General features: G+C 42.2%; 1 protein-coding gene across 1 annotated transcript; it reads right to left on the minus strand.

The window, feature by feature from the left end:
* Positions 1 to 26,283: 26,283 nt before the first annotated feature.
* On the minus strand, positions 26,284 to 75,473 carry tmtopsa (teleost multiple tissue opsin a). The gene is made up of 4 exons (XM_029726476.1): positions 75,101 to 75,473; positions 65,500 to 65,828; positions 37,402 to 37,635; positions 26,284 to 26,943 (listed from the first exon to the last, which is right to left on the minus strand). Exons 1-4 carry the CDS (start codon positions 75,471 to 75,473, stop codon positions 26,590 to 26,592), a joined length of 1,290 nt encoding a protein of 429 aa, XP_029582336.1. The 3' UTR covers positions 26,284 to 26,589.
* Positions 75,474 to 144,179: the final 68,706 nt, after the last annotated feature.

The raw sequence follows: 144,179 nt of genomic DNA on the forward strand, positions 1-144,179 counted from the left end.
TTAATTTACGGTAAAGAGTCCTTACACATTTATACTGGGAATATTTCAATTTCTCGACTCAGAACTCAAACAATATATATATATTTTTTTTTTAAATAAAAAAACATCCATCTTGCCTTGCCTGCTGTTCTTCTAGCTGTACTTTAGAGAAATACATAAATATACAAATACATCAGTGACTAGTCAGTTTGAGGGAGCAAGCCACCATTAAATACGTCAAGGCTTTGTCAGCCAATGATAGAGGATAATAATTATTCTTTTTTTCAAACCTTAGGTGTGCTGCCCTTCAAGCCAGAATTGCAAAAGTACTGATTAAAAGCAGGTTAGCGTTTTTCGTCAGGAATCCCATTCTGGAGGCAGCTCTGCAGAGTGGTCACTAGCTGGCACAGCCACAGTCATACAATCTGGTTTTAAACCTACCCTTAACGTTTTTTCATTTTTATTTAACTAGGCAAGTCAGTTAAGAACAAATTCTTATTTACAATGACAGCCTACCCCAGCCAAAACCGGCGCCGCCCTATGGGACATCTAGATGTGATACAGCCTCGATTCAAACCAGGGACTGTAATGACACCTCTTGCACTGAGATGCAGTGCCTTAGACAGCTGTGCCACTCGGGAACCTTAACCACACTGCTAATCCTAATGTCTAACCCTAAACCGACATGAATAACAATGTCTGTGACAAATACCATTGTTCCAGTACGACAGATGATGGCTTGGGATTCATGGCATTGACAGGTGTGTCAAGAAGTTCAGGTCGGGGCCTCCCAAGTGTTGCAACGGTCTAAGGCTGTGTAAAATATATTTTGATTTGTTTAACACTTTTTTGGTTACTACATGATTCCGTAGGTGTTATTTCATAGTGTTGATGTCTTCACTTATTCTATAATGTGGAAAATAGTAAAAATAAAGAAAAACCCTTGAATGAGTAGGTGTGTCCAAACTTTTGGCTGGTACTGTAAGTATTCACACTTCCCTGAGTCAATACTTTGTAGAAGTATCTTCGGCAGCATTTACAGCTGTGAATCTTCCTGGGCAAGTCTAAGAGCTTTCCACATTCCTGGATTTTGCAACACTGGCCTCTTATCCTTTTCAACATTTTTCAAGCTCTGTCATACTGGTTCATGATCATTGCTAGACAACTATTTTCAGGTCTTGCCATAGATTTTCAAATAGATTTAAGTGAAAACTAACTCGGCCACTCAAGAACATTCTCTGTGTTCTTGGTAAGAAACTCCAGTGTATATTTGGCCTTGTGTTTCAGGTTATTGTCCTGCTGAAAGGTGAATTAATCTCCCAATGTCTCTTAGAAAGCAGAGTGAACCAGGTTTTCCTCTAGGATTTTGCCTGTGTTTAGCTCCATTGCGTTTCTTTTTTATCCTGAAAAACTCCCCCGTCCTTAACGATTACAAGCATATCCATAACATGATGCAGTCATCAGAATGCTTGAAAATATGGAGAGTGGTACTCAGTAATAGGTAATATTTGTTTTGCCCCAAACATAACGTTTTGTATGCAGGACAAATAGTTAACGGCTTTTCCATATCTTTTGCAGTATTACTTTAGTGCCTTGTTGCAAACAGGATGCATGTATTTAAATATTTGTGGTCTTTACAAACTTCCATCTTTTCACTCTGTCAATTAGGTTAGTATTGTGGAGTAACCACAATGTTGTTGATTCATCCTCAGTTGTCTCCTATAACAGCCATTAAACTCTAACTGTTTTAAAGTCGCAATTGGCCTCATGGTGAAATCCCTGAGCAGTTTCCTTCCTCTGCGGCAACTGAGTTAGGAATGACGCCTGTATCTTTGTAATGACTGGGTGTACTGATACACCATCCAAAGTGTAATTAATAACTTCACCATGCTCAAAGGGATATTCAGTGTCTGCTTTTTACATTTTTAACAATCTACGAATAGGTGCCCTTCTTTGCAAGGTATTGAAAAAACCTCTGGTATTTGTGGTTGAATCTTTGTTTGAAATTGACTGCTCGACTACTACCATACCTGGCACCTACTACCATAACCCTTTCAAAGGCGGTGATGTAAAATATTTAACTAAAAATACTTTAAAGTACTACATAAGTCATTTTTTGGAGTATTTGTACATTGCTTTACTATTTATATTTTTTTACAACTTTTACTTTACTACATTCCTAAAGAAAATAATGTACTTTCTACTCCATACATTTTCCCTGACACCCAAAAGTACTGGTTACATTTAAAATGCTTGACAGGACATTAAAACGGTCCAATTCACACACTTATCAAGAGAACATCCCTGGTCATCCTACTGCCTCCGATCTGGTAGACTCACTAAACACAAATGCTTTGCGTGTAAATTATGTGGAGTGTTTCTCTGGCAATACGTAAATAAAGAAAAAGAAAAAGATAGAAAATGACTCAATTAAAAGTGACTATGAAGATCTCTTTACTTTTATTGAAGTATGACAATTACGTACTTTTTCCAATACTGTTCAAAGGCACTTCAATATTTTATCTTGCCCATTCACCCTCTGAATGGCACACATACACAATCCATGATCTCAATTGTTTTAAGGCTTAAAAATCCTTATTTAATTCACCTGTCTCCTCCCCTTAATCTACACTGATTGAAGTGGATTTAACAAGTGACATCAATAAAAAGGATCATCTCTTTCGCCTGGATTCACCAGGTCAGTCCAGGTCATGGAAAGAGCAGGTGTTCATAATGTTTTGTACACTCAGTGTATAAAAGAAACATGTCCGGATTGATATTGTATGACAATATCTTGTTCCCCATGATAGATGAAACCACATCACTATAGTCCGGACTTGATTCCTGCCCAGGGAATGGATTATTCCACTGATGGATTATTAAGGGGCTTGGGTTCAGGGGGGTCCCCCAAAACTCATGGCAACTCTTACTTAATCCATCACGAGAGGGGTGTAATCACATGTTGATGTGTGTGTCTATACAGGGAGATGGGGGTAGGATGAGACTGATGAAGATCAGGGAGCAGAGGAGTAGGAGGAAGGTAAATCACTGCCTCTGCTTCAACAATTTAGACCAGCCGTCAGCCAGTGAGAGATTAATGGAGAGTGGAACACTATCGGTTTTCCCTGGAAATGTTTTCCTCTGGCCTGAGTGATTCAACTCCTGATATCATCACTCTATCTCCAGTTTTTCCCCTCCGGCCCAACCCACTGGGCACAGACGTTAGTTTAATGTCTCGTTTTGATTTACATTTTGGTTGAGTTTGCAATAACGGGAATTCAACAAAACATTTTACCATATCATTGGATTTAGGTTAAAAGTTGAAATAGGAAATGCCCTTACGTTGCCCATTGGGCACAGACATCAATTAAACGTCTATTCCACGTTTGTTCAATGTAATTTAATTGAAATGACATGGTTACAATGTTTATTCAACCAGTCTGTGTGCAGTGGGTGATGACTTTTTGCAAATCCAAATCAGTTTTCCATGTTGATTCAACATCACATAGATTTGTTCTGTTGAAATGAAACTGTTGTGTATTAAGTATAGTGGTTCAAGGGATACTTCAGGATTTTCAGTTCATGTTCATTGGGTTCGTGATGAAAAAGGATGGCTCCTGGGAGGAGTACGTTGAAGAGCTCTAATGTTATTTAGTTGCTAATGACATTGATAATGCCGAAAAAGAAATGCGCTGTGTGGCTGAGTTTGTGCTCGTCACCGGCCCTGCGTTCTGCAAAGGGTTGATGATGATACAGTGGCATGTGAAGTGGCATTTCAGACCAGCTCCGTCAGACATAGTGCAGAGATTTTATTTGCATAACTGTAAACACAAGGCAAATCAAACTGTCTCCAGTTTCATTGCTGGTCTGCGTAGATTTTCGGTGCACTGGATTTGAGATCAGCAGGAGCCGATGGTGCGTGACAGAATTGTTTGTGGGGTATCAGATGAGTCTCTCCAACGGCACCTATTGGCTAAACCCAATCTGACATTTAGAGTGGCTGAGGGAAAAATCCTTGGTGGCTTAGACTGCTGCAAATAATGCTGACTGCTTTACACTGTGAGACCAGATTCTCCGACTGTCTGACATTCATCTCACTGTACGTAGTCGGCTTGTGCGCGCGGAGGGGGCCTGTTTCAGATGTGGGGGGGGGTGCCCATAATTCCAACAGCTGTAGGTTTAGTGCTGCAACCTGTCACTATCGTAAACTCAGGGGACATATAGCTCGAGTATGTTTGAAAAAGTCCCAGTCTCTGGCAGCTGACCCATGCCCACTAGGGCCACACAGCAGACACATTTGATAAACTGTGAACCAGACCCTGAGGAATATGTTGTCTATAGTACCCACGGAGGGCCACAGCCCGAGAGGAAGAAAGCCTGTATGGCCACAGTGCTACAAAATGGCCAAAAGCATGTCATGGAAATATATACAGTAAATGCCATTTAGCAGACGATTTTATCCAAAGTGACATGCAGTCAATACAATTTCACTTATGGGTGGCCTGGGAACCAAACCCACAACCCTGGCATTGCAAGCACCATGCTCTATCAACTGAGCCATACGGAACCGGAAGTTGACTCTGGCTCTGGATGCTCACTGATTAGCAAGGAAACTTTCCATGTTTTGTGTACACAGAGCTCTTGCAAGGCAATGGTGTTTTAAGGCAATGGTCCCAGGCCCAGTTAGAGTTCCGGGTAAGATGTTGTGGACGTAAGCTATAGATGCAACCACAGCAGGCTAACCCTGATCCTCTTTCAGGCCACTGGAGCCAGATAACTGGGCTACGATTGGTTTGTGCATTTGGCCATCGAGGTCACGGGGGTTTAATCACATTCAAAACTCTCCGGATTGGATTATCAAGCAGCATGAAGAAGCTTTCCAGAGGCTTGGGCTTTGCAGAGGGGCCCCTTTTGTCCATAGCCATCAAGCCTAAGTAGCCCCCTAAGTCCTTAAAGGTCACCCAGTACCCTTCACTCTCCGGCTGAAGGTAGATGAGGCTCTGGATAAACTGCTGACTCAGGGGGTTTTCAAGCCAGTGAAGCACTCTCAGTGGGTTACATCCATTGTGCCTGGGGGGGGCGAGTTTGGGAAACCCTGGCCTACTGGAACAAGAAGCCTATAAAAAGGGCTAAGAGGATGCTGCTAGCAGATGGGCTGCTAGCCCACTATGATGATAGAAAACCCGTTACTGGTCTGGGATGCGTCTCCATATGGTCTCTGTCTTGTTGAGTCATGTGGAATATAATGGTTGGGAGGCACCTCTGTGCTACGCATCTAGGACCCTAACTGCCACTGAAAGGATCTATGAGCAGCTGGATAAAAGAGGCCCTGGTGATAATTTTTTCGGTCAAGAAGTTCCATCAGTATTTGTCAGGTCGCCATTTTGTGGTCTACACCAACCATAAGCCCTTATTGGGCCTGTTCCATCATATGAAGTCAGATAGAGCTTGATACTGGGACCCCATAGTTATGAGCTCTGCTATCATCCAACAAAAGCAGCTGGCTAGTCTACTGCCACTCGCCACACCTATGTCTGAGCCACCACCTCCCTGGGAAGTAATGCTGTTGGAGGGGTGGTGCCTGATGCCCCTCTCCATGCTTCTAGGATAGCCGCACTGACCTTGAAGGATCCTGTATGGATGGGCCTCCGGGAGGTTCCTAGCAGACAGTTTGAGCCATACTGGTCTCGTCGGAAGAACTTTGTGTTGAGGGGCAACCGGGTGGTGGTTCCTTGCGAGAGAGGGGGTCCTTTCCATGCTGCATGATATGCATCCTGGAATAGTGAGAATGAAGGCACTGGCACGGAGGTATGCGTGGTGGTCTGGGATGGACATGGAAGTTGAGGCGGTGGTGCGCAGCTGCGTCATCTGTCAGGAGTCATGCCAAGCTGCCTTCACTTCTGCTGAGTTTAAGGAGCTCACTGGGCGGAACGGAATCAGACTCGTCACCACAGCCCCATAACATCAACCCTCCAATGGCCAAGCTGAACGTATGGTTCAGACAACCAAGGAGGCTCTGTCTAGTATCTCAGTGGGTGACTGGCAGACCCAACTGTCAAGGTTCATGCATGTTACGCCCACGATCTCTACTGAGAAGAGTCCAGCCAAGCTGTTAATGAACAGGCGATTGACAACTGTCAAGACCGGCTGCAGCCAGACTTCACAAGTGACATGAGTCTTAAGCCTGAGGACGATGTATACAACAAGTTTATGCACTTGGAGGAGCTACACTGGAGGCCCTAAGTTATTTATGAAGCCAGTGACTGATGTGGTGTACTCCTCAAAACTCCTTTGGAGGCCTTAAGTGGGTCCCTGCAGTCGAGGAAGAAGCCTCTGGACCTGTCTCTTACAGGACTCCTGATGGTCAGTTACACCTCCACCAAGTGGATCAGCTGCGGGGCTACGAAGCAGCAGCACCCCTTTGCTGCCACCTCCTTCCTCCCTGGCCTGGATACCACACCTTTAGGTGGAAGCGGAGTGCCAACTCCAAAGTTAAACCCTGATACTCAGCACCAACTTGCAGCTGAGCCCTTTCCGGGCGCAATTAGGGTGCCACCTTCACAACGTTATGGGAAACCCACTATGTGACTGGGGAAGGGGGGGGGGGGGGGGAGTGTTTTGGATATAGTGGTAGTGGGCACCCATTGGTGTTAAAGTTCAGTCAACCTGCAGACACGTCATTCATGTTCATTGCCTGCACCATGGAGTAAATAGCCTAAACTTACCGTTGTGCCTCCTCGTTATTGGATTTCTACTTTCACCATGTCACAGACCTAATTGAAATGTTGATTCAACCAGTTTTTGCCCAGTGGAAAGTGATCCAACTTCTAATATCCTCACTCTATCCAACTGCTGATATCTCCACTGTATCCCTCTCCAACTCCTGATATTCTCACTCGTTCCAGTTTTTCCCCACTCCTATGAGGCCCTGGAATGATTTAAGATTGTTCCATCGTTCCATTCCACTTGCTGGGCCTGGGAGCCCGGCAGTGGTGCTTAGTGACAAATGTGGGGGGAAAGAGGAAAGGAAGAGGGGGGGGGGATGACGACCATAGAGGAGAGAGCGAGTCTTAATGAAACCTTAGTGTCAGGGTCAAGGGGCACAAGGGAGAATACGCTGAAATTAGTTATCGTAAATGTCACTGGCAAAATCCAAAGGGACTTTTTGAAGGAGAGATATGTGACTAAAATGAGCAAACTGGGGCAAAAGGGGGTTTCATTTATCTCTGCAATAGGAATCCAATTTCAGTTGGGGAAACCCATGAAGGGTAGTTAGAAAAGATTGTGGTAACAAAATGAACAAGAGACTATTTGAAAAACTCAAAGTATATACTTTTATATTGTTTATGTATTCTTTATTTATCCAGGTTAGTCTTATTGAGATAAAATCTATTTTTCAAGAGAGCCCTGGTCCAACCAAGACAGCGCCAGAGGTGATTTTTTTAATTAATTTTTTTCCCAGGCGTAACAACTTAGACATATTCGCTCCATAAACAAATTATATACGTAGACACATGCGTTAGTTACAGTGCATTTAGAAAGTATTCAGACCCCTTGACTTCCTCCACATTTTTTACATCACAGCCTTATTCTAAAATGGATTTTAAAAAAGTCCTCATCAAATCTACACACAATACCCCATAATGACAAAGCGAAAATGTTTGCAAATGTATTATATTTTAAACAGAAATACCTTATTTGCATAACTATTCAGACCCTTTGCTATGAGACTCGAAATTGAGATAAATTGCATTCTGTTTCCATTGATCATCCTTGAGATGTTTCTACAATTGGATTGGAGTCCACCTGTGGTAAATTCAATTGATTGGACATGATTTGGAAAGGCACACATCTGTCTATATAAGGTCCCACAGTTGACAGTGCATGTCAGAGCAAAAACTAAGCCATGAGGTTGAAGCAATTGTCCGTAGAGCTGTGAGACAGGTCTGAGTCGAGAGACAGATCTGTAGAAGGGTACTAAAACATTTCTGCAGCATTGAAGTTTCCCAAGAACACAGTGGCCTCCATTCTTAAATGAAAGAAGTTTGTAACCACCAAAACTCTTCCTAGAGCTGACCACCTGGCCAACCTGAGCGAACAGGGGGGAGAAGGGCCTTGGTCAGGGAGGTGAAAAAGAACCCGATGGTCACTGACAGAGATCCAGAGTTCCTCTGTGGAGATGGGAGAACCTTCCAGAAGGACAACCATCCCTGCAGCACTCCACCAATCAGGCCTTTATGGTAGAGTGGCCAGACGGAAGCCACTTCTCAGTAAAAGGCACAAGACAGCCTGCTTGGAATTTGCCAAAAGGCACCTAAAGACTCTCACCATGAGAAACAAGATTATCTGGTCTGATGAAACCAAGATTGAACTCTTTGACCTGAATGCCAAGTGTCACATCTGGAGGAAACATGGCACCATCCCTAAGGGGAAGCATGGTGGGGGCAGCATCATGCTGTAGGGATGTTTTTCAGTGGCAAGGACTGGGAGACTAGTCAGGATCGAGGCAAAGATGAACGGAGCAAATTACAGAGAGATCCTTGATGAAAACCTGCTCCAGAGCGCTCAGGACCTCAGACTGGGGTAAAGGTTCACCTTCCAACAGGACAACAACCCTAAGCACACATCCAAGACAATGCAGAAGTGGCCTCGGGACAAGTCTCTGAATGTCCTTGAGTGGCCCAGACAGATTCTGACTTGAACCAGATCGAACATCTCTGGAAAGACCTGAAAATAGCTGTGCAGCAATGCTCCCCATCCAACCTGACAGAGCTTGAGAGGATCTGCAGAGAAGAATGAGAGCAACAACCCAAATACAGGTGTGCCAAGCTTGTAGTGTCACACCAAAGAAGACTCGAAGCTGTAATCGCAGCCCAAAGTTTCTTCAACAAAGTACTGAATAAAGGGTCTGAATACTTATGTAAATGTGATATCAGTTTTTAATTTGTAATACATTTGCAAACATTTATAAAAAACATTTTCTTCTTTGTCATTATGGGGTATTGTGTAAAGATTGAACTATTTAATACATTTTAGAATAAGGCTGTAACGTAACAAAATGTGGAAAAAGTCCAGGGGTCTGAATACATTGTACAGAAACATACAAACAACGTAGATAAAATTAATCATTTGGATAATTTTCCATCATTTTGGTTGGTATGAGGAGACATTTTTTTGTTGTTGCTTTTATATAACTTTTGTTTAAAATAATTGATGGAGCCCTTATAACACTTGAGTGGAAAAGCTGACACAAATTGCACTGTTAATTTTAGACAAAGGAGACAATAATTGAGCAATTGTGCCAAGGAGTTGTGGAGTGTAGAGCCCAAGAAGATTATCCTACTGTACTGATTGACAATATGGTCAGTTGCTATTACATTTACATTTTAGTCATTTAGCAGACGCTCTTATCCAGAGCGACTTACAGTAGTGAATGCATACATTTCCTAAAAAAAAATAAAAATAAAAAAAAAAATTCTCCATACTGGTCCCCCATGGAAATCGAACCCACAACCCTGGCGTTGCAAACACCATGCTCTACCAACTGAGCCACACGGGACCACATTACAGAAGAAAAGGGGAAATGGAATAAACAAGGATTTTGGAAAGCATGTCCATGTTGGCAGGCTAAACAATGAAAATCAAGTGAGCGATTAAAGACCTCTTTGTTGACCTTTTGACCTAAACGATACTTTCTGTGGGCGGCTAAAAAGTGCCGGTATTTCACTAGGATAATTTTACTATTGACATGGATAAAACAGGTTCACCCCGGAAGTTTTGTAGTCCCAGCCCTTGGAGAGCTGCAGTGTCTGCAGGCATTTGTCCCGTCCAGACAGCGAAGCCTGAATGAGCAGCAGAGCTCCTAACCTCCTCCGTGAATGGGATAGAAACTAAATTGGCTCGATGAAGACAATCATCAGTTAAATGTGATATGTGCTGCCTCCCAAATAGTGCAGTGGTCTAAAGCTGTGCCACTAGAGATTCTTGGTCCAGGCTCTGTTGCAGCTAGCCGTGACAGGGAGACCCATGCACAATTGGCCCAGCGCACGCTGACACGGTCACCTGAAACAGGTGTACGATGTTTCCTCCAACACATTGATGCGGCTGGCTTCCGGGTTAAGTGGGCATTGTGTCAAGAAGCAGTTGGTTGGGTTGTGTTTCGGAGGATGCACGGCTCTCGACCTTTTCCTCTCCCGAGTGGAAGAGAAAGGTAGAGTGTGTTTGTAATGACGTTAGGTTCAATCACAGAAATGAAATAAATGAGCAGAGTTAGGACAGAGGTAGATAATGTTGAAGCATGTTGCGCTTAAAACCTAATTACAGAACTACATCTGCCTTGGTTTACCGACCCTTTAACATTTCAGCATTCTTTATGTGGTACTTTTTGTGGTAGCAAAACGTAAAGCCAGTTCTTTCACACTGGCATTGAACTGTGAAGAGGTGTTTTGAGTTATGAAAGAGGAAATATCCACATTGTCCCCACGTTGTTTCTTAACACCATTGCATCCAGGCTGTATCACATCCGGCCTCGTTTGGGAGTCCCGTAGGGCGGCGCACAATTGGCCCAGCGTCGTCGGGGTTTGGCCGGGGTAGGCCGTCATTGTAAATAAGAATTTGTCATTAACTGACTTGCCTAGTTAAATAAAGGTTAAATAAAATTAAAAATTGAAAAAAATACTTACAAAACATACATTACTTTGCTGAACTCCCATCAACTTAAATTGAATTTCATGATGCATTAAATTGTTTCGTTTCTAATTGTTTGCTTTTGTGAAGATTCACAATGTTGTGTAAAGTGAATATAATAGTATGACAACTGGAATGATTTGAGTCGAGGTTCCTGTCTATGAGGTGAATAGGGAAGTGCATTTAATAAACCTATGCAATGCCAACCTGTTGAGGATCTTATCCCGATCTTATCCCGGTATTGGGATTCATTGTCATGTGACCATGGCGGGGAATTCAAAACTGCAAGAGTAATCATTTCAAAAAATCAAATAATCAACTATTTTCCTCCATTTGAAAGATATATCTCCTAAATCTAACCACGCTGTCCGATTTTCAGAGGCATTATGGAGAATGCATAAAGTTAGGTTATGTGAGGAGAGTACATTGACAATAGCTGCGTGTAATGTTTAGCCAATTCAAAGAAGGGCATCAACAGACAGAAAACTAGCTAGAATTATGCACTTACCTTTGACAATCTGCATCAGATGACACTCATAGGACATTATGTTATACAATACATGCATTTTTAGTTCCATCAAGTTCATATTTATATCCAAAAACAGCATTTACAGTCGCGGTGAAATTCAGAATTTTTTTCGGCTGGAATGCACCCAGTGAATCCAGCATTACAAATCACGGAATTACTATTCGAAAACATTGGTAAATTATAATATTGTCATTCAAAGAATAATATATTATCATCTCGTAATTGCTACCGAAGGGCCAGATCTCAAAATAACTTTACTGGGAAATCACATTTTGTATAAACTGGGTACTATGCTAACAACAATAAGCTATATGCTAAGCTAAGCTAAGCTATACCGTTAGCATTAGCATCATCTAATATCGATAATAACATTCTAAATATCCCCTTACCTTTGATTATCTCCATCAGAAGGCGCTGCCAGAGATCCCAGGTCCAGAACAAATGTGGTTTCTTTTGACAAAGTTCATAATTTATGTCCAAATAGTTAGCGTTCAGTAGGCTCCCACAAAATGAGGTGGGCAGTGTAAAGTCACGTCGAAAAACTAAAGAAAACCTAGTAAATAATCTATTTACGTTTGTTTAAACATGTCAAACGTTGTTTAGCACTAATCTTTTGTTCCATTTTTAACGTGAAACATCAGTAAACATCAGTAATATTTTCACACAACCTATCAAGTGTCTAGAATAAACGATAATGACAAAGGCACTCTTCTCAGATTCATGCGCAGGCGCAAAAAATGAAGTGATGACGTGTCAACTTGTAAGCTTTCTAATTCGGTGTGTATTTATCACAGATGCTTCAAACAACTTTCTAAAGATCGTTGACATCTAGTGGAAGCAGTAGGAGTTGCGAACTGAATCCTTTCTCACTGTGGTATCTTTAAAACAATGACACTAAATAGTACAGTCACAAAATTCTCTTTTTTTTAAATCTATTTTTCACAGGTTTTTGCCTGCAATATGAGTTTTGTTATACTTACAGACACCATTCAAACTGTTTTAGAAAATTCAGAGTGTTTTCTATCCGAATGTGTTAATAATATGCATATCCTAGCTTCTGAGTTGGTGTAGGAGGCAGTTAAAAATGGGCACATATTTCTTTCAAAATTCTCAATACTGCCCCCGTGGCCCGTAGAGGTTAAAAGTGGTGCATTGTCAATATCCAACCAGTGATAGTTCGAGCAAAGTACACTTATGAATAATTAGAATTAAAATGATGTATCTTGAACATTGAGAGAATAGATGTTTAAAACCAAATGCTGCTAAAATCCTCAATGCGCTCCCTTGTTTCAGCTAAAGTGGTTTTGCAATGCAGATGTCCATATACCATCTACCTGCCTGTGCTTTTACAAGTCAAATTAGTGAGGATTGTTGTGATCAAGAAGCGAATGTCAGCACGCTTACTAATGGCCTACTAGAACTTAGATTATGTAACCATTTCTAACCTTCAAAAACAACTTGCTCTCACAACCAATCAATCACACTCATTTTCTGAAATTCAGCAGCCTTAGAAATGCTCATATCTAACGTTTACATGCATCTAAGACAAATGTACATAGAATTTACATACATATAAAACTCATTCTAAAAATAACTTTTTAATATTTTCAAATAGCCATAATAAATCCAACGGTAAAGATTGACATGTTTGGGGCATGACCTCTTCAGGCAAAGCCTAACCCTGTTTGCTAGCTCTTGGTTCAACCAAGGTGCATGACATGAGTAACAACCTGAATCTACAGAGGGTGGTTAGCCACTCTAATGAAATTGGAAGTTTAATAAAATATATAGTTTTAAATAATACAAAATATACCTTTTATTGAACTTACCTTCAAGTGTTGCCAAATATCTTCTGTAACGTCCCACCTTTCTAACCTCTGTCCACCCTCTAGTGCAAGTCTCCTCCTACTCTGATTCTCTTGACCGAGACACTCAGCTCATTTCACCACCAGACAGACTCCAACCCAAAGAAGTTTAAAAACAGAGCTATTTCATCCCTCTCTTCCCTCTGTATCAATCATTACCTGAAAGTGTGATACCACTGAAAAGCTCATTGCTATCTGAAAAAGCTCTCATGCTACAACAATAAACAATATATATATATATATGATTCTCTGACAAACACTTTAGAATTACAGTTTTAATTTGTCCCTCCATCAGATTTAGAGTTTAATGCAGGCCTGGGAAACTCCTTGGGGGCCTGATTGGTGTCACACTTTTGCCCCAGCCCCAGATAACACACCTGACTCCAATAATCACCTAATCATGATCTTCAGTGTAGAATGCAATTAGTTTAAATCAGGTGTGTTTGCTAGGGATGGGGGGGGAAAGTGTAATACCAATCCGAGGACTGGAAAATGCCCAGGCCTGGTTTAGAGAGAGGGTCTCATAATATTAGATGTGGCAATTAACATGTCCGTGCATAATCATCTCCCTTTTCTGTCTATTATTCAGCTAATTCCCATCAACCACTGTCTATGTAATTCAATTCTATAATCAACCCACTCTGCACTGTGGAACATTACAGAGACAAAGTGTGACCTTAATATAAATCACTCTGTCACAATGACGGGCCGCATTGTATGATTTTACGAGCTTTTGTGTCACCATGGCTTCCGTCTTCCAACCGTGACCTAGTGTGCGTCCTTTATAATGCACTACTTTTGACCAGAAGATAATAGAGTGCCATTTGCGACACAGACTTTTGTCTTCTGTGGTGATAAGGCATACCCACAGTGTGTAGAAATGTTAAAGTATAGGAATAGGCTATGTGATCATGTCAGTCATGTGTTGTTGAATTGGATGACGCTTTCCTTAATGGATCATTATTAGCTAATAAGTTCTTTAGTGTCCACTATTTTGAGATCTTTGAGAAACGTGTCACTTTTTTTCAAACTTTTTCACAGATTACTCTACATACTGTACACTCACTCCCCTCTTAGATTTGAGTATAGAATGTCACCTTACATTTTTTTGTGTATTTTCATACATATCATTACTGTTTCGAAATAAAAGCACTTTAGGCATCTAGTCCCCTCATTTGAAGAAGTCATAAGTAGTCAAGACATTTTCACTAGGTTTACTTTAGTATATTAAAGTAGTCAAAAGTTTTATAATTGGTCCGATATTCCTTGCAAGCAATGACTACATACAGTTTGTGACTCTACAAACGTGTTAGATGCATTTGCGGTTTGTTTTGACTGTGTTTTGGATTATGTTTAGTCTGTTTTCACAAAGCGTCTCAGAGGAGGAGTGCTGATCTAGGATCAGGTCTCCCCGTGTCCATATAATCATATTTACTATGATCTAAAAGGCCAAACTGATCCTAGATCAACACTTCAGAGTTAATTCACCTGGAATTCTAATCCTGACCATGTTTGTCACTCCCCTTGTAGAGCTTTCTAGTCATGGATTTCACAGCCTGTTACTCCAGTTTTATGCTTGTTATGATAACCGACTGATGCCAGAACGGGTCTTGGAACTGCAATGGCGTTTCTAAAGTAAATCATCCGTTTGTCATTATTATGACGTCGTCAGGTTTACTTTAGATGGCTATGTTACCATTATCTATCACCTATCGCCATCAAAAGCCTAAACTCTGCTAAACTCTGGTACTCTTCATGCAATCTGAGGTAGCTAGCTAACGCTATGCTAAAGAAAGATGGAAAACATTCAACTGCCAATACAAAATTGGAGGTATGGCTGTAGTCTGCAGTGTTGTCAACACAACAACAGTAGTTATATGAGTGGGTCAAACAAGATCCCAAGTGTTTGAGTCCCTCTCGACAACAACTAGGCCGTCATTGTAAATGAGAATTTGTTCTTAATTAACTGACTTGCCTAGTTAAATATTAAATAAAGATTTTTAAAAAATCATGGACTGATAACAAAACTAGAATAAATAGTTTGTCTGTCTGTTTGTATAGGATACTTCCCAGTGCATTTGGGGAAAAAAAGAAGATATATATAAAAACCAGCCAAAATAAATTGATTGAAAGCAAGGATATTGGGCAACTAGGCTTATCTATTTTTAAATTTCTCATTATCATCCTCAGTGGGGAGCCCTCATCTCCAGTACCAATTTAGGAAGTCGTGAAAGGGGGAGAGGAAGCTTACATCTGTTCCAGACTCCAGTGGTAATTGGCTCCAGGGTTCTGGAAGGTTTTCTAGCAGGGCTGTTTATACATTTTGTTCTGATCCCAAGTTTGCAATGTTGCTTAACAAAAAGGCTGTATAGCCTACTGGGGGCTATATTCTATCAGATCTACTGGGGGCTAGATTATATTAGATCTACTGGGGGCTAGATTATATTAGATCTACTGGGGGCTAGATTATATTATATCTACTGGGGGCTATATTCTATCAGATCTACTGGGGGCTAGATTATATTAGATCTACAGGGGGCTAGATTCTATTAGATCTAATGGGGGTTCAATTCTGTCAGATCTACTGGGGGCTAGATTCTATTAGATCTACTGGGGGCTAGATTCTATCAGATCTACTGGGGGCTAGATTCTATCAGATCTACTGGGGGCTAGATTCTATTAGATCTACAGTGGGCTAAATTCTATCAGATCTACTGGGGGCTAGATTATATTAGATCTACAGGGGGCTAGATTCTATTAGATCTACTGGGGGCTAGATTATATTAGATCTACTGGGGGCTAGGTTCTATCAGATCTACTGGGGGCTAGATTATATTAGATCTACAGGGGGCTAGATTCTATCAGATCTACTGGGGGCTAAATTATATTAGATCTACTGGGGGCTAGATTCTATCAGATCTACTGGGGGCTAGATTCTATCAGATCTACTGGGGGCTAGATTCTATTAGATCTACAGGGGGCTAGATTCTATCAGATCTACTGGGGGCTAGATTCTATTAGATCTACTGGGGGCTAGATTCTATTAGATCTACAGGGGGCTAGATTCTATTAGATCTACTGGGGGTTCAATTCTATCAGATCTACTAGCCGACACTCACATAGCGGTTGTTTTGGCAGTGTTGGAGCCGGAACTGTGTTAGAGCTGTCAGATCCACCAGTGGCTCTCAGCACTGTACATTTACATTTTAGTCATTTAGCAAACGCTCTTAAGAGGACATTGCTAAGCGGACATAGCCATTGGCTGCATGGAGTCGCATTAGTAGGAATCCCATGCAGCCTTGTTAACAAGTTCGAACACTGGAATGTGAGATTATCAACACCTCGATTAGGCTGATAGAAATACTAATTATTTTGTTGAATGATTTTCCATTTGGGTGTCATTATTTCTATATAGCCTTCACTTTCTTGTTCTGAAGTTTTAATGCGAGTGGGACGGGTGGGGCTTTGTGGCAATGACCACACGAGCTGTCGCTCACCAATTTGACAGCTTTAACGCAGTTACATCTCCGACACTGCCAAAAAAACAGGTCTGCGGGTGTTGGCTATCACGTGTTAAAGCTTGAATTTATTGAATTTAGGCCCGGGATAGTGTGTGGGGTTTCAAAATGGATGGACTGGGACCAGAAATCAGCCCTGGAAACACATCGGGCCATTTTGCTGTGACATTTAGCTTCCATTTCTTGCTGCTCACTACACACTCTTTATTATAAACATAATACAATTTCACAAATAAAATAGTTTTTTTGTACTCAATTTGTCAATAAATAATCACATATATTTCTTGTAATATGTCACACCCTGTGTTACGTTCCCCAGTTTCTGTGTTGTGGTTTGTGTATTTTCATGTGTGTATTTCAGGAAATGGCTTCCTGAAATTCCCTAAGCAGCTGATTGGTCGGCCCCATTGCTGATTGGAGAGCTGACCCCGCCCCCTCGTCAGGATGCAGCTGTCTCCCATTAACAACTCCTTCTGAAGCTTTATAAGACAGTGTTCTGTTCCTCAGAAGAGAGATATATTTGCTGAGAGAGGAGGCTGAGGGTTATAGCATGTTGGTTGTTGCTAAGAGCTGATTGTAATGTTCTGTGTTTGTTGCTCAGAGCTTTAATGTCCTGTTTTTTTTTTCTTCTCAATTTTGTTGTGTAATTGTTTGTTACTCTGTTTCCTTTGTTCCCAGGGGGAAGGCACCTAGGGAGTGCTTAGGCAAGAGGCCCGCGGGCATACATTACCCGTAGTAGTTTGTCTATGCACACTAGGAAAGACCTGGGCGGACCATCCCCTGTATTTTGGTTAGTGCACCAGATGGTGCTAGTTAGGTAAGTAGAGGGTAGGTAGGTAAGGTAGGAGGGGGCTTTGATATTTACTTTCTTTGCTTTGGTTCCGTCCAGCCCCTTTTCCCCCAAATTACTGTGCGATGGAATAAATTCCCTGTAAATGGTCAATCTCTGCCTCTTGTCATCCTTACTCACACCTACAGTCCATACCTCTTTCACACCACGGAGAGTTTAGTTGTAGCAGGGTGTTGCGTTCCCTCTTACTAGAGGCGTGCGTAACACCCTGATCTGTTTCACCTGTTCCTGTGATTTGCTACACCCCCTCCAGGTGTCACTTATTTTCCCAGTGTATTTATCCCTGTGTTTCCTGTCTCTCTGTGCCAGTTCGTCTTGTATGTTTAGTCAAGTCAACCAGAGTGATTTCCTGTACTCCTTTTGGTAGTCTTAACCCCTGCCTGACTCTGGACTACTTTCCTGTCTGGCTGATCATCCTGCCCTGGCCTTGATTTTGCCTGTCCTTCAGTACCAGTTTGGACTCTGAACTGGTTTTGACCCTTTTGCCTGTCCACGACATTCTCTTGCCTAACCCTTTCGATTAATAGATATTGTAAGACTCCAACCATCTGCATCCTGGTCTCGCCTTGTGTCATGATATAATACACAATTGTATTTTTACAATGCCCAAACAATGAGCTTATTAATTAAATGACCACAACAATGATGCCAATAACCATGGCTATTTGCTTGTGTTCAGACTACCCCTTAGAGGTGACATTGGATTTGTGCACCCATCATGTCGTCATATGTATTCTGTATCACTACAGAACCGATAAAGAGAAAGGTCAAGTAAGCAGTATGTGCATTTAACCCGTTTGATAAACCCTTACCCATGTCATTTCTGCAGTGTAATAATGATTGCCACGTTGGTGGACTCCTTTGAGTTGCCAACAAAAGGCGTTCTGGAACTGATTTCAAGAGTAATCTAAGGGGGGGACATGAGAGCTGCTGCAATATCCTGAGTGGTCAGATGGAATAATAGTCTTTTAAAATCCAAACGAAGCAACTTCTTGTAGTAGTACATACAATGAATCAATTAGCTATTGAACTTCCTGCCCCATCTCTCTGTATTTACTCAGTGGTTCATCATTTTGCTGCTGGCCATCCACTGATAGCTGGGCACACAGCCAATCGCCATGGCAGTGAGTGTTATTTGGCATGAGCAGAAGACAAATTCCACCTGTTGGGGGTGCTTCAATACAAGACAGATTTGGAGCACTACTGGTGTCAGACCCTATTCATTTACAGGAGCAGAATACAGAAAACATCAACAGCCTCCTAGCCATGGCTGTGATTTAAATGCAATTTCAAATCTCACAGAATATTTATCAGTGGTCTAACCTGTTTTTAAGGATAAGAACATGCATTTTGGACATAATTGCCCCAAAATGAAAAACAAAAACAATTATGAATAATTAGAAAAATCAGTTAATTACTTTTACTAACACTAGAGTAATCTAAAAGTTATTGATTTAAAGCAATAATTATTCGTAGTGGCACCTTGTGTGAACTGTGAAATAAAAATGAACGGCAACATGATGGTATGGAGGCGAGTAAATCGTGGGGGAGGGGGAAATAACTAAGTGGAAAACCGTCCTTGTTACTCAAAAGAAGTCAACTTTCTGTCAGGTCAAAGTTCAAGAGCAGCTTTTAATTTCCTCCTCCTGTATTTGTTTTCCTCTTCTTTAACCACATCGAGGAGTCCTTGATGTTCTACAACTGCGGGAAGGTAAAGATATGACACAGGACCTGTGTCATTAGAGCAGTTATTTATCAAAACAACTGAATGCATAATTTTCTTTGCCCATTCAGGATGTGAGGACACCATCAGGCTGCCCACAAGGTTAATAAGCAAGTATCTGCAGCCTTCTGGGGGAAATCACAAGACCTAAGACAATGCGGGCCAGCCATGTGGATTATTAAAGTGGCTCTTATCTCTACTCCGCTAAGGCCTCTCTGAACACTAGTGTCCAAATTATAGCCCCACACCGCAAACTCCAAATGTCTACTTCACTCCAGGCTGATAGCATCAGTTTGGGTCCTGATTCCATCAACCCCAAGGTATATTACAAGGAGTACAATCTACAGAGGCCCTGGCCACAGTGCCCCAAGGAGGATAAATCCCTCTTCTCGAGAGTCTGGCTGGTATACTCTTTTGCCTCCCTTTGTTAATGTGCCATTTTTTTAATACATTTTTATTTAACATTTATTTTATCAGGGAGTCATGCTAGATTGTATCAGATCTACTGGGGGCTAGATTCTATCCAATTTACAGGGGGATAGATTCTATTAGATCTACTGGGGGCTAGATTCTATCAGATCTACTGGGGGCTAGATTCTATCAGATCTACTGGGGTTTAGATTCTATTAGATCTACTGGGGGTTCAAATCTCTCAGATCTACTGGGGCTAGATTATATCAGATCTAATGGGGGCTAGATTCTATTAGATCTACTGGGGGTTCAAATCTATCAGATCTACTGGGGGCTAGATATCAGATCTACTGGGGGCTAGATTCTATTAGATCTACTGGGGGTTCAATTCTATCAGATCTACTGGGGGCTAGATTCTATCAGACCTACTGGGGACTAGATTCTATCAGATCTACTGGGGGCTAGATTATATTACATCTACTGGGGGCTAGATTATATTAGATCTACTGGGGGGCTAGATTCTATCAGACCTACTGGGGACTAGATTCTATCAGATCTACTGGGGGCTAGATTATATTAGATCTACTGGAGGCTAGATTATATTAGATCTACTGGGGAATATATTATATTAGATCTACTGGGAGCTAGATTATATTAGATCTACTGGGGGCTAGACTATATAATTTTTTTATTCATTTTTTTTTTGTAGGGTGTCATGCTGAGACCAAAGTCTCTTTTACAGATGGTACCTGAATTACAGAAATTACAGAAATACACACAGAACAAAACAAATAGAAAATGCAAGCCGACAGAAAACACAAACATACCAGTAAATACACAGCCATTCTGAGTGATTGTCTTCAACCTATGGAGAATAATTTCTATCCTGTTGGGAGTGGTCTCTTCCAGGATGACAATGCCCCCATCCACAGGGTATAAGTGGTCAATGAACGGTTTGATGAGCATGAAAACGATATAAACCATATGCCATCTCAGTCATCATATCTTAACCCAATTGAACACATTCTGGAGCAACACCAATTCACCATCAACAAAACACCAAGAATGGTGTTGCAGCCCTCCAATAAAGTTCCAGACAGTTGTAGAATCTATGCCAGGGTGCATTGAAGCTGTTCTGGTGGCTGGTGGCCCAACGCCCTATTAAGACACTTTATGTTGGTGTTTCCTTTATTTTGGCAGTTACCTGTATGTTGATAGCTTGAGGGTTACATCAATATGTAACATTTTGCCAGAAAAGCTTGTGGTTAAGCTTGTGGTTTAAACTTGTGGTTTGAGCTTGTGATTTGAGCTTGTGATTTAAACTTGTGGTTAAGCTTGTGGTTTAAGCTTGTGGTTTAAGCTTGTGGTTTAAGCGTGTGGTTTAAGCGTGTGGTTTAAACTTGTGGTTGCAGCGTGTGGTTGAAGTGTGTGGTTAAGCTCGTGGTTTAAACTCGTGGTTTAAACTCGTGGTTTAAGCATGTTGTTTAAGCTCGTGGTTAAGCGTATGGTTTAAGAGTGTGGTTTAAGAGTGTGGTTTAAGCATGTGGTTTAAGCTCGTGGTTAAGCCCATGTTTAAGCGTGTGGTTTAAGCATGTGGTTTAAGCATGTGGTTTAAGCTCATGGTTAAGCTCGTGTTTAAGCATGTGGTTTAAGCTCGTGTTTAAGCGTGTGGTTTAAGCTCGTGTTTAAGCGTGTGGTTTAAGCTCGTGGTTTAAGCTCGTGGTTTAAGCTCGTGGTTTAAGCTCGTGGTTTAAGCGTGTGGTTTAAGCTCGTGGTTTAAGCTCGTGGTTTAAGCGTGTGGTTTAAGCGTGTGGTTTAAGCTTGTGGTTTAAGCACGTGGTTTAAGCTCGTGGTTTAAGCTTTGAAGGCCATATACAGTATAGGGTACATTATATTGCCTGTTTACGGATTCCCTACTGTTATCAGCACCACACAACCCTGAGCTTTCGATCCACTCCCCAGCCCCCACAACCGGAACTTGAGAGTCTAGGGGGAACCATAAACCTGCCTCTCAAACTCTCTCTGACCTGCGTGACCTGTGCCCTGATAGGTTGCTAGGGTTACTAGGGGGCCGGACATCTGCCCTTACTCTTGACTCCACAGCTCAGGGTTGTGAGGTGTTGATGTCTCCCTCAAGCAGTTGCAGAGAGCAACATCTCTATCTCTGCCCATCAACAACGAAACTAACTTACATTAAGTGGACAAAATATTAAGGACACTTGCTCTTTCCATGATATAGAAATACCAGGTGAATCCAGGTGAAAGCGATGATCCCTTATTGATGTCACTTGTTAAATACACTTCAATCAGTGTAGGTGAAGGACAGGAGACAGGTTAAAGAAGGATTTTTAAGCCTTGAGACAATTGAGACATGGATTGTGAATGTGTGCCATTCAGAGGGTGAATGGGCAAGACAAAAGATTGAAGTGCCTTTGAACACAGTAGATGCCAGGTGCACCGGTTTGAATGTGTTATGAACTGCAATGCTGCTGTTTTTTTCCCACACTCGACAGTTTCCCATGTGTATCAAGAATGGTCCGTCACCCAAAGGACATCCAGCCAACTTGACACAACTGTGGCAAGCATAGGAGTCCACATGGACTAGCATCCCTGTGGAAGGCTTTCGACACCTTGTGGAGTTCATGCCCCGATGAATTCAGGCTGTTCTGAGGGCGAAAGAGGGTGCAACTCAATATCAGGAAGGTGTAAATCTCTGGACTGGCGGGATGGTGTGCGTGCCCAAAGGGAGTTGTGTGACATTAGTATATTGTTCTTCGTAGTTAGTTACTACTGTTGTCCCTCTGAGTTTACTGTGGGATGTAATACGCTGCAGGTGACATATGCAATCTATACATTCCCCAGCCATTTATTCTGTAAGATTCTGTATCTGTGCATTTGTGCCCGGGTGTATTCATTGGGTATGTGTTTATTCATTACTTCTGTTACAATACCACTACCATTCCCACTTTTCATCCCTATGTTCGTCTTCCTCAGTGTGTTTAAACAAAGTTTACTGTGTGTGTTAACTCTTGAGCTGCCTTAGCCCCCTCTAACCGGGGGCGGTGTCAGTGGGCCCAAGGTCAGCAACTACGTAGAGCCGGGCGGTGTCAGTGGGCCCAAGGTCAGCAACTACGTAGAGCCGGGCGGTGTCAGTGGGCCCAAGGTCAGCAACTACGTAGAGCCGGGCGGTGTCAGTGGGCCCAAGGTCAGCAACTACGAAGAGCCGGGCGGTGTCAGTGGGTCCAAGGTCACCAACTACGTAGAGCCGGGCGGTGTCAGTGGGCCCAAGGTCAGCAACTACGTAGAGCCGGGCGGTGTCAGTGGGCCCAAGGTCAGCAACTACGTAGAGCCGGGCGGTGTCAGTGGGCCCAAGGTCAGCAACTACGAAGAGCCGGGCGGTGTCAGTGGGCCCAAGGTCAGCAACTACGTAGAGCCGGGCTGTTCATTGCCTGTAACCTAGCCCTTACCTAAAGCTATTCATATGGCCTTCTTGACCAGGTGGTCATACGTGGAAGGGAGGATAAGTGAAAAAAGGTGTCTGAATTTCATATCTATCCTCTACTACCGTAACAGTGTAATTAAAATGTAAGTTGGCACTACTCAGCGACCTTGTGGTTAGAGTGTCTGCCCTGAGATTGGAAGGTTTGGGGTTTGATCCCTGGTCAAGTCATTCCGAAGACTCTAAAGGACCTGATGCCTCTCTACTTGGCACTAAGGAGATAGATTGTGGGGGGTCAGGCCTTGTGATAGACTAGATCTGTCCAGGGGGGTGTCACTTTTCATCAAGATACCTCACACTACAGAGATAAGCTTCTGCCCTATGGGTTGTTCCAGCTCAGATAAGGCTACCTTATTATCATTAGTCTGCATATTGTTCAACACCTCTATATCACTTTATTTTACAGTTACCAGATACTTGTTTGTACTTTCAAAGGGCCCAGTGTGTACAGCAGCTCTCTACAGAATACATCAATAACAGAAGACATTGTTTAAAAAAAAAAGTCTTTATTAAACCACAACCGTCAAAACAGTATGAAATTCCTCTCGCTTTGGTGTAACATTATTTACGTACCGTAATTTCCGGACTATTAAGCGCACCTGAATATAAGCCGCACCCACTGAATGTAAAAAAAAATATTATTTTGAACATAAATAAGCCGCACATGTCTATAAGCCGCAGGTGCCTACCGGTACATTGAAACAAATGAACTTTACACAGGCTTTAACGAAACACGGCTTGTAACAAAAATAAATAGGCTTTAACGAAACACGGCTTGTAACAAAAATAAATAGGCTTTAACGAAACACAGCTTGTAACAAAAAATAAAAAATTAGCAGTAAGCTTTAGTTGTCTTTTTGGACTGAGTCAATTCCTCACGCTGCTGTTTCCAACGTCTTATCATCGACTCATTAAGACCAAGCTCCCGTGCAGCAGCTCTATTTCCTTTTCCAACAGCCAGATCAATCGCCTTCAACTTGAAAGCTGCATCATATGCATTTCTCCGTGTCTTTGCCATGATGAGGGTGACAAAATGACTACCGTAATCAGAATGATGGGAAGTTTGAGAGCGCTCGATTTAATCTAAACAGTAAACAAAAAAGTTGTTTGACCTTAACCTGTTCCGCAATTTCATTGGTCTAATGAAAGCTTCATGCCGCCAAAAAACTGAGCACGTTTTTTTGGGGAAAAAAAATTGAAAGCGGGAAAAATCCATATATTAGCCGCGTCATTGTTTAAACCGCGAGGTTCAAAGCGTGGGAAAAAAGTTGCGGCTTATAGTCCGGAATTTACGGTACTGTAACTGGTCTGTCCATAGTTAACAGTCTCTGTGGTCAGTTAGTTAAAGACACATATATATATATACAGTGTTGAATGTATTTTTTTCCCAGTGAGATAACATTCCACTACAAATGGTTACACATATTCACCGTGGTCAATTCAAGCATTTAATAACTCCTACAACCATTCTATTGTTAATAAAAAATCATGTAACATCAACTTCTCTGATTTTAATATTAACCTCAACACAAAGCAAACAAACATATTTCAAACAATATGCAAATGTATGACTCCTGTCAGCTCATTGTAAATAACAATTTGTTCTTAACTGACTTGCCTAGTTAAATAAAGATTCAATTGAAAAAAAATATATATATATATGTTTACCGGGTGGTTTTTCAGATTTGAACAAGAATGTGCTCCAGTTAAAATGAAAATAATTCAGAAAGTGTGCTTTGTTCATACAGCACTCACTATACATGAAGTGGGCCATTGGGCTTCCTTACTGCTGCACCAATCCACATTTTAATTTCCACCAGAAGCACTGGGTATAACCTCAAAGGTTGGGGTCCAACACCTACAGTAAATGATGTAAGACTCAAGGCTAGTAATACAAACTCATATGATCACATGCACTTACGACTCCTCTACTTTCTCTTTGTACCATCATGTCATAACAAGATATGCACTTTGACATTCTTCAGACCCAATTGGGTATGATGTAAACGTGATTATTTTCATAGTTTGATGTGCCAAAGAACTTAACTGATATTCAAATTAGACCAATTAGTCAAAGTAAACAAACTCGCTAGCAGTAGAAGTAGCTAGCAGTAATTCATAGATTCTAACTGTATAATTTCCAGGTAATTACTCTCAGACCTTTTTATTGATAACTTCAAAGTCCTTTTTAAATAGAGGAGGCCTGCGCTGTTTGAAGCATTATACAATGTGACAGAAGTGTACTACAATCATTTCACGTCATTGCAGGCTTAACTGGGAAGTCCCTTGTTTTGACCAAATGTGGGTAACACAAACTGGCACAAAATTTTTTTACCAGGGATGCAGTGGTAGTGATAAAAAGGGTAATTTCTGATCACCAATCAAGATGATGGGTGGCGAATAACACCCATGTTAACGTTAGCAATTCTAATTTAGTGGGTTGATATCTAACCATGTCTACAGTAAGACACATTCTGTCTCGACACCTAGCTAATCGTAGGCCTAAATCATAAAAGCTGCAATCATATTTCACATGAAAAGCAACAAACTATTGTATCATAACGCTGTAAAGATGTTTAAAGGCCCAGTGCAATCGAAAACGTGATTTTTCCCACTATGAGGTTGGAATAATACTGTGAAATTGATGATAATGCCAAGTTTGGTGTAAGAGCTGTTTGAAAAGACAGCCTGAAATTTCAGACAGAGGGTTCTACATGGAAATCAAAAGGGTTCTACCTGGAACCAAAAAGGGTTCTGCTATGGGGACAACCAAAGAACCTTTTTGGAACCCTTTTTTCTAAGAGTACCCTGGACCTCCAGTCTCCACATTTTATCACCTGGTGATACGTTTTAAGTCGTTTTTTTGTACTTTTTTGCATATTTACATAAAATGAAGAAATATACATGCCAGACATGCTACCTATGTTTATGACAAACGATATACAACAAGTAACGTGTGACTAGCTACACTTGAATACGTTTTAAGTGTCGAGTGATGAAACCAATTAAAAATATTTAATAGAAAATGGAATTCAGCAATAGATCAATGCTCAAAATTCATTAACAGTTCAATTTCCTCGTTACCTTTTTTTCTGAGCGCTTTGTCATCTTCACACCTTTGAAATGTGTCTCCTGAAAATACTTGAAATACAATACTTGAGTTCCCTCAATCTGTGACTCCAATCTCCGCTCAATACAAAAATACACTCTTCATCTTTCTCTGTTTTTTGCACTATAAAGGTACTCTGACAGAGGGTGAAATCACATCGACATGTCATGGAACTAATATATTTTACAAAACATTAGAAATTTGCACAAAATAAATAGGGGTTCTTCGCACCATTCTCTCCCCACTCTCGGTCCATAGGCGTATTTGAGCTCGTCAACGGCGACAGAATGTATAAGCTTGTGCAGACCCAGACAGATTGATGTCCTTCCTCAAGATGCACTAGCAGCTCCTGCGGCTCCACTTCCAACGAGTCCGGAGGCATTCAGATTTTATAGCCTGCTGTCCATCATACTGGCAGCACTAAATCCACTTTGACGGCCCCTCTGGATCCTCCTCCCCTCCCTGTAATTGGTTCCTAGGGGTTGTAACCCCTGACGGCCCCAGGCCGCCGTTGTAGTGGGCCACTAGCGACACAATGGTGGGCCTGAACATGTCAGAGTAAGCAGGGGCGGCTGAGTCCAGGGTTTCATTCCCCAGCTGGGGGACGACGCTGGTGGGCTGCCCAAGGGAGGCAACCATGAAAGTTAAGTTGTGGTGGTTGGTTTTGCGGGCACTGCCTCGGACGGCTTTGGGCGGTGCCTTAGAGGAGTTCCTGAGGCTGGAACCCCTCTGAGGCTCTTGGCACCTCAGCAGCGCTCGGAAGCACCTGTGGAACTGGCATACCAGTGTACACACACACACACATGCCCACGTTCAAACACACACCCAACATGCAGACGGACAAACAGAAGGAAAGATGCAGAGACAGTAGATCATCTGTTGGCTGTATATTATCAGATTGATCCACTAAGGAATGGTCAGGCTAGAAAACACATCCAGTCATGGCCTTTCTTAAAATGGGGAAAACAAATTATGTGAGTATGTACCGTCGTTAGTCTTTATTCGTTGCAAACAGCAGTGTTAAGGTTTAAGGACCATTTACTAATGTACCTACTTCAAGTTGTTACCTAGCCCAACTCCACAAAGACTACTTAGAGATACTTGTGTACCTGCTTGAGGTTAATATATGCCATTTAGCATACAGTCATGCGTGCATACATTTTACGTATGGGTGGTCCCGGCAATCGAACCCACTACCCTGTGGTTACAAGCGCCAAGCCCAACAAACTGAGCAACAAAATCCCATCTCCGCAGGCACAATCACATAAACTCTCCAACTTCCTACTGACAAACAAGGGGTCCATACAAGTTGAGCCTTTCTCACCAGGGAAATTAATTCGCTCCATGACACATGACTCCCGCTCTCTTTCTCTTGAGAAGTGCAATGGTCGATAATTACGAGCAATTCGGAGCCGTCTGATTGGAGACCTCCTTTTCCTTTTCATGTGGAACAAAGCTGAGAGACTAATTATATGTGCATTTCCCAAATGGAATTAAATGCTGAATTAATTACATTCTCAATCAAGAATGGAACAATTTCAGCTTTTTCAATTGGATAAGTGTTTTCTAATGTGAGGTACTGGTAACCTTAAATGGAAAAAGCCTGCTGAGGTAAGAGGACAACAGAGACTTATTTTCTCAACCGTACCCTAACCACTACATCATAGTCCCGTCCCAGAGAGATGAGCAATGATTACAATAAGGGACTAGATGGAGTCAGGTCTATAATTATTGGCACCCTTGGTAAAGATTAGAAAAAAATATTGTATACAATAAATAATACAAATAATACAAATACAAATATTGTATTCTCAAAAAAATTGGAAATTTTGCTCAGAGAAAGAGATTTTGTTTAACAAGTAATCATTTTTTTTATTTTATTTTTTAAATAAGGGTAAAAATGATTGGCACCCCTGTTTGCAGCAGCCTCCCCTTGTGAGGGTAACAACACTTATGACATTGGAAAACATGTTGGGAGGGATCTTAGACCATTCCTCCATACAGAATCTATGTAGAATCTTTCCAGATCTTTGATATCCTTTGTCTGTTCTTATGAACTGCCCTCTTTAATTCAAACCACAGGTTTTCAATAGGGTTCAAGTCCGGAGACTGAGATGGCCATTGCAAAATGTTGATTTTGTAGTCAATTAACCATATCTTTGTGGATTTGAATGTGTGCTTGGGGTTATTGTCTTGCTGGAAAATCCACCTCCGGCCAAGTTTCAGCCTCCTGACAAAGACAACCAAGTTTTTGGGCAAAAATGTCCTGGTACTGGGTAAAGTTCATGCTGTTTTTTATTTATTTATTTTACCGTTATTTTACCAGGTAAGTTGACTGAGAACACATTCTCATTTACAGCAACGACCTGTTGACCTTAATAAGAGCCCCTGGACCAGTGGAAGCAATATAGACCCATAACATCAAAGATCTACCACCATGTTCTACCGTAGGTATAAGGTACTTTTCTGCATATGCTTCTGCCTATCAACAGAAATAGATTGGATTCTGCATGAACACGCCATCTATATTTAAAACCCACAAAGTGATCAGGAAACTACAGATGATCTATCTCACGTTTTACTCCAAAGTCAAAAACTCAAAGCTCAGATATTTAATTTATTGAAAGCAGACAGACTGAATTATTAAAAAAAACTCCAGATCCCGTTTTAAAAGCATAACAATTAGGCCATTGGTTTGTTTTTATTCCAGGCATGCACACATACAGATGGAGACAGAGACCCTTAGTAGAAAAAGCCTATGGCCCAGGTTGAACTTTCACAAACCTCCCGTCCTGTACCGCCATCTTAAGGGCACTGACGTCACCTCCCTTGAGAAAACGTAGTGTACTTAGTATACTCAGCATATTTCATGTATACTTATAGTCTACTACATTTCCTCAAAAGAAGTCAAAAAGTAGAGAGCCCTACGGCACTGTTGCCTCTTCAGACGGAATACACTAAAACAGAGACACACACACACACACACACACACACACACACACACACACACACACACACACACACACACACACACACACACACACACAGAAAATATAATCCAGACAAAACCAAGATACAGTAACACAGATCCACAGTATGTTGGCAAAAGTAGACAATCCCCATCTCATGATGTCATATTGGAGAGGCTAGAGACTGGCATGAGGTGGATAGAACCTCCATGATCTTGTTGTTGAGCATCCCCTGGTTTTTGTCAGCTGTCAAAACACAAACCCTACTGGGGAGAGGATAGGATAGATGAGTGAGAGGTGGAAAGCAGAGCAAGAGACAGCAAAAAGCCATATACTGTATGGGTGATATAGGAGGGAAACATCAAATAGCGGGTCTAAGACCAGGATGGAAAGAACTGAGATATGTAGGTGGAATGAGAGAAGTTGTGAGACAGTTTGTAATGAACTTTGTTCTGGTCTGGTTCAGTGCATTGAAGCTATAGATCTAGATGTCTCATTGGCACTGGATGAAAAACACCTGAGGGGTATGTAAGGAATAGGGGTGGAGGAGTTGGTTAGCTCCAAGGCTAGCTCCGCAAACACAGCAGTGTATATAAGGCCGGGAGTCAATCCGAACCTTCTAGTTGACAACGGAGATTCAAGGTAAATTGAAGGTAAACGCTGCAGATGTCGGCTCAATTGAAAACTACCTTTTAAAGCGGCAATCAGTAATTGAAACAATAACAAAGCGTACTCCCACTTTTTAATTTAACCAGGCAAGTCAGTTAAGAACAAATTCTTATTTTACAATGACAGACTACTGGGGAACAGTGGGTTAACTGCCTTGTTCAGGGGCAGAACGACATATTCAGCTCAGGGATTCGATCCAGCAACCTTTCAGTTACAGGCCCAACCCTTTAACCACTACCTACTGCCCCAAAATGACTGACCATCCATGATGTCAAAGTTATATTTGTAATGTTTTGAGGCTATACAGTGTTTCTTTATACTTACATTGTTTACAAACATTGGAGTAAAACAGCTTATATTATGGGTTTTGATGGCATACGACAGTTGAACTAAGCTCATGAGCCATTTATAAGTTACATCAATGGGTACATATACAGTACCAGTCAGAATTGTGGCCACACCTACTCATTCTTCATTATTACTATTTTCTACATTGTAGAATAATAGTGAAGACATCAAAACTATGAAATAATACAAATGGAATCATATAGTAACCAAAAAAAGTGTTAAACAAATCCAAATCTATATTTATATTTGATATTCTTCAAAGTAGTCACACTTTGCCTTGATGACAGCTTTGCACACTAATTTTAAAGGAAATACACGAAGTATACAAAACATTAAGAACACCTGCTCTTTCCATGACATAGACTGACCAGGTGAATCCAGGTGAAAGCTATGATCCCTTATTGATGTCACTTGCTAAACCCACTTCAATCAGTGTAGATTAAGGGGAGGAAACAGGTTAAAGAAGGATTTTTAAGCCTTGAGACAATTGAGACATGGATTGTGTATGTGTGCCATTCAGAGGGTGAATGGGCAAGACAAAATATTTAAGTGCCTTTGAACGGGGTATGGTAGTAAGTGCCAGGCACACCGGTTTGTATCAAGAACTGCAACGCTGCTGGGTTTTTCACACTCAACAGTTTCCCATGTGTATCAAGAATGGTCCACCACCCAAAGGACATGTAGAGTCCATGCCCAGACAAATTTGAGGCTGTTCTTATAGCAAAACGGTGATCCTAATGTTTGGTATAGCCAGTGTATATAGATGATTTTATTCACAATAACTGGTGTGAAACAACTGTTGAAAGGACTTGAGGAAGAAAGGGAATGGAAAAGGGAGTGGGGATACTACTCAGTTGTACAACTGAATGCCTTCAACTGAAATGTGTCTTCCGCATTTAACCTAAACCCCTCAAGAGTTGTAATGTGAATCTGGCTGACATGAACTGATCATAAAGCAGGGAGACGTAACCTATACAGCTGGACAACAGTTGTTCTCCTTCATTACTACTGATATGTGATTGAGGTAGAAATGTTACATGTTTGATTTGCCAGTAGAAATGTCAGATGTATAAACTTTAAAACGCTTCATTCTTTTACCCGCAGATTATTTTCACTTTGTTTGGCAGCACCTTTACTGGGCCTTTACAAACAAAATGCTCTAGTTCTGCAAAATAATTTGGATATTTGTTTCCTTACCTCATAAGCAACAGGAAATGTGAATTATTGTTTGGATTATAATTAATGGGTATTTTTGTAGGGTTGATAATTGTTTAGTCAGGACAATTGAAGTCTGACATTTTAAAGTGGAAATTACAAACTTTAGAAACCTCAAATATACTACAGTTTGCATTATCTGCTGTGCAGGACATTTCCTGCAAAAACAGGGTGATCAAATGAAGATCCTCCATCTATATGCTCGTTTTTATAGCAATTTTAACAATCCCCCATCTGCAACATCCATGGCCACCTTCACTGTAATAAGAGGGAGAGAAGTAGCTAATTGTACTCACCATATGCACAGTGCCATACTGTTGTCTTCGACGGTCTTCAGTGAGACAAACACATACCGCTACTTGTATCTGTACAGCATTTTTAGTCTTCAACTCGCCTCAACTCACAGTTTCCATTGTTACGGGCTGGGAGGAATTGAAGACTGAAAATGACATACAGGACATTCCGGTCTCCGATGGCTCAAAACTTCCTGTAAGGTCAGCCATTGGTGGGATGTATGATTTGAAAGAGGCACGATGAGGCATTGGAACATTCATACTGTCATTACATAGCATTATATCATTAATAGCGAGCTTGTGAGCAATAAACCTACATTTAAGACATAGAGGGCTTTCAACTCTGAACACCAGTGTTTTACTGTTGAGTAAAAGTTGCACTTGATACACACAACGCTGGACTCATAGGAAAAAGTTCATGGAGCTGTATGTACATAACTACTTCAATTACCTCATACCCCGGCACATCGACTCGGTACTGGTACTCCCTGTATTTACAGTAGCCATGTTATTACCTGGTACTCCCTGTATATAGCCATGTTATTACCTGGTACTCCCTGTATTTACAGTAGCCATGTTATTACCTGGTACTCCCTGTATATAGCCATGTTATTACCTGGTACTCCCTGTATTTACAGTAGCCATGTTATTACCTGGTACTCCCTGTATATAGCCATGTTATTACCTGGTACTCCCTGTATTTACAGTAGCCATGTTATTACCTGGTACTCCCTGTATATAGCCATGTTATTACCTGGTACTCCCTGTATTTACAGTAGCCATGTTATTACCTGGTACTCCCTGTATTTAAAGTAGCCATTTTCCTCGTATTCCTCAAAAATAAAACCTCCTAACAGAATAACTCAAGAAAAATACACTCTGCTTTATTTGTCCGTGAGTGGAATACATTTGATAACAAAACGGGGGGGGGGGGGGGGGGGTAGATACAGTATATCAGAATTTGTACTGATCAATTATTTGGGTGTTTGTGGATATTTTATTAATCACCTTTTTGATAGGTATGCAACAATGGGATCTCCCCTCGAGGAGTTTAACTATACTATACTATACTATACTATACAACAACTCCAGGAGTTTAGCTATACTATACTATACTATACTATACTATACTATACAACAACTCCAGAAGTTTAGCTATACTATACTATACTATACTATACTATACTATACTATACTATACAACAACTCCAGGAGTTTAGCTATACTATACTATACTATACTATACTATACTATACAACAACTCCAGAAGTTTAACTATACTATACTATACTATACTATACTATACTATACAACAACTCCGGGAGTTTAGCTATACTGAAACAACTCTCTGTATGACAGTTCACTTCCTTGCCCTGACCACTGTTCAAACCCCCTTTATTTGACTCACTGGTCCAAAGAGCATAATAACAAAAATAACACACACAATACAAGGGTTGGAACCGGTTCAGGGAACAGAACCAAAAACCAGAGAATAACCACATTTTCCATGGAACAGAACTATAACTGAGAACGATAGTGATCTACACTGTTTCCGGGAAGCATTCCTTTAAAAGCACGGGAATCAGTTAATGACGGTCTTTTATGTTCTGGGATTTTATTTCTTCAGTTCCACAAAAAAAAAAACCATAACAAAGCCTCTACACAAATCCCTGTGTCACTCATAAATGTATTCCAGTGTCTGCCTGCCTTTTCCAGTGTGTTAGCTAGCCAGCTTGTTAGCTAGCTCTGGTCGAGCTCTTGAAAACTCAAAGCGGCACTATGTGTAAAATAAAGTTATTTTATATTTATTTCACCTTTATTTAACCAGGTAGGCCAGTTGAGAACAGGTTCTCATTTACAACTGCGACCTGGCCAAGATAAAGCAAAGCAGTGTGACACAAACAACAACACAGAGTTACACATGGAATATACAAACGTACAGTCAATAACACAATAGAAAAAGTCTATATACAGTGTGTGCAAATGGCGTAAGGAGGTAAGGCAATAAATATGCCATAGTAGCAAAGTAATTACAATTTAGCAAATTAACACTGGAGTGATAGATGTGCAGATGATGATGTGCAAGTAGAAATACTGGAAATACAGGTGTGCAAAAGAGCAGAAAAAGTAAATAAAACAATATGGGGATGAGGTAGGTAGTTGGATGGGCTATTTACAGATGGGCTGTGTAATGTAATGGAACTGAGAGTCATGATCAGGGGCTAGCTCTGGTCCAACGATAGGTAGCTCTGGTCCAACGCTAGTTAAATCAAATCAAATCAAATTTATTTATATAGCCCTTCGTATATCAGCTGAAATCTCAAAGTGCTGTACAGAAACCCAGCCTAAAACCCCAAACAGCAAGCAATGCATGTGAAAGAAGCACGGTGGCTAAGCCAACTCTCTGAAGTTCAAAGACATTCAAAGTTCCTTCATAGAAGCCGCTCCTCCGTAGGTATAATTCTGTGGGCCTAATTCAGATAATGCACGTCTTAACAAAAAGATGCCCAGCGCTTCAAGCCCAGCGCTCTCCTTACCAGCAAAATGTCAGTCCTACGCCTCACCCTACACTACACTTGTCTGTCTAATGCATGTACATAGCTTGCACGCTCTATAGCAAGCTGCTCAATCCATTGGTGAAGTCATTTAATGTCAATCTAAATGTTTAAAAATATATATATTTGATTTCAGAGGTTTAAAAAGGAACAGAAAGGAACGATATGATTTGATATGAACTGTAACTTTTTGTTGGGGGTTCAAACCGGTTTAGGACTTTATTTTGCTGGTCGGAACAGTGGAATGGAACAAAACAAATAACGGTTCTGTTCACAACCATATGATTGGAAAATAATTTGGGTTCCAACCCTTTGCAATGTGGCAGTACTTTCGATTGAGTTACAGACATTTCCCGCCTCTTAGTTGGCACGGCCTTGATGTTTCTGGGAATAAATTAAATGTCCCTAACAACAACTGCATACAGAGCAATAGTCATCCACTCTGCCCACATGACAAGGGAACAACACTCGGATAACATCAGTCCGTTTAACTGATTGATAAGGGAACAACACTCGGATAATCCTGTCTCAATGGCAAAACAACAACTGATTACCTTTAATTATGTTAATTGTCTCCGATTGATTGTTGTTTTGCTTATGAGGAAATACAGAAACTGACTGTTACGCTCTGATGAAGGGTTGAACATCGTAGACAAAATGCATCCGCAGGGAATATACAATGAGGTCCAAAATTATTGACACCCTTGATAAATTAAATTTAAATACTGCGCTATATTTTATATAAAAAAAAGGAAGTTATATTATTTTATACTATTACAAATACTTAGAGAGATTTTGTTTAATGTAGTTTTCTCAAAAAGGTAAGGGTAACAATTATTGACACCCGTTTTCAATAGAAGCACTAGAGCAAAGCATTATATTATACAGCAGATGCTGCAGATCGAGCGAAATCCTTTGTCCGGGCGTGCGCACACACACACACACACACACACACACACACAGCTGCCTTTTTAAACCTGTCTGAAAAAAACTCTACTATATCTTTGTCTGTAAGAAATTATCTGAGCTGCATGCGATTGAACAAGTCACAGGAAGCATGCGCTCCTTTCGTTGCCTTCATTTGGACACCAAACCCACCACTAGTGTGGGTGGCCAAAGAAATGTAAACACAGAGTTTGCTAAACGGCATTGGCACTTGGATTGGAACTGGTGCTTTGGTCAGATGACATGAAAATATTGGTATGTTTTTGGGCACGCACACCAGTGGTGGGTTTGGCATCGAACTGAGAATGCATCAGCAGAAAAGAGTACCTACTGTAAAATATGGTGGTGGATCTTTCATATTACGGGGCTGTTCTGCGACCATGTCTCACAGCTGTTTACTGGTGAAGGTGTACTGAGGTGTACTAAAGGAATACTGAAGGTGTACTGAAGGTCTACTGAAGGTGTACTGAAGGTGTAATGACGGTCGACTGAAGGTGTACTGAAGGTGTACTGAAGGTCTACTGAAGGTGTACTGAAGGTGTACTGAAGGTGTACTGAAGGTGTACTGAAGGTCTACTGAAGGTGTACTGAAAGTCTACTGAAGGTCTACTGAAGGTCTACTGAAGATGTACTGAAGCTGTACTGAAAGTGTACTGAAGGTCTACTGAAGGTGTACTGAAGGTGTACTGAAGGTGTACTAATAACCCTATTTCTTTCACTTTGTATTCATGTGGATGATTACGAGCGTCTCAACTAGTTATGAAGATGATATAATGTTATGTTATGAAGATGTAGGTGACCCCATGGTGTAATGTTATGAAGATGTAGGTGACCCCATGGTGTTATGTTATGAAGATGTAGGTGACCCCATGGTGTATTGTTATGAAGATGTAGGTGACCCCATGGTTTAATGTTATGTTATGAAGATGTAGGTGACCCCATGGTGTAATGTTATGAAGATGTAGGTGACCCCATGGTGTTGTGTTATGTTATGAAGATGTATTTGACCCCATGGTGTAATGTTATGTTATTAAGATGTAGGTGACCCCATGGTGTTGTGTTATGTTATGAAGATGTATTTGACCCCATGGTGTAATGTTATGTTATGAAGATGTAGGTGGCCCCATGGTGTAATGTTATGTTATGAAGATGTAGGTGACCCCATGGTTTAATGTTATGTTATGAAGATGTAGGTGACCCCATGGTGTAATGTTATGTTATGAAGATGTAGGTGACCTCATGGTGTAATGTTATGAAGATGTAGGTGACCCCATGGTGTAATATTATGAAGATGTAGGTGGCCCCATGGTGTTATGTTATGAAGATGTAGGTGGCCCCATGGTGTAATGTTATGTTATGAAGATGTAGGTGACCCCATGGTGTAATGTTATGAAGATGTAGGTGGCTCCATGGTATAATGTTATGTTATGAAGATGTAGGTGACCCCATGGTGTAATGTTATGTTATGAAGATGTAGGTGACCCCATGGTGTAATGTTATGTTATGAAGATGTAGGTGACCCCATGGTGTAATGTTATGAAGATGTAGGTGACCCCATGGTATAATGTTATGAAGATGTAGGTGACCCCATGATATAATGTTATGTTATGAAGATGTAGGTGACCCCATGATATAATGTTATGTTATGAAGATGTAGGTGACCCCATGGTGTAATGTTATGAAGATGTAGGTGACCCCATGGTGTAATGTTATGAAGATGTAGGTGACCCCATGGTGTAATGTTATGAAGATGTAGGTGACCCCATGGTGTTATGTTATGAAGATGTAGGTGACCCCGTGGTGTAATGTTATGAAGATGTAGGTGACCCCATGGTGTTATGTTATGAAGATGTAGGTGACCCCATGGTGTAATGTTATGAAGATGTAGGTGACCCCATGGTATAATGTTATGAAGATGTAGGTGACCCCATGGTATAATGTTATGTTATGAAGATGTAGGTGACCCCATGGTGTAATGTTATGAAGATGTAGGTGACCCCATGGTGTAATGTTATGTTATGACAGTCATGTAGGTGAACCCATGGTGTTGTGTTACAATTATGTCAGGATGTAAACCACAGTATTGCTAGAGGTTGCAAAAGGATGTAACCTTTCCCCTAATTCGCAGGTTTTCCAAAAATTCCCAGAATCCTCCAACCTTGATTTCTGGAAAACCTGAGAATTTTGCAAGTATGACCATTCCGTTCTAACAGTGATGAGCATGATTATCTATCTCACCTGCTTGTTCATGAAGATATAGATAACAGGGTTGAAGACCGTGCTGATCTTGGCCATGATCGCGGGGACGATGCTGGCCTCGGGGGTGACCAGGCCCGGGCGTCCAAAGGTGGCCAGCAAGGCCATGACCCCATACGGCAACCAGCACATCAGATACACCATCACCATGACGACCACCATGACGAGAACACGCTGCTCCCTCTTCCTGCTCATAGCTGTGTTGATGGCGGTAACCTGCCGAGGCAATAAGCAGGGAAGGAGAGACGACGTGTGCAGTCGATGAAAGAGAAAGATACCAGAGGAAAACGAGATAACAGAGGGAGGGCATAGAAAGACAGGAAGCGAGAGAGAACAACCTTAAGAATGTCATTCTTGCTCCTCAGACACGGGGAACACACTGGCATTAGAGTGGAATCAGAGAAAGACAATGAAGGGAATGAGATGGAGTGGCTTTTCCCAGACTTTTCCCAGACAGGCATGTTCTGACAAACACACAGAAAGTGCTTAGCCACTGTTTAGGAGTCCTCATTTTATAGATTTTTCCCCAATTGTAAACAGTTGGTCGGCACCAGAGGAGGATGGTGGGAGGAGCTATAGGAGGACGTGCTCATTATAATGGCTTGAATGTAATATATATATATATATATATATATATATATATATTTACCTTTATTTAACTAGGCAAATCAGTTAAGAACAAATTCTTATTTACAATGACGCCCTACCCCGGCCAAACCCGGACGACGTTGGGCCAATTGTGCGCCGCCCTATGGGACTCCCAATCACGGCCGGCTGTGATACAGCCTGGAAATGAACCAGGGTCTGTAGTGACGCCTCTACCACTGAGATGCAGTGCCTTAGACCACTGCACCACTCAGGAGCCCCGTTCCATCAAAGACATCATATATGGAAACCCTGGAAACCACGTTTGACTCCTTCCATTATGAATTCCATTTCAGACATTACAATGAGCTGTACTCCTATAGCTCCTGCCACCAGCCTCCTCTGTTAGGCACAATGCGACATCATGTAACATGTCCTGACATGGCTGGATTCTAAGGAACACACTCATGCATTGACAGACACACACACACACACACACACACACACACACTATAGAAACACAACACACACTATATAAACACACACACACTATATAAACACACACACACCATAGAAACACACACACTATAGAAACACACACACACTATAGAAACACACACACACACACACTATAGAAACACAAACACCATAGAAACACACACACACACACACACACACACACACACACACAGTACCCGCTGGGCTTCTTGCTCTGCACAAACATGAGCTGTTTTTATTTCACTGTCTGTGTTGTTTCCCAATGGCCACCCGTCATATCAAATCAAATGTTATTTGTCACATGCTTCGTAAACAGGTGTAGACTAACAGTGAAATGCATACTTACGGCCCTTCCCAACAATTCAGTAGAAAAAAAGGAAATAATAGTAAAATCTATATTTTTTTAAAGAATAACACGTGGACCAAACAAACAAGTTTCCACTTCGACAGAAACACGGGTTCAAGAGGCCTCAGTGCTGACATGATTTAGGGGATCGGAGTGTTTTCAGCCACTCTGTCACGGATCCCTCCGGAACATTCATTACGCACACCTGTCCCCTATTCCCACTGATTAGTACTTGTATAAGTGTGCCCTTTGGTTTCCATTGGGCTGTCCATTATTGTTACAATGTCCATTGGTGCATGTGAGTACCTGTGCTGTGTGTTTTGGCTTTCGTGCCATTGTGGATTGCCAGATGATTACGGGGTCTCGTCCCATGTGTTAATCATCGTGCGCGTGTGTTATTTATTCAAGGTACTCCTCGCTCTTTTGTTTGGGTTTCTACCCTGTGTTTTGTTATGTGTTTGTTTGGTCTTCGTCCCCGTGACTTTACACGGCACGCCGTAATTTGGGCTTAATAAAAAAAAACTATTACGCATTCCTGCGCCTGTCTCCCGAATCATTTATGACAGCGTGACGCACGCAAACAACATCAGAAAAAAAACATTACTGAAGCCTAAAACAACTTCCAGGTTTCAGCCATCAATCACTAATCTCATGGCAGCTAATCATGACAGCAAGATTCACTCAATCCATCTCTGCCTTTGTCTCTCCAAAGACAACCCTGTAATGATTTGATAAATGTTGGAGGTCTCTTCCCACTCCCCTATGTATTGTGGGTTAGGGTTAACTAGGCACTAGCGAACAAGGGAGTATTATCACATTTCAAAGTATATTGATATAAATTATTCCCAAATATTACCCTAATTATTATGTTTACAGTGGGAATTACCAGCAAATTGGTTAAAGTTTGGACTGCTTGGGACTCTGTATTCATGTTGCTGTTGAGGTCTCTGCGTCATAAGCAACTTTTTTCAGTTTGGCCTAGAGGCAGAGACCAATTTAACCAAAAGCATTTTAAGCAGGAAAAGGTCAGAATTGGAGAGGAAATGTCAAATCTTCAATGGATGTAAGGCTTTTCATCCACTCTCCATTTTGGCTCTAAACAATGCTTTGGTACATAAAATAACTGTTCATCTGGGGAAAGGGCACTAAATGGGTTCAAAGAGCTTTAGATTGAATCCATTAAGCGTCCTTTGATTTCCCCCAAAACATTCGACTAAAAGACTGATTGGGGTAAATCATGACTCTGCTCAGTGACTTTAAAAGCCTTGGAAAGAGTAGATACAAACACAGAAAACAAAATGTCCTTCGAGGAGCATTGTGTTGTAGCCAAGAAGAGGACAACATTATTGATGATCCCTAAAGGTTCTTAGAAATAAAGTAATGTAACGTCTTGTATTTGGTCCCATATTCACACCACACAATGACTACGTCAAGCTGGTGACTCTACAAACTTGCTGGATGCATTTGCAGTTAGTTTTGGTTGTGTTTCAGATTATTTTGTGCCCAAGAGAAATTAATGGTAAATAATGCATGAGTGAGAAAGTTACAGAGGGTCAAAGATCATAATCCCAAGACATGCTATAACCTCTCACCATTACCAATAACAGGGGACCCCCCCCCCCCCCCCCCCCCACACCACCACCACCACCACCTCACTAGCTCTGACTTTGCTGATAGTTACTTTATTTGGAGATATTGTACTTACTATGACTGTAATATGTGGATGACCCACCTATCTATCTTAAGATTAATGCACTAACTGTAAGTCGATCTGGATAAGAGTGTCAGGGGTTCCCAGTTTTTTCCCACAGGCCCCTCTTCCAGCATTGGGGAACATCACCCCCCCGCACCCCGCCATGTCTATTTCTATGGGCAAAAGCACAAACTGTTTACTGTTTACGCCCCGCTTATTTGTGGAGAAAACAGGTTTTAAAGCTTATTTCTTGCAATTCTATCCACTTTGCCATGTCTAATGTGTATTCATATAATATTTGAGTGACTCATTCATTACAACAAAATCTATGGACTAAAAAAACCTAACTAAAAAAACAGCTGACATGTTGATCTGGACATTTTTGACAAATTATAAATAGCTCTCTCAGGTATGCAATGACTGGTATGACAACAGGAACTGATGATGCATAACCCAATTTAGAAAATGCACCTTGTGCAAAGTTGAAAGCCGGACTGAGTTTATTTGCCGACCCCTCGCCCAACTATTTGGGAACCACTGTGCTAAATGACTCAAAAGTAAAAAAAATAATAATAATAATTGACTGAACCTCTTTTCCTCTAGGATTTTGCCTGTGCTTACACAGTGCCTTCAAAAGGTATTCACACCCCTTGACCTTTTCCACATTTTGTGTTACAGACAACATTTTAAATAGATTAATTTGGCCTACACACAATACCCTATAATGTCAAAGTATAATGATGTTTTTCAAATTTTGTACTAATGAATAAAAAATGAAAAGCTGAAATGTCTTGAGTCATTAAGTATTCAACCCCTTTGTTATGGCAAGCCTAAATAAATTCAGGAGTAAAAATGTGCTTAATAAGTCACATAATAAGTTGCATGGACTCACTCCGTGTTCAATAATAGTGTTTAACATGATTTTTGAATGACTACTTCATCTCTGTACCCCACACATATTTCCATTATCTGTAAGATCCCTAAGTGGAGCAGTGAATTTCAAACACAGATTCAACCACAAATACCAGGGAGATTTTCCAATGCCTCGCAAGGGCACCTATTGATAGAAGGGCAAAAAAAGCAGACATTGAATATCCCTTTGAGCATGGTAAAGTTATTAATTACACTTTGGATGGTGTATCAATACACCCAGTCACTACAAAGATACAGGCGTCCTTCCTAACTCAGTTACCGGAGAGGAAGGTAACCACTCAGGGATTTCACCATGAGTCCAATGGTGACTTTAAAACAGTTACAGAGTTTAATGACTGTGATAGGAGAAAACTGAGGATGGATCAACAACATTGTAGATATTTCCCAATACTAACCTAATTGACAGAGAGAAATTTAGGAAGCCTGTACAGAATAAAAATATTCCAAAACATGCATCCTGTTTACAACAAGGCGCTAAAGTAACACTGCAAAAAATGTGTCAAAGCAATTCACTTTTTTTACCATGAATACAAAGGATTATGTTTGTGGCAAATCCAATACAACACATTACTGACTGCCACTCTCCATATTTTCAAGCATAGTGGTGGCTGCATCATGTTGAGAGTATGCTTGTAATTGTTAAGGACTGGGGAGTTTTTCAGGATAAAAAAGAAACAGAATGGAGCTAAACACAGGCAAAATCCTAGAGGAAAACCTGGTTCACTCTGCTTTTCACCAGACACTGGGAGATGAATACCTTTTAGCAGGACAATAACCTAAAACACAAGGCCAAATCTACACTAGAATTTCTTACCAATAATACAGTGAATGTTCCTGAGTGGCGAAGTTACAATTTTGACTTAAATCTACTTAAAAATGTATGGAAAGACCTGAAAACAGGTGTCTAGCAATGATCAACAACCAATTTGGCAGAATTTGAAGAATTTTGCTAAATAAAAATGGGCAAATGTTGCACAATCCAGGTGTGGAAAGCTCTTAGAGACTTACTCAGAAAGACTCACAGCTGTAATCACTGCCAAATGAGCTTCTCCAAGTATTGACTCGGGTGTGTGAATACTTATGTAAATTAAATGTTCAATAAGTTGCTAACATTTCTATGAACATGTTTTCACTTTGTCATTATGGGGTATTTTGTGTAGCTATTGTGTGTAGCTCCATTCAGTTTTTTGTTTTTCCTGAAAAATTCTCCAGTCCTTAACGATTATAAGCATACCCACAACATGATCACAGCCATTACACTCTTTAACTGTTTTAAAGTCAACATTGACCTCATGTTGAAATCCCTGAGCAGTTTCCTTCCTCTCCGACAACTGAGTTAGGAGCAGCAGCAGTAGTAGTAGCAGCAGTAGTAGTAGTAGTAGTAGCAGTAGTAGTAGCAGTAGTAGCAGCAGCAGCAGTAGTAGTAGTACTAGTAGCAGCAGCAGCAGTAGTAGTAGTAGTAGTAGTTGTTGTAGCAGCAGTAGTAGTAGTAGTAGTAGCAGCAGCAGCAGTAGTAGTAGTAGTAGTAGTAGTAGTAGTAGTAGTAGCAGCAGCAGCAGTAGTAGTAGCAGTAGTAGTAGCAGCAGTAGTAGTAGTAGTAGTAGCAGTAGTAGCAGTAGTAGTAGCAGCAATAGCAGTAGTAGTAGCAGCAGTAGTAGCAGTAGTAGCAGTAGTAGCAGTAGTAATAGTAGTAGTAGTAGTAGTAGTAGTAGCAGCTGTAGCAGCAGCAGCAGTAACAGTAGCAACAGTAGTAGTAGTAGTTGTAGTAGTAGCAGTAGTAGTAGTAGCAGCAGTAGCAGTAGTAGTAGTAGTAGTAGTAGTAGTAGTAGTAGCAGTAGCAGCAGTAGTAGTAGTATCAGTAGTAGCAGTAGTTGTAGTAGTAGCAGTAGTAGTAGTAGCAGTAGTTGTAGTAGCAGCAGCAGTAGTAGTAGTAGTAGTAGCAGCAGTATTAGTAGTAGTAGTAGCAGTAGTAGTAGTTGTTGTTGTAGTAGCAGCAGTAGCAGCAGTTGTAGTAGGAGCAGTAGTATCATTAGCAGTAGTAGTAGTAGCAGCAGTAGTAGTAGTAGTAGCAGTAGTAATAGCAGTAGTAGCAGTAGCAGCAGTAGTAGTAGTAGTAGTAGTAGTAGTAGCAGTAGTAGCAGCAGTAGCAGCAGTAGTAGTAGCAGTAGTATCATTAGCAGCAGTAATAGCAGCAGTAGCGGTAACAGCAGTAGCAGTAGTAATAGCAGCAGTAGCAGCAGTAGCAGCAGCAGTAGTAGTAACAGTAGTAGTAGTAATAGTAGCAGTAGAAGCAGTAGCAGTAGCAGCAGTAGTAGCAGCAGCAGCAGTCGTAGTAGTAGTAGTAGTAGCATCTCCTGTTTCTGTAGCTGAGACAGCTTGATGTACAAGTACCACAAGACCACTGAGTTGGTAACTTCACAGCATAACCTTCAATGAGTATTCTACCTCTCTGTAGTGTGAACAAAGAACCCATTGTCTTTTGAATTTCCTCGGCAGCTACTGCAGTCCATTTATTTTATGCAGTCGCAAATTTTTTTTCTCCCGATTTTCGATTTAGAAAAATAGTTTTGTGGTATTAAATATAATCAAGGTGCTGTGTCAGTGTGTGCCAGTTTTACTCTGGCTGACACTGTAATGGCAATAAACTAGAATAATTAGCATGTGTCAAATGAGTGTCCCTCCCTTGGGGACAAAACAGTCTGAAATCTGGTCACATTGGAAGTTTCATTTTAATAACAGCATGGCCCGTGTTAAGACTATGACAGACCCTCAGAAGGTCTGAATGTGATTGCCTTTTACCTCCGTTGCCCTCACAAGCTACACACAAAACAAAAAAAAAACTATGTTTATGAGGACTTGTGGTATAAACATAGGCGAGGGGAAACACTGGTGGACACCACCTCACAAATGCACTTCTATATGTGCTTAATTGTATGTTAAATCAACTTAAACTGTGGCCTGCATAAATGTATTAAGAGCCACGGGTCATTCCAGAGCCCTGTCTCCGTAGTCTAACTGACCAGCTACACTACATATAGCGCTGTGAACAGAACATGGCAGGTTGTTCCGGGTGTTAAAGTGGAATTACATGCGCTGTCAAACAATGTAATGTCAGTGAAAGGCAGGGGAGAATACCATATGGTCAACTTTTTTATGGCCTGAAATGTATTTGAACATTAGCAATGTTTACAGTACATCTATGCGACATCCTTACAACTCCTGCCAGCAATCAATCTGGAAGTCTATACTGCCCCACACCAGTGTCTCCTTAAAGCAAGCCAACAACTGCGAGAAGACACTTTCTTTGCAGACACAGCGCCGGCACCAGCCCACAAATTAGAGTGCCTTAATGGGCTTAATTAATCCACATAATCAGTCAATTTAAAGCAGTAGACAACCTAAATGGATTAAACGTGTGCAACCGACTTTGCACCGGTCGGTGAAAATCCCCTAATGCTGGAGTGAGTCGATACCTCGCGTCCCCCGTGCTGTCTGCTTCCTTCAGCGCCAGGGACAACATGGACCTGCAGGTAATTATACTGGATTAGTGGAAGGTTGCCTGAATGTCCTTGTGGAAGTTGAAAACTGGGGCCTCTGATTTGAGTGTAATGCTCAGGTTACTGTAATGAATTACCCTTAAGGTGCGGGAAGTGCTGGGAGAGCAAGAAACCTGTGGCCTCTCATGCCCATGTAATGTCCAATCTATTTCCAGCGTGTGTCGTATCACCGAGGAGTTTGGTGATAAATGACATGTTCATATGTCCCCCTCCCCACCTTCTCTATATTTTAGATGGAGGTGATTAGCATCGGTGTCACGCCAGCCTTGGAATAAGTGAGCCTCTATGTCGACTGGGCAGTGAAGCGGAAGCAAAATGACCATGTACTGTTAGCTGAGGAAAGACAAACAGGCCTCTTTCCCCTTTAGTGCTGCATGCCTCACTCACCAACCCCAGAAAGACGAACAGGCCTCTTTCACCTTTAGGGCTGCATGCCTCAAGCAACAACCCACAAACCTGCCACCCGCACCACCGCATGGCTTCCCTCGGAAGACTCTTATAAAACAGAGGGCAGATCAATGTGGGTTAGCATCTGCCAAACAAAAGAGGTCTGCCATTATGTATCGTCTACACCTCACAATATAGGGAGAGATGAGCAGGAACGGAATGGTTAACAAAATATTAAAAACTTTCTGAGTGAAGACTGGATTTCATAATCCTGTGACCAGAACTACACCAGTTCCTCTCAGGGGCTTTTAAAACCAAGGCAAGGCCTGAAACCCAGGCAAGGCCTGAAACCAAGGCAAGGCCTGAAACCAAGGCAAGGCCTGAAACCAAGGCAAGGCCTGAAACCAAGGCAAGGCCGCAATCAAGCGTTATAGCGATGCTTTTTCTGACCTCTGGATAGGTTTCCTTTCCTAAAATTCTGTATAATGAGGAAGAATATGTGGATGGGAATCAATCAGGCCATCTTGAAGTTCTAATGATTGACACACAACATTATCTGTTCATTCATTATAGTCCTTTAAAAACCTGCTGCATGTAAAATATTGTGTGCTATTGGAAAATAAAAATGTTTGACTTTGGATGACCAAGTAATGATGTTTGTTTACAACTTTAGGTCGGTTTTCCTAAGAAGTTAAATCCGCTTTGTGTTTCCTTCTTCACACCTGAAAATATATTTATCTAAGGGTCTTTCTATGTTGTCCAGTATTAGAGGGGGTGAAGGGTCATACACCTCCCAACAAAACAAATAAAGACACACAGGCACATTCATTGGTATTTCAAATCAGACTCAAACAGCCACACAATGACATGTTCCCAAACACACATCAGACACACACCAACCCCAGAAAGACACACACCAACCCCAGAAAGACACACACAAACCCCAGAAAGACACACACCAACCCCAGAAAGACACACACGCAGCAATTTTGACTGTCTGTTTCGCTTCAGGATTCCAATTCCTGAGTCCACATGGAGTCCCTGCCAGTCCTGCTGTAGCCTGTTAAATGTGATAGATCGTACACTTCGGGTCTCCCACATTAGTCTACACGAGGCTATAGTGGCCTGCTGAGACTCCCTTGTAAAGTGCTCTCTCAGTAAGAAGACTAAACACTCAACTGCGCTCAGCAACAAACGCTCACAATCATTTGACATTTTAGGTGACACTCTTATCCAGAGGGACGTACAGTAGTGATGCCATACATTTTCATATCCCCCCACCCCCGTAATGGTTCCCCCGTGATGAATCTAACCCAAAACCCTGTCATTGCAAGCGCCATGCTCTACCAACAGAGCCGCACGGGACCCCACCAAACCCTCCTTCCCTTTGTGTCACACCATCAAGGTGTTTCCCTTCTGTGCGAGAGGTCAGACACAGGAAATGATTATTCCTTTAACTGAAGGAAAAATAAAAAACTGTGTTATTAAAGCATTACATTGAGGCAAAGCACCGCCAGGTGTTATTAAAGCATTATGTTGAGGCAAAGCACCGCCAGAGGTTATTAAAGCATTATGTTGAGGCAAAGCAACATCAGGTGTTATTAAAGCATTATGTTGAGGCAAAGCAACGTCAGGTGTTATTAAAACATTATGTTGAGGCAAAGCAACATCAGGTGTTATTAAAGCATTATGTTAAGGCAAAGCAACGTCAGGTGTTATTAAAGCATTATGTTGAGGCAAAGCACCGCCAGGTGTTATTAATATCACACCTGCTCCCGCTCTTCCCCCCTGGCGGTCGAGGGTGCCAGGCTGCCCTGCATTACGCACTCCTGCCTTCCCTCGTCACACGCTTCAGCGATTTTGGACTCACCTGGACTCAATCACCTGTTTATTACCTCCCCTATATTTGTCAGTTCCCCAGCTCTGTTCCCCACTGCTGCATTGTTTGTCATCTGTTTTTGTGTTTCACAGTTCTGACGCTGTTCCTGTCCTGTTGCCTGTCCATTCCTAATTAAATGTCAACTCCCTGTACCTGCTTCTATTCTCCAGCGTCATTCCTTACAGAATTCAGCAGCCATCACACGAAGCATCAGGGAGTACTGGCATTCCAGTTGGTGGTGACGTCGGTCCTGGGTCGCCACCGATGGAATCGGGGGTGCCTAAGCCAGCTTGTCGGGCTTCCACGTCCTAGCTCGCTCGAGAGGTTTCCTTGCCTCGGTTGGCTCAGCAGGTTCCCATCCCACGTCATGCTCCGCCGGATCATCGGGCTTCCACGCCGCAGCGGGATCGACAGGCGTTCATACCTCAGCCGGATTGTCAGGCTCCTATGCCTCAGCCGGTGTGCCAGGCTCCCACGCCCCTGTCGGTTCGTGGGGAGTTTACCCCCAGCCGGCTTGCCCACCACCCATGTCTCGGCCGGCGTGCCAGGCTCCCACGCCCCTGTCGGTTCGTGGGGAGTTTACCCCCAGCCGGCTTGCCCACCACCCATGTCTCGGCCGGCGTGCCAGGCTCCCACGCCCCTGTCGGTTCGTGGGGAGTTGACCCCCAGCCGGCTTGCCCACCACCCATGTCTCGGCCGGCGTGCCAGGCTCCCACGCCCCTGTCGGTTCGTGGGGAGTTTACCCCCAGCCGGCTTGCCCACCACCCATGTCTCGGCCGGCGTGCCAGGCTCCCACGCCCCTGTCGGTTCATGGGGAGTTTACCCCCAGCCGGCTTGCCCACCACCCATGTCTCGGCCGGCGTGCCAGGCTCCCACGCCCCTGTCGGTTCGTGGGGAGTTTACCCCCAGCCGGCTTGCCCACCACCCATGTCTCGGCCGGCGTGCCAGGCTCCCACGCCCCTGTCGGTTCGTGGGGAGTTTACCCCCAGCCAGCTTGCCCACCACCCATGTCTCGGCCGGCTCGCCCAGGTGGGTTCGCCGGGTGGCGCCCCTAGAGGTGGGGAGGTTCTGTCACGCCTGCTTCTGCTCTTCCCCCCTGGCGCTCGAGGGCGCCAGGCTGCCCTGCATTACCTGGGATAGGATATAGTAATCCTTCTAAACCCCCCCCCCGCCCCCCCCCCCCAAAAAAAAAGATATAGATGTACTATTGTAAAGTGGTTGTTCCACTGGATATCTTAAGGTGAATGCACCAATTTGTAAGTCGCTCTGGATAAGAGCGTCTGCTAAATGACGTAAATGTAAATGTAATTACGCACTCCTGCCACCATCATTTACGCACACCTGCCTTCCCTTGTCACGCACTTCAGCGATATTGGACTCACCTGGACTCAATCACCTGTTTATTACCTCCCCTATATTTGTCAGTTCCCCAGCTCTGTTCCCCGCTGCTGCATTGTTTGTCATCTGTTTTTGTGTTTCACAGTTCTGACGCTGTTCCTGTCCTGTTGCTTGTCCGTTCCTAATTAAACTATTAAAGCATTATGTTGAGGCAAAGCAACGTCAGGTGTTATTAAAGCATTATGTTGAGGCAAAGCAACGCCAGGTGTTATTAAAGCAGGTTGAGGTTAGAAGTTTAGAGTCAATTGGAGGTGAAGTTCAGGAGGGTGCAGTGATTTTAAATCAGAAGGCAACGGTTAGTTTCACCTTTCAGAATCTCAAAGAGGCTCTATGCTGAGGCAAACAGGTCAAATGTGAGATGGTTTTATCACTTGATGATGGATTTTGAAGTCTCTGTAGAACTGGATGATATCCTGCTCCGGCTTGGAGGAGTGCTGAGATATATTCCGGCTTGGAGGAGTGCTGAGATATATTCCGGCTTGGAGGAGTGCTGAGATATATTCCGGCTTGGAGGTGTGCTTAGATACATTCCGGCACCATGAGCGCCAGCTCTATGCAAATAAAAATATAGACAATGAAAAAGCAGAAGTGACATATTGGAGCTCCCGAGTGGCACAGTAGTCTAAGGCACTGCATCTCAGTGCTTGAGGCGTCACTACAGACCCTGGTTTGATTCCAGACTGTATCACAACCAGCCGTGATTGGGAGTCCCATATGGCGGCGCACAATTGGCCCAGCATCGTCTGGGTTTGGGGAGGGTTTGACCAGGGTAGGCCGTCATTGTAAATACGGATTTCTTCTTAACTGACTTACCTAGTTAAATAAATAAAATATTGGACACATGGAGCATCTGAGATCGCTCCAGCAAACACCCGTGGAAAAACAAAAAAGGAAAGGAAAATCTTTAGATTCCACCAACTCTTTCATGAACTGCCTTGAAATCTTAAAGGGTCTTGTTTAACTATACGTGAGTGTTGTCCTGGTTGATGAGTTCATATTGAATCAGCTACACTGCTGCCACCAAACCCAACCGTCTGGAGAGCTTCCAGAGAGCCAAAGTGTCTGCCTGTCTGCATGCCTTCATTCCAACCAGGAACAGAGTAATATGTTTGAAGAACAAGAACTCGTGGTCAAAGGCCAATTAGGTACTACTTGTGTTGTTAAGGAGATGAGCTATTTAGATAAATGTACTGAGATAATGCACGAGTACAATGGTCCTGAGGAGCATCAGAGTCTACAGGCTTCAGCTGTTGTACTCAAGGACAAAAAGCCTGTCACACCCCTTAGTATTCAATTAACCAATATTACTCATGTGGTTGTTTTGAGCTGCAGTGAACACGAGCGTGACAAAAGCCAAGGCTTTCTGGTCTTTCTTAACCCTTTAAACCTATTCTCAACTGGCTGGTAGAGCATGTTCTGACAATGGATTTAGAAGTGGATATGAAAAAAATCTTCACTAGATCTAGATTGGTCAACTATATAATATAATATGTAATATAATATGTAATATAATATAATATGTAATATGTAATATAATATATAGTATAATATGTAATATAATATAATATGTAATATGTAATCTAATATATAGTATAATATGTACTATTATATGTAATATATAATACATAATATAATATATCATATATCATATAATATATCATATAATATATAGTATAATATATCATATATCATATAATATATATTATATAGTATAATATATCATATAATATATAGTATAATATAATAATTTTACTCTTGACAAACATGGTGTAAAAACTAAATATAGGCAGGTTTAGCAAACACCAGGACACCCATTACCAGACAGAGATTAATTTACACATGCACACACACGCACACACACACACACACACACACACACACACACACACACACACACACACACAGCTCCCAACCTCAGAACAGAGAGAATCTCCTCCCTTGGGCTTTAAACCCATTCAGTATGCCATCATTCTTATTCATTGTCCCAGTATGGCTCCAGTTTTAATGCATTGTAGGGATGCTACATTCTAAAAGCAAATTAATTGTATTCATGAATATTTTATTTCAAATAACACAGAGAGCAAACCATTAGAGGTGTGTTTTTTTTAGAACAAAATAACAGATTGGCGATGTCAGTTGTTTTTGGAAGTATTTATCATAGACATTGGATTGCTGCAGAACACAAAATATCTGTAGCTAAATATCTCAGGTTGTTATTAAGGCTTTCACACTTTGCAGCTACAGTATATTTAAATATTGAACAATTACCACATTATGTGTACTGCTTTATCATGTGCCTTTTAAATGTCATTCACGCATCCCACAGAGTTTACCACAGTGTTTACCATGAAAGCGATCTTTGCAAACATTGTGGAAATTGCCTTTAATAAAAGGCGCTTTGTTGGTAGTTGTCACGACTCCTACCGTAGGTAGCTCCCCCTCCTGTTCGGGTGGCGCTCGGCGGTCGTCGTCGCCGGCCTACTAGCTGCCACTGATTCACTTTTCCCCCTTTTCATTTATTGTGTGCACCTGTTTTTGGTTTGGGCTGATTAGCTGGGCTATTTTACCCAGGAGGCCCGCCTGCTCTGTGTGTGGGATTATTTGTTTGCTGTATTGCTTGTGTGTGCACGCTCATTTGTATTTTGAGGTGCGAGTGCGTATGTTTCGCCGACCTGTTTTGTCCCATGTGTTTGGGCACTTTGTTTTTTTTGTGTGCGCTCTCGTTCGCTGTTGCGGCGGCTTGTGTTTTGCCGTTGTGTGTTGAATAAATAACACTACCCTGCATTCTCTGCCTCCTGCTCCTGACTCTGCATCCACTACGCCCTAGCGTTACAGTAGTGCAGTACGAATGAATCCCGTCCAAAGAGCCAGTGAGTGTACTAAACCACGTTCGAGTTGCGCATCGTTTCCATATTGGTGGATATATCCTGATGTCAATGGGAGATATGCACATCTTTAGGATTGTGTCCATAGAAATGTTTATTTAGTTTTCATGGAATGTTTCATGCTATCGTTTATTTTTATTAATGACTATTTATTCACTGTGGACTCAGGACAGGGAAGACTGTAAAATAATACAATCTCCCGGGGGCTAAAGCCATCCTAAAATCTGTAAAGTTATTTCCTTCTAGAATCTTCTTCTTTGATTTAGGAAAGACCCTCCGTTTTCCAAACCAGAAACAAGCAAGTGACATGGCTTCACTGTTAAACGGAACATTTTAAGGGGCAATCTGAAATTGCTACATCTGCTTTTTTGTACTTTTAATTCATGATATATACCCATTGATTCATGAGGAATACAACTTATACACTGAGTATACAACACAGTAAGAACACCTGCTCTTTCCCTGACATAGGCTGACCAGGTGAATCCAGGTGAAAGCTATGATCCCTTATTGATGTCACTTGTTAAATCCACTTCCATCAGTGCAGTTGAAGGGGACGAGACAGGTTAAATAAAGAAGGAACATGGATTGTGTATATGTGCCATTCAGAGGGTGAATGGGCAACTCTGCTGGGTGTATCAAGAATGGTTCACAACCCAAAGGACATCTAGCCAACTTGACACAACTGTGAGAAGCATCTAAGTCAACAAGGGCCAGCATCCCTGTGAAACCCCTTGTTTTCTCCTTTGTTTGTAAACAAAGTAATTGTAAACAAACGCTGCATAGCCTCAAAACATGGTTAAAACTCAATTAGTGTACAGATGGAAATAGGTTGGCAAGAAAAATCTGATAATCAGCCAGACCAGTGCTTCAATTCCGATGTAGAATTCTCTGGGGAATAAAGATGTCTACTCTCACAAGACAGACGTGGAGACAGGAGTAAGATTCGCAGTGGCTTTCCTGAATATGCCAAAGTATGACAGTGATATTTACGAGGGGGGCAAACCGTTCATCACTCGCAATAGTTGAACGAATGTCAGGGCCTCAACACTCGATGAGCTGCTACACTTTGTATGGACAGATGGTGAAGGAGCTTCGGTGTGAGGCACCAAATTTGATATTTTTGTAGCTAAAGACAGAAAGTAAAATGAGTTTGTTTTGGCAATGCTCAATCTTGTTGTCATTGAGTCAGAGGCTGTAGCCGCTGCACTAAGAAATGAAGTGAACTAACATGAATCAACTCGCCCATTCTAGGAACTGTTTATTGCAGAGGATGATCTGATGCGTAGATTAATATAAACATTTAAAATAACACCTACCCCCACTGAATGTGCTGTAAGTGGAAACCCTCTCAGATGGACGGTGACAGCTTGTATGAAGTGGAGGGAGATATTAGCAACAAAGCTAACATTCCTCAACGCTGTGTTGTACACTCTCAAAGAGTTTATTTGACTTTTGCCACCAAAGGTGTGTGAAATGGTGAAGAGCTAATTTGGCAGACCATAAATGTTTGCAAAATGATGAAGAGCTTCTTTTTAGCTTCTTTGAACTTCCTCTTTTTCCTCTTTTTGTTTGGACCTGATGCTAAACTATTGTCCCTCTCCGGCGCTCGAGAACATCAGGCTGCTCATTATTACGCACACCTGTCACCATCGTTACATGCATTGCAGCATCATCAGACTCACCTGGACTCAATCACCTGCCTGATTACCTTCCCTATATCTGTCACTCCCTTTGGTTCCTTCCCTAAGCGTTATTGTTTCTGTTCTGTTGTTTCATGTCTGTACACTACCCGTGTTTCTTGTTTTGTTCCTTGTGTTATTTATTATTAAAAGTCACTCCCTGAACTTGCTTCCCGACTCCCAACTATGAAGAGCTAACTTAGCTCTCTGTCGATTTCTATAGTGACGGGTAGGTAGCTAATTGAGATGTTTCAATGTGGTCCTATTGAGCCTGTTAAATGTTCTTTAGAACCGTGTGGAGCTTTTTCTGTGCTTTAAAAAAATCCTTTGAATTTGGGGAGAATTCGTTTTGATGTTGCACTGATGAGCACACCCACAAAATCTACAGCAATACTTTACGTTCTGTAGCTTTTTCTCCATTACATTATATTAACCCATGATGCAGTGAATGGTCCTGTGTTGCAACCTTTTTCAAACAGGAAGAAAATAAAAATAAAACATAATTTGTTTTGGGAGGGGGACTTCTGTTACTGAGCATGAAAGCAAAAACACTTTGGTAACTAAGCAACAGGTGGCAATAAGTGTGAAGTATTCCCTACGGGTCGGCCAGATGTGGCAGACCTCGCTATGCAAAATCACAGATGTGGCAGACCTCGCTATGCAAAATCACCGATGTGGCGGACCTCGCTAAGTGAAAATCACAGATGTGGCAGACCTCGCTAAGTGAAAATCACAGATGTGGCAGACCTCGCTAAGTGAAAATCACAGATGTGGCAGACCTCGCTAAGTGAAAATCACAGATGTGGCAGACCTCGCTAAGTGAAAATCACAGATTTGGCAGACCTCGCTAAGTGAAAATGACAGATGTGGCAGACCTCGCTAAGTGAAAATCACAGATGTGGCAGACCTCGCTAAGTGAAAATGACAGATGTGGCAGACCTCGCTAAGTGAAAATGACAGATGTGGCAGACCTCGCTAAGTGAAAATCACAGATGTGGCAGACCTCGCTAAGTGAAAATCACAGATGTGGCAGACCTCGCTAAGTGAAAATAACAGATGTGGCAGACCTCGCTAAGTGAAAATCACAGATGTGGCAGACCTCGCTAAGTGAAAATCACAGATGTGGTAGACCTCGCTAAGTGAAAATCACAGATGTGGCAGACCTCGCTAAGTGAAAATCACAGATGTGGCAGACCTCGCTAAGTGAAAATCACAGATGTGGCAGACCTCGCTAAGTGAAAATCACAGATGTGGCAGACCTCGCTAAGTGAAAATCACAGATGTGGCAGACCTCGCTAAGTGAAAATAACAGATGTGGCAGACCTCGCTAAGTGAAAATCACAGATGTGGCAGACCTCGCTAAGTGAAAATAACAGATGTGGCAGACCTCGCTAAGTGAAAATCACAGATGTGGCAGACCTCGCTAAGTGAAAATCCCAGATGTGGCAGACCTCGCTAAGTGAAAATAACAGATGTGGCAGACCTCGCTAAGTGAAAATCACAGATGTGGCAGACCTCGCTAAGTGAAAATCACAGATGCGTCAAAGCAGAGATGATAATCACCTCAAGCTGAGGGATTGAGGAAAAATGACTAAATCTGAACGGATATTCACTGTTAAGGGATAAATGTCTGTCACTCTATTCCTAAATCGGTGCTCTTACCCATTTTACAGCTAATTGTATTATTAAAAAAGCTTTTACCATGACCAAATGTAGTAGCCTGGGCACCAGTCTCCTTACCTAACATTCCACTCCTTACCACACCTGTAATTTTCCAAAGTCTTTGACAAATGACAGTACACAGTGGACATGTAACAAACAAACAGACACTCAAACTGACATACACAAAATACACAGACAGCACATTGACACCTTAAGAGTATAATTAAGAGGAGTCATTGTAATAAAGACTTCTAAGCACTTTCATGACAAAGCCATGCCCGGTAAATAGCAATTTTTGTCTGAACTAATGAAAGACTACAGTCTGGTGTCCATGCCAAATGTTCCTCTATTTTAATGGAATAGGTGTGTGGTATCATCTTGACAGCTGTGAATCCCTCTCACACCTTCCTATCGACAGAAAATGGTTGCCCGAATCATAAAAAATTGGACCGGAGAAGAGACATGGTGGAATGGCAATTACAGAGAGGAGAAAAGCTTTCATTGGGAATGAAGGATATTGAAAGAGTCAGACAGAGAATTAAACAGACAGAGAAAGAATCAGACAAAGGTTCGGACAGAGAAAGTCAGACAGTGAAAGACTCAGACAGAGAAAGAGTCAGACAGAGAAAGAGTCAGACAGAGAAAGAATCAGACAGAGAGGGTCAGACAGAGAGGGTCAGACAGAGAGGGTCAGACAGAAAGAGTCAGACAGAGAAAGAGTCAGACAGAGAAAGAGTCAGACAGAGAAAGAGTCAGACAGAGAAAGAGTCAGACAGAGGGTCAGACCGTGAAAGAGTCAGACAGAGAAAGAGTCAGACAGAGAGTCAGACAGTGAAAGAGTCAGACATTGAAAGAGTCAGACAGAGAAAGAGTCAGACAGAGGGTCAGACAGTGAAAGAGTCAGACATTGAAAGAGTCAGACAGAGAAAGAGTCAGACAGAGAGTCAGACAGAGGGTCAGACAGTGAAAGAGTCAGACAGAGAAAGAGTCAGAGAGTCAGACAGTGAAAGAGTCAGACTGAGAAAGAGTCAGACAGAGGGTCAGACAGTGAATGAGTCAGACAGAGAAAGAGTCAGACAGAGAAGAGTCAGACAGAGAGTCAGACAGAGAAAGAGTCAGACAGAGAGTCAGACAGTGAAAGAGTCAGACAGAGAAAGAGTCTGACAGAGAGTCAGACAGAGAAAGAGTCAGACAGAGGGTCAGACAGTGAATGAGTCAGACAGAGAAAGAGTCAGACAGAGAAGAGTCAGACAGAGAAAGAGTCAGACAGAGAAAGTCAGACAGTGAAAGAGTCAGACAGTGAAAGAGTCAGAAAGAGAAAGAGTCAGACAGAGAAAGAGTCAGACAGAGAAAGAGTCAGACAGAGAAAGAGTCAGACAGAGAAAGAGTCAGACAGAGAGTCAGACAGAGAGTGATGACCAAACATAGAAGAGAAAAATAGCAAAAGGGAATTGCAGAGAAAGAATCTACGAGTCAGGAATATGGGCTCTGTTCTAACGCTCACACTAACAGTGAGAATGAGTAGATGTATTGAGCATGCTTTCTAACTGTTTGAACCTAGCCATGGACTGTCTGATAATCAAATTGTTCCTGGTTCTTTACCTGCAGTTTCATGTCGATCATTTCACCTACTAAAGGTTTCTCCAAGGTAGATCATTAGCACATTCCCTAAATCTAATTGGCCCCTGAAGTTTCTCCCAATCTATTAGGTCAGCTTCAAATAAATCAAATTTCATAAACTAACAGGACATTGCAAATATCAATCCAAATATGTGGACTATTCATTGAATCCGAGCTTATTTGTTGTCAAACTTGTGGCACTATAAGCTTTAGAGTAGTTCTGACTTTATTCTAGTGGAAGTCACAGAGATAGAACGTTCCATTGATCAAAACACAAATGGATTATATATTAAATGATTATAAGGGAAATGGAATGTTTCATGGTGACCATGAAAGTACCTCCAGACAAATACATCACCTAATGAAATCATTAATTATAACACAGAATTACACATACAGTATAAGGTTTCAGATGATACAACCTCAACTCTCTTTTTATGTCCTCACAAAAATAATCAGATACCTCCGACAAAATGACTGAACTGATGGCCTCTGTCAATTTTAATTCTAGCAATTTCGTCAGAGCAAATATAGAGCCAAGATAAAAGATAATTCAAGTTGCGGGGGCAGCCAAATTGAAATGTAAGATGTCAGGTCGGCGATGCACACAATTAAATATTATGTGGTTCCACACTCAGGAACATTATTAAAGACATCCCTAATAGCTGAGTGATTCATCTTCAGTGGTTGATGTCAGTCATAAGTGGCCACGGCTGAATGGAAAGGAATGACATCCATGATTATGGCCTGGCACCATGGAAAAGTAGTCATTTGTTTTTATGAGTACTGTGTGTGTGTGTGTGTGTGTGTGTGTGTGTGTGTGTGTGTGTGTGTGTGTGTGTGTCATTTCACATCAGTAATAAATTACATTCACTAGGACAGTTCTTCTCATAGCTTGCAAATGGCATCAGGCATCAAGAATCTCTTCACTACTAATGCCTCATCTAATACAAAATAGTCCAAAAGTAGGTTTGATTTTCCAATAAGACACACACAGCTCTCCAAAGGGTTCACCTCGCCCAATCCCCCAAAGCAGGTACAATTTCATACACTTGCACACCTTCAAAACAGACACACTCTTTGCTTCACTGCTTTTCGTTTAGTCTCCTGAGACACACACACACACACACACACACACACACGTGTCCTGGGACCCGTTCTGGTTATAACAGCCATATTATCAAGCAACTGGAAGCTCTGCACCCAATAGGGAGGAGGAAGTAGAGGAGGAAGTGGAGGAGGGGGTCGAACCCTTCAGCAACGTATCACAAAGTGAGTGGGGGACCAATTACAGCATTTCAGACAATCAAAGTGAGTGTGATGCTGTCAAAAAAAATATGGAGGGTGGAAAGGGGCCCAATTGCAGGGGGCCACTGGGAACGTCATTCCATGTCACTGTTACGAAACAGCAGAGTACTTTAATAACAGCTGTAAATGTAAATCACATTAAATCTAATAAAATCAAAAAAGCTTGCAGCCTTTTATGTCACTCCCTTTCTCAAACCACACAACTGCGATATAAACCAATTACAAAGAACAAAAAAAAAACAAGACAGCCACAATCTTCCTGATAATTTCCCTGTTTTTTTTTTCTCTAGCAGCCTTTGTGGAGAGCTTGGTTGGTGCTCTCTAGCAGCCTTTGTAGAGAGCTTGGTTGGTTCTCTCTAGCAGCCTTTGTGGAGAGCTTGGTTGGTTCTCTCTAGCAGCATTTGTGGAGAGCTTGGTTGGTTCTCTCTAGCAGCCTTTGTGGAGAGCTTGGTTGGTGCTCTCTAGCAGCCTTTGTGGAGAGCTTGGTTGGTGCTCTCTAGCAGCCTTTGTGGAGAGCTTGGTTGGTGCTCTCTAGCTGCCTTTGTGGAGAGCTTGGTTGGTGCTCTCTAGCAGTCTTTGTGGAGAGCTTGGTTGGTGCTCTCTAGTAGCCTTTGTGGAGAGCTAGGTTGGTGCTCTCTAGCTGCCTTTGTGGAGAGCTTGGTTGGTGCTCTCTAGCAGCCTTTGTGGAGAGCTTGGTTGGTGCTCTCTAGCTGCCTTTGTGGAGAGCTTGGTTGGTGCTCTCTAGCAGTCTTTGTGGAGAGCTTGGTTGGTGCTCTCTAGCAGCCTTTGTGGAGAGCTTGGTTGGTGCACTCTAGCAGCCTTTGTGGAGAGCTTGGTTGGTGCTCTCTAGCAGTCTTTGTGGAGAGCTTGGTTGGTGCTCTCTAGCTGCCTTTGTGGAGAGCTTGGTTGGTGCTCTCTAGCTGCCTTTGTGGAGAGCTTGGTTGGTGCTCTCTAGCAGTCTTTGTGGAGAGCTTGGTTGGTGCTCTCTAGCTGCCTTTGTGGAGAGCTAGGTTGGTGCTCTCTAGCAGTCTTTGTGGAGAGCTTGGTTGGTGTTCTCTAGCAGCCTTTGTAGAGAGCTTGGTTGGTTCTGGTGTAGCACTGATAACGGCTGTGCATGTCGGTCGTCGTGTGCACCTGTCAGAGACAAAACTGGCACATGTGGCATTTCTGGTCTACCTCTGTCTGACCATTGGTCACATTTGGCCATCGACGTCAGTCTGCACAACTGGCTGTCACAAAGCTTCTGATTTGAATTGTATTATAGGACAGATACATAGGGCAGTATCTCAACGTCCTCTATTGGCTATGTAGTACTAAATTGGTTTCATCATGACAACAAATTTAAATCAACTTGTTTATGTCAGTAACAGTTTGTATAGATATAAAAAGGTCTGGATGGGACATTTGGACCCAGCCTAATAATTGCTCATACCTTTCAGATCTACAAGAAGTGTCCGGTGGTAGGTGCAAAGGATAGATTTGAAATTGAACACATGACTCACCCTCTAAAGCAAATGGAGACTTCTCATCACCTCTTTGAGCGTCTTCAATCAGGCTTTAGGGTCACAATCACAGCACGGAAACTCTGGTCAAAGTGGCCAACAATCTATTACTAGCGACTGAATCTGGCAATCTTAGCTTTCTCATCATACTGGACTTATAAGCTTCCTTTGACACTGTTTACCATTCTATCCTCCTTTGAATAATGGAAAAGACTCTGGAAATCACCAGAACAGCCCTGGTTCATGTACTACCTGTCAGACCGGCAGCAGTTTGTGACCCTGGGGCATTTCAAATCCACCCATGCTCATGTCTGCTCCTGTCCCCTCGAGGCTCAGTCCTAGGACCTTTCCTTTTCATTATCTACATCCTGCCCCTCGGCCAAATCATCTGCCAACACGGTCACCAATTGCACTGTTACGCTGATGACACAGAAATCTACTACATCACTCATCAACCTCCTAAAATAAATAAAATCATGGATGAGCTCAAACCTAAGTTCAACGGCAATAAGACAGAGGCCATGTTGTTGGCACCCAGATCTCTCCTGAAGAAGGAGAGGAGTTGAGGAGTTTGACCTCAACATCGACTGCTGCCCTGCCTCTCAGGTGAAGGATCTTTCCTTTTATGCCCACACTAAAAGCATCACTAAATCTGCCTTCTTTCTCAAGAACATCGCCAGACTCCACCCCTCCCTTACAGACTCAGCTGCTGAAACCCTTATACATGCCTTCATTACCTCATGCATGGACTATTGCTGAAATATATCAAGAACTCAGCTGCGAGACTCCTCGCCCGCCCTAAATCCTGAGAGCACATTACACCCACACTCCTCCACCACTGGCTTCCAATCAAAATTCAGATCAACTTTAAAATCCTTCTACTCAAACAACAAATCCCTGCATGACTTGGCTCCCTTCTATCTCTCTCACATGCTACACAGCTGCAACAAAACATCTCTAAAACACCACAATTCAAGTATTCAAATCCATTAAATAGACATCATTACAAAGATCATTTATTATTAATTTGTTACATGCATGTCTTAAGAAACATTGCTGTGCTTTGAGTGTTGTGAACTTATGTAATCGCAGTAATTATATTTTGAAATAGAGCTCAAGGGGTCATTTGTAAGAGGTGTTTGGCAAGGTGATTTGAATATTGCAGAATATGCTCTTTCTGATACTATAAAAATGTATATTTCTTTTCCCTGCGTCAATTCCAAGCTCTTCTGTTCATCAGAGTCTTCATATACGATTTAACAATTGATAATATTCTCACCCATCACTCTATGGTCAATTTAATCTTGTCTTTAGGCTAAACTCTATTATTATATGTGTGAAAATGTTTTTTCGATATAGTTTAGTTGTAGTTTCGATGGACCATCATTAGCTGTGCAGGCTAATTGCCAGTGAATGATATGGCAGTGAATGACGGGCAGGGCGAAAAAATAACATGTCCTCTTAAAACTACTTACAAAACAAATTCTGTTTGTGATATTAAGGTTCTAACAACGACAGTGTATTATATAGGTTCATTTCGGATAAGTCCGGCTGTCCCTGTGGGAAAACCCTTTGAGCAGGGGTTGGAACCGATTCAAGGAACAGAACCAAAAACCGAGTAACAACATTTTTCAAGGAACAGAAACGGAACCTGGAATGAAAGTTTTCCATCCAGTTCTGGAACAGAACCGTTATTTTAAAAGCATGGGAACCGGTTGATAATGTTATTTTACATTCCAGGCATTTTTTTCAGGTCTCACAACAAAACGTTTAGGCTACCTGCCGCTCCGCCCTCCAAAGCATAGGCTACGGTACTGACGTTAAAAGCTTGATTAAGAAGATAGGGAGAGAGATTTTTTATTAGCTAATAAAATAATTTTGGTTCCAACTAGGGCTGTTGCGGTGACTGTATTACCACACCAGTGGTCACAAGTCATGAAGGCAGTCAAATTACACGTGACCGTTTAGTCACGGTAATTAGGCTTCTCCAAGCTCTGATGCTGCTGATGGTCATTAGCAGCCTATCAAACTTGCTAACAGCCTGGTATTCAGCACTCTATTGTCCCTCTAATCACTCTGACATTAATGCAAATGTAATCAAAAATCTAATTAAACACTTCATGAAAGCCCATGAGCTCATGTTGTGCAACACTTCTATAGGCAACATTTCTATAGGCTATGCAATTGCGTGAGTGATGGCCTCTATTAAAAAGAGGAGGCTCCCATCAGCTACTATATATATTTCTCAACTTTCCTAATATTAAGCACATTGCTTATATTTACAACAGGAGTATAGCCTACCTGGCTGGCATGAAAATGAATCATGGGAAAAGCGTCCTCCATTCACTATTTAAGTGCATAGATGACATGTACATTTCACACATATATTATTTAGTATATGTAAAGACAATATTAAATCAAGAATAGTCTGATGGGTGACAATATTAGCCTATCACTTATAAATGATATATTATCACTTGTGAACGATGCCCAGCATAAGGCAGGAAACAATGGCATTTTTTGTTGTTGTTGACTTTTTCTAATCATAGTCGCACACCTCATGTAGCCTTGCCCATAGGCCTATATGTTTGATAAGGTTTGTACTAAAGCGGCCAAATAACTTCTTAAAATTAAGCACATTAATCCGCTTTACAATGGGTTTGAGCCTTACTAGTATACATAAGCAGCGCGTGAATATCATTTTCATCATAAAAATGCACCTTTATAATAAAAGCATTACATGCATAATCACATTGCGGTCACTTTTGATAATGGTGTTTTCCCGCTAATGGAACATTCATGCTGATAGCCTACTGGCATGTGCGCACTGCTCCACTTAAAATGTAAAGAAAAAGCCTAATAGTTTATCAACATTTAAAGCTAAACGTTCAGATCGTCAGCCACATTGCGTGAAACATTTTTTTTGATGCTAGTGGTTGTATTAATTTGGGATCTATCGCATCCCAGAACTGTCCCAGACTATGTTTGAAATATTTATATTAATATTCTCGCACAGAATAGAATAGGTCAACTTTTGTACTATGGGGGATAGTACATTGACATATGTTAGTGATTTTGCTGTTGTTAGACCTACTCATCTTGTTGGCTGACGAAAAGTAAATGTGGACAGTTCTTCCAATATCTTCAAAATGCACCTCAGAATTGGATGAGGAAACTCGCAGTTTCGTCCTCAATGTGTCTGTCTTCACTTGTAGCCTGTGAGAAAGACCAGATCACGTGATGGAGAGCCATGTGAGTGAGAGATACTTCGGAGTGCTCAGCACTCACGGAGAATGGAACAACAGCACTCCATGCCAAAAGCGCCTTTCGGCCACACAAAGGGGATGCCGCCATGAAATTCGAGACATTATCAAATGCTTGTCAAATTGGGAATGAGAGACTGATGAAGTGTGTACAGTCTGCGCAAAAAAACAAAGCAGAGCTCATGCCTTTCAAGCGACTTATTTCAAATTATCATTAGAGTCTCATCATGCAGTCTTACAATGTATTAAACATCAAAACATATAGCCCAACGTTTGTAGAACAACTAAAGTTACATTCATTACTCTAAACTCTAAATTAAATATATAGGAAATCCTATTTCTTTGTTAATCACTCAACACAGAATAGCCGCACGTCCACACTCCCTCAAATCGTTTGGAGAAAATATCCTTTCTATTTTATTCAGCTTTGTTCAATTGTATTCTTCATACTATAAAAAAATATAAAATAATGCCACAAAATTCTAAACAAATCTTGCCTGCTAAATGAACTAGTGTGGCCCACATCCATCAGGACCTAAAATAAGTGCAACTCAGAGTATGCTATTGTCATGTCCTGACCAGTAAAGGGGTTATTTGTTCTTATAGTTTGGTCAGGACGTGGCAGGGGGTATTTGTTTTATGTGGTTCAGGGTGTGTTTGTGTATGTGTTCATGAAGAGGGGGTATTTGGTTTATATGGTTCGGGGTGGTTGTGTATGTAGAGGGGTATTTGATTTATTAGTGCCGGGTTTTGGTTATTGTTCTATGTTAGTTTATTTCTATGTTCAGTCTAGTCGTTTGTATTTCTATGTTTAGTTAATTGGTGTTGGGGCCTTCAGTTGGAGGCAGCTGTCTATCGTTGCCTCTGATTGAAGGTCCTATAAATAGGAATGTGTTTGCCATGGGATTTTGTGGGAGATTGTTTCTTGTTTAGCTGTGTGCTTGACGAGACTGTCCAGTTCGTTTGTTTTTGTATACGTTGTTTGTGTTTTTCCTTCTTCACTAAATAAAAAGAAGATGAGCATACATTTTCCCGCTGCGTTTTGGTCTACACCCTACGACACCCGTGGCAGCTATTCTGTTCTTCTGAACAACATTTTCTTCATATTATGCTTCTTTAGACCTGTCTAAAATAAATAATGGATTTACTAGACTTTTTAAAATATAGATGTTCCAAAGGTCTGCATCAATGGCTTGTAGGAAATGTGTGGAAGCCAGGAGATGCTAAATGTGTTTAAGTTAATTAACAGTCAATTACTGTGAGACCGACAGTTAATTGCTTGACAATCACCCTGACTAAATTTTGTGACCGCCACAGCCCTAGTTCCAACCCCTGCCTTTGGAGAAACCTTTGGGTTCCATGTCGAGCCCTTTCCACAGAGGGTTCTACATGGAACCCAAAATAGTTCTACCTGGAACCAAAAAGGGTTCTTCAAGGTGTTCTCCCACGGAACAGCTGAAGAACCCTTTTGGAACTCGTTTTTCGGAAAGTGTTGTGTTTTAACAGATTATTGTCAAGGTATGCTCTCCATTCGAAGTGTTAGCTACATGAGTATCTACAGACAAGCCTGTCTTTGGAAAAGGAAAAGCAAGGGTACTACTGGATATTACATGGTATCCATAGGCATTGATCAATCAAATACCACATTCTCTCTGCATTGTTGGGAAGGGCCCGTAAGCATTTCACTGTAAGGTCTACACCTGTTGAATTCGGCGCATGTGACAAATACAATTTGATTAGATTTGATTTGAATAACATTTGATTTGATTTAAATCGATGATACGGAGTGACTTGGTGTAGGTTTCAGGGTACTACACTCTTAGAAAAAAAGGGTTCCAAAAGGATTCTTCGGCTGTCCCCATAGGAGAATCTTTTTTGGTTCAAGTAGAACCCTTTTTGGTTCCAGGTAGAACTATTTTGGGTTCTATGTAGAACCCTCTGTGGAAAGGGCTTCCATGTACAATGAAAAAAATACAATAACACCGACAATGGGTAAGCTGCATCATTCCAAATGTCCCTCCCTCACCTCCCCTACGGTGAGTGGCTATTTATCATTGATAAGGTAGAGATGGTGGAGCCTGTCACAGCTTAAAATAGATAAATCGATTTCGCTATCCTCGTGTGGCTCGGACCAAAGTCAAGCATTTTATTAGATTGGGGAATTCAACGCTGTCAGATACTCTGCTTTATTGGTCAAGTACCTGCCTGACAGGGAATACTTTGAGAAGAAATAACATTTAAAAAAGAAAGGAGGGAGGGAGGGATCTTATTAAAATAATGGAACGTGGTTATTATTCATGGCTGCATGTCACTCCTCATGGTTGTTGAAGAGCCGCTGAGTGTTTATCATTTTAAGACATGATGCACTGACAGTTGAGCAAGCTGTACTCCTGGGAAGAAATCAGAGCGGGGCGAGATACACTGAGCGAGAGAGACCTCCCGGGAGCGACAACGCTGCCTTTACAGCTTGTCTGCTCATATTTCCCCGGTCAGAGATGAGTGTGGAAGTGAAAACAGGACTTGCTGTAGTTCATCATGATTTAGCGTGTTGGAAGTATCGTAACATGCGTAATGGTTGCAGGCTAGACACTGGTTGAATTTTTTTTTAAGGCATTTTAAGACAGATGGTAAAGTTCCTGCAACAATAAAGTCACTGCAAAAATACCCCACAGTGTGTATTGTTCTAAGTAAGGAGGGGGAGGTCTAGAAAGGGCCACAATGGTGATAACATACTGTATGTCTCTGTATCTGCAACTCAGCACTGCTGAGAAATAGTCCATGCATTTAATAGTGTGCACTGTAACACAGTTATGTGTGCAATAGCCACTGTTTTATGAGTTAATTCATGAATTTAAGAAAACAAGTGTTGTTGTCCTACTCACCTGTTTGATTGCATGCATCAGTTTAGCATAGCAGTAGACTATGACCAGGAAGGGGACGATGAGGCAGAAAACAAAGAGCGAGATGATGTACGAGACATTGTTGGCGCTCTTGGCCATCCAGTCCACGGAACAGGTGGTGCCGGGCCCCTCGGGGCCGTAGCGGCTCCAGCCGAAGAGCGGCGGCAGGGTCCACATCAGTGAGTAGACCCAGGAGAAAGCGATGCCCAAGGCTACCTTCCGGTAGTTGGTGGAGTCGGCCTCGGTTGGACCCATCATGGTAGTGTAACGCTCGTAGGAGAGCACGGCAAGGGAGATGAGGGACACGATTCCTTGGAACCAAAACACAGACACGCGCTCAGAATATGTTGAACAGGGCCAATACAGGAGTTCATACAGGGGGGTCAAGACAACATCACAGACAACACTCCTGACTTCAAACATATGTTTACCTTTGGGGTGTTTGAACAAAAGGCAGACTAAACAGTGGGAGTACTTATACAGTTAAGTATTAAAGCAGAAGGTGGTGTGGTATATCTTATTTATTTAACTTGGCAAGTCAGTTAAGAACAAATTCTTACTTACAATGACAGCCTAGGAACAGTGGGTTAACTGCCTTGTTCAGGGGCAGAACGACAGATTTTTACCTTGTCAGCTCAGGGATTTGATCCAGCAACCTTTTGGTTACAGGCCCAACGCTCAAAACACTAGGATACCTGCCACCCCACAGCTAAGGCCTGTTCTTATCTCACCACAAACCCCCAAGGTAAATTATTGATATTATAAACTGGTTACCAATGTAATTAGAGCAGTAAAAAGTACATGTTTTGTACAGACCGTGGAATACGGTCTGTCAGCCAATCAGCATTCAGGGTTCGAACCACCTACTGTATTTTGTAATAGACAATATAACGATTGAGTGTATGCTGGCTTCCAACTGTAATGCATTCATTTAGGTTGCTATTACTTTGCAAAGAGAGATTTCAATGTACTATAGAAAATGTATGGTGGATCACTCTACATACAGTAGCAAAGGGGCAGAATTCAGCTTTTAGACATTATGCAGGAGGGCCCATTATACCAGTGATGATTTATATTTTATTTTATTTAACTAGGCAAGTCAATTAAGAACAAATTCTTATTTACAATGACGGCCTACCGGGGAACAGTGGGTTAACTGCCTTGTTCAGGGGCAGAACGACAGATTTTTACCTTGCCAACTCGGGGATTCAATCCAGCAACTTTTCAGTTATTGGTCCAACGCTCCAACCACTAGGCTACCAGCCACCAAATTGATGACACAAAACCTGTCAATGCACATACTTCCTGCAACTGCACCCCGAAACCTGACCCCCGTCATCTTCTTTATCTTGTTTGTCATTTACTTTGAAGTGAAAATGATCCATGAGGATGTCCTTCACGGAAATTGATTTCCAATAGCAGTGAAGCAGACACAACCAGTCCTCTAATTAAAAAATATGGACTAGACCTTTTTTGCTGTATAGTTCTCCTCAGCTTATAAAGGCAATGGGGGATAATGTACTTGGGCTGTGGCAGCGCAGGTTGTTAACGCTGGTTCACAGTATTAATAAATTACATTCATGCCTGAGTACATGTGTAGTATACAGCTGTTGACTATCTGAGTCGCAGGCAAAGCTCTGAGATTTTAGTCACATGTTTACCTCATACTGTACGATCACGGCTGCTACATTGTGGGTTTGCTTGCTACATTGTGGCTTTTCTTGCTACATTGTGGGTTTGCTTGCTACATTGTGGGTTTGCTTGCTACATTGTGGGTTTTCTTGCTACATTGTGGGTTTTCTTGCTACATTGTGGGTTTGCTTGCTACATTGTGGGTTTGCTTGCTACATTGTGGGTTTTCTTGCTACATTGTGGGTTTGCTTGCTACATTGTGGGTTTTCTTGCTACATTGTGGGTTTGCTTGCTACATTGTGGGTTTTCTTGCTACATTTGTGGATTGATGAGTTCTGAAATTGCAATATATATATATATATATATATATGAAACCAATTTATACTTACAGTATCTCATGGTTTCTATACATAGACTCCGTTAAAAATAAAGTGCCTAGTATCTTCTCCGTGCAGTGACCCCAGGACCCCAGTGATATCTAACATCTAATCAAACAACAAACCTTCTAATCAAACAACAAACCATATAATCAAACGACAAACCATCTAATCAAACAACAAACCTTCTAATCAAACAACAAACCATCTAATCAAACAACAAACCATCTAATCAAACAACAACCATCTAATCAAACAACAAACCATCTAATCAAACAACAAACCATCTAATCAAACAACAAACCTTCTAATAAAACAACAAACCATCTAATAAAACAACAAACCATCTAATCAAACTACAAACCATCTAATCAAACAACAAACCATCTAATCAAGCTGATGCTCTGCTGATGGAGAGCTGTATACAGCCAATCAAATTACTCAAATCAAATAGAATTACTCTAAAATAATTTGTGTTTTATCCATGACTCACACAGAGTGAATAGCGAATATTAAATCTAATATTCCCGTCATTATGTGGAGGAACCAACCCGGCGTCTGTCCTTGGCCCTCAGGGCATAACGCAAATCCTATTTAAGGTTAATTTGGACTTTTTGTAAATAGGTTATGTTGGTTGGCAAGGCAGATGCCTCTGCCCAAGATTGAGCCAGCTCGCTAGCATGTAATTGACATGGGACTGATTATTCAAAATAGGGCCTTATGGAGTGGGACACCAACTCGTAGGACTTCACATCTTTTCTTCTTAAACTAGGACCCCGGTGTAATCAGAGAGGCCAGCTTAATCTAATAAACTCAAAATAAATGTGATCTGAAATGTTTTTAAATGAACTTAATAAGATTAAATTCATTTGAGCAGTTCCCCCGTCTTGGGGTAATTCCTCATGCATTGTGTTTGTTTTTCACAAAAAAAAAATGGAATAAAGTAAATGTTCTGGTATTATACAATTTGTCCCACACAAGATGGAATGATACCTACATTTGTCAAATATTTGACTGACGTCATTTCTGATATCCATTTTGGCCAATAACTAAACATCTGGAGATCTTTAATCAGTGCAATGTTTTCAGACAAGTTTCCCTATCAAATAGATACTTGAGAGCTCACCACATTTCACCTGTTCAACTGTTTTGCAAAAGGTTTTCATGCATACAAATCTGTAGTTTAACCCAAGTCTGTATGGGTTCATATTTGAAGATTAAGGCTGTACAAAATACATAACCTAGTGTCAGAATCTTTTGTACAATAAGGAAAATATAATCAGCAAGAAAATGAATAGAGAGGCCCATTGTTAAAGTTTTGGACATAAAGTATTCACACCCCTTGACTTTTGCCAAATTTTGTGTTTCAACTGATTTAATTGTCATTTTTTGGTAACAATCTACACAAAGTACTCTGTAATGTCAAAGTGGAAGAAAAACTCTAACATTTGTAAACAATTTATGAAAAATTGAACACTAATATATCTTGATTCAATAAGTATTCAACACGCTGAGTCAATAGCTCAGTTGGTAGAGCATGGTGTTTACAACACCAGGGTTGTGGGTTCGATTCCCACGGGGGGCCAGCACAGAAAAAAAAAGTATGATATGTATGAAATTGTATGAAATGTATGCATTCACTACTGTAAGTCGCTCTGGATAAGAGTGTCTGCTAAATGACTAAAATGTAAATGTAAATACATGTTTTTTAGATGTTCCTACCTTCAGCAATGCTTCGTGATCATGCAAACGTGATATCCGATGAAGGTAAGAACGTTTAAAAAGAGGAAGAAAGGCCAGCCTGCTAACTAAGCAAGAGGAGAAGAGTTGGACTGGCTAAATGGGAGGCCGGGCTGCTAACTAAGGAGGGGGAGAAGAGTTGGACGGGCTAAATGGGAGGCCGGGCTGCTAACTAAGGAGGGGGAGAAGAGTTGGACGGGCTAAATGGGAGGCCGGGCTGCTAACTAAGGAGGGGGAGAAGAGTTGGACGGGCTAAATGGGAGGCCGGCCTGCTAACTAAGGAGGGGGAGAAGAGTTGGACGGGCTAAATGGGAGGCCTGCCTGCTAACTAAGGAGGGGGAGAAGAGTTGGACGGGCTAAATGGGAGGCCGGGCTGCTAACTAAGGAGGGGGAGAAGAGTTGGACGGGCTAAATGGGAGGCCGGGCTGCTAACTAAGGAGGGGGAGAAGAGTTGGACGGGCTAAATGGGAGGCCGGGCTGCTAACTAAGCAAGAGGAGAAGAGTTGGACGGGCTAAATGGGAGGCCAGCCTGCTAACTAAGGAGGGGGAGAAGAGTTGGACTGGCTAAATGGGAGTTCGTGGCTGCTAACTAAGCAAGTCACAGGAAAGATGTGACTATAATAATGTTTTCCAGTCTTTAACCTGCTGTGGTCTCAGGCCATTAAGTCAAGGCAGCAGGTTCTAAAGTCATTACGTCGAGGCAGCAGATTCTAAAGTCATTACAGACGTCACTTATCTAGAATAATGGCAGCTTAGGTCCAGGGGCAAGACTGATGTATGCAACATTCAACTGTTTAACAGATTCTAAAAATATTTTTAATAATCTTACTATGGCTAGCAGGGTTGGTCAATTCCATTTCAATTTCAACTAATTCAGAAAGTAAACCAAATTCAACATTTTCCTAATTGAAAAGGATTAAAGAGAATTGGAATTGAAATTTCAGTGTACTTCCTGAATTGTCTGGAAATGAAATGGAATTGACCCCAACCCTTAAAGCTGGGCAACTCACAACATCAACTAAAGGACGGTATTCAGACTTGAGATCTGCACGCTTAAAGCTAGAGTCTCTACTTGAAACTATAATAAAGCCGTCACCCCGCCTATGTTTTTGTCACACCCTGATCTGTTTCACCTGTCTTGTGCTGGTCTCCACCCTCCACCAGGTGTCACCTATTTTCCCCATTATCCCCTGTGTATTTAAACCTGCTTTTTCTGTTTGTCTGTTGCCAGTTCGACTTGTTTTGTCAGGTCTTACCAGCGTGTTTCCCATTTCTCAAGTTCTTGTTTTCTAGTCTTCCCGGTTCCGACCCTTCTGCCTGTCCTGACCTTGAGCCTGGCTGACGTTCTGTCCCTTATTGACTCTGCCTTGGATTACGAACCTCTCCCTGCGCTCAACCTGACTGCCCCTTTATTATAATACATATTCTGAGAACCGCACTATCCGTCTCCAGAGCGACTTACAGTAGTGAATGCATACATTTCATAAAAAAAATAAAAATCCGTACTGGTCCCCCGTGGGACCGATCTATAACTCACATGTCTCTGTGAATTTGGTCGGGTCGCCCAAAAAAGTGACATATTGCAGCTTTAACCATCTTTTGGTGCTACTATGGTGTTTGTTTACGTTTACATTGTTTACAAACATTGGAGTTAAACAAGCTTATATTTTAGGTTTTGATGGGGTGTGACAGTTGATGCTCATGAGGCATTTAGAAGTTATATTTTTGAAGAATCAATGGGTATATTATAATTCATTTATAAGTCCAAAAATTGATGTAGCAACTAAGGATTCTAGCCTCAAAACACATTTCTGCGGAAGTCTCCCATTGACATGAATGAATGATTTATGCAACATTCTGAGTGTTGCACGCTTACCTCAACTCTGAATTGGCTCTGATGTGAGAGTTATCCCTGGTCAGTATTTGCTGTCACACAGCTAACAGTGTGGGTGCTGACGAGTGCAGACTTTTGCTTCACACTCTATCGCGCATATCAAGATATTTATCTCTGATACCTAACATATAAAAAAATGTTGTACATTATGTGTATACTTTCTGTTTTGGTCCCCAAAAGTGATTATCTCTTATCAGCCAATGTATGACACATAGTGATGATGTAGGACACATAATGATGATGTATGACACATACTGATGATGTATGACACATACTGATGATGTAGGACTCATATTGATGATGTATGACACATACTGGTGATGTATGACACATATTGATGATGTATGACACATATTGATGATGTATGACACATACTGATGATGTATGTCACATATTGATGATGTATGACACATATTGATGATGTATGACACATACTGATGATGTATGACACACACTGATAATGTATGACACATTGTTCCTCCTCTGAGTATTTTCCTGACAAGCCTGCATAAGACCAGTCTGAGTCCATAACACTGAAACAGAGAAATAATCCCTTCAGCAGTGACTCTGTGACTTGTACAGTAATTCCTTAGCCACAGCTAATGGAATAAGGAGCCTTGTTGATGTCTGGTAGCAACAGTGCTTAGCAGCCACACTCCGTGCCTCAGATTCTGTCACAAGTTTTGTTAAGGACAGACCAAGGCGCAGCGAGTATTGTGCCTATCTTCTTTTTTATTACGAGTGAACACTTAAACAAAATAAACCAGCACCAAACAACAGTTCTGTAAGGTCACAAGGACTATACGAAAAACAACTAGAACACAAAACCCAAAGGAAAACAGGCTTCCAGTATGACTTCCAATCAGAGACAACGAAAGACACCTGCCTCTGATTGGAAACCACACTCGGCCAAACCTGGAAAACGGAACATAGAAAATGAAAACTAGAACCAAAATCCCCTAGACCAAAAACCCCAAAACACACAAAACAAACACCCCCTGCCACGCCCTGACCATACTACAATGACAAAAGACCCCTTTACTGGTCAGGACGTGACAGATTCAGATGCCAAATACTTGTCAAAGAGTTTTAGTAAATTGGCTCCTTGCGGATCGCACTGTGGCTGTATTTATATTTGTTTCACTAATTGGTATTTTTTAACTGGAACAATCAGATCTGAAAAATATCTTATGTGAAAAGATCGGATCTGATTGGTCAAAAACTAAATTTGTAGAAAATATATCCGAATTGGGCTGCCTGTGTAAATGCTGCCTGAGATACCATTTCAGAGGCTAATTTAAGTGATGCGAAACCACGAATATCTCTGAGATATAGTTGATAACCTAGAAGGCAATAAAGCGAGACTAAGAGACGTGCTTCAGTGTGTCTGAAATGATCACAATGAAATACCAAATCCCATCCAAAATTACTAATGCATCTCTGAGGAGCTGGTATGATGATGTGTGAGCTTCCTTTCAATTTGGAGGCATAAAACTCTTTGAGAAGAGAAAAAGTCAAGATTGTTCTGCGAGTATAAAACGTTTTAACAATGTCACAAAGAAACCACCAATGTAGCCTGAAGGGATGTACTAACAATGTTCCTATATCAAAGAAAGTTATAAATGTGTTCTGATACTGCCCACAACGCCACAGAAAAGCACTTTTTTTCGAGTTTCAGAAGAAAGCTGTTGAAGACAGGAGAACATCATTTTTCAAACTATATCAACTTTCTTTCTCATTTCCCAATAACAAATGAATTAATGCCTGCTGGAGTATCACTCAAAATCATTTTCATGAAAAACACATCTGTATATTCAACAGGCCAATAGTGATGGTTGTATTCTGTTGTTCACCGTGGCTCACTGCCACTACCTGGGAAGCATTTCTAGGCAAACCAGTGTGGGAAGACTTTTTAATGGAACATTTCATCTAAATTGGATGGCAAAAACTGGATTCATGATACAAAGTTGAATGTGCAATTTTGAGACTTTGAGCATTTGCCCCCCTGAATGTCTCTGCCTGCCCTGCATCGCTTCATCACAAGGGACAGATGGAAAACCAACACGTGTATCTCTTTGTGACAGCATGTCGGGCTGACAGTACAGCCTTTATCGTTGGTCATCACGAAAGGGACTGGTATTGGCTGTGATTTGGGGCAGCTAAAAACTGGTTTAGATGTGCCATACTGGATTGAAACATGACATGTATTTTCAAAATGGTGCCAATTGGTATGAATGCAGGTCTGGACAAATGAAAACTTGTATGCTAGTGGGTTTTTTAACGGAGACTATTAACGAGAGCTATAACTGCTCAATACTGTTGTATTAAGATAACAGAGAACCTGAGATGTTATTAAAAGAGAAGGTGAACAGGCTCTGATCTAGAACAACCTGAGTAGCCCCAAATACGGCAAGTTGAATTAAACTTGTGTTTATATCGGCAAACAGATTGCAGGAATAAAGATGATTCTTCCTGTACAGCATATTGAGGCATGGTTGGATGGACTAATGCACTTTGGACAGTTTAATGTGCAAGGCAGCAAGAGAGTTGGGCTTTGGGGAGAGTTATGAGGATGCTCAACTCCAAAAACAACTTTAAAAACCAACAACACAAAGAGGTCGACTGATATCTCTGAATAAGCCAGAATGGAGTATTTACATCAGCAGACAATTTATCTCATGAGACTAAGCCAGCATGGCACAGATCTAAATCAAATAATCAAGGGAAACTCCAGACATTTGTGAGGGAGTGAAACAGCATCACAGAACTGATAACATTGCACAATTCAGCTTGCTTGAAATCACATGACATTAAGTCAAGGGTATCCTGAATATCTGGTAGACAGCGAACCTATTACACAGCATGGTTTATCAGTAATTATAAACTGGCTGGTTGGAGCCCTGAATGCTGATTTGGCTGACAGATGTGGTATATCAGACCGTATACTGTACCACAGGTATGACAAAACATGTATTTTTAATGCTCTAATTACATTGGTAACCAGTTTATAATAGCAATAAGGCACCTCGGGGGTTTGTGTGGCTGTGTCCAGGCACTTGCATTGGCCATATCCCACACACCCTCTGGTCGTATTGCTTACAGCTGATTGTGACTGAAGCTTTAAGTATCTTCTGAGCATTATAACGTTATATATGATTCTTGGCGAGGAGGCCTATGGTGAGTGAGTCTATTGTCGACTTTACAATATGTCTTGCACAGTCACCCAACAAAAATACAAGGTCGGTGAGAGTACATGACAGCAACCTGCCGGTGCCCTCAAATGCCTTTTCGTTATCCTTTGAAGTCAACATATTTCATGGCAACTTTGATAGTAGCCTTCCTGACAGTCCCTGAAAACTACTAGAACAGACTATACGACTATAACATACAGTATAGGACTCACGATACGTTTAAACAGTTATAATGACTAAACAAAATGTCTAAACGCGTTTTGCAAATATGACGAGTACTTTAAATGTATATGGACGCCAGTGGACGGAAGAGCCATTTTCATGTACTGTAGCCTATACTTACAATGATGAACAACATAATGCAGATTGATCGACCAGAGATATTTTTTTACTAGCCTGTTTTAAAAATGTGTATGACAAGTTATGATATTTCATTTATTTTGAATATTTTAGCTATCACAAATAAATGAGTGACAGACTTCAGAAGGGATATTGCGACAAGATTGCTGACCCATCATTAATTAACCTCGACCTGCAAACCACAGTAAGAAGCCTATCGACGTGCAATTGTAATATTCAAATGAAATTATTAAATAATACTACTAAGCATAGGCTATCTATCCCCTCTTTACGCATTGTGCTGGCCAGATTCCAAAAGTGCAAACCACATCTAGGGTAGACTAGCTCTTTTAAAACCACATTTTTAAACATGACCAAACATTAATGAAGCAAGGTTACAGTACACTTACCTAATAATGAATTGGCAAAGCCGTACCATACACACCCACTTTCTCCTATGAGCCATCTTCCCTGTGTACTTGCGGCGAAACTGAACGGAGTTCCCACCACACACACCAGCAGATCGCTGAATGAAATGTTAATCAGTAGCAAGTTGATAGGCGAGCGGAGCACCTTGTAACGGCAGAAGAGGACGAGAACCAGGAGGTTGTTGAGGAATCCGAAGGTACCAATAAAGCCCAAACATACAGAGACTATCAGGTTCCCGGTCGGGCTGAGAGTGGTGCGGGATAAATTGTGTTCCAGGTGCCTGTCTGCAGCACCCGTACAAAGCGCGCTATTGGCCCTCGTGCAGCCGCTGAAGCTCACGTTGGACACGATCATCGCAATCCGTTTTCGCTACACAAGTGCGCGCAGTGGATTGAACAAGAGCTAATTTGTGCTTGGCATTTTTAGGAAAGTTGAAAAATGTGGGGGTCTGAGTTGGCAAACAATATATTAAAGTTGATGGCAGAGTCACTTGTTTCTTTGAGGAATTTGTTTTCCAAAAGTGGATCAAAATAGGCTACGCGCTCGTTGGGAATATATAACTTTGTTTTCCAGTTCAGGGTTTAAACCAGCACAGAGTTTGACGGAGCTGTGCTCCACCGTGTGGTAGTCTATTTAAAATCCACACACACGGCTGGACTAGACTCCCTCAGTCAGTGTTTATATTGCTGTACCACTTTCACAGCTGACGTCTGCGCCAGTGAACATCACGTTCTCACAGGGTCTGTGCTATGCTATCCGGGATCCTTGGGACATTACAGGACAAGTAGGCTACAGTAGGCTACACCTTCCATATGTTGCCGACTCTCAATTTCTTTTGACTAAAATCTAACAGCATTTAGGCTAAGTGCAGTGATAGGCTCATGTTATTCTGTGCGGTAGTAAGCGACACACGTTCCTGTTGGATGCGGGCGCTGTCCATGGTCCTGCAGCCTGTGTGTCCTGAAGTCACTGCCAATTTGACATCAAAGTTCATGAAATCGCCAACAATCAACAACAGTGCGGACAATTACAGAATCCCCTGAGAGAAGAGTCTTCTGTATCAGGCCAAGACTGTTCCTATTGTTTTACTTGCCTTTTCAGTGGTAGCACTTAATCACTTCTTAAAAGGTTAAATCAAATGTAAATCAGTTATAGGCTACGTACAGCCTGTGCCTGTTTTGTGCTTACTATTCAGTCTGTATTTGTTGTTACGGGCCATTAATAATTTATCAGTAAAACAAAGTTAAAGTTGCAGATCCACTATAGTCGGTTCATTATCAGTAAGGTGTGTTTTATTGTCATAGTAGGTGATGGAGAATCTCAGACTGAGAAGATAGGACATTTCATACCATTTTTTGTTAGGATTAGAGCTCCTGTTCAGAGCTCTGATCTTAACAGAGCCGGTGTGGTTTAGGATATAGATGGGTGAAAATAATACATTGCCACAAACACTAGCACATACTTTTTGAGACTATTTCAATCGTTCCATTGTATACTGGAAAAGCTCCAAACTAACCTCTAAGTATTTGCAAGTATTTTACATACAGTGCATTTGGAAAGTATTCAGACCACTTGACTTTTTCCACATTTTGTTACGTTACAGCCTTATTCTAAAATTGATTAAATAGTTTTTTCCTCATCAATCTACACGCAATAGCCCATAATGACAAAGCAAAAACAGGTTTTTAGAATTTTGGTAAGAAGAATGCCCCTCTCCCCACAGGTGTGATTACTACCTCTGAGGATTTAGAGCTTGAGATGGTCACCTCATACAAGTACTTGGGAGTATGGCTAGACGGTGCGCTGTCTTTCTCTCAGCACATATCATAGCTGCAGGCTAAAGTTAAATCTAGACTTGGTTTCCTCTATTGTAATCGCTCCTCTTTCACCCCAGCTGCCAAACTAACCCTGATTCAGATGACCATTCTACCCATGCTAGATTACGGAGACGTAATTTATAGATCGGCAGGTAAGGGTGCTCTCGAGTGACTAGATGTTCTTTACCATTCGGCCATCAGATTTGCCACCAATGCTCCTTATAGGCCACATCCCTGCACTCTATACTCTTCTGAAAACTGGTAATCTCTGTAGACCAGTCGCAAGACTCCTAGGCCTCACTCCCCCCTATCTGAGATATCTACTGCAGGCCTCATCCTCCACATACAACACCCGTCCTGCCAGTCGCATTCTGTTAAAGGTTCCCAAAGCACACACATCCCTGGGTCGCTCGTCTTTTCAGTTCGCTGCAGCTAGCGACTGGAGCGAACTGCAACAAACACTCAAACTGGACAGTTTTATCTCAATCTCTTCATTCAAAGACTCAATCATGGACACTCTTACTGACAGTTGTGGCTGCTTTGTGTGATATACTGCTGTCTCTACCTTCTTGCCCTTTATGCTGTTGTCTGTTCCCAATAATGTTTGTACCATGTTTTGTGCTGCTACGATGTTGTGTTGTCATGTGTTGCTGCCATGCTATGTTGTTGTCTTAGGTCTCTCTTTATGCAGTGTTGTGTTCTCCCTTTTCGTGACGTGTGTTTTGTCCTAAATTTTTATAGAATTTATTTTTATTTTTAGCTCAACCCCCGTCCACGCAGGAGGCCTTTTGGTAGGCCGTCATTGTAAATAAGAATTTGTTCTTAACTGACTTGCCTAGTTAAATAAAGGTTAAATAACCTGGATTTAATACACCTGTATTTGAGGAGTTTCTCCCATTCTTCTCTGCAGATCCTCTCAAGCTCTGTTAGGTTGGATGGGGAGTGTTGCTGCACAGCTATTTTCAGGTCTCTCCAGAGACGTTCGATCGGGTTCAAGTCCGGGCTCTGGCTGGGCCACTCATGGACATTCAGAGACTTGTCCAGAAGCTACTCCTGCATTGTCTTGGCTTTGTGCTTAGGGTCATTGTCCTGTTGGAAGGTGAACCTTCGCCCCAGTCTGAGGTCCTGAGGGCTCAGGAGCAGGTTTTCATCAAGGATCTCTCTGTACTTTGCTCCGTTAATCTTTCCCTCGATCCTCACTAATCTCCCAGTCCCTGCCACTGAAAAACATCCCCACAGCATGATTCTGCCACCACCATGCTTCATCGTAGGGATGGTATTGGCCAGGTGATGAGTGGTGCCTGGTTTCCTCCAGACGTGACACTTGGCATTCAGGCCAAAGAGTTCAATCTTGGTTTCATCAGACCAGAAAATCTTGTTTCTCATGGTCTGAGAGTCCTTTAGGTGCCTTTTGACAAACTCCAAGTGCGCTGTCATGTGCCTTTTACTGAGGAGTGGATTCCATCTGGCCACTCTACCATAAAGGCCTGCTGCAGTGCTGCAGTGCTGCAGAGATGGTTGTCCTTCTGGAAGGTTCTCCCATCTCCACAGATGAACTCTGGAGCTCTGTCAGAGTGACCATCGTCTTCTTGGTCCCCTCCCTGACCAAGGCCCTTCTCCCCCGATTGCTCAGTTTGGCCGGGCGTCCAGCTCTAGGAAGATTCTTGGTGGTTCGGAGCTGTCTCGGAGCTCTACGGACAATTCCTTCGACCTCATGGCTTGGTTTTTGCTCTGACATGCACTGTCAACTGTGGGACCTTATATAGACAGGTGTGTGCCTTTCCAAATAATGTCCAATCAATTGAATTTACCACAGGTGGACTCCAATCAAGTTGTAGAAACAACTCAAGGATGATCAGTGGAAACAGGATGAACCTGAGCTCAATTTCAAGTTTCCATAGCAAAGGGTCTGAATACTTATGTAAATTAGGTATTTCTGTTTTTTATTTGTAATAAATTTGCAAAACATTAAAAAAAAATGTTTTCGCTTTGTCATTATGGGGTATTGTATGTAGATTGAGGAGGGAAAAATGTATTAATACATTTTAGAACAAGACTGTAATGTAACAAAATGTTGACAAAGTCAAGGGGTCTGAATACTTTCCGAATGCACAGGTCTGGCAACCAGGTCTTAATTAACAACGTACTGTTTTTCCAGCTCATGGACACACAGTGGTGCACAATTACATTATTTGTGAACTTTTTGTTTTCCCTTTTGAGCTGTATTTTTCCACAGTCGCATCCCATTGTTTCTGTGTACATTCTCACTTGACATACAAGTAGAGTTCTAAGGATGCTATTGAGATATACTGTAGTACAGTGGCAGAGCACACTTGGTGGTTCAGGCTTGATTTAAACAGTTCCTTTGGATTCCTTGTTGTTTCCCTCAAAGCCACTGATGCTATAATGGGCATAATGTCACGTCCTGACCAGTAAAGGGCTTATTTGTTATTGTAGTTTGGTCAGGGCGTGGCAGGGGGTATTTGTTTAGAGTGTACCAGGGTTTTAGGTTTAGGTTCTAGGTTAGTGTATTCTATGTTAGTTCTAGGTTGTTTACGTCTATGTTCAGTTTATTGATTTGACCTTCAATTGGAGGCAGCTGTTTCTCATTGCCTCTGATTGAAGGTCCTATGTATAGGGATTGTTTTGTATGGGGTATTGTGGGTAGTTGTAGTTGCAGAGCATTGTGTTTAGCCTGCATCCTGTTCGCTCGTATGTTTTCTTGTTTTCTTGTTCAATAAAAGTAAATATGAGCACTCAACCCGCTGCGCCTTGGTCCAATACCTACGAAAGTCGTGACACATAATGCATTTCTGAATGGAATTGCATGTGTCACGCCCTGGCCATAGAGAGGTTTTTATTCTCTGTTTTGGTTAGGCCAGGGTGTGTCTAGGGTGGGCATTCTATGTCCTTTTTTCTATGTTTTGTATTTCTTTGTTTTGGCTGGGTATGGTTTTCAATCAGGGACAGCTGTATATCGTTGTCTCTGATTGGGAGCCATACTTAGGCAGCCTGTTTTCCTTTGGGTTTTGTGGGTGTTTAATTTCTGTTTAGTGTTGCTAACCTGACAGAACTGTTTGGCTGTCGGGTTTTGTTTCTTTGTTTATTGTGTTCTCAGTAAAATAAATACATGATCAGAACTCAACACGCTGTGCCTTGGTCTACTCCCTTCGACGGCCGTTACAGCATGACTCCCTGGCTGACTTGTGAAATGTAAAAACAAACGGCCTCTCTTGAAAGATTACCCGCTAGCCTGCATGGAGCACGAAGCACGACTCTCATGTCGTGGACAGTTATAATTGACCTGTTCTGATAGAACTGTGAATTCCTTGCAACTTTATTTGCATTTGTTTGAACTATCTCTGTCAGTATATACATTTGAAAAGCATGTTGCCTATTGTCTGTCTAAATCCTATTTTGTATTGATATGTTTAATAATGTAGCGACCCCTCACAGTGTGTTATGTGTTAGGCTATTAGTTGGTTGTGTTGTATTTACCAGTACCCAGTGTTCGTGGGGTCCGCCATGCCAATCAACCTGTTATCTGCCAATCATTGGAATGCCTGGAATGTTCTGATGCCGGGCATCCTGGTGGTTGGTGGAGTGGTGTGTTGGGGGTCTGGCAGGGGAATGGAGCATTGGAAGTTAAGACCAGATTTAGCCATTGTTCTCGATCTTACGTCTGTTCTACACAAGAGAAGGTCACGGTTGTTTTATACGGGGTATCCTTCATTTATTTGGCGTGGGCTACGGCCAAACAGTAGCCTGTGTGAAGTTGGGTTAATAAACCGTCAATTCATAAACTCAATCCTCTGTCTGGACAATTGTTCCTCTATGATCTAGTCAGGTCATTACAATAATAATAAAAAATATCACACACACAAAAATAGCCTTAGGGCTCTATTCAGTCTGTAAAGCAGAAGCGGATTCCGCGATAGAAATGTAAGGTAATTTCCGATTGAGCCGACATATGCAGCGTTTACTGTGAATGCAGTCTCCACTAAATCCCTTACCATTCAATCATGCTGTAAAACTGACCTTCCGCGATGCGGATTAAATATAGCCTCTAGTAGCCTATTGATTTGATGACATAATGAAAAACTGCCGAAATGACAACTTGATGACTAATGTATGATTTTCATAATTTACAACTCACTCATAAAAAAAACTATATTCTACAATATATAAAGAATATGCATGTGATGGTGTGTTAATTAAGCAACACTTAGCATCAAGGGGCCTATGATGGAACGCTTAGAACACAGCATTTAGAAATGCAACATTTAGAATGGCACCTAAAGCACTCTCTAATATGCAGAACACATATAATTAGAATGTATCACTATATTTATATAATAGAACTGTGAGTCGTGCCATTTCTACTTGCCAACATTCTGACATTTCCGTGACCCTTTGCATAAACTCAAAGGAACCTATTATATTCCTTGATAAACTTGGAAACTGCTGATGGTGACATAAGTACTCCCGAATCACATGGCATGGCCGTTTTCCAGATGTCGCCAGCATAAGACAAATTCATTGCGGGCAGACCTCTCCTCCTTCGTGCATGTATGTACATAATGTATTTCAGTAGATTTCGTGCATTGGTGTTGCACATGTAGTGGTTTGGGAGTGGTTTGTGAGTTATGTAATGTAATACTATTCTATCGTCACATGCATGGTCATATTCTTTCCTATTCTTACCCCTGGCACTAAGGAAAGTGCTTTCCCTTGGATCCACACTTCCGTTGTATTTAAAAAATATATAAAAAAAAAAGCTTAATTACCCTTGAAAATAGCATGGCGACATTTAATATGACAAATATGCAGCCCTAATTGGGTTGGATTAAGACATTATAGGTCCTCTGCTGAATATCATTTCCATTGAATAATCTCAGTGGGCCTTCCGTGGTATTTCAACAAGGTTTTCAGGTCAATAGTGTAGATAGAATTTAGAGAGCTATCATTGTACAAGAAGGCCTTACTAAAGTCACAAGGTTATTGGGCTTAACCTTTAACCTTTATCCAGGACATTCTCAACTGGATGTTGGATGGCTCCATTAATCAGTGTCATGTCTGTGAGTCCAATGAGAACCCAAATAACAAAACCTTAGGCTATTATTAGTCTAATCAGTGTGACCATTGTCAGTATGTTCATGTACACTCACTGCAGACCAGTAAACCAACTACTACGTTTTTCCCATATGTTCCTTATTGAAAATAATTAATCACACAAAAAAAACTACAATAGTCCAACTATTCAAATTGGTCAGATTACATTCTTGTGGCTAGAAATAGTATTGTATGCCTCTTATATCATTACCTATATGAAGTTGTGAGATCTTTAAAGGCCCCAATGTAGCCATTTTTATCTCAGTATCAAATCATTTCTGGGTAACAATTAAGTACCTTTCTGTAATAGTTTCCCATTAAAATGGTAACATAAAATATATAAAAAAATAATACATTTTGCTTTTTAGACAAAAAAAATATTCCTCAAGACAGAATTTTCCGAGGGCTGCCTGGGAATGGTCCGAGTGGGGAGGGGAAGGACACCAAAGTGGTGGCGAGGCCAAATGGGGGGATATGTCATCTGAAAACCAGCAGTTATTATAGAAGAAACACTTGAGTCCCCAATCTTCAGTTTTTTGATTACGTGGCAATTTCCTGGAATCTTGGAACATGGTCTCATAATTGTAAATGTTTATTCAAGAACATTTCTCTGAGCCTAGTTGTGTGGGTCGCATAAAAAAACACGAGGCTGTCTTTACTCTGCTTGATGATATCTTTTCTCTCCTATGTTCTGTGCCTGTCTAGTGAAAGGATGAAAGCCGTCTATCCAGAAAAGCTGTGTTGAAGGTTATGAGAAATGGAAAGTACACTGTATCCACATGTAGAAACGGACCATAAAGAACATGTATAGTCCCATGATGTAAGTTGTTGAATACTGTTATGTCTCATTGAGTTCATAACCTCGTCTTTCAAACAATTCAATAACGATGAGACCGGAAACAGGAATCCGCTCCACCATTTATATAGAACGTGCTCAGTCTTAGTACATAGAACCCTCATGATCCTCTGCGGCACAACTCCAATACATCACATCTCCTCCCCCTACTTAAAAAACCTCTTAAGGATCCGCCCCTTTTTTTCAATTTTCGAGTAAAATGACACACCCAAATCTAACTGCCTGTAGCTCAGGACCTGAAGCAAGGATATGCATATTCTTAGTACCATTTGAAAGGAAACACTTTGAAGGTTGTGGAAATGTGAATGGAATGTAGGAGAATATAACACATTCGTTCTGGTAAAAGATAATACAAAGACAAAACCAATCGTTCTTTTGTATTTTTTTGTACCATCATCTTTGAAATGCAAGAAAAAGGCCATAATGTATTATTCCAGCCCAGGTGCAATTTAGATTTTGGCCACTAGATAGCAGCAGTTTATGTGCAAAATTTTAGGCTGATCCAATGAACCATTGCACATCTGTAAAAAAAATTGTATCAAGACTGCCCCAGACTGTTTATTAATAACTTTTCATGTTCAGAATTGTGCACTCGACTCAAACAATGACATGGTATTCTTTCACTGTAATAGCTACTGTAAATTGGACAGTGCAGTTAGATTACCAAGAATTTAAGCTTTCTGACAATATCAGATATGTCTATGTACTGGGAAATTTTCTTGTTACTTACAACCTCATGGAAATCGCATTAGCCTACGTTACCTCAACCGTTGCGTGGATGAGACACTGCTCCCGAAGAAGTTAAATTGTCCCCATTATGAACCACAGTCCTGAGACGGTGACGGTGAGGCCCTAGGTGTCGACTGCTGGGTCAGGGTGTCACCCAGGAAAAGTTCTGGACCACTCACGACTGGTGGGTCTGTCGGTTTGGCTATTTTCAACAGTAACTGATTTGTGTACCTTGTGTCCTCTGCAGTCTGGACAGTGTAGGATACAGGACCAGTCTGATCAATGACTGTAGCAAGAACATACTTTGGTCCTTTGAGGTGTAGTTCCTAGCTAAGACAGTTTGTCAAGGATTGAGAGCTCTGTCTTTTGCTTTTCAGTTCGCAACGTTTGACTTGACTCTGTTGACGTCGCACTGTCTCCTTTGCGGTCGGAGGTTTGAGTAGGTCAAAGCTTGTGCGTAGCTCTCTCTTCCTGAATAGCGATACAGGTGAAGGCTTGGTGGTTGTGTAAGGCGTGTTGCTGTAGGATAGCAGGAAGCTGTTCAAGCCTTGTTGCAGTGACCCTTGACCCTGAGACACTTTTAAGGCATGTTTCATGGTCTGTACAAAGTCTGGCCACTTGCTATGAGCTCGAGAAACATTCTGTCTTTAAATGGGCCTGTGAAGTCGATGTGTATGCCTTGACATGCCTCTTCAGGCCAATCGAACGGATGAAGAGGTGCAAGTTGAGGTACGTTGCAAACCTTCTGACATGAGGAACATGTTTTCGCTTTCTCCTCAATGCTTCCATCCAATCCAGGCCACCAGAAATAGCTTCATGCGATTTCCGTTATGCAAACCATTCCACAATGACCTGAGTGTAGCTGTTGCAACACTGGTTTCCTCAGCGAAGGCAGAATGATAACTCTCCTCGCCCACAGCAGACAAATGTACTGACAGCTTAGTTCTCCTGGAAAGGTAAGGTTTCAGTTCCGGAGCATCTCCTTCGACTTTACCTTTAATGATAATGTCCATCACTTCAGATAACAACCAGGTTGTTTCTGGTGTTTCTCTGAACTTGGGTTGAAGTGACTGATGGGTTTTCCACTTGTGTGAAGTAGAAGATGTCAACTTGACGTGACTCTGGCTTGACGACAGTACCTGAAGAGAATCGTGTGTGTCACGACAAAGATCAGCAGCTCCTTTGACTTTTCATCCACGTGCATCTGCAAGTAGGCCAATTTTGCTGAACGTTTGACCTCCAGCTAAGCCTGCAAAAAGGTTGTTGATGCGTGGTTGCGGATGCTGCTCAGCGGACAACACAAATCAAATCAAATGTATTTATATAGCCCTTCTTACATCAGCTGATATCTCAAAGTGCTGTACAGAAACCCAGCCTAAAACCCCAAACAGCAAGCAATGCAGGTGTAGAAGCACGGTGGCTAGGAAAAACTCCCTAGAAAGGCGAAAACCTAGGAAGAAACCTAGAGAGGAACCAGGCTATGAGGGGTGGCCAGTCCTCTTCTGGCTGTGCCGGGTGGAGATTATAACAGCACATGGCCTAGATGTTCAAATGTTCATAAATGACCAGCATTGTCAAATAATAATAATCATAGTAGTTGTCGAGGGTGCAACAAGTCAGTAACACAAGAGTAAGTGTCAGTTGGCTTTTTCATAGCCGATCTTTGAGAGTATCTCTACCGCTCCTGCTGTCTCTAGAGAGTTGAAAACAGCAGGTCTGGGACAGGTAGCACGTCCGGTGAATAGGTCAGGGTTCCAGCAGGTCTGGGACAACAGGTCTGGGACAGGTAGCACGTCCGGTGAACAGGTCAGGGTTCCATAGCTGCAGGCAGAACAGTTGGAACTGGAGCAGCAGCACGGCCAGGTGAACTGGGGACAGCAAGGAGTCATCAAGCCAGGTAGTCCTGAGGCATGGTCCTAGGGCTCAGGTCCTCCGAGAGAGAGAAAGAAAGAAAGAGAAAGAGAGAATTAGAGAGAGCATATTTCAATTCACACAGGACACCGGAAAAGACAAGAGAAATGTTCCAGATGTGACAGACTGACCCTAGCCCCCCGACACATAAACTACTGCAACATAAATACTGGAGGCTGAGACAGGAGGGGTCAGGAGACACTGTGGCCCCATCCGATGAAACCCCAGGACAGGGCCAAACAGGTAGGATATAACCCCACCCACTTTGCCAAAGCACAGCCTCCACACCACTGGAGGGATATCTCCAGCCACCAACATACCATCCCGGGACAAGGCCGAGTATAGCCCACAAAGATCTCCGCCACGGCACAGCCCAAAGGGGGCACCAAACCAGACAGGGTCCACATATCCTGATTCCACCATCCTTCGTAAGGACTGGTATGTTGGGTGTTTTCCCTTCACTCACACTGACCGGCTCTGGTACTTTGTTCTTGAGTAAAGCGTACAAGTCATTCTCAACTTTCATTCTGATAGCATAAGGTACTGGTTGTGCTTTTCAAAAATGTTGGTTTGCTGATAGGCTTTTTTATTGTACCTTTATTTAACTAGGCAAGTCAGTTAAGAACACATTCTTATTTTCAATGACAGCCTAGGAACAGTGGGTTAACTGTCTTGTTCAGGGGCAGAACAACAGATTTTTACCTTGTCAGCTCAGGGATTCAATCTTGCAACTTTTCAGTTACTAGTCCAACACTCTAACCACTAGGCTACCTGCCGCCCCTCAGGTTGGTTTAATGCTAAGCTTCACTGTAATGTATTTCATGATACCCTGCTCTTCATGAAAGACTCCATGTTTCTTTAAGATGGAGGTTAGACCTGTGTCTCCATGTATCATTGTACGCACCGATGGCCAGTCCAGAGGTGACTTTCTCCAACCCAGTAGTGATGGATAGTCTTCTTTCACAATGTAAAGTGGCAGCTTTTCAATTTGTTTCCGTTGAACTGAACTCTGATCTCAGTGATGCCTCTCACGGCAACAGATTCACCTGTGTAAGTCTTTAACATGATGTGTGCTGGCTGAAGTGGAAGGTGTTTCAGTGTCTTTTTGTAGACTGTGTCTGACACAAGAGGTACAGCTGTCCCTGTGTCAATCTCCATAGGTACCGGCTGCCCCTCTAGTAAAGGAGAGACATAGTCGCCGTGTGGCCTCCCAGCAGCAGTCAGTATATTCAGTGTGACTTCCTCATCTGATGAGCCACTCACCTCTGTTCTCCTGATCAACAACGTGAACATGTCTCTTTTTCTTTCATTGGAATGACTCTTTTCTTGTTTTCAGTCTTTACGTTTTCTCAAAAAATTTGTATCATCTGCAGGCTCGTTCGATGTGGCCCTTTTTATCACAGGCTAGGCCATCCATGTCCTTTATCACAGGCTGGGCCATCCATGTCCTTTACCACAGGCTGGGCCATCCATGTCCTTTATCACAGGCTGGGCCATCCATGTCCTTTATCACAGGCTGGGCCATCCATGTCCTTAACCTCAGGCTGGGCCATCCATGTCCTTTATCACAGGCTGGGCCATCCATGTCCTTTACCACAGGCTGGGCCATCCATGTCCTTTATCACAGGCTGGGCCATCCATGTCCTTTACCACAGGCTGGGCCATCCATGTCCTTTACCACTGGCTGGGCCATCCATGTCCTTTATCACAGGCTGGGCCATCCATGTCCTTTACCACAGGCTGGGCCATCCATGTCCTTTATCACAGGCTGGGCCATCCATGTCCTTTATCACAGGCTGGGCCATCCATGTCCTTTATCACAGGCTGGGCCATCCATGTCCTTTATCACAGGCTGGGCCATCCATGTCCTTTATCACAGGCTGGGCCATCCATGTCCTTTATCACAGGCTGGGCCATCCATGTCCTTTATCACAGGCTGGGCCATCCATGTCCTTTACCACAGGCTGGGCCATCCATGTCCTTTACCACAGGCTGGGCCATCCATGTCCTTTATCACAGGCTGGGCCATCCATGTCCTTTACCACAGGCTGGGCCATCCATGTCCTTTATCACAGGCTGGGCCATCCATGTCCTTTACCACAGGCTGGGCCATCCATGTCCTTTACCACAGGCTGGGCCATCCATGTCCTTAACCTCAGGCTGGGCCATCCATGTCCTTTATCACAGGCTGGGCCATCCATGTCCTTAACCTCAGGCTGGGCCATCCATGTCCTTTATCACAGGCTGGGCCATCCATGTCCTTTATCACAGGCTGGACCATCCATGTCCTTTATCACAGGCTGGACCATCCATGTCCTTTATCACAGGCTGGACCATCCATGTCCTTTACCACTGGCTGGGCCATCCATGTCCTTTATCACAGGCTGGGCCATCCATGTCCTTTACCACAGGCTGGGCCATCCATGTCCTTTACCACTGGCTGGGCCATCCATGTCCTTACACCAGAATGTAGATACCTGATGTCCCACTTTGCCACAGTGGAAGCTTGTGCCTTGATTTGCCTGTCTCTGATTTTCAGTTGCAACACTTTTCCTGATGAACTCAACTGCTGAGCCTCTTTAGCAGCTCGTTCCGTGGACACACTGACTTCAATGGCCTTTCGCCAAAGTCATATTACTTTCAGTCAATAGTCTCTTGTAGCTTCACTCCGTAGCCCACGTAATAGTCTGTATCAAAATTTGTGTAATTTAGAACATCATTAAACTCACAGTACTCTGATAGCTTGTTGAACGCAGCAGCAAACATTGTCACTGATTCTATTGTCCTCAACCACGGCAATATTTTCCTCAGTCACGTGATCTTCATTCACTTCAGTCACTGGTGTTTCATCCTTAAGTTCGCTCATTTAGAAGTTTTAAATTCCAAAGTTCAAAGTTGAATAATTGTCCTTTCCTTTCTAATCACGTTGTTTTCCCGCTCCAACGTCCTTCTCAAATCCTTTTCTGCCGTCCATGACGATGCTAACTCTTTCTCTCTTAGCTAGCAATACACTGTACTAACATTAGCCTAGACTGTAGCATGGAAAATAACAGTTTTAAACTTGTAAAAATAGTTCCTGTAGGTGCAGACTTACTGATCGCCAATCTTTTGTTATGTCTCGTGGGTTTCATAACCACGTCTTTATATCAATTCAATAATGATAACACATGAGACAGGAATCAGATAGGAATCAGCTCAACCATTTATGCTCAGTCTTAACACATAGAACCCCTATGATGCTTTGCGGCACAACCCCAATACACCACAAAATACACTGTTAGGCTATATTTAGGTGCCATGATACCGTAATAAGTGATTGATATGATTCCTCTTACAATCATTCAGGGCAGCTTATGTTGTTTGAAGAAAAAATATATATTTCTGGTTTACTTACCTTACTTTAGCATTTATTTATAAGCCTTCACTGTAGCTCAGTTGGTAGAGCATGGTGTTTGCAACACCAGGGTTGTGGGTTCGATTCCCACGGGGGGGCCAGCACAGGAAAAAAAAAAAATGTATGAAAAAATGTATGAAATTGTATGAAATGTAAGTCGCTCTGGATAAGAGCGTCTGCTAAATGACGTAAATTTACTTAACTATAATGAAAATTCTTTTTTAGCCATGACTGGAAAATATTGTGGCAGCCGTTGCATGTTTATACTTGCATTGTGAAGTAGAGGCTTTTAAGACTCAAGGTAAAGTGTCACCCGTTGATGTTGCACTTCATTTAAATTACTCTCATGTAGAATCTCTGGATCTCTGTATGCATGTGGGCATTCCGTTGCCATATTGTCAGAGACAAAAACATGTCACAACAGAGGCAAGGAGAGAGGGTCAGCGGAAACAAATAGCAGGAGAGAAGAGAGAGAACACGTAAAGAGTACAACAGGCAGAGAGATATTGAGTCTGTGAGTGACAGAGAGGGGTACACATAGAGGTTAGTCATTAACAACACAGCAACCAGGCCTTCACATGGCTCTGTGTGTATCAACTCGGGGAGAATGATGGAATGTTGTATAATCAAATGAAATCAAATCAAACATTATTTGCAACATGCGCCGAATACAAGTGTAGACCTTACCGTGAAATGCTTACTTTTACAAGCCCTTAACCAACAGTGCAGTTCAAGAAGAGTTAAGAAAATATTTACCAAATAAACAAAAGTAAAAAAATAAATAAAAAGTAACACAATAAAATAACAAGGCTATACACACAGGGTACCGGTACCGCGTCAGTGTGCGGGGGTACAGGTTAGAGGTCATTTGTACATGTAGGTGGGGGTGAAGTGACTATGCATAGATAACAGACAGTGAATAGCAGCAGTGTAGGATTAACTCAGTGATAATGGTAGGATAGGATGAACTTTAATGCCCCAAGGAGAGAATTGTCTTAGACACACAGTACTGCTGTATATAAAATAGACACATTACATTATACACTCAACGCAATACATACATTACACATTACCCAATATGAGCAAGTATATGCAGATAATTGTGCGTTATCAATTACCACTCCTACAGCATGGACGAACAGAAGAATGTGTGTATGGTAGCCTAGTATGGTAGCCTAGGGGTTCAGAGCGTTGGGCAAGTAACTGAAAGGTTTGAATCCCTGAGCCTGTCACTGTGCCTTTGCGCAAGGCACTTAACCCTAATTGCTGCTGTGGGTTTCTCTGGATAAGAGCGTCTGCTAAATGACTAACATGTATAAGAGAGCGTATCCTGTGTATGAACATTACATGGGGAGATAGACCGATAGACAAGAGAGTCCATTTCCAATAAGTTTGCCTGACCTCCTCACCTCTTTCCCTCTGTTTAAAAATCATCACCGCTCAAGCGAGTAGCTGCAACTTTGCCTCAGGGGCTAGGGGTCAGGGGCCAGAACGCAAAAATAAAGTGCCACAGAGCATATAGATTTAACGTCAACACCCCTAATAAATGGGATCAACACGGCACCCAGTTTATCTGGACACTCATGTTTTCCTGAGCTCATGTATTAAAGGCTTGGTGTGCAGTTTGTCAAGTAACACTTGAGAGGACTACACATCAGCTGATTGCTGGGATATAAAGTAACAAAGGGAAACACATAGAGTATTAGAAGTATTTTCGCTGGAAGCAATCATGTGTAAGACAGTTGAAATGAAATGTTTAAAAAGTGCTAGTGGCTTCATGTCTGTTCTTGTGGATGTCTAGAAGTGTAGAAGCTGTCTGACAATATTACAACTTTGATAGAGTTGATGATTGATAACCCAACAGATGATTGAATGTCATTTTGGGAAAGGAACATGGATCGATCCCTATTTCTTATCTACAGTGCCTTCAGAAAGTATTCATACCCCTTGACTTATTCCACATTTTGTTGTGTTATAGCCTGAATTTAAAATGGATTTCATTTATTATTTTTTTACATTTACATTTAAGTCATTTAGCAGACGCTCTTATCCAGAGCGACTTACAAATTGGTGCATTCACCTATAATATCCAGTAGAACAAACACTTTACAATAGTGCATCTAAATCCTTTAAAGGGGGGGGGGGTTAGAAGGATTACTTTATCCTATCCCAGGTATTCCTTAAAGAGGTGGGGTTTCAGGTGTCTCCGGAAGGTGGTGATTGACTCCGCTGTCCTGGCATCGTGAGGGAGATTGTTCCACCATTGGGGTGCCAGAGCGGCGAACAGTTTTGACTGGGCTGAGCGGGAACTGTGCTTCCTCAGAGGTAGGGAGGTGAGCAGGCCAGAGGTGGATGAACGCAGTGCCCTTGTTTGGGTGTAGGGCCTGATCAGAGCCTGAAGGTACGGAGGTGCCGTTCCCCTCACAGCTCCGTAGGCAAGCACCATGGTCTTGTAGTGGATGCGAGCTTCAACTGGAAGCCAGTGGAGAGAGCGGAGGAGCGGGGTGACGTGAGAGAACATGGGAAGGTTGAACACCAGACGGGCTGCGGCGTTCTGGATGAGTTGTAGGGGTTTGATGGCACAGGCAGGGAGCCCAGCCAACAGCGAGTTGCAGTAATCCAGACGGGAGATGACAAGTGCCTGGATTAGGACCTGCGCCGCTTCCTGTGTGAGGCAGGGTCGTACTCTGCGAATGTTGTAGAGCATGAACCTACAGGATCGGGTCACCGCCTTGATGTTAGTGGAGAACGACAGGGTGTTGTCCAGGATCACGCCAAGGTTCTTAGCACTCTGGGAGGAGGACACAAGGGAGTTGTCAACCGTGATGGCGAGATCATTTTTCTCATCCATCTACACACAATACCTCATAATGACAAAGTGAAAACATGTTTTTAGAAATGTTTGCAAATGTATTGCAAATTAAATACAAAAAATATCTAATTTACATAAGTATTCACACCCCTAAGTCAATACTTTGTAGACGGACCTTTGGCAGCCATTACAGCTGTGTCTTTCTGGGTAAGTCTCTAAGAGCTTTCCCCATCTTGATTGTTCAATATTTACCAATTTATTTATTTTTTTAATTCTTCAAGCTCTGTCAAATTGGTTGTTGATCATTGCTAGACAACCATTCTCAGGTTTTGCCATAGATTTTCAAGTTGATTTAAGTAAAAACTGTAACTTGGGAACTCATGAACATTCACTGTCTTCTTGGTAAGCAACTCCATTGTAGATTTGGCCTTCTGTTTTAGGTTATTGTCCTGCTGAAAGGTGAATTAATCTCCCAGTGTCTGGTGGAAAGCAAATTTTCATCTAGGATTTTGCCAGTGCATAGCTCCATCCCATTTCTTTTCATCCTGAAAAACTCCCCAGTCTTTGCCGATGTCAAGCATACTCATACCATGATGCAGCCACTACCATGATTGAAAATAAGGAGGCAGTTAGTTACTCAGTGATGTGTTGTGTTTGGTTTGCACCAAACGTAAGGCTTTGCATTTAGGCAAAAACAGTGTATTCCTTTGCTGTGTTTTTTTTGGCTGTTTTTTTGCAGTATTACTTTAGTGCCTTGTTGCATACAAGTTGCATGTTTTGGAATATTCTGTATATTTTAATTCCTCTGTCATTGAGGTAATTATTGTGGAGTCATTGCAGTATTGTTGATCCATCCTCAGTTTTCTCCTATCACAGCCATTGAACTCTAACTGTTTTAAAGTCAGCAATGGCCTCATGGTGACATCACTAAGCAGTTTCCTTCCTGTCCTACAGCTCAGTTCAGAAGGACGACTGTATCTTTGATGTGTCTTGGTAGTTTAATACATCATCCACAGCATAATTATTATTAACTTGACCATGCTTAAAGATATATTCCATGTATAATTTGTTATTGTTACCCATCTACCAATCACTGCCCGACTTTATGAGGTTTTGAAAAAGCTGTGTTTGAAATTCAACACTTGACTGAGGTACCTTACAGATGTTGTATGCATGGGGGACAGAGGAATGTTTAGTCATTCAAAAACATGCCAACCCCTATTATTTCACATAGACTTAGTCCATAGAACTTATGTTATTTGTTAAGCCACATTTTACTTCTGAAATAATTTAGGCTTGCCTAAACAAAGGGGGTGAATACTTCTGCAACAACTATATTTTTGTTGTTTAATTTCTATTCATTGGTAAAAAAAATATATTTATATTTTCACTTTGACATTATGGATTTTTTGGTGTAGATCAATGACAAAAATTACAATTAAATCTGTTTCAATCCAACTTTGTAACAAAGTTCAAGGGGCTGTAGACTTTCTGTAGACCCTGTACCTGGCATAGTCATACAGTACCTGGGACAAATAGCCCCTTAGGCATAGCTCAGAGGCAGACATTTTCACAACAAAAACAAGTGTCATTGCTATCAAAATAGTATATATATATATATGACTTGTCATTATCTAAACATCTGTCTCACCAGTCATTTAGAAAGCCATTTTGAGTCCGCAGGGTGAAGGCAGAAATAAAGTGGGTTCGGAAGGTACCACATTTTGAAACTCTACACCTGGCTCAACATAGTCTCAAGTCTGTGATTGAACCTGTGATGTTCCAACATTTCGACAAATGTGAGATAGATCGCTTCCGATGATTGTTTTTAAATAAAATGTAATAGAAAATGTAATAGAAAATGTAATCTAAATGTAATAGAAAATGTAATCTACGTAATTACCAAAAGTAATTATTTATCATCAGAGGGGCCATAAACAATAACTAATAATGCTGCATACTCCAAGAAAGGTTAAAATCTCACCTTTATGGTAAAAATAGTTATAAATTGCTGAGGTGTAGTCACTTTTGAGGACACAAGCTCAAATACACAGTACGAATATGATAAAAAATATTCAATATTCAATATTTTATGATGTATTTCCTATTCAATAAAACTGTATGAATAAGGCTTAAAATAAGAAATTAGACTTCCTTATAACTGCAAAATACATATTTGTGTGTTTAGTGTTAGAGAACATTTGCATATTTTCTAACGGTCTCTCGATCAAATCGTCTGACTCCATCGCTGTGAACGTCTCACAGAGCTCTAGCTTGGCTTCCTGAACTTGTTAGGAGCTCGCCTTTAATCTCATATTAATCTTGTACATCTATGATAAACAAATGTGTTTATAATCTATTCATTATTTTAGATAAATGGCTATAAATTGATCTGAATGTGCTACAGTGATGAAACCGCTCTCTCCTGCTGCACTACGATAAGAGACTCCTGTGTCTGTGAGAATCAGGGCTACCGCTCAATGCAAGCCTTTATAATCCATAATGTCCACAGATGAATTTATAAGCGCAAAATGTCAGTCGGAACCGGTACAAGAACCATGCAGGTCCCTAAAACAGAGGACTTTACATCTAAGAGGTGATGACAGTGTGTCTTCTCTGTGTTGACAAAAATGGGCCCAAATCCTGACTTCAAATACATGTGTGTAATTCATGGGTGTCAATTCATGATTGACAGAACAATTTGTGTCCCTGCACATGAATCTCAAGTCAGAATTCAGCCCAGGAACACAAGCCTGTCTGTTACAACAAGGTCACTGCATTGACAGCCATTTTATGTCCCAAAGGATACTTCTGTTATGGAAGTAAACTACTAAATCCATCACTCATCACCAGTGAAACTGAAGTTAAGGTTATTGGAATCAATGTGCAATCAAGGCTCAATACCCACAGTCATTGCTTCTCTTGTCAAAGCTGAGCAAGCAGAAATATATATTGGGTAGCACTGCAAAGAATCACTTTGCCAGGGTTTTCAACAAGGTCACTATCGCTTATCACACTAATAATCAAATTATGATGGAATATTACTGTAAACCCATGTACAGCATTGTCTCAAGACCTGATACATTTATTCTGTTGATGGTGTAATCTCATCAAAGCTTCCAACAAAAACAGATTTATTATCATTGGTTGTATTACTGTGTGTGTGTGTGTGTGTGTGTGTGTGTGTGTGTGTGTGTGTGTGTGTGTGTGTGTGTGTGTGTGTGTGTGTGTGTGTGTGTGTGTGTGTGTGTGTGTGTGTGTGTGTGCCTTTGCTGTACCAGCAGTTATGAGGTAAAAACAAGAATTGCACAATACAGAGTTTACGATCAAGTCTGTCCTGTGTGTAACAGCCCATTAGAGTCACCTATGGACATAGAATTATTTATTTGGTCATTTCACCTGAAATGTGTCATATGATATGAGCTCATGAAATGAGCGGTGAGTGGCGAGCATCATCCTCCCAACGGTTAGTCATTACTCTTCGTCAAGGAAACGGAAAATGAGGAGTTGGAAACAACGCAGCATTAAAGCCACAACGGAGCAGGCAAAACAATATGTAGCAATTAACGGAACAGCTCTGAGTTTACCCTCAGGGAGCCAATGCCATTTCAGGGCCGGCCCTAGCCTTTTGGGGGCCCTATGATACATTTTCTTGCCCCCCCCCCCCCCATATGGCAATTTTATAACTGATTTCATGCTATTCTACTAATTTTACCATGACTCATGACTTAATATAATATCTGAGTGAGAGTGACTAACAAAATGAATGGGGCCCCCCTGGAAGTCAGGGCCCCTGAGCACATGCCCTGCATGCCCAATCGATAATTCAACCATGATTACTATGAGTTTAGATAGCTGGCTAGACTAATTTACATTGTTTTTCCCCAGCTGGCATGGCTAAATCAGTGACTGTCAGTAACTGACATAATAAAAACTGCTGATGCACAACCACATTTCGAAAATTGTACTGTTTTTATTTCATTTTATTTCACCTTTATTTTACCAGGTAGGCCAGTTGAGAACAAGTTCTCATTTACAACTGCGACCTGGCCAAGATAAAGCAAAGCAGTGCAACAAAAACAACAACACAGAGTTACACATAAACAAACGTACAGTCAGTAACACAATAGAAAAATCTATGTACAGTGTGTGCAAATGTAGAAGAGTAGGGAGGTAAGGCAATAAATAGGCCATAGAGGCGAAATAATTACAATTTAGCATTAACACTGGAGTGATAGATGTGCAGATGATAATGTGCAAGTAGAGATACTGGGGTGCAAAAGAGCAAGAGGATAAGTAACAATATGGGGATGAGGTAGTTGGGTGGGCTATTTACAGATTGGCTGTGTACAGGTACAGTGATTGGTAAACTGCTCTGACAGCTGATGCTTAAAGTTAGAGAGGGAGATAAGACTCCAGCTTCAGTGATTTTTGCAATTTGTTCCAGTCATTGGCAGCAGAGAACCGGAAGGAAAGGCGGCCAAAGTAAGTGTTGGATTTGGGGATGACCAGTGAAATATACCTGCTGGAGCGCGTGCTACGGGTGGGTATTGCTATGGTGACCAGTGAGCTAAGATAAGGCGGGGCTTTACCTAGCATAGACTTATAGATGACCTGGAGCCAGTGGGCTTGGCGACGATTATGTAGTGAGGGCCAGCCAACAAGAGCATACAGGTTGTAGTGGTGGGTAGTATATGGGGCTTTGGTGACAAAACGGCTGGCACTGTGATAGACTACATCCAGTTTGCTGAGTAGAGTGTTGGAGGCTATTTTGTAAATGACATCGCAGAAGTCAAGGATCGGTAGGATAGTCAGTTTTACGAGGGTATGTTTGGCAACAAGAGTAAAGGAGGCTTTGTTGTGAAATAGGAAGCCCATTCAAGATGTCATTTTGGATTGGAGATGCTTAATTGAATCTGGAAGGAGAGTTTACAGTCTAACCAGACACCTAGGTATTTGTAGTTGTCCACATATTCTAAGTCAGAACCGTCCAGAGTAGTGATGCTAGTCGGGCTGGTGCGGGCAGCAATCAGTTGAAGAGTATGCACTTAGTTTTACTAGCATTTAAAAGCAGTTGGAGGCCACGGAAGTGTTGTATGGCATTGAAGCTCATTTGGAGGTTTTTTAGCACAGTGTCCAAAGTAGGGCCAGATGTATACAGAATGGTGTCGTCTGCGTAGAGGTGGATCAGAGAAGCACCAGCAGCAAGAGCGACATCATTGATATATACAGAGAAAAGATTTGGCCTGAGAATTGAACCCTGTGGCACCCCCATAGACTGCCAGAGGTACGGACAACAGGCCCTCCAATTTGGCACACTGAACTCTATCTGAGAAGTAGTTGGTGAACCAGGTGAGGCAGTCATTTGAGAAGCCAAGGCTATTGAGTCTGCCGATAAGAATGCGGTGATTGACAGAGTCGAAAGCCTTGGCCAGGTCGATGAAGACGGCTGCACAGTACTGTCTTTTATCGATGGCAGTTATGATATCGTTTAGGACCTTGAGCGTGGCTGCGGTGCACCCATGACCAGCTCGGAAACCAGATTGCAAAGTGGAGAAGGTACGGTGGGATTCGAAATGGTCTTTGATCTGTTTGTTAACTTGGCTTTCGAAGATTTTTGAAAGGCAGGGCAGGATAGATATAGGTCTATAACAGTTTGGGTCTAGAGTGTCTCCCCCTTTAAACCACGGCAGCTTTCCAATCTTTGGGGATCGCAGACGATACACAAGAGAGGTTGAACAGACTAGTAATAGGGGATGCAACAATTTCGGCGGATAATTTTAGAAAGAGAGGGTCCACATTGTCTAGCCCAGCTGATTTGTAGAGAATCCAGATTTTCCCACTCTTTCAGAACATCAGTTGTCTAGATTTGGGTGAAGGAGAAGCGGGGGGGTTTGGGCCAGTTGCTGAGGGGGGTGCAGAGTTGTTGGTCGGGGTAGGGGTAGCCAGGTGGAAAGCACGGCCAGCCTTAGAAAAATGCTTATTGATATTATCAATTATCGTAGATTTATCGGTGGTGACAGTGTTTTCTATCCTCAGTGCAGTGGGCAGCTGGGATGAGGTGCTCTTATTCTCCATGGACTTTACAGTGTCCCAAAACTTTTTGGAGTTAGTGCTACAGGATGCAAAATTCTGTTTGAAAAAGCTAGCCTTAGCTTTCCTAACTGACTGAGTATATTGGTTCTTGACTTCCCTGAAAAGTTGCATATCGCGGGGGCTATTTGATGCAGAACGCCACAGGATGTTTTTGTGCTGGTCAAGGGCAGTCAAGTCTGGGGTGAACCAAGGGCTATATCTGTTATTAGTTCTACATTTTTTGAATGGGGCATGCTTTTTTTAAGATGGTGAGCAAAGCACTTTTAAAGAGCAACCAGGCATCCTCTACTGACGGGATGAGGTCAATATCCTTCCAGGATATCCGGGCCAGGTCGATTAGAAAGGCCTGCTCACTGAAGTGTTTTAGGGAGCGTTTGACTGCAGACCCATTACGCACACAGGCAATGAGGCAGTGATCACTGACATCCTGGTTGAAGACAGCAGAGGTGTATTTATTTATTTATTTTATTTCACCTTTATTTAACCAGGTAGGCAAGTTGAGAACAAGTTCTCATTTACAATTGCGACCTGGCCAAGATAAAGCAAAGCAGTTCGACAACATACAAAAACACAGAGTTACACATGGAGTAAAACAACATACAATCAATGATGCAGTAGAAAAAAATAAGACTATATACAATGTGAGCAAATGATGTGAGATAATGGAGGTAAAGGCAAAAAAATGCCATGGTGGCAAAGTAAATAAAGTATGGCAAGAAAAACACTGGAATGGTAGATTTGTAGTTTGAAGAAAGTTAAAAGTTAAAATATAAATAATATGGTGCAAAGGAGCAAAATAAATAAAATAAATAAATACAGTAGGGGAAAAGGTAGTAGTTTGGGCTCAATTAAAGATGGGCTATGTACAGGTGCAGAGATCTGTGAGCTGCTCTGACAGCTGGTGCTTAAAGCTAGTGAGGGAGATAAGTGTTTCCAGTTTTAGAGATTTTTGTAGTTCGTTCCAGTCATTGGCAGCTGAGAACTGGAAGGAGAGACGACCAAAGGAGGAGTTGGCCAGAGAGATATACCTGCTGGAGCGCGTGCTACAGGTGGGTGCTGCTATGGTGACCATTGAGCGGAGATAAGGGGGGACTTTACCTAGCAGGGTCTTGTAGATGACCTGGAGCCAATGTGTTTGGCGACGTTTATGAAGTGAAGGCCAGCCAACGAGAGCATACAGGTCGCAGTGGTGGGTTGTATATGGGGCTTTGGTGACAAAACGGATGGCACTGTGATAGACTGCATCCAGCTTGTTGAGTAGGGTATTGGAGGCTATTTTGTAAATGACATCGCCGAAGTCGAGGATTGGTAGGATGGTCAGTTTTACGAGGGTATGTTTGGCAGCATGAGTGAAGGATGCTTTGTTGCGAAATAGGAAGCCAATTCTAGATTTCACTTTGGATTGGAGATGATTGATGTGAGTCTGGAAGGAGAGTTTACAGTCTAACCAGACACCTAGGTATTTGTAGTTGTCCACAAATTCTAAGTTAGAACCGTCCAGAGAAGTTATGCTGGATGGGCGGGCAGGTGCAGGCAGCGATCGGTTGAAGAGCATGCATTTAGTTTTACTTGTGTTTAGGAGCAGTTGGAGACCACGGAAGGAGAGTTGAATGGCATTGAAGCTCGTCTGGAGGGTTGTTAACACAGTGTCCAAAGAAGGGCCAGAAGTATACAGAATGGTGTCGTCTGCGTAGAGGTGGATCAGAGATTCACCAGCAGCAAGAGCGACATCATTTATGTATACAGAGAAAAGAGTTGGCCCAAGAATTGAACCCTGTGGTACCCCCATAGAGACTGCCAGAGGTCCAGACAGTAGGCCCTCCGATTTGACACACTGAACTCTGTCAGAGAAGTAGTTGGTGAACCAGGCGACGCAATCGTTTGAGAAACCAAGGCTACTAAGTCTGCCGATGAGGATGTGGTGATTAACAGAGTCAAAAGCTTTGGCCAGGTCAATGAATACGGCAGCACAGTAATGTTTCTTATCGATGGCGGTTACGATGTCGTTTAGGACCTTGAGCGTGGCTGAGGTGCACCCATGACCAGCTCTGAAACCAGATTGCATAGCGGAGAGGGTGCGGTGGGATTCAAAATAGTCGGTAATCTGTTTGTTGACTTGGCTTTCGAAGACCTTAGAAAGGCAGGGTAGGATGGATATAGGTCTGTAGCAATTTGGGTCAAGAGTGTCACCTCCTTTGAAGAGGGGGATGACAGCAGCTGCTTTCCAATCTATGGGAATCTCAGACGACACGAAAGAGAGGTTGAACAGGCTAGTAATAGGGGTTGCAATAATTTCGGCTGATAATTTTAGAAAGAAAGGGTCCAGATTGTCAAGCCCAGCTGATTTGTAGGGGTCCAGATTTTGCAGCTCTTTCAGAACATCAGCTGAATGGATTTGGGAGAAGGAGAAATGGGGGAGGCTTGGGCGAGTAGCTGTGGGGGGTGCAGTGCTGTTGAATGCAGTAGGGGTAGTTAGGTGGAAAGCATGGCCAGCCGTAGAAAAATGCTTATTGAAATTCTCAATTATAGTGGGCTTATCGGTGGTGACAGAGTTTCCTATCCTCAGTGCAGTGGGCAGTTGGGAGGAGGTGTTCTTATTCTCCATGGACTTTACAATGTCCCAGAACTTTTTAGAGTTGGAGTTGCACGAAGCAAATTTCTGTTTGAAAAAGCTAGCCTTGGCGTTTCTAACTGCCTGTGTGTATTGGTTTCTAACTTCCCTAAAAAGTTGCATATCGCGGGGGCAGTTCGATGCTAATGCAGAACGCCACAGGATATTTTTGTGTTGGTTAAGGGCAGTCAGGTCTGGGGAGAACCAAGGGCTATATCTGTTCCTGGTTCTAAATTTCTTGAAAGGGGCATGCTTATTTAAGATGGAGAGGAAGGCATTTAAAAAAAATAACCAGGCATCCTCTACTGACGGGATGAGGTCAATATCCTTCCAGGATACCAGGGCCAGGTCGATTAGAAAGGCTTGCACGTTGAAATGTTTCAGGGAGCGTTTGACAGTGATGAGTGGAGGTCGTTTGACCGCTGACCCATTACGGGTGCAGGCAATGAGGCAGTGATCGCTGAGATCTTGGTTGAAAACAGCAGAGGTGTAATTAGAGGGCACATTGGTTAGGATGATATCTATGAGGGTGCCAGTGTTTGCGGCTTTGGGGTTGTACCTGGTGGGTTCATTAATAATTTGTGTGAGATTGAGGGCATCAAGCTTGGATTGTAGAATGGCTGGGGTGTTAAGCATGTCCCAGTTTAGGTCGCCTAGTAGCACGAGCTCTGAAGATAGATGGGGGGCAATCAGTTCACATATGGTGTCCAGAGCACAGCTAGGGGCCGAGGGGGGTCTATAGCAGGCGGCAACGGTGAGAGACTTGTTTTTGGAGAGGTGGATTTTTAAAAGTAGAAGTTCAAATTGTTTGGGTACAGACCTGGATAGCAGGACAGAACTCTGCAAGCTATCTCTGCAGTAGATTGCAACACCGCCCCCTTTGGTCGTTCTATCTTGTCTGAAAACGTTGTAGTTAGGGATGAAGATTTCACAGTTTTTGGTGGACTTCCTAAGCCAAGATTCAGACACAGCTAGGACATCCGGGTTGGCAGAGTGTGCTAAAGCAGTGAATAAAACAAACTTAGGGAGGAGGCTTCTAATGTTAACATGCATGAAACCAAGGCTATTACGGTTACAGAAGTCATCAAAAGAGAGCGCCTGGGGAGTAGGTGTGGAGCCAGGCACTGCAGGGCCTGGATTCACCTCTACATCCCCAGCGGAGCAGAGAAGAATAAGTATGAGGGTACGGCTAAAAGCTATAAAAATTGGTCGTCTGTGACGTCCAGAATAGAGAGAAAAAGGAGCAGGTATCTGGGGGCGATAAAATAGCTTCAAGGTATAATGTACAGACAAAGGTATGGTGGGATGTGAGTACAGAGGAGGTAAACCTAGGCATTTAGTGATTATGAGAGAGATATTGTCTCTAGAAACATCATTGAAACCAGAAGATGTCATAGCATGTGTGGGTGGAGGAACTGAGAGGTTGGATAAGGTATAATGAGCAGGGCTAGAGGCTCTACAGTGAAATAAGCCAATAAACACTAACCAGAACAGCAATGGACAAGGCATATTGACATTAAGGAGAGGCATGCTTAGCCGAGTGATCAGAGGGTCCAGTGAGATTCAGACAGCTAGCCGGGCCATAGGTAGCAAGCTGGTGGAAGATGGGAGGGAGGTCTGTTTTTAGCCGCCTCGTGCGTTTCCGTCTGTGGGTTAGTGGGGTTCCGTGTGGAAGGGGGGACCTGTCCAAGTTGGCAAAATAGTTAGTTATAGTGGCCCAAGAAAAGTGTCCGACAGACCTATTCAGATCGCAGCCGAAAAGACAGCTAACGATTAGCTGGCCGCAGATGGGCGATCAGGTTACGTCGCGACGGAGGGGCCAGTTGGACAACTCCCTCGGGCAGATAACGTCGGTGATCCAGTCGTGAAGACCCAATGGGGCTCCGCATCGGCAGTAAAACGGGTCAGGATAGGTGAATTGTAGCCCAGGAGACACTTCAGCTGGCTAGCTCAGGAATAGCCCACGAGTGGCTGACGGAACTCTTCAGCTGGCTAGCTAGCTAGCTCCGTAATAGTGTGTGTTAATTCTGAGACCGACGTTGCCAATAGTCACTCAGGTAGCAGCTAGTTAGCTGCAAGATCCAGGTGTAAATGTCCAGAGCCTGCGGTAGAAATCGAGGAAAGGAGAGAGAATAGGTCCGATATGCTCTGGTCTGAGTCGCGCTGTACAAAAACTGGCGATAGCTTTTCGAGCTAATGGATAGCTGAGGACAGCTAACCGTAGCTAGCTGAACTTCAACGTTAGCCAGTGAAAATGGCTAACCTCTGGCTAGCTTCTGTCGTGGAATTCAGATGAGGTAAATAATACTTTCTTTTTTTTTTTAAATTGATGAGGCGGGTTGCAGGAGAGTGCTTTGAGGTTGAGTATTTAGAATAAAAAAAAATGTAAAAAGATAAGTGAAGAATTTTTTTTACATTTTAGTCATTTAGCAGACGCTCTTATCCAGAGCAACTTACAGTAGTGAATACAAACATTTCATACATTTCAATTCATGCATTTTTTTTTTGGACTGGCCCCCTGTGGGAATTGAACCCACAACCCTAGCATTACAAACACCATGCTCTACCAACTGAGCCACAGGGAAGACCAGTTTAGAGGACAAGTTGGTCAGGATGATATCTAGGAGGGTACCCATGGTTATGGATTTAGGGTTGTACCTGGTCGGTCAGGTCACTGTATTCTACTTGTTTTGGTTGCTTATGGCTAGGGCCGGCCCTGAGAAGAAGTCTTTGGAAGAGGACTTTTGTTTTGTGTTGGGTGGCAGTCTGGTCTGGTGTTGTCACGTCCTGACCAGTAAAGGGGTCTATTTGTTATTGTAGTTTGGTCAGGACGTGGCAGAGGGTATTTGTTTTCATGGTTTGGTGTATGTGTTTAGATAGAGGGATATTTTGTGTAGAGTGTTTCTGGGGTTTATTGGTGTAAGTGTCGATGTAGAGGGGGTAGTTGATTTAGGTGGTTCGGGGTGTGTGTGTATTGTAGAGGGGTATTTGATTTATGTGTTCCGGGGTGTTGGGTATGTTCTTGTGTTTGTATTTCTAAGGGGCTGTTCTAGTTTTGTATTTCTGTGTTAGCCTGGTATGACTCTCAATCAGGAACAGCTGTACATCATTGTTGCTGATTGAGAGTCATACTTAGGGAGCCTGTTTTCACCTGTCACTTTGTGGGAGGTTATTTCCGTGTTTAGCTTTATGCCTTACAGGACTGTTTATTGTCGTTGTGTTTTTTGTATACGTGTTTTGTTTTGGTTTCCCTTCTTTGTCCTAATAAAAGATGAGTGTACATATACCCGCTGCGTTTTGGTCTCAACCCTACGACACCCGTGACAGGTGTGATTTATTACATTTTACATTTTAGTCACTTAGCCTGCGCTCTTATCCAGAGTGACTTACAGTTAGTGCATTCATCTTAAGATAGCTAGGTGGTACAAACGCATATCAAAGTCATAGTAAGTACATTTTTCCTCAATAAAGTAGCAAAGCCAGAGCTAGTAAATCATGTTTAAGTAAAGTGTGTTAGTTCAAGGTAGTTCTGGACACAAATAAACACAAGCATCAAAACACCCTGATTATTAAAGGCCCAATGCAGCCATTTTTATATCAATATCAAATCATTTCTGGGTAACAATTAAGTACCTTACTGTAATAGATTTCATTAAAATTGGCAAAACAATATTTTTAGCAAAACATTTCTCAAGCAAGAATTTTGATAGGACTGTCTGGGAGTGGTCTGAGTCGGGAGGGGAAAACTGAAAACCAGCTGTTATTGGCAGGGAGGTTTGGAAGTCTCTTTGATATTGATTGGTTTCTAAATCAATCCATGATTGTGCACCCCAATTCATATGTACCCAGTAGGTCCCTCAGGTCCTCTGTCCCTGGCCTTTTAACTATCCCAAAGCCTAGGACCAAAAGGCATGGAGAAGCAGCCTTTAGTTACTATGCCCCCAGCCTCTGGAATAGCCTGCCAGAGAACCTGAGGGGCGCCGAAACTGTGGACATATTTAAAATACATCTTAAAACACACCTCTTTAGTTTTGCTTTTCCTTCGGGTACTTTTTAGTTGTTTAGTCTGTATCATTATTGAGTTTTTTATCTAATGTTTGTTGTGTAGTAAATATTTCAGCTTTTACTTTTCATTGATTTGAGTTAGAGTTTTCCTGTAAAGCACATTGCGTTGCATTCCATGTCTGAAATGTGCAGAAGAAATAAAGCTTGATTTGATGATTTGATTTATTATTGGTCTATTACCTAATTTATCGCATGGTGATGTCACCATGGAGGGCCAAAACTACAGCGCACCAAAACCGGCTGGAATTCCAGGCTATCTTTTCCAACAGCTTTTACACTAAAATGGAATTATCATAATTTTCACAATTTCACAGTATTATTCCAACCTCATAGTGTCAAAATATATATATAACACAGGAACATATTTTTTGGATCTACACTGGGCTTTTTAAAGGCCAACAAACTTCAAAGTGTTTCCTTTCAAATGGTATCAAGAATATGCATATCCTTGCTTCAGGTCCTGAGCTTCAGGCAGTTAGATTTGGGTTTGTCATTTTAGGCGAAAATTGAAAAAAAGGGGCGGATCCTTAAGAGTTTTTAAAGGCCAGAGTAAAAGCCAAGAAATCTTTCCCAAGTAGGTATTTTCCCCTTAAATCTGTGCCAAATGTGCATGCTTTGTTGCTGCACTATACGGCCTATACTGAATGAGTGACGTTATGCTTATTACAATGTACTTAAAGCTGATCATTTCCCATGAGCGCTTTAGACACCCCCAATATCTTGCTTGTGATATAGTAACAACATTAACGCAGGGATTCATTCCTTAGGGATGTTCTCGTATTCTCAGTCGAAAATCACATTGAAGGATGAATGCTGCAGTTGTCGGCTCAATTAAAATTACCTTTAACTGTCTATATACGCTATAACACAGTTTGGATTGAATCCCGGCCTTAGTCTTTACAGTTTCTTGGGCGTTTGGTGATAAGAGCAACATTTAAATCGGTCTTAATAAACAGGCCCAATTTATATGCTTCACAACTTCCCTTATGGCGCGACGTACTACAGCACTCACAGACATGTACTCAAAGACCTCACGGAATTCAAATGTAGAAACACTGTTAAAAGGATTTCCTTGGAGGGGGACATGGTGGAGAGATGGAACGGAGAAATGTTAAGCATTTAGTGCAGTTCTATATTTTGAGTTCTTTAAATTAGCATCCGTCCTCCACCTCCACCCCATTCTGAACAGTAATTTAGCCGGCGATGAGCCAGAGAAACTGTCCACCATCGACACACCATGCAGTGACATGGGTGATTTCCCACCTGGGACCACTGACACTTTTAATCACGTCCTCAGGGACAGAGGGAGGGAATGAGGGAGACGAAAAGAAAGGGAATAACAGACAGATAGTGAAACAGAGAGAGGGAAACACCCTATTAGGTCAACAGTCAGTGACAAACCTAAACAGCAATAGAACATTCCGGTTAATTAATTTTGTTAGCTAGGGTAACAGGGCGTAATTTTGTTAGCTAGGGTAACAGGATGTCATTTTGTTAGCTAGGGTAACAGGACGTAATTTTGTTAGCTAGGGTAACAGGATATCATTTTGTTAGCTAGGGTAAGAGGACGTCATTTTGTTAGCTAGGGTAACAGGATGTCATTTTGTTAGTTAGGGTAACAGGACGTAATTTTGTTAGCTAGGGTAACAGGATATCATTTTGTTAGCTAGGGTAAGAGGACGTCATTTTGCTAGCTAGGGTAACAGGATGTAATTTTGTTAGCTAGGGTAAGAGGACGTGATTTTGTTAGCTAGGGTAACAGGACGTAATTTTGTTAGCTAGGGTAACAGGACGTAATTTTGTTAGCTAGGGTAACAGGACGTACTGTATGCATCACAGCTTTTGTAAACCTTTAGAATGTGATTTGCACAAGCTGGAGTGTTTGATTGGTTCTAAGGGTTTTTGATTGTCACCTAACTTTGGACAATATACAGTATGGTAGCAGCATCCCGTTTTACACTCAACAAAGTCAATCAAAAGCACTTGGAGGCCAAATTCTGACTTGAAAAATAAGCACCTTACATACATTTTTGTGAAAGTCTTCTATTGTCAGTAATAGCCCAACCCAAGAAAGGATTCAACCACATTCCCCTACTTGCATTCTGCACTCAACCATGAATACGCTTTCACTGAAAAACTAGGAATTTGCTCATGGGATGCCACTGCACAAGCCCGGTCTGTCTATAAAGGACCTCCGAGTCATTCTTGAATTGTGGTGGTAAATGCTGTCCCTTGACTTTGGCACCATGTAAAATCAATTTAAAATGACAAAAACATGACAAGTAAAACTTGTTCTGTTTTTATTAGCTGTTATTTATTACCTTACCCTATTTAGCTGTCTATGAATTACCTCCGCAACAAATGCATGATTCACACTAATGTTTGAGTTAGGTCAAAGCATATACCCTGAAGTTCAAGACAGATTTTGGCTCTAAAGCAACAAGATAATGACCCAGCTTGTTGCTATCAAAGGGTCTACTATCCTACACAGTGTAGAAGCTACACAACCTTTGTCAGTTACGGGGCATGACGTTGTCTTTTTCGCCATGATCAATGAAGGAAAGACACAAATAAACTCGCCCTATCAGCTGCGTGATGGCAGAGTGGTGTGGAGAGGGGAGGGGGGGGCAATGTGAATAGTCTGGGTAGCCATTTGACTAGATGTTCAAGAGTCTTATGGCTTGGGGGTAGAAGCTGTTTAGAAGCCTCTTGGACCTAGACTTGGCTCTCCAGTACCGCTTGCCGTGTGGTAGCAGAGAGAACAGTCTATGACTAGGGTGGCTAGAGTCTTTGACAATTTTTAGGGCCTTCCTCTGACACCGCCTGGTATAGAGGTCCTGGATGGCAGGAAGCTTGGCCCCAGTGGTGTACTGGGCCGTTCGCACTACCCTCCCAGGTAAAAAAAACTACCTCAACTAACCGGTGCCCCCGCACATTGACTCTGTACCGGCACCCTCCTGCATATATTGTTATTTTTTACTGCTCCTCTTTAATTACTTGTTACTTTTATCTCTTATTCTTATCCATATTTTTTGAAACGGCACTGTCGGTTAGGGGCTCGTAAGTAAGCATTTCACTGTAAGGTCTACACCTGTTGTATTCGGCGCATGTGACAAATAAAGTTTGATTTGATTTGAGGAGTCCGGAAGGTGCGTTGGAGGCTTGTGATTGGGTGCGACCTCTTCTGTCGACCTCGTTTACATCTACATTACGCCTCCGCGTGTTCTCCTAAGGAAAGGAATGGAAAAGAGTAAGACCTGGTGCGTTCATTATGCTTCCTACTTTGAGCGTGAGCTGAATTCTCTGATGGCAGACAGCAGACGTTAACGCAACAGCTCGTCTACTCATCATGGTCTGATACATAAGGGTATATAACATTTACATTTACGTCATTTAGCAGACGCTCTTATCCAGAGCGACTTACAAATTGGATATAACAGCCAATAAGAAGTGAAAAGGTCTAGTTAAGCAAAGTTTGTGAAGAAACTTGAATAACTTTAATAGGAGCCCATGAATAGGTGAAATTTGACTATTCATCAGAATGGTACCTTTGTGTTTCCAGGGGTCAATGGCAAAGTTACATTACTGTTCCATAGTGTCTACTTTGTGAATGTCAGACAGTGTTATGTCTGGGAGTCTATGAATGGTGTTCCTCTGTTATGCTGAGTTTCTGAACTAAACGTTTGGGTAAGTGGGAGTTTTCTGAATGAGCAGCCCTGATGTTAAAATCCCTGTAGCATACCATCCTGCATCCCACTGCTGGCTTCTGTCTGAAGCTAAGCAGGTTTGGTCCCTGGATGGGAGACCAGATGCTGCTGGAAGTGGTGTTGGAGGGCCAGTAGGAGGCACTCTTTCATCAGGTCTAAAAAAAAATATCCTAATTCCCCAGGGCAGTGATTGGGGACCTTGCCCTGTGTAGGGTTCTGTCTTTTGGGTGGGACATTAAACTGGTGTCCTGACTCTATGTGGCCACTAAAGATCCCATGTCACTTATCGTAAAAGTATGGGTGTTAACCCTGGTGTCCTGGCTAAATTCCCATTCTGGCCCTCATACCATCATGGTCACCTAATCATCCCCAGCTTTCAATTAATCTTCTCTCCCCTGTAACTATTCCCCAGGTTGTTGCTGTAAATGAGAATGTGTTCTCAATCAACTTACCTGGTAAAATAAGGGCTAACCCCCCCAAAAAAATCTTAATGAGTGGGCCTGACAAACTGTTCTCCAAAGAGTTCCCATAGTAACCGTCTTAACAATTGTAGCCAGCGATAATATCCTTTGGCCTCTGCCAGCCCCCGCCTTGTTGCAATCAGTAATCAAGGCTGTAGCCACCTCCGCCTTGTTGCAATCAGTTATCAAGCCAGACAGAATGTGAACAAATGAGACAAGATGAGAAAATGAATGCCAGAGTTACACTGAAAGCAGAGCCATGTATTTAGACATATACCTGAGACCATGTCTAGCAACCACATAACAGCTGCTATTGTTCCCCAATTACTGCTGAGCATAACATACATTCATGACGTAAACAGGAATAACGTACATTTCATAATTAGTCATTCAAACGTCTACTGTCATGCTGCTACTTCATATAAATCTTGTAGTCCATCCCATCTTCAAAGGTGCTATCGAGAAGTTGATGTGGTGGAGTGTGACCTTTCGGAGCTGTGTGTCAGTCGAGCTGGGCCATCCACTGCCTCTGTTAAGGGCAGAAAGTGTGGAATTTATTAATCTGCAGGGCTCTCCAAAGGGTGGTGCGGTCTGCCCAACGCATCACCGGGGCAAACTACCTGCCCTCCAGGACACCTACAGCACCCGATGTCACAGGAAGGCCAAAAAGATCATCAAGGACAACAACCACCCGAGCCACTGCCTGTTCACCCCGCTACCATCCAGAAGGTGAGGTCAGTACAGGTGCATCAAAGCTGGGACCGAGAGACTGAAAAACAGCTTCTATCTCAAGGCCATCATACCGTTAATTAAATAGCCATCACTAGCACAGAGAGGCTGCTGCCAACATACATAGACTTGAAATCACTGGCCAATTTAATTAACAAACGAAACACTAGTCACTTTAATGTTTACATATCTTGCATTACTCATCTCATATGTATATACTGTATTCTATACTATTCTACTGTATCTTAGTCTATGCCGCTCTGACATTGCTCGTCCATATATTTATATATTCTTAATTACATTCCTTTACTTAGATTTGTGTGTATTGGGTATATATTGTGAAATTGATAGATATTACTTGTTAGATGTTACTGCACTGTTGGAGCTAGAAACACAAAGCATTTCGCTACACCCGCAATAACATCTGTTAAACACGTGTATGTGACCAATAACATCTGCTAAACACGTGTATGTGACCAATAACATCTGGTAAACATGTGTATGTGACCAATAACATCTGGTAAACATGTGTATGTGACCAATAACATCTGGTAAACATGTGTATGTGACCAATAACATCTGGTAAACATGTGTATGTGACCAATAACATCTGGTAAACACGTGTATGTGACCAATAAAGTTTGATTTGATTTGAATCTGGATTAAATGAGAAGGGGTTACAGGTCAAAGGTTAAAGGTCAGATATGGAGGAAGTTTGAGGAATAACATTTGTACCTCAAGCTTAACCCCATTTGCATGACTAGAATATATATACGGTACAGCTACAGGCTGCTTAAAATGGACGCTGCTTTCTGAAGACCTGGATACACCACGTATCACTCACAAGTCTTAGCCCTGGGTTACTATGTCCCATTTGATCATGTTTTTCCACCTATTGTTTAATATAGGGGGCACACATTTCCACTCCCTAAGAGCAGCCACGTCTCATAGCCCTGCTGTATTTTAACTTAAGTAAATTATTTATTTAGACGGCTAGCAACTGGAACGAGCTGCAACAAACACTGAAACTGAACAGTTTTTTTATCTCAATCTCTTCATTCAAAGACTCAAATCATGGACTCTCTTAATGACAGTTGGTGGCTGCTTTGTGTGATGTATTGTTGTCGCTACCTTTTTGCCCTTTGTGCTGTTGTCTGTGCCCCAATAATGTTTGTAACATGTTTTGTGTTGCTACCATGTTGTTGTCATGTTGTGTTGGTGCCATGCTGTGTTGTCATGTGTTGCTGCCTTGCTATGTTGTTGTCTTAGGTCTCTCTTTATGTAGTGTTGTGTTGTCTCTCTTGTCATGATGTGTTTTGTCCTATATTTATATTATTTATTTATTTTAATCCCAGCCTCTGTCCCCGCAGGAGGTCTCTTTTACAGCTGGACCCTGCGTATACATGTTTACACATACAGTTTAGGTACAATGATTAAGAAATTACACAAGACAAACAAAACGATCACAGATAACACAAAAAATACAGCAGCAGATTGTTACATTTACACACAGGTTATTCCCCTAACAGCACAATAACTTGCATTACCCGAAACAGTTACAAGCAACACAAAAATAAAAATCCTCCAATAAATGTTTAGGGGGACAAGAGTCTCAAGTTTAAGTTTGGTCTGCAGGCTATTCCATAGGCAAGGAGTGTAACAGGAAAAGGCAGCCATACCCAACTCTGTGGAAATCGCATGGGCCTCAATTGTAATCCATACTCGAGACCTGGTTTTAGGAATTATAATTCTGATGTTGATGAGTGATGATAAAATAAATGATTGGTTATGTAGCAAGGAGAAGTGAAAACCAACATACACTGTAATTGCAGACAGCTTCATTTATCATGCATGTTCAATCTAAAGACATTCAAATACATTTTATTCAAATACGATACATAGGACATGTGTGTAGACTGTGGACACACATTCTCAGAGGAAAAAACAGGTAATTATCTGAATGAGCAAAGAGAATTTGGCCACTTGCGCTGTATCTCCCGGGTGTATCCAGACCCAGACATACTTCTACTCTGCTTTAAATATAATAGGGCCAGAACAAGTGGTGCAGACATCTACCGAAGTCATCGGACTACCACACAGCCATTCATCAAACTCTCTGTTACTCTCTTACCATATGTAAATTCACCCCTAGCCATGGAAAGTGTCTGGGCTTCCATTACTCTGCAGATAGACCATTGGTAGACATGACGCTGAAACCCTGCTAGACCAGGAACAGATAGCGAATCAGCAGTTCACTGCGTCTAATGAGGAACACGAGGAAACACAACATGGGTTTTATCTATGGGCAAAGGGATGAATCATAATCTATTGGCCCTTGGACGCTTTCAATACTAATGGACCCCGTGGGATTTTTTGTTTGGAGGATTAATAACGGCCTTGTCATGTCAGGCCCACTCATGTCAATAACAGCCAGGTAAAAAAAACTACCTCAACTAACCGGTGCCCCCGCACATTGACTCTGTACCGGCACCCTCCTGCATATGTTGTTATTTTTTACTGCTGCTCTTTAATTACTTGTTACTTTTATCTCTTATTCTTATCCGTATTTTTTTAAACTGCACTGTCGAGTTAGGGGCTCTTAAGTAAGCATTTCACTGTAAGGTCTACACCTGCTGTATTCAGCGCATGTGACTAATACAATTTGATTTGATGTGATGTTTTGGAGAATAATTTTTTGGACAGCTGCAGTGTTATTAATTCAGTTACAATATGGATGAGGGGTTTTTTATGCAACGTTGTTCACCGCCAATTAATCTTGGGGCTCAAAGACATTAGCCATGTCTCGTCTTTGTCATTTACAAACATTAACCAAAATAGGAAGTTAGATAGAGGGAAAACAAAAGGCGATGAATCGAGGGTGATTTGCTGAATATAAACTCTGAGCCTCGAAAACAGCCAGACAGCACCAAGAGGGCTATGTGATCTAAATAGCTGTTTAATCGCAATGAAAATAAGGACCAGCTTTTTCACACCAAAGATCTAAGACAGTAGATGGGAAGATTAGATACAACGATTGAATGATTACGCTTTGAAATAAATAATCCGTATTTACTTTGAGTTTTTTTGGAAAAAGACTCTCAATGGGGGGCCTGAGAAACTCTCAATCACTCATCTCCACCAGCACCTTGGAGCCCCAGGCACCTCATCTCCATCAGCACCTTGGAGCCCCGGCACCTCATCTCCACCAGCACCTTGGAGCCCCTGCACCTCATCTCCACCAGCACCTTGGAGCCCCGACACCTCATCTCCACCAGCACCTTGGAGCCCCTGCACCTCATCTCCACCAGCACCTTGGAGCCCCGACACCTCATCTCCACCAGCACCTTGGAGCCCCGGCACCTCATCTCCACCAGCACCTTGGAGTCCCGGCACCTCATCTCCACCAGCCCCTTGGAGCCCCTGCACCTCATCTCCACCAGCCCCTTGGAGCCCCATCACCTCATCTCCACCAGCACCTTGGAGCTCCATCACCTCATCTCCACCAGCACCTTGGAGCCCCGGCACCTCATCTCCACCAGCACCTTGGAGCCCCTGCACCTCATCTCCACCAGCACCTTGGAGCCCCGACACCTCATCTCCACCAGCACCTTGGAGCCCCATCACCTCATCTCCACCAGCACCTTGGAGCCCCAACACCTCATCTCCACCAGCACCTTGGAGCCCCTGCACCTCATCTCCACCAGCACCTTGGAGTCCCTGCACCTCATCTCCACCATCTCCACCAGCACCTTGGAGCCATGGCACCTCATCTCCACCAGCACCTTGGAGCCCCGGCACCACAGTATGGTGTAATGGGTTCCTTTGGACGGTCCAGATAGCCCCAAAGGCCAGTTTCTCAGAAAGTAAAACTACTATTGGACTAAAATGCATGCTAAATGGAAATTCCGAATTGAAATAGGTTTTTAGTGCAGGCTTAATCTGTATCTAGGAAATCACCTCAAACGGTTCTAAAAGCTGCTGTTGTGCATGCTAAGGTCATCAAAAGATGTGTTCTTCAATTGCGGTGTCATTTGCATCCCTTGCCTTTGCAACCATTTAAAACACGTTGAAATGATGTAGAGTTATACATGTGCAACCTTTATTTAACCAGGCAAGTCATTTAAGAACAAAATCTTATTTACAATGATGGCCGACTGGGGAACAGTGGGTTAACTGCCTTGTTCCTGGGCAGAAAGACAGATTTTTACCTTGTCGGCTCGGGGATTCGATGCAGCAACTTTTCGTTTACTTTCGGTTACTGGCCCAACGCTCTAACCACTAGGCTACCTGCCACCATCATACACGTTTCTGTTCTTTGTTTATATTGACCTGTTTATCAATGATAAAGCATAATGCTAGTATTTTATAGTGCTTTATAGTGTTTAAATCAGCACATAAAGCCCGCTTGAAATAAAACAATTCCCCCCAAAATTTGACTATCATAATTCATATCTCGAAATTCATAACGTTAACGTACAAAAAATTATTTTTGCATAGGCCTATTTATTTCTTCAATAACACACTCACTCATCACAAATTGTAAGGAGGCTAGTTACAGTGCCTCCTAAAGAGATGATTGACATCGGGAAAAGTTGGTGGGCTAGCAGCTGATCATTGATGTTGATGATTGATAGAAATCTGCTAGTTAGCTAGCTCAAAAATATTTTTACTGATTGTGATTTACAGTGCATTCCGAAAGTATTCAGACCCCTTGACTTTTTTCACATTTTGTTATGTTACAGCCTTATTCTAAAATTGATTAATATGGTTTGTTTCTTCATGAATATTTTTTTTTAATTTTAGCTAATTTATGAAAAATGTAAAACTTAAATATGACATTTACATAAGTATTCAGACCCTTTACTCAGTACTTTGTTGAAGCACCTTTGGCAGCGATTACAGCCTAGAGTCTTCTTGGGCATAACGCTACAAGCTTGGCACACCTGTATTTGGGGAGTATCTCCCATTCTTCTCTGCAGATCCTCTCAAGCTCTGTCAGGTTGGATGGGGAGCGTTGCCGCACAGCTATTTTCAGGTCTCTCCAGAGATGTTTGACTGAGTTCAAGTCCGGGCTCTGGCTGGGCCACTCAAGGACATTCAATTACTTGTCCTGAAGCCACACCTGCATTGTCTTGCTGTGTGTTTAGGGTCGTTGTTCTGTTGAAAGGTGAACATTTGCCCCAGTCTGAGATCCTGAGCGCTCTGAAGCAGGTTTTCATCAAGGATGTCTCTGTACTTTGCTCCGTTCATCTTTCCCTCAATCCTGACTTGTCTCCCAGTCCCTGCCACTCTCATGGTCTGAGAGTCTTTAGGTGTCTTTGGGCAAACTCCAAGCGGGCTGTCATAAAGCCCTGATTGGTAGAGTGCTGCAGAGATGGTTGTCCTTCTGGAAGTTTATCCCATCTCCACAGAGGAACTCCGGAGCTCTTTCAGAGTGACCATCGGGTTCTTCTCGGCCCTTCTCCCCCGATTGCTCAATTTGACCGGGCAGCCAACTCTAGGAAGAGTCTTGGTGGTTCCAAACTTCTTCAATTTAAGAATGATTGAGGCCACTGTGTTCTTGGGGACCTTCAATGCTGCAGAAATGTTTTTGTACCCTTCACCAGATCTGTGCCTCCACACAATCTTGTCTCGGAGCTCTACGGACAATTCCTTCAACCTCATGGCTTGGTTTCTGCTCTGACATGCACTGTCAACTGTGGGACCTTATATAGACAGGTGTGTGTCTTTCCAAATCTTGTCCAATCAATTGAATTTACCACAGGTGGACTCCAATCAAGTTGTAGAAACAGCTCAAGGATGATCAATGGATGCACCTGAGCTCAATTTCGAATCTCATAGCGAAGGGTCTGAATGCTTATGTAAATAAGGTATTTCTGTTTTTTTTATATACATTTGCAAACATTTCTAAAAACCGTTTTTGCTTTGTCATTACGGGGCATTGTATGTAGATTGATGAGGATTTTTTATTTATTTCATCCATTTTATAATAAGCAAAAAGTCAAGGGGTCTAAATACTTTCTGAATATATCTTCAACGCTCTTTAATAATAATAACTTCGTTATATTCATAATCCTTTAACTCATGATTATTGGCTGGCTGGTGGTTATCTAGAGTCTAGACTACCTGTGTTGTTGCTGCCCTGACACACATGTGAAACTCCCGACTGAAGAACGGATGGAGTTGGTCGGAGGGTATTAGATACAGCTGCTCCTCTCTGTGTCTGCTGTGTGTAGGCCAGACCGAATATTGATGATAATGAAACTCAAGTGTTAATAAAATGTTATGTTATTTGCTGCTGTGGCAGGACTGTTGATATTTAAACTAGGTAGCTTGCTACACAGACTGGACCGGTGAACGCATCTCAAGCCGTGCATGTTTAAATACCAGGGGTACGCAATCTCCATACAAGGCAGAATGGGTAACAGGTGCAAACCTGGCGCGAACTCCGTACATGGTAGGCCAACAGGCGCAATCAACCAACGGTCTGGGTGGGGGTGGGAAACTTGAGTTGGTTCAGAACATCAACGACAAAAACGTAATGTAAAAATATATATACATACCACCACCCAAAAGGGCAGGTGTGGGAGGTCAAAGAGCCGGGTGATCAGATACACCCCTATCTGTACCCCACAGGAGGCTGCTGAGGGGAGAACGACTCGAAGTAATGTCCGGAACGGAGAAAATGGAATGGCATCAAACACCTGGAAACCATGTGTTTGATGTATTTGTTACCATTCCAGTAATTATGCTCCAGTCATTAGTAGGAGCCCATTATCCTGTGCTGTGCATGTGCCTGGTTTAAAGTACTTAGGGCAGGGGTATTCAACCTGGGGTCCGTGGCCCCCTAGTGGTCCGCAGAGGTACTGCAGCGAGTCCAACCCCAAAAAATGTAAAGTGGAAAAAAAACTTTTTATTTCAATGTTTTTACGAATATCGCTAGTAACAACAGAATACATTGATTTTGAATTACATACCTACAGTAGAAAAGAGGAGACTATTTTATTTCTAATGATGTCAACTTTATTTCTCAGCTCCTAATGGTAGGGGTTAGGGTTTGGTAGACTGTCATTGTAAATAAAAATGCGTTCTTAACTGACTTGCCAAGTTAAATAAAAGGTAAAAAAATTATTGTAAGCAAATTATACTAATTGGAGCAATTTACTGGAGTATTTAACATAGGCTTCGAAAAAAGCACCCGCGAATAGGCAACCTGTGCAAGTGCCGCTGGCTGCTAGTAAGCTTACTTGACTTGGACATTAATTTTGCCAACATGTGGATAACCTTTATTTAACCAGCTAAACAGCTGCTTTTAGCAAAAAAATGTGTTTGGAGTTACCTTTTTAGCTAATAGGCTGAAGTTCAGGCCTACACTTCCTCTTCCAAATATGATGTGCAGAGGTCAAAATAATGAAAAACTATCTACCAAATCTATTAATTTTAAAATGTTGATTACTTCTCCTTGCCATTATCATTCCCCTGATGATAAGACAAGGCATGTGATTATTATTTTTTTGATTTTTTTTGCTAACACATGATGAGGTTCCCTAGTTTGCCGGTTTGCCTGTGAGGAGGTCCTTGGGCAAGAAAAGGTTGAAGACCCTTGACTTAGGGTAAGCAAATTGGCTTGTCCCAGTAGTGATGTGTAGAGTAGTGACATGTTTGGGGGATTTATAGATATCTATCTATTATTTTGAATGCTAGAAAGTGAACAAAAATAATTTAATATATTGTATAGATCAATAAAAACAAAGAATTCTATTTAATAATCGTATTTTTCTTACTAGTATAATGTGTGTCGCTCAGTTTTATGTCACTGGTGTTACTGCCTTGAAAATCACTCATTATTGATATACTGTACAAGGATTATTAGCTAATCACACCCTTTTAGTATGTTACATTTGAGGATTTAATTGATAATTTGGTGTGTCTAAATCCAAAGTGTCACCTGATGTTAGTCAATTTATTAGGGAAATAACATTGTGAGCAAAATGATTAATCATTAGTAAATCCAGCCGGTTAAGAAGCTGGATGTGGAGGTCCTTGGCTGGCGTGGTTACACGTGGTCGTGAGGCGTACTGCCAAATTCTTTAAAACGACGTTATAGGTGGCTTATGGTAGAGAAAGTAACATAAATTCTCTGGCAACAGCTCTGGTGGAGAGAAATAATGAGAGAAATAAGCTTTTTGTGCGTATGGACCATTTCTGGGATCTTATATTTCACCTTGTGAAACATGGGACAAACACTTTACATGTTGCGTTTCTATATTTTTGCTCAGTGTAGAAAAGTCAATATTTAATATTGGACGGAAAACGAGTTTGATTTTGCCCAGGAAAATGTTTGAGCACATCCGTGATTATGAAATACTAGTGAAGTTGAACACAGACATTGGGAAATGTGTTATTAGAGAGCTATTAACAGCTGTTACAGAATGTGTCAGACTTCTTAACTCACAGCCGATTGCATCTACAGACCTTCCTAAAGGAGTTAGGCATTGGATTTAGCCCAAATATTACAGGGAACACATGGTCCAGTGGCATGAACACTAGCCAAAGTGCAACTGGGAGTACTACTACACGGTTGATTTCCCATCGTTCACGGCTGAGAGAGCGTGGTTAAGTAACAGTTCTCACACACAGCAACTGAACACACACACACACACACACACACACACACACACACACACACACACACACACACACACACACTTACACACACACACGAGTGACTGAACAGTAGGTACTAATCCATTTTCTTTTCCATTGACACTAGCTTTAGCCGGAGTGCTAGAGGGAATGTAATGGTCCATTGGCCCATGAAGTAAGCTCCGATATGACTGCAACAAAAACCATTCCTCATCACCAAGGGACAGGGGCACCAGGGCGAGAGAGAGAAAGAAGAGGAGAGAGAATACGAAGGGAAAAAAAAGGTTTGACACAGAGAGAGAGAGACTTTATGGATTACCTCTCCGTTGTCTTTCGAAACAAGACCGCACACGCACGCCTGTCCATCCGCCCACACCGGGCCTCCACTCGTCCCCGCTATCCAATGCGGCAACGAGGGGGGCTAATAACCTCGGGCCTCAATCACGATGCTCCTTCACAACGTGGCGCAGGACCGGAACTAGGATGAAATTGTGTAATTACCTCCCCCACTAAAGCACTAGCTCCACAATGACCGGCTCAGACGAGACTCATGCATCTCTTTGGGGTGTGTGTCTGTGTTTGTAAGGGGGGAGGGCATTTCAACAGGAAATAAGGTAGTGCTACATTATTAGCGAGGACACGGGCACAGTGATGTCGCAAAGGTGCTGACAAAGCCACAGACGCCGCAGAACATTGGCCATGCATATGGAACAGGGCCCCACTCACAGGAGATGAGATGTGTACCTTTGGGAGAAATTCATTCCAGTCAGCAGAAGATTTATGTTTTGCGGGGCCTAATGTGAGACAGAACTTCACTGACTGTGACAAGTCCGCAAAGACAGAGTGGGAAATGATGTGAAATTATCTTTTTCATCAAGCTTAGTTCATAAACCACCCTCCCTCTCACCCTTCCTCTCTCACCAATGCCCAAAGCCAAATTAAAGCCCACACTAAAACATTGTCAAGACAGTTAAGGCACCGGAATGTTTTTGACATAGCAGGCTCTTGATCTTAGGTGTAATGGGTCTAGCCAACAATTAGGTGCCTTTTCAGTAGTGCAACTTGGTGGGGGGGGAAACCTGTTTTACTTCACCTTATTTTAACATTCTGTCATAAAGAGCACATGTTCCACATCAACAAGCATAAGAAAGAGGATTTCAACACCTACCATCTCAGATTGTTCTGAAATAGTTTCTGTTCTTAGAAACAGATAAGATTAGCATTCCTGCAACATTATTTAGTTGAAATATAATTTGATCTTTGAGAAATTAAGGTAATTAATTTCATCCGAATTGGCCATTTTTAATTTGTAGGATTCCTTTTTTATTCAATAAATATAGTATCTAACATCCAATTTTGGATGAAACTTTTTTTATTTCGAACAATGAGACATGAGGAATCCAAAGAAAGACTCAAAAGCCACTCATGGACATCCCACATCAATCCCAACCCAACAACGAGTACAGAGTCTAAGTTCTCTACAGTATGTCTGACAAGTAATATGGAGTGGTTTGTTTCTAACTACACAAATGATTCCAGAACAATCTGAGTTGGTGTGTGTCATGGCTTGCTGAAATGACTTGGAACTATCATGACACAAGGCGAGACCCAGATGCAGACACAGGAGGCAGATGTTTGGAGTCTTACAATATTTATTAATCCAATAAGGTAAGGCAAGAGAATGGTCGTGGACAGGCAAAAGGGTCAAAAAGTCCAAAAGGCACCAAAGGGTAGGCAGAATCAAGGTCAGGGCAGGCAGAATCAAGGTCAGGGCAGGCAGGATCAAGGTCAGGACAGGCAGGATCAAGGTCAGGACAGGCAGGATCAAGGTCAGGACAGGCAGAATCAAGGTCAGGGCAGGCAGAATAAAGGTCAGTGCAGGCAGAATCAAGGTCAGGGCAGGCAGAATCAAGGTCAGGGCAGGCAGAATCAAGGTCAGGGCAGGCAGGATCAAGGTCAGGACAGGCAGAATCAAGGTCAGGGCAGGCAGAATCAAGGTCAGGGCAGGCAGAATCAAGGTCAGGGCAGGCAGGATGATCAGCCAGACAGGAAAGTAGTCCAGAGTCAGGCAGGGGTCAAGACTATCAAAAAGAGAATAGCAAAAGGTGTACGGGAAAAACACGCTGGTTGACTTGACTAAACATACAAGACGAACTGGCACAGAGAGACAGGAAACACAGGGATAAATACACTGGGGAAAACAAGTGACACCTAGAGGGGGTGGAGACAATAACGAGGACAGGTGTAACAGATCAGGGCGTGACAGGAACGGCACCACATAATAAAAAAAACATGTTTTCCCATCTCAAGAGATTAAATAAACCCTTGGCCTAAAATGTCCACGACCCCGTGCAAATCTAATTAATGTAATAAAAAAATCCCCATCAAAATCTGTCTGTTTACGCTAAAGATGTCTGTTTTTTTGCATGGGCTAAGTCTCAATCCATCGCATCCGCAGATATCACCCTTACGCATCTGCGGTGAAAGGTGGGAGAGCTAGAGCGGTGTTTGTCAGACCATGAGACATCCCGAAAATCAGTATTCTCACTAAAAAGTCTGTTGTGTCCGAACGGTTTTGCAAAACCATTAACGGTTTGGCAAAACTACTAACTATTATGACCACTCTATTGAAAGATGAGACTCTCACGAACATGATGGTGTTCTATGTTTTTCTCAAGGATGCCCACAAGCCTCAAGACTTGTCTGAAGGTTCCGGTAACAGTTTTTAAGAAAATTAATGGAAAAGGGGATAAATACATGTAGGACAGACACTTCAGTACAAACTACCTTTTGATTTTTTTGGGACGATCTGTTGTTCCATGTAGTGAGTCTGTTATTCAATGCGTTTCATTTGGCTAATAGCAGTAATGCAAAATTCAATGTTTTATTCAATAATTTTTTAATATATTTTTTTTTATATCTTTTAATGGGTCTTAAAATTCAAAATCAAATCGCTAAATAATCCTTGGTATCCACATCTTAAAACAATTCCATATGTTAGCTTAGAACACCAACCCCCTCCCTCACTTATGTCTCACATAATCTATTCAGCTCTTCTGTGTCCTGCTCACAGATATCAACAAAGTACTATTCACCAAGCATGAACTGATTCACTCACTGTGAGGAGAACCCTTCTCCTGCAGTTTTAACTAGCCCTGCCATCACTATTTAGACATTGGGACCACATTCATTTGCCTGTTGTCTTTTCTTTGTGGATTTTGTCTTACACTGTCTTGTGTAATTTTAGAATTGAAGAACACCCATGACAGATGCACATGCTTGTTAGAGCATCTTTATTCATTATTGTGTCTGACTTTGTCTCCTATGATCTATTCAACAAGTCCTGCAGTCTGAACTCGCCCTGCCGTCACTATTTAGACATTGAGACCACATATGCATTTGCCTGTTGTCTTTCTTTGTGGGTTTAGTCTTACACAGTCTAGTTCATTTTAGAGTTGAAAAAACACCAACTACAGATACACTTGCTTGTTTGGTATCTGCATGGGTGATTTGCATCAATAGAAATAGCTTAGCAGCACCACGTATTGACTAATGCTAAAACAGCTAACATCGCTAACTAGCATGCTAAATGCCCATTAATTCTTAATGAAAATGTCTACCACTAATACTATTGGGAGTGTGTGAGCTAGCAAACAAGCTCAACACAATAGAATTATTTACAACAGACACTACTTGGGTCCAAACCCACAAGAGAAAGATCTCTAGAAACGTATGTTTAAATGCACGCTTAATAAAACATCAGAACAGCAAAAGTAAGTCACCTCAGGTGGACAAGTAGTAGAAGGGAAAATGGTGCGCTCGTCATGACAGGGAAAGAACATTTCTGTTCATACTGGGGAACAACTGGGGTCCTACACTGAACGACCCGGGAATAGAGGCTTCTGATTGGATAACATATTGACCGGAGTGACCTTGACCAATAAGAACTAAAAGAAGTTTAGGACCAACTGAATGGGGGCTGAGCTGCCTGACTAAAAACCCCAGTGCAGTGTGATAGAACAGCTGGCTGATGCTGGCAGTTTTAACAGCCGCCCCCCAAATATGTTGTACAGATTTGAAATCAACAACAAAGGGAGAAGGCAGGCAGTCACTGAGAGGGATGACGCAGAGACGTAGACCAGATAGGCTACTGGTCCAACGGAAGTCCTGTCTCTTGGTACACCTGGCCACCCCATTAGAAAGATGCTTGAAGAGACCAGACCAGGGTGTGTGACGCAGCCAACAGGAACAGGCAGAGCCTGAACAGCAGACATGGACCAAGCCACCGCAGCAGCGACTGGAGGGGCCTCCCAGGAGGGAGCAGTGGGACATTAGTAGGCTGGATTCCCGAAGGTAGGACTAGACAGATCCCACCAGACAGGGACTGAAGAGGTCTGAGTGGCAGGCATGGACTTTTATCAGATCAAATCTACAGCTGCATCTACAGCAGCTGCAGGCAGGGCTCCCACATTGTGGACCAACTGACATTCGGAGGCGTCGGCTGGAGTATGAGTGAGCTCTCAGTGTGAGCTCTGGCAGCTCCTCTGTCCCTGGAGAAGGCCGTAGGTCTTCCTGCTCACAAACAGGCAGGGAGGAGTGTATTTATCTTGGGTCCAGAACGGGTCGGCAGAACCTCTGTCACCGGAGATGGCGATGGCATTACTGTGGGATCCAGTTGAGAATCCAGCGGCAGGAGCTGGTTGGAACACAGTGGGGTTCTCATGACGGACCCTCCATCTCCAAATCGATCCCGCTCCAGAGTACAGGCCTCGGTGTAACACTCATTCCTTCGATGATAAACGCGAATCCGACCTTCAACCCTGGTGAGACAAAATCGTAACTCGTCAGTGAAGAGCACTTTTTGCCAGTCCTGTCTGGTCCAGCGAAGATGGGTTTGTGCCCATATGCGACGTTGTTGCCGGTGATGTCTGGTGAGGACCTGCCTTACATCAGCCCTACAAGCCCTCAGTCCAGCCTCTCTCAGCCTATTGCGGACAGACTGAGCACTGATGGAGGGATTGTGTGTGCCTGGTGTAACTCGGGCAGTTGTTGTTGCCATCCTGTACCTGTCCCGCAGGTGTGATGTTTGGATGTACCGATCCTGTGCAGGTGTTGTTACACGTGGTCTGCCACTGCGAGGATGATCAGCTGTCTGTCCTGTCTCCCTGTAGCACGGTCTTAGGTGTCTCACAGTACGGACATTGCAATTTATTGCCCTGGCCACATCTGCAGTCCTCATGCCTCCTTGCAGCATGCCTAAGGCACGTTCACGCAGATGAGCAGGGACTCTGGGCATCTTTCTTTTGGTGTTTTTCAGAGTCAGTAGAAAGGCCGTCTGTAAGCTGTTAGTGTCTTCACGACCGTTCCACAGGTGCATGTTCATTAATTGTTTATGATTCATTGAACAAGCATGGGAAACAGTGTTTAAACCCTTTACAATGAAGATCTGTGAAGTTACTTGGATATTTTCTGAATTATCTTTGAAAGACAGGGTCCTGGAAAAGGAACGTTTCTTTTTTTGCTGAATTTATCTTCCTGAAACGTACATTATGGAAAACATCTCACACTCAGTCATAGTTAGTAGTGTCACGTCCTGACCAGTAAAGGGGTTATTTGTTATTGTAGTTTGGTCAGGATGTGGCAGGGGTGTGTTTGTTTTATGTGGTTCGGGGTTTGTTGGGATATGTGTTTATGTAGAGGGGTGTTTGGTTATGTTCTATGCTCTGTCTATGTTGTGTATTTCTTTGTGTTGGCCTGGTATGGCTCTCAATCAGGAACAGCTGTACATCGTTGTTGCTGATTGGGAGTCATACTTAGGTAGCCCTGTTTTCACCTGTCCTTTGTGGGAAGTTGTTTTTGCATTGCTGTGTGTAGCCTGCAAGACTGTTTGTCGTTCGTTCGTTTTCTTGTTTTGCTATTTAGTGTTCAATAAAAGTTTAATATGAGCACTCAACCCGCTGCGCCTTGGTCTACTCCATACGACAACCGTTACAAGTAGAATAATGAATGGTTGGCAAGATTTTGGCATGGTCAACTTTTAGAAGGTTAGCAGGAAAGTGAGTGATTTAAACTACCTAAATATACTCACATTTAGTATTTGAAACTCAAACATGAGTTTTCCCAACTGATTTTTCTATAATCCTACAGGCTCCTCATCATTATCCATACCTTACAGTATACAGTGGTCAAACTAGCACTAACTAGCATTATAGGTAACAATGATGGTAACAATAAATAACGTGCCATAGAATTCTACGGCAGCCCGCAAGGTGTGTTACAGTATGACGCAACTTTTACAGGAAGAACCACTGTATTCCAATGCATCCAACACTATTGCATGCCCACCATTGCATTGGGAAGCTGCTGTTTGAGAATTCATCTGGTTTAGAAATCAAACTCTGGATATGTTATTGGAGAGCACATTGAACTGTTTTTAGAGAAGATTGTATTGCAAAGTATGTTATACATTGAGTATACAAAACATTAATAACACCTGCTCTTTCCATGACATACTGTAGACTGACCAGGTGAAAGCTATGATCTCTTATTGATGTCACTTATTAAATCCACTTTAATCAAATGTATTTATAAAGCCATTTTTACATCAGCAGATATCAAAATATTTATACAGAAACCCAGCCTAAAACCCCAAACAGCAAGCAATGCAGACGTAGAAGCATAGTTGCTAGGAAAAACTCTAGAAAGTCAGGAACCTAGGACGAAACCTAGAGAGAAACCAGGCTCTTGTAGAGGGTGCAACAGATCAGCACCTCAGAAGTAAATGTCAGTTGGCTTTTCATAGCAGAGGTCGAGACAGCAGGTGCGAAATAGAGAGAGAGAAAGAGGGAGAGTTGAAAAACAGCAGGTCTTGGACAAGGTAGCACGTCCTGTGAACATGGTCAGGGTTCCATAGCCGCAGGTAGAATAGTTGAAACTGGAGCAGCAGCATGACCAGGTGGAATGGGGACAGCCAGGAGTCATCAGGCCAGGGAGTCCTGTGCGCCACCCTACAGGACTCCCAATAACGGCCGGATGTGATACAGCCTTGATTCAAACCAGGGACTTTAGTGACACCTCTTGCACTGAGTTGCAGTGCCTTAGACCGCTGCGCCACTCGGGAGTCTAATCTAGAAGTGATAAAAGCATGGATTAGCTTTTCTGCTTAATTTTGGGACAAAAAGGTATGATGATGGAAAAAAGTCTAAACCAGGAAAGAACTTGTCCGTGTAGACCACTCAAACTCAACTCTGGACCTCGAAGCCAGTTCCACTGCATTTTTTAATTGTTCCCCTCTAATCAGAGACTGATTTAGACCTGGGACACCAGGTGAGTGCAATTCATTTGAGTTGAGTACCCCTGGTGTGTAAGGGTTGTCATCGGATAAAGTGGACCAAGACGCAGCAGGGAAATGTGCACTCATCTTCTTTATTAAAGAAAGGGAAACCAAAATAAACACGTACACAAAAGACACAACGACGAATAACAGTCTGGTAAGGCACAAGGCTATACACAGAACAATCTCCCACAAAACACAAACAAAACACATACCTATATATAGGACTCTCAATCAAAGGCAACTACAAACACCTGCCTCCAATTGAGAGTCCAACACCCAATTACCTAACATAGAAATACTAAACTAGAGAGAACATAGAACATAACCCAAAACCCGGAAATAATAAATCAAACACCCTTCTAAGCAAACCACCACCCCGAACCACATAAAACAAATACCCTCTGCCACGTCCTGACCAAACTACAATACAAATAACCCCTATTACTGGTCAGGACGTGACATGGTGTAGACCAATTAGGGTTTCCGATCTCTCCAAAAGAATGTGATGATCGATGGGGTCATAACCGGCACAAGGAGAGATGCCGATACATATTTCTAGCTAATTTACACGCTGAAGTTATGTTGTGCTTGGCAACCTCTGACTGTTTCACATCTTTAGTGCCGACGTGGACAACAATATCCCTATACTCTCTACACTCGCCAATTTTAGCCGTAGCCAGCACCCTCTTCAGATTAGCCTTTACGTCGGAAGCCTTGCACCCTGGTAAACAGTGTATGATCACTGGATTATTCTTTTAAAGTCTAATATTGTGGGTAAGGGACTCTACGGATTTCAATTTGTCAGAGCTAATGGTGGGAGGCTTCAGCAGCTCAGACCCCGTAACGGGTGGAAGAGAGACCTGAGAAGGCTCGGCCTCTGACTCCAACTCGTTGCTTAACCTCTTTTAATGGAGAGAACCGGTTGAAAGTATCTGTCGGCTGAATGAGCGATACGGGATGACAGCATTTCTTTCCAGAAGCCTTGAGAAAGTTGTCCGGCTGCGGGGTCTCTGGAGAGGATTTATATTACTATCTGTACTTATTGGTGGAACAGATGGTGTTTCATCCTTTCCTACACTTAAATTACCCATGCCTAACGATTGCGTCTGAAGCTGAGCTTGCAACTCCGCTATCCTCACCATAAGGCGATAGTTCTCCTGCATATTAAGAGTACAGCAACTGAAATTAGATGGCATAACGTTAATGTTCTACTTAGCTTTTTCGGCTAGTGGAAATCCTGTAGTACCATGTCCAGATAAAACATCTGGGGTGAAAAAGGTGAATGAAAAAAGTTGAGCGAGGAAAAAACTAAGACGTTGGTAAATTTGAGTTTTGATTAAAAGTAAAAAAACAAAAGTTTGGCTGTCTGACCCTGCTGGGACACCTGTCACCATCTAGTCCTGCTAAGACATGATGAGCATAGTGTTGTGTACTGACTGTGCACCATGACAATGAAGTCTGTAGAGCTGTTGATACCGTGTCAGTGTGAAAAGTAGGGAATTAGTTAGGGAAACTGACAGCTCAATAACGTTACATTGCTATACTGACTCAAATAAAAACTCACTTTGCGCTGTCAAAAACATCAGAATATCGATCTTCAATCGTTTTGCTGCAGGTCTAGTGTGATTGAGGCAAAAATAATAGCTCTAATGGTACATTATCGAACAAAAACTAGCCAAGTTAATTTACTTCTGTTGAAATGGGACAAAACAAAGGCTACAAAACATTTCCATACACACAACTGCTTCCTGACAGATAGCTGTAGAGGCTAGAGCTGAACTGGCTGTGGTAGCTACTAGCTAGGTAGCTAGTTCATTAACTTCAGACAGAACTTCAGTCAAGAGGGGATGAAACATTAGCTAACGTTACATGTCAGTTACACTACACTGGGAATATATTTTTTTCTTCTATTAAGTCTCACAACAGTTACCTTGCCAGCTACATTAGTCAAATAAAGAGTAGCCAGTTTCTGCTCTGCTTGCTTTTACAACTCGGAGAAAAAGCGCAACACAGTCAGACAGCAGCTGCCTCTGTTCGTCTCTGCCATACTGGTCCTATAAGCCAGCCTTTCAGAAGCTTTGCCTTCAAAGGCGCTGCATGGTCAATCTGACATCTGCATTGGAAGTGCAGCATTTACGGTAATACGGCCTCTGCAGAAGTCAGGGCATACATACTTCTTGCGCTTCGCGGAGCAGCGCCGAGCTGTTGAGTAGCGCTGTTGTGAAGGAAGTTGTCAAGGAAGTGAGTTTGTATTTATACAGAACCTCCCATCCCCAATTACTGTCAACCAATCATATCAATTCGGAGCTATATGGAGGTATACGGAGCCCTCTGCATTGTTACATTTTGGAGGGACACAGCGATGCGGTACGGAGCTCAATTTGGCCTCTGCATGCCTCCGGAGGCTCTGCAATTGCATCACACCCTCCCTACGGAACCTCCGAGCACATTTTCGGATCAAGAATAAATTGGCTTTCAGACAGCCTGTCTGCACGCTCTGTGGTGTTCACGCGGTCCTAAATCCAGCTGAAACCACCAAACAGTCTACCGGACCGCTCTGAGGAGTCAGCATGGTTCTTTTATTTATTTATATTTTTATTTAACTGCCCCCCCCCGACTCCCCCCACCGTCTCCAGTAAAAGTTGCCCCCCTGTAAACAAGCTATCTTGTGTACCGTTTGTTCAAAAGTCTTAAGGCATCAAACTATCCAAGCATAGAAAATGAAGTTATACAAAAGTTCTTGATTCCATCTGTCAGGAAGGGAACATAAGGCACAGATATGGCAGGCTGCGCGAAGGAAAAGAACATCACTCAATCACTAAAAAGACATGAGTTTCACAACCCAATTTTACCACCCTGGAATTATCTGTTGAAAATGGATGAACAGAGATTTTGGAGAAAACAACACTACTTCAACTGCAGTGATGCAAGTTTGGATTAATTTAATCGATAACGCAATGTATGCAGAGAAGAAAGTCAACTGTATACATATTCAAACAAGCTATCTTGTGCGGTTCAAATATAATTTTGCTTTACCTGGAAATTCATGGTTACCAGTTGCAAAGGGCTTTAAGTCTCTCAATTAGGAGAGACCAAATCATTTTGTATTACCAGGTTTGAAATGTGTTTTACATCATGGGAACTCATGCACCAACCAGGATGTTAACAGAGGATTCTTTGAGTGGCCAAACTACCAGAAATCTGTCATTTTCAATGGAAGGAGGAGACTGAAGGACAGACATTGGCAACTAGAGATTTTACGACCAGAGATTAGAAAGTTTAAACTGTGCAAATGATCAGCAAAACAACTTTGCAATATTTTATTTTACTAGGCAAGTCAGTTAAGAACAAATTCTTATTTTCAATGACAGCCTAGGAACAGTGGGTTAACTACCTTGTTCAGGGGGAGAACAACAGATTTGTACCTTTGGTTAGGCTACCAACCAATGTTCTGTTTTGTATGCAGTGCAGAAGAAAAGTCCATGCAGGGTGATTCCGGCGATGTATTACAAGAAAGTACTAAACAATGTGAATCCTATCTAAGCACGATAGTGTCACCATACCACGCCATAGACCAGCAATATCCCAGATATACTCCATGGAAGGATAGGAGGATAGCCTTGGTTAGTGGGGATGATTGTAGATGGTTCCCCAACTGGTGGCCGGTTGTTATTATGGCCCCCCAAGTTTTCGTTTTTTAGGGGGGTGGGGGTGGGGGGGGGCATACAAGACTGTAAAAACACCAGGAAATCATCTGTGATTTTAATTTAATAAATCTGTTCCAAAGTATTCCCACGCATAATAGAGAGACATGATCGTATACAAATGTAAGCAAGGTTGGAAATGATTACGTTTTAGTCATACATTACATCTGTTTGGTCTTCCTGCGGTCAATTTACAGTCTACTAAGTATTTGTAATTATGTTCCGGCCCCCAAACTTCCACTCAAGAAAACAATCAGCCCATGGCTGAATCTAGTAGATGATCCCTGGCATTAGATGGTGGGTGGAGGGGGCACCTTTTCAGTCATCCCTGCTGTTGACAGATTGAAAAGGGTGAGAGAGTAGAGGGTAAAAAGGAGACCATGAAAAATGGATGCTGAAATATTAATAGTTGACCTTCCTCACTCAAATTCACGATGGCATATTCTGTGGAGGTGGGCATATTCTGTAGAGTGACTGACGATGACATCCTTCCTGGTGAGACACTCTTCCTGGGCAAACTGACGTCCTCCGTTCTGACGTCTGTCATCTTGAATGAGGGCCAGGGTTGCGGCTTTCTATTTAACGCATTGTGTTTTTTTTGTGTGTGTGTGTGTTTCTTTAATACATAAACCATTCTGTATTTGGTCCCTGTACTTTGTCAAACTGTAATGTTTTCTCAGCCACACAAGACAAGGGGTCATGGAGAATGGTCAACTCAGGGGCAGTGTGTTTACCATGATGAAGTCAACATAATCAGTCTGGATAGGAGTTAATGATACAGGCTTTTCATTCTCAGAATCAACTTTTAAAATTATACTGCATCTAAAATAGTGTTTATTATTGGTTATTCCTGCTTGCTTTTTAACCACTTGTTCAATCAGGAAATTACAAATTGTTGATGGTTTCATCATGACACACAGTTTGTGTTTGCGTCTTCTGGAAAAGTCATTCATTTTGGGTAAGCCTCCCAAATAAAGGGTGTTGATTGCAAATGTGAAAAATGTTGAGGTAGAAATCAAGAAACCAAATGTGACCAAGGGCCAGCATTGCAAAACACAGCTGGTCACGAAAGATTAATCAAGCTGTTAAACTTTACATTATTCATAGAGGTATCCATATAATCCATTTGTACAGGTCACATAATCACAGGTTGGGCAACAAATGACCCATATGTACAAGTGTTGGATCTTAATATGACCACCTTCTCACAGCAGGAAATGTCCTGCTACAACAGGGTGATCAAATTAAGATCCTATACTGTATATCTGTAGCACATTGCAGGCACCTGACTATCCATTTCTATTGATCAGCTAGCTCAGAAAAGCAAATTAGTCGGGCAAGTTACAGCAAATAGTGAAGGCTTGACACAGGGGAGCAAGGCTTGCTGTATATGTGTTATATTCACATTTCCATTTCAAATCTTTTGTGAGCTGAACGTGCTGTTTTTTTTGGGGGGGGGGGGGGGTTGAGAATGGGTATACAGAACACGCACATACAGTTGAAGTTGGAAGTTTAAATACACTTAGGTTGTAGTCATTAAAACTTGTTTTTCAACCACCACAAATGTCTTGTTAATTAACAAACTATAGTTTTGGCAAGTCGATTAGAACATCTACTTTGTGCATGACACAAGTCATTTTTTCAACAATTGTATACAGACAGATTATTTCACTGTATCACAATTCCAGTGGGTCAGCAGTTTACATACACTAAGCTGACTGTGCCTTTAAACAGCTTGGAGAATTCCAGAAATGATGTCATGGCTTTAGAAGCTTCTGATTGACATAACTGACATCATTTGAGTCAATTGGAGGTGTACCTGTGGATGTATTTCAAAGCCTACCTTAAAACGCAGTGCCTCTTTACTTGACATCATGGGAAAATCAAAAGAAATCAGCCAAGACCTCAGAAAAGTAATTGTAGACCTCCACAAGTCTGGTTTATCCTTGGGAGCAATTTCCAAACACCTGAAGGTATCATCTGTACAAACAATACTATGCAAGTATAAACATCATGGGACAACACAGCCGTCATACCGCTCAGGAAGGAGACGCGTTCTGTCTCCTAGAGATGAACGTACTTTGTTGCGAAAAGTGCAAATCAATCCCAGAACAGCAGCAAAGGACCTTGGGATGATGCTGAAGGAAACAGGTACAAAAGTATCTATATCCACAGTAAAACGAGTCCTATATCGACATAACCTGAAAGGCCGCTCAGAAAGGAAGAAGCCACTGCTCCAAAACCACCATAAAAAAAGCCAGACTACGGTTTGCCACTGCACATGGGGACAAATATCATACTCTTTGGAGAAATGTCCTCTGGTCTGATTAAACAAAAATAGAACTGTTTGGCCATAATGACCATCATTATGTTTGGAGGAAAAAGGGGGAGGCTTGCAAGCCGAAGAACACCATCCCAACCGTGAAGCATGGTGGTGGCAGCATCATGTTGTGGGGGTGCTTTGCTGCAGGAGGGACTGGTGCACTTCACAAAATAGATGGCATCATGAGGTAGGAAAATGATGTGGATATATTGAAGCAGCATCTCAAGACATCAGTCAGGAAGTTAAAGCTTGGTCACAAAGTGGTCTTCCAAATGGACAATGACCCCAGGCATACTTCCAAAGTTGTGGCAAAATAGCTTAAGGACCACAAAGTCAAGGTATTGGAGTTGCCATCACAAAGCCCTGACCTCAATCCTATAGAAGATTTGTGGGCAGAACTGAAAAAGGGTGTGCGAGCAAGGAGGCCTACAAACCTGACTCAGTTACACGAGCTCTGTCAGGAGGAATGGGCCAATATTCACCTAACTTATTGTGGGAAGCTTGTGGAAGGCTACCCGAAACGTTTGATCCAAGTTAAACAATTTCAAGGCAATGCTACCAAATATGAAATGGGTGTACATAAACTTCTGACCCACTGGGAATGTGATGAAAGAAATAAAAGCTGAAATAAAGCATTCTCTCTACTATTATTCTGACATTTCACATTCTTAAAATAAAGTGGTGATCCTAACTGGCCTAAGACAGGGAATTTTTACTAGGATTAAATGTCAGGAATTGTGAAAAACTGAGTTTAAATGTATTTGGCTAAGGTGTATGTAAACTTCCTACTTCAACTGTATAGCCATGTAACGTTTTTGAAAGGGATGTATCTATAATTTTGTCAGTGACGGTGGGAAATGGGTTTCATTACCCTTTATATTTAATTTGGTTGTACAAGGCGCTCCCTGGTACCTATGTGCGTGTTCTGTACACCCATTCTCAAACCCCTCAAAAACACGTTCAGCTCACAAAAGCTCCTAGATTTGAAATGGAAATGGGAATAAAACACACATACATCAAGCCTAGCTCCCCTGTGTCAAGCCTTCACTATTTGCTTTAACTTGCCTGACTAATTTGTTTTTCTGAGCTAGCTGATCAATAGAAATGGATAGTCAGGGGACTGCAATATGCTACAGATATACAGTATAGGATCTTAATTTGATCACCCTGTTGTTGCAGGACAATGCAAACTTGTGTATTTGAGATTTAAAAAGGCTTCACACGTTTGTAATTTCCACTTTAATTCCACAATGTCAGAGTGGATTTGTCCTAACTAAAAATGTGTCAACCTCTACAAAAAAAATGTATAATTATAATCCACACAATAAAAGGCGCTGCGTGGTCAATCCGTCATCTGCATTGGCCTTGCAACATTTATGAACAGAAGAGATTGTAGAGATTGTGTTGTAGTGCTGTACTGTATGTGTTAATCAGAGATAGTGCCTTTCTGTATGTGTTAATCAGTGATACTGCTGTATTCTGTGTTAATCAGAGATACTGCTTTTCTGTATGTGTTAATCAGTGATACTGCTGTATTCTGTGTTAATCAGAGATACTGCTTTTCTGTATGTGTTAATCAGTGATAGTGCTATACTGTATAGGTGAATCAGAGATAGTGCTATACTGTATAAGGATCCGCCACTTTTTAACTGCCTGTAGCTCAGGCCCTGAAGCAAGGATATTGTCACGATTGTCGTCGGTGAAAGAGGACCAAGGCGCAGCGGAAGTGTGGATACTCATGTTTTTAATGTTGAAAACAAAAGGAGTAGAGCATCCACTGAAAACCAATAAACAAAACAATGAACGGTACTCACAATGTGACGGTGTGGCAGGCTATACCAAACACAGCAGTGCTCACAACAATTCCCCACAACCCCAAAGACAAACACACACACCTATATAGGACTTCCAATCAAAGGCAACTATACACACACCTGCCTTCAATTGGAAGTCCCAATCATCCAACATTAAACAAACACAAACCACCTGCCACATCCTGACCTAGACTAAGCAATATGCCCTCTGCTGGTCAGGACGTGACAGTACCCCCCTCTCAAGGTGCAGACTCCGGGATGCACCTAAAAAAGAAAAACACAAGAAAATCCCCAATACCCCAACAAAACCAACAAACAATACCCCCTAAACAAAAAGGGAGGGAAGGGAGGGTGGCTGCCGTCACCGACGGCACTGTGCTACACCCTCCCTCCCCAACCCACCTATCCTGGAGGTGGCTCAGGTGCTGGCCGTTCCAGGCAGTCGGGGCAGTCCGGCCAGTCTGGCGGCTCGGGACAGTCGGGGCAGTCTGGCGGCTCGGGACAGTCGGGGCAGTCTGGCAGCTCGGGACAGTCGGGGCAGTCTGGCAGCTCGGGACAGTCGGGGCAGTCTGGCAGCTCGGGGCAGTCTGGCAGCTCGGGGCGGTCTGGGCAGTCTGGCAGCTCGGGGCGGTCTGGGCAGTCTGGCAGCTCGGGGCGGTCTGGGCAGTCTGGCCGCTCCGGCAGGTCAGGGCAGTCTGGCCGCTCCGGCAGGTCAGGGCAGTCTGGCCGCTCCGGCAGGTCAGGGCAGTCTGGCCACTCCGGCAGGTCAGGGCAGTCTGGCCACTCCGGCAGGTCAGGGCAGTCTGGCCACTCCGGCAGGTCAGGGCAGTCTGGCCACTCCGGCAGGTCAGGGCAGTCTGGCCACTCCGGCAGGTCAGGGCAGTCTGGCCACTCCGGCAGGTCAGGGCAGTCTGGCCACTCCGGCAGGTCAGGGCAGTCTGGCCACTCCGGCAGGTCAGCGCAGTCTGGCCACTCCGGCAGGTCAGCGCAGTCTGGCCACTCCGGCAGGTCAGCGCAGTCTGGCCACTCCGGCAGGTCAGCGCAGTCTGGCCACTCCGGCAGGTCAGCGCAGTCTGGCCACTCCGGCAGGTCAGCGCAGTCTGGCCACTCCGGCAGGTCAGCGCAGTCTGGCCACTCCGGCAGGTCAGCGCAGTCTGGCCACTCCGGCAGGTCAGCGCAGTCTGGCCACTCCGGCAGGTCAGCGCAGTCTGGCCACTCCGGCAGGTCAGCGCAGTCTGGCCACTCCGGCAGGTCAGCGCAGTCTGGCCACTCCGGCAGTTCAGCGCAGTCTGGCCACTCCGGCAGTTCAGCGCAGTCTGGCCACTCCGGCAGTTCAGGGCAGTCTGGCCACTCCGGCAGTTCAGGGCAGTCTGGCCACTCCGGCAGTTCAGGGCAGTCTGGCCACTCCGGCAGTTCAGGGCAGTCTGGCCACTCCGGCAGTTCAGGGCAGTCTGGCCACTCCGGCAGTTCAGCGCAGTCTGGCCACTCCGGCAGTTCAGCGCAGTCTGACCTCTCTGGCGACTGTTGACTGACGGGCAGCTCTGACGACTGTTGACTGGCGGGCAGCTCTGACGACTGTTGACTGGCGGGCAGCTCTGACGACTGTTGACTGGCGGGCAGCTCTGACGACTGTTGACTGGCGGGCAGCTCTGACGACTGTTGACTGGCGGGCAGCTCTGACGACTGTTGACTGGCGGGCAGCTCTGACGACTGTTGACTGGCGGGCAGCTCTGGTGAAGGTTGACTGGCGGGCAGCTCTGACGACTGTTGACTGGCGGGCAGCTCTGACGACTGTTGACTGGCGGGCAGCTCTGACGACTGTTGACTGGCGGGCAGCTCTGACGACTGTTGACTGGCGGGCAGCTCTGACGACTGTTGACTGGCGGGCAGCTCTGACGACTGTTGACTGGCGGGCCGCACTGACGACTGTTGACTGACGAGGCTGGGTTCACGCACTTGAAGCCTGGTGCGTGGTGCTGGTACTGGGCGTACCCGATTGTGACCACGCACCTCCATGCTAGTGCGGGGAGCTGGCCTGGGGCTCCATACTTGCCCCGCAACACTCCCCTTGTGCCCCTCCCTAAAAAATTCTTGGGGGTGCCTCTCGGTCTCCCTTACCTCGCCAGCCTTCTTCCGCTGCTTGGTCCTTTGTAGGTGGGGAATTCTGTCACGATTGTCGTCGGTGAAAGAGGACCAAGGCGCAGCGGAAGTGTGGATACTCATGTTTTTAATGTTGAAAACAAAAGGAGTAGAGCATCCACTGAAAACCAATAAACAAAACAATGAACGGTACTCACAATGTGACAGTGTGGCAGGCTATACCAAACACAGCAGTGCTCACAACAATTCCTCACAACCCCAAAGACAAACACACACACCTATATAGGACTTCCAATCAAAGGCAACTATACACACCTGCCTTCAATTGGAAGTCCCAATCATCCAACATTAAACAAACACAAACCACCTGCCACATCCTGACCTAGACTAAGCAATATGCCCTCTGCTGGTCAGGACGTGACAGATATGCATATTCTTGGAACCATTTGAAAGGAAATACTTTTTAGTTTGTGGGAATGTGAAAGGAATGTAGGAGAATATAACACAATAGATCTGGTAAAAGATAATACAAAGAACAAAACAACCGTTCTTTTGTATTTTTTAGACTGATCCAATAAACCATTGCATTTCTGTTCAACATTTTGTATCAAGACTGCCCAAATGTGATTCATTTCTTGATTAATAACTTTTCATGTTCAAAATTGTGCACTCTCCTCAAACAATAGCATGGTATTCTTTCACTCTAATAGCTACTGTAAATTGGACAGTGCAGTTAGTTTAGAAAGAATTTAAGCTTTCTGACAATATCAGATATGTCAATGTCCTGGGAAATGTTCTTGTTACTTACAACCTCATGTTAATCGCATTAGCCTACATTATCTCAGCCATCCCGTGGAAGGGACACCAATCCCGAAGAAGTTTTAAGACACCCCAGGACCAGATTTGTCCAGAGCACATTGTGGATAAGAACCTTTTTTCACCTTTCTATGAGTAAAATACCAAAAAATATGTACATAAAATGCATTTTTTGGCAAATTTTTCCAAAGAAAATGTTATCTAGAAAATAAAATTGACAACATATCAACAATTACCGCTGAGCAAGTCTGGAGAAAATCTCTTAAGGATAACTACACAACATTTGCTGAGAAAAATTTGTTGGCGTGTGGGAGGAGTCTGACTTTTGGGAAATGGCAATTAAAGACAAGTACACTGAATCAAGAGTACTAAATGCCAAACGCCCATTTAGACCCAATCCCCATCTCATCAAAGTAAGTTAACTAAATATAGTCCAGTTTGTAACATTCTCTATGAAATGGGCTTTTCAATGATGTGTAATTTAATGAAGTGAGTGTTGAAATCATTGATGTATTTCCATTTTAAAGTGGTTAAAATGTATTCAAATGTTGATTACTGTTATATGATAAACTTAAGAAAATATGCATTTTAAACAAGTTTTCAACATTTTATTAATGGACCAAAATACCAACAAATCTCAAAATTGATACTGTGCCAGACTGCAGCTGTGCATGAAGTTTCAAAAGCATTCTGTTATTACTAAATGTGTAATATGATTGGTATTTTAACACCAAAATAATTTGATAAATAAAACATCAGTCATCTTCCTCAAATGATGGCGATGATGACGCAATCTTTTAGAGAGGGAGGGAATCTGATTTAATTTGTCTCAGACATTTGCCATAGAAATGTACCTGGCTAAAAAGTGAGCCACTTTCGTGGTAGTGGTTATCCCGAGTTGAACTGAGTTGACCTAAAGTCACCTCGACAACTCCTCAAACCGGATTGGAAGTATAGGTCTCCGGAGCACCAGGGTAGATTTACTTAAAATGCAAGGTTTGAAGGACGAGCGTGCTCCGTCGTGATTACGCACTGAATTCAAAACACCACCCTGGGGTGTCTTCAGTGAGGTGGAACATTAGTCGCAGATAGAAAAGTAATGAAACGAGCTGACATGATACCTCTTTTAATATGCGTTGTATTATTGTCTGATAGCCAGGACAGTTAGACATATAGGACACTGGGAGATTGGTAATGAAGAAAGGCATAGAAATAGATGACGGTAAAGAGCACAGACAGGAGAGCCTGAGTTGAGAATACGGTACTGCTCAACCAGACTCCAACACATGGCAGACATCATATCTGTTCTACGTAATATGTTTCTATCTGAATGTTCTGTAACCTTGCAGCCTCCTGACAAAACTTGTGTTATTAATTATGGGGTACTTTCTTACATTTTTTTTTTCTTTCTCTCAAATAATTTGCTTCTAAGTATGATGATCGGAGCAAACTGCTCCGAGAACGCACTTGAACTCCAATATCAATGGAAATATTCGCTCTGCTTAGCCGACATTTTCTGCTGCAAATTGACTTACATGATTTTCCCTTTCATGTATGTTCCCCACAGGATGTCTAATGAGTTAGTAGTTTAGGCCAACTGCTTTGCAACAGAAGAAGCTTTAGTGAGATCTTTCGTTTCACCAGCCACCTTCCTACAATAACAGCATGGCCATACAGTGAGCACACATAAAGAAACATGACAGAGAAAGAAAACCAGACTAAATCGTACTAATACAGTATTTACTGTTTATTTACCGTATTGTATTCAGGTATGAAGTTAAATCTACCACATATTATTTATTAAAGGTGCATTTCACAGTGTCTCAACACACTTTACAAATGCCGGTTAAAACACAGGAAGCTGCTTAATAATGTCCGGAACAGAGAAAATGGAATGGCATCAAACACCTGGAAACCATGTGTTTGATGTATTTGTTAGCCATCCACTAATTGCGCTCCAGTCATTACCACGAGCCCGTCCTACCCAATTAAGGCTTTAAAGGCAATATTGCCATTTGTACTTTAGGTTATCCACACTACTCGATTAGAGCCCGTCCTGGTACCAGCCAACAACCAGTGTGGGACCAGTCAACAACCAGAGTGGTCTTGCCCAGTAATCCTTTTCCAGGTGGTACCATGTGACATGATGATGAAGGGCTTTGGTGGAGGCAGGGAGTGGGGGGGGAGGGGTCCTCGACACTGACGTGACCTCTTTTCACCTCCCGAGAAAAAACCCACCGTCGTCCTCTTAGAGCAGGTTCTTATAAATATCTCATCTTCTGAGGAACGGTAGAGGTGTTTCTTTTCTCTCCGCTGATGATACACGTGTCAGAAAAAAAGAACAGTGGTTCCAGGGTTTCTGACGAGCGAGGCACATTAAGGCAGGGTTCTCAGTGTATGGAATTAGAAGCAGGGTACCCAGCTGTGTGTGTGTGTGTGTGTGTGTGTGTGTGTGTGTGTGTGTGTGTAGTGTGTGTGTGTGTAGTGTGTGTATGCATATGCTATTGCACGTACACTCAAGTGTGTGTTTTCAAGAGTTCTTCGTCTCCATTAATAAATGTATCGGCTTCCTCTGACACCTGGGCTACAGTACATCTAGCACAGAAAATATTGAAAAAGGTTTTTCATTTATACTGAGCCAAAGGTTTGGTCACAGTATGTCTGAATGAGGCAACCGAGCCATTCAATAAGCCTGTTTTTATTCTCGTCGGTGCAAAGCTTCCTGGGTAAAGGTCTCACTGTCCAACTGTTCCCCAAAACATGTTTAATGAATGACGGAGCAGCAGACATTTGTATACGTCGACAAAAAAACTGGCCAACACCAATTCATAATACAAACTGATTACAAGCGTTTCGCTACACTCGTAATAACATCTGCTAACCAGTTGTATGTGACCAATAACATTTGATTTGATTAACACATACAGTACAGCACTATCTCTGATTAACACAATATTTAGGCTGCCATCCTCCAGTGCTGCTAACTGAAGCTGGCTAGCTTTAGAAAACCCTGAGTAGCTTCCTTCATAGTATACCCTTCTGGTCTTGATGAAAATCCAACCTACTGTATTGCCTATTACGACTGATATTTATCATATTTATTGCTTGACTCACATTTTTCCAAGAACATAGGCTTTCTTAAATAGAAATGTGTTCTTGAACCAATAAAAAAGTGAACCAAAATATATATTCAGAAGAGCTGACTCCTGAAGATAATAATAATAACAGTAAGTAGATGTGCTATGATAATGAAAATCCTCTGTCTGCAAGAGGAGTTGGAGGATTGTCTTTGAATGAGGTTGGATGTGGTACAGATGTAGGATCTTAATTTGATCACTCTTTTGTTGCTGAGAATTTTCCTGCACCGCAGGAAATGCAGATGAGCTTCTTGATTTACATAAATTCACTAAAAACCCAGACGAATGCATGATTATATTAACAGTATTGCACTTTTCATGTAGCCTACTTTTGGCCAGCTAATAGCCCAACCACCTGAATCAAGCAACATTATGGACTAAACGTTCACATTCTGTTGCTGCAGGATTATTTTGCTATGACAATATAGGTCAAATTAAGATCCTATATCTGTATGTTATTTTGATTATGCCTGGCCATGTGGCCTGCTAGATAGATTGAGACTGAGGAACAGGAAGAAGAGATGTGGATTGTGGACAATACTATCTTCATCACCAGTATCAACATTGTAATTGTAATCATCATCATCACTGTATTCATTAATAACATACTCATCCCTACCGTGACCATTATCAGAGGCACTATCATCTTCATCATCCTCAAAACAAGCATGCGCAATTTGTAATCGTTCGCTCCAATTGTTTCTCTCGAAAGCAGTCTTTCAACATTCCATACGGAAAACGTGACTCTCTGAGACACTTCATCAATGACACTCTCCTCCTTTCTCTCTCTCATTTCTTTCTTTCTTTCTCTCCTTTCTTTCTCTTTCCTTCTTTCCTTCCTTCCTTCCTTCCTTCTTTCTCCTCCTTTCTTTCTCTCCTCTCTTTTTTCTCTCTTTCTTTCTCTTTCCTTCCTTCCTTCCTTCTTTCTCTCTTTCTTTCTCTCTCTCCTTTCTTTCTCTCTCTCCTTTCTTTCAATTCAATTCAATTCAATTCGCTTTATTGGCATGACGTAACAATGCACATATTGCCAAAGCTTACTTTGGATATTTACAATATAAAAAATAAATAAAAATGAGAATCAAAAATTGTCAACGGGACAACAGTAACAACAATAACCAACGGTCAATATAACCATACATTCAACAATAACAATAATCATACAGTAGAGGACATGTGCAGGTTGATTGGTCTGTCAGACACTGTCCCTCAACTTATGGCAGGCAGCAATGTAGTGCGCTGCCAACCCACAGCTCTCTGCGTCCTCCCCCAACAGGATGGGTAGCCTATCCTCATCAGAGAGGTCTTTAAAACCTTGAATACGGATTTCAAATTTGGGGAAATGACACTCTCTAATTGTTTTATATTTTTTACATTTTGTCAGGAAATGCAGCTCCGTCTCAGGTTCTGCTGTTGTGCAGTGGTTGTACAGCCTTTCCTCTACAGGGAGCCAGGTTTTCCTGTGTCTACCCTTCTCAATGGCAAGGCTGTGCTCACTGAGCCTGTACTTTGTCAAGGTTTTTCTAAGGTTTTGATCAGTAACCATGGTCTTTCTCTCTGTCCTTTCTTCCTTTCTCTCTCCTCATTTCTTTCTCTCTCTCCTTTCTTTCTCTCCTCTCTTTTTTCTTTCTCTTTCTTTCTCTTTCCTTCTTTCTCTCTCCTTTCTCCCTCCCTCATTTCTTTCTCTCTCCTCCTTTCTTTCTCTCTCTCTTTCTTTCTCTCTCTCTCCTTTCTTTCTCTCTCTCCTCCTTTCTTCCTTTCTTTCTCTCTCATTTATTTCTCTCTCCCTCCCTCTCCTCCCTCTCTAATTTCTTTATTTCTCTCTCCCTCCCTCTCTATCTTTCTTTTTTCCTGGTGTCATGTGTTTTTCCAGGAATTACATTTTTTTTCCTCGTGCCGTCTGTTTCATACATTTTGACAGTTGTTGCATTACAGTTGCCTGTCATATGCCTTGGGCCCATTACACTTGTTCCTTCACAAACCGAAGATTGACCGTTAAACATTGATTTTAGAATCATTACTCTCTCTCTGCTGTGCGTTAAGAGAAATGTTCTGGCACAGTAGCTACGAAGACTTTGGGGAAACTTAAGATCTGGAGTAAATTGGTATACTGTTAACCTAAAGTACAGATTCATATTTTTTCCCACTAGCTGGATCTTTTCAAGCCCTAAAGGTCGACTGACTAGGTGTCTCTCATAGACCAAGGTGTAAGTAAGTCAACCATCCCTGCGCAGGTTGAACTCTTTGATGGTGGAAAGGTGAGATATCTCTTTTATGCAGTAATATAACGACTGTGTGGTCTTTAAAGAAGGGAAAGGGCAATGCTAAGGGAGTGAACTGTCAGCCAAATATTCAGATAATTTTTTGGCTTTCAAAGTCAACACATGAAAGCAGCTCCTACATGGCAAAAATGACTTCTGTTTGAAGCGTGAAATCAAAAATACGCAAGGATTCATATCTTGAAGAGAAAGGCAGGATATGCTGATTGTGAAGCAAAGACAGACAAGTATATACACAGAGACACACACAGACAGACACACACACAGGTAGTTTAGGTTATAGTGTTTGTGTGAGTTTCATATTGATTAAATGTTGTTCTCTGAGGTGAGTATTTTGCTGAGGTGAATATTTTGAAATGTTGCACTCTTAAAATGAAATAAAACATATTTTAAAAGTACCAGATGTCTGTTTTTTGTGCGCCATTATTTTCCCAGGGGACCCCAGGGAATGACAACCTTTTCCTCCCTCTGAAGTTTGATTAAATCGATACTTTCAGAAGCAAGGACAAGTCAAAATGAGTTCGCTTCAATCAGTTTACCCATCAATGCCCTTACCGAATCTCTCTTTTGGCTCTCCGCCCACCCACCCTACTGTCTCTCCCTCTCTCTCACATAATTTGTTGACACGGAAAGTAAAATACTTAAATTGTCAAAGTAAACATATAACCACGATGTTCCAATAAGACAGTAAAATACTGTTAGTAATAAAGCAATAATAATAATGATGTTAATAGTGGAAATAATATCATCAGCAACTACACCAATAATAACAATGAGCTAGTAATGACTAGTAATGGTAAAGCTAGTAATGACTAGTAATGGCATAGCTAGTAATGACTAGTAATGGTATAGCTAGTAATGGTATAGCTAGTAATGACTAGTAATGACTAGTAATGGTATAGCTAGTAATGACTAGTAATTGTATAGCTAGTAATGACTAGTAATGGTATAGCTAGTAATGGTATAGCTAGTAATGACTATGTAAGCTAGTAATGGTATAGCTAGTAATGGTATAGCTAGTAATGACTAGTAATGGTATAGCTAGTAATGACTAGTAATGATATAGCTAGTAATGACGAGTAATGGTATAGCTAGTAATGACTAGTAATGATATAGCTAGTAATGGTATAGCTAGTAATGACTAGTAATGATATAGCTAGTAATGACTAGTAATGGTATAGCTAGTAATGGTATAGCTAGTAATGACTAGTAATGGTATAGCTAGTAATGACTAGTAATGATATAGCTAGTAATGACTAGTAATGATATAGCTAGTAATGGTATAGCTAGTAATGACTAGTAATGGTATAGCTAGTAATGACTAGTAATGATATAGCTAGTAATGACTAGTAATGGTATAGCTAATAATGGTATAGCTAGTAATGACTAGTAATGGTATAGCTAGTAATGACTAGTAATGGTATAGCTAGTAATGGTATAGCTAGTAATGACTAGTAATGGTATAGCTAGTAATGACTAGTAATGGTATAGCTAGTAATGACTAGTAATGGTATAGCAAGTAATGGCATAGTTAGTAATGACTAGTAATGGTATAGCTAATAATGACTAGAAATGGTATAGCTAGTAATGACTAGTAATGGTATAGCAAGTAATGGCATAGTTAGTAATGACTAGTAATGGTATAGCTAATAATGACTAGTAATGGTATAGCTAGTAATGACTAGCAATGGTATAGCTAGTAATGTTATAGCTAGTAATGACTAGTAATGGTATAGCAAGTAATGGCATAGCTAGTAATGACTAGTAATGGTATAGCTAGTAATGACTAGTAATGGTATAGCTAGTAATGTTATAGCTAATAATGACTAGTAATGGTATAGCTAGTAATGACTAGTAATGATATAGCTAGTAATGACTAGTAATGGTATAGCTAGTAATGGTATAGCTAGTAATGACTAGTAATGGTATAGCTAGTAATGACTAGTAATGATATAGCTAGTAATGACTAGTAATGGTATAGCTAATAATGGTATAGCTAGTAATGACTAGTAATGGTATAGCTAGTAATTACTAGTAATGGTATAGCTAGTAATGACTAGTAATGGTATAGCTAGTAATGGTATAGCTAGTAATGCCTAGTAATGGTATAGCTAGTAATGACTAGTAATGGTATAGCTAGTAATGACTAGTAATGGTATAGCAAGTAATGGCATAGTTAGTAATGACTAGTAATGGTATAGCTAATAATGACTAGAAATGGTATAGCTAGTAATGACTAGTAATGGTATAGCAAGTAATGGCATAGTTAGTAATGACTAGTAATGGTATAGCTAATAATGACTAGTAATGGTATAGCTAGTAATGACTAGCAATGGTATAGCTAGTAATGTTATAGCTAGTAATGACTAGTAATGGTATAGCAAGTAATGGCATAGCTAGTAATGACTAGTAATGGTATAGCTAGTAATAACTAGTAATGGTATAGCTAGTAATGACTAGTAATGGTATAGCTAATAATGGTATAGCTAGCAATGGCATAGTTCATAATGACTAGTAATGGTATAGCTAGTAATGACTAGTAATTGTATAGCTAATAATGGTCTAGCTAGTAATGACTAGTAATGGTATAGCTAATAATGGTATAGCT

The sequence above is a fragment of the Salmo trutta genome, chromosome 31 (assembly GCF_901001165.1).
Source record: "Salmo trutta chromosome 31, fSalTru1.1, whole genome shotgun sequence".
In the NCBI taxonomy this organism is placed as follows: domain Eukaryota; kingdom Metazoa; phylum Chordata; class Actinopteri; order Salmoniformes; family Salmonidae; genus Salmo; species Salmo trutta.

Bases quoted from the DNA above. Each gene is read 5' to 3' on its own strand.
- tmtopsa (XM_029726476.1), bottom strand. From the start codon at position 75,473: ATGATCGTGTCCAACGTGAGCTTCAGCGGCTGCACGAGGGCCAATAGC. The intron at 37,636-65,499 runs GTGAGTAGGACA...TTGCCTCGGCAG, and splicing joins TGATGCATGCAATCAAACAG to GTTACCGCCATCAACACAGC. The intron at 26,944-37,401 runs GTGAGATAGATA...CTGGTATGCCAG, and splicing joins ATATCTTCATGAACAAGCAG to TTCCACAGGTGCTTCCGAGC.